This window comes from Micropterus salmoides, unplaced genomic scaffold (assembly GCF_014851395.1).
Source record: "Micropterus salmoides isolate LMB-PRFRI ecotype aquatic unplaced genomic scaffold, ASM1485139v1 Ms_hic_scaffold_3, whole genome shotgun sequence".
In the NCBI taxonomy this organism is placed as follows: domain Eukaryota; kingdom Metazoa; phylum Chordata; class Actinopteri; order Centrarchiformes; family Centrarchidae; genus Micropterus; species Micropterus salmoides.
The window spans coordinates 18,662,555-18,806,733 of NW_024042261.1; the positions used below are offsets into that span (position 1 = coordinate 18,662,555).

Genomic DNA, 144,179 nt, shown 5'->3' on the forward strand with positions numbered 1-144,179 from the left:
GCAACTAGTTAATGTTCTATCAATATCCATTAAGATTTTGTTTCCATTTGACATCCCCAGTCTCTGCCAAATTATGACAGATTCATTAGCCTGAAACTGCAATTCATCCTCTTGGTGTCAGATATACCATTCATTCATTTCCATTAACTTTTGTGTGTGTGTGTGTGTGTGTGTGTGTGTGTGTGTGTGTGTGTATATGTGTATATGTATGTATGTATATGTGTGTGTATATATATATCTCTTCAATAAATATTGTGGCTGTTTTCAGTGTTCTACATCATAAAGTGGACATTAACGTATCACTATGTCACAGCTAAATTGATTAACAGTAGGCTACTACAAACATTTTTCATCTAAAACAACGGCTTTGATTCACTGATGATGAAGATGTTTGATGTTGATGAAGCTGCACAGCAGCGCTGAAGCCCCTATGCTGCTACTTTTACAACCACACCTGCAACACATTTACTTCTTGACTTCCTGATATCGGTTCCAACTGAAATGAAAGTCTGTTGTAACAATAAACTTTAATGGTGTAGTAGGTTGAATTAATTTAATATTTGCAGGACACTGTTGGCAGATACTGTACTGCACATTGCCGAAATGCTGGCAAGCAATTACTGCATTACTGTGTACTGAAACAGGGAGGCAGTGATGTGTTTATTAGAGGTAATTTTATTGGTTACATCCATTCTCCTGACACTGTATGATGATGGTGATGTTGGCAAGTGTACATGTGTGCATAAATATCTGGATATATCCTGTGTGTTTCTTAGTGTTCGGGGCTGAGTGGTGGACGGATGTCCAGCATTCTCGATGAGCTGTCCTCTCCCACCACCTCAAGGCGCAGACTGGGCGTGCTCCGATCCTCCTGGTCCTCTGATTGGACAGACAGACGTAGGGTGCAGCCTTTGGGCAGCAGTTCCTGCTCGTATGCTGCAGCTAACTGGTTAACAACCCGCCGCTCAACCTGAGAGATCGGTGAGGCAGAGTTTAGGAAACTATCCGTTAACCAGAATATATTGTTTTGCCTTCTGTGATGTCTAAAGTTGTTGGACACTGTCGTAAATTGTCTATCATTGCCTTCTACATCTGCTGCTGCATCTATAGTAAGCTTTGCTGCCGAGTCCCTGAAACAACAAACAGGCCGATATTGGACATTTTTTAAACTACTGAAAACCAGTCATTGTTCTCTGTTGAGAGGACGCTCTTCTCTGATCAAATATGTACAACAGATTAAGTATCTACACACTGAAAGCAAAATTTACAACTCAATGCATGCAGGCATGTGATTGGCAAAGGACAAAAAAAGCATGAAAATATACAGAGCACATAGCAAAAAGAGAGGAATAATGAAAGGAGATGTTTATGGTGAAATTCCCAAGCTGTGTTTATACTGACCTATTTTTTTTTACAGATCTGCATGATTCACATGGGGTCAGATTTTCAGGTGGGAAAAATCTAGAATAATTCCATGGCGATGTCTTAAATTTTGGTCAACACTCAAGATTCAGTTGTTTGACATTTTAATCAATAACCATTGCCACTGACATCTAGGGATGTGGTGCAAAGGCAGTCATACACGCAGTCAGTCAGGTTTTACACCAAACCACAGTTTAAGAATATTTTCTTAACCACTTATTTGGGAGTGAACACAAACATTAAATTAATACTATGCATTTAAAAATGTTAATGACAATTAAGTGTTCCAAATCCAAATGTAAGAAAACATGTTTTGTACAGAACCCAACAAAGTCACATGATGATTCCAATATTTTTTTTTTAGTAAAAATGAAAATTATGATGCAAAAATCGGTCAAAATAATCGAAAAGAGACAGTTAAAAAAAAACCAATGCATTCAATACCATTTAAAGCCTTGAGAATAGATAATAATATTTTTTAGACAACCTGTCTGTGTGTTATAGTAACGGCATACCTCATGTTTGATGGAGCGTGCTCCGTAATGCATGTTATACCCGCCTGCCAACAGGTCCAGAACTGGGCGATCCCACTGAAGAGTGATGTCGTGGCGCTGTTTAGCCTAATGACAGGGAACGGGGGGAAATAGAGAGAAAGAAGAGAAGAGGTTAATTGGGTGTGTCGATGTTAAAAAGGGAGAATGGGGGCGGTACCTTCAGAATATCACCAACAGTAAAATCAGAAAGAGGCGATGGTGGCAGATAGACAGGAGTAATGAGTAACGATATTGTGAGAAAGAGACAAATGCAGAGGCAGGGAGGAGATACTGTCACACAGCATGTCTGCCAGTGCTAATCAACAGGCCCTTAATGCGTTTTAATCAAACACCAGTCAATAGCAGCGATCAGACCTGCTCATTTAGCTACTGATGTTAACACTCCATTCAATAAATACAATGCCAGGTTTTACTCAAGAGATATAAACACTAATATTACAACATTACAAATACCATATTAAGGAAATAATGATAGCACTGAACATTTAACTTATTTAATATAAATGAGTGACAAAGTAATGGCTCGTGAGGATTCTGTAATAATGAGATTTCATGCTGTAAGCACGGCTGCCAAATACAGACAGAGACAAGTTATCAGCAGACATGAACACACTTATAAAATTAAAGACAACGGGAACACTAACAAACATAACACACAGCAACATTCAAAAGACAAAAGCACACAGTGAGAGTCATGAGTCAGGTCCCTATCAGTTGCCTGCAGGGCCCATGTTGGCTGTCAGGACACCAGCCGTAATATTAATAATTAAATATTGATGAAGGCTCCACATGTTAAACACTGTAATCACATTATAGTGAGTAGTAGTGGCACATAATATTGATCTGCGTGTGTTTCTGCACAGCTCAGCGGCTGCGGGATGAGGTGGGTAGGGCCTTCCAGTCCTCCTGGAGGACACCCATATTATAAATGTAGGGTGATGTGAAGATGGGCCTCAGATACACACAGACAGCCTTCGTTGAGCCTGCTGTTGTGATGATCTCTTCTCTCAAACAGTAAAGTATAAAACAATAATGTGAACTCTCAAATAATACATACTATAAAGCAGGGTCAGGGGATTGTTTCATTGATAAAATAGTTCACAGGCTGGTGGTGTGAACAGTCCCACGATACTTTTCTACTACAGTTATCAGAAACTATTTGTTAATATCAGCAATAATAGTTAACATTTTTGATAACAATTTTAAAAAATATATAACATGTACATTGTGATGTGATTTGCCCGTGCACGTAGTGTTATGTACCTTCTTGGCCCAGAAGCTGAGCTCTTTGCTGACCAGCTGTAGCAGCTCTGAGTGACAGAATGGCAGGAAGTATACAATTTCATTGATCCGACCGAGAAACTCGTCCCTCCGGAAATGAGCCTGAAGTGGAACCAAAGAATTAGCAATGATAACTGTCTCAGGCAAATTACAGTAAACTGCTGCATTGTCGGTAATTACACCAAAACAGGGTGGGGCTTACCTGTGTGTGTGTGTGTGTGTGTGTGTGTGTGTGTGTGTCTTTGTGTGCGTTACCTTCAGGATTGGTCGAATCACAGATTCTTTAAACTGTCGGGAGATTTTGATGTCATCACTTTTCTGTACATCCGCTGGGGAAAAGCACAACATCAGCATTAATTTCACATTTTATTCGCCCGTCCTTTGGTTACCCGATGGCTCCGTAAGTCTTTTACAGAGTCAAATTACTAGAGTATGTGTTTGCCAAGATACTGTATGAAATACTGTGACAAGTCGTGACTGTAATTTTAATAAATAACACCACTGGACAAACAAAATGATTTGACCATCCCTCACGTCTTATCATCAACATTTTAATCTACATCAACTGATGAAAGTGGAAAGTAATGTGTCAGATTGGGTTTTAATGGGTTCAATGTGCAAATTCATGCATTATCGTCTTCGCATTTTTAAGTACGTGTGTGTTTCTCTCACCAAGGTTGTCGGCCAGCTTCCTGCGGCTGACCTCCTCAGCTTCCTGGCGAAGCTGCAGTGCATGCTGGGCGATGTCATCGCTTGCGACGTTAGATGTCATGATGAAGATAGCGTCTTTACATTCGATGGTCTTCCCCTTACCGTCTGTGAGGCGACCCTGAGAGCAACAGCGGGAAGGACAGAGGGATCAATTCCTGCAAATGTTTTATCAAACAGAAACTTCATAAAGGTATAATAATGTACGCATGTGTCTGTGTGTTTGTATACACACCTCATCAAAGAGCTGCAGCATGATAGTAAGAACGTCAGGGTGGGCCTTGTCTACTTCATCAAACAGGACAACGGCATTGGGACACGCCTTCAGCAGCTTGGTCAGCTGACCCCCTTCCTCATGTCCCACGTATCCCGGTGGGGAGCCAATGAACTTTGCCACCTGAGAGAAGAGGAAGAGAGGGTGCAAAATAAACAACGTAGCACAAAAAGTATTTTACCAAGATCACACATAACCTTTAATGTTTTCTATGCAGAAATCCACAAAAGTTAACACTGAATAAAAATGCCGAGTTGAAATGACTAGTTCGTGAACGTCATACGTAACATAACGCAACTCTGATTCACTGATTAAATATATTCATCACCAAAGCTTCACCAAGAAAAAGCAAAATAGGGCAAAAACAACATTAATTTTATTTTGGTTCATTCCTCCATTATGAGCATGGATAAACAGAATGAATCTAATGCGTCATTGCCAGCAGATTGATGACGCTGCAAGCAGATACTCTGAAATTAATGAACTTCTGTTACAGCAACATATTCAACACAGTATGTGTGATTCAGGCGGTCCAACATCCTGATTTCACACTGATGTATTTGGGTGACAGGTGAACAGCAGCTTACCTCGTGTTTTTCCTGGAACTCGGACATGTCCATACGGATGAAACCCTGCAATCACACGATGGATTAACCTCCCCAAGAGACACAACATGCCGCTGACTCAGTGTGTATTTTCGTGTTGGACATGTGCTGCGTATCACCATGGAAACAAACACAAATTGAATTCTCTGTAATTAATTTCTTCACTAAATTAAATGCCTGTGTTTTATATCTATGAGAGGAACTTTTTTCACCAATTTACTGAATGTTAAAACACCCGTGTGTGTGTGTGTCGCTACCTTTTTGATGTCCTTGTGCATGTAGCGAGCCACCTGTTTGGCCAGCTCTGTCTTCCCTGCGACATCCGGTCAGACAAAACAGAGACATCATTTGATTATTCAGTTTCAAACAGGAACTGCCTCCATTCAATTATTTCTTTATATATATATATATATATATAAGCAACCAAACAATCCCTGCTTTATTGGAATACATCAGTATGCAGAGATTTCAGGAACTCGGGAAAAACAAACACACTCATTTCAGACAGAAAGACTATCTTGCTCCTTCTCTAAGTGCCGGTCTAAATCCCACTGCCTCCCTCTACAAAGCTTTCAATCATCTCCTGCTCTCCAGAAGCACACATTATGTTTGTCGCTAAAATATTCTGCATATAAATGCTCATATATGATATTGATGTCTTGTGTTTGGTATGCATATGATGTGTGTGTGTGTGTGTGTGTGTATGCGCCCGTGTCTTGTTGCTGTGTTTAATATTGATGTCTCATGGCCACTGCTTGTCGCTGAAGGCAACAGAGAATATGAACACCGTCTCTCCTTCATCTATCTCTCCGGCCTGTCATTTCACAATCTCCCTCTTTTTTAGCCATCTATCTGGCCCTTAATATCTCTCCTGTCTCCCTCCTTGCTTCACTAACATGCGACACACACACACACACACACACACACACACACACACACACACCTTCATCTTGCTACTGCTAAAACTAATTCACTTTTGATATTTGAATCCTTTTTTAGATAATGCTCGGCATTTGTGCCTTTATTCTGACAGTTAGTGTGAGAGACAGGAAATGTGGAGAGAGAGAGAGGGGTATGGCTTGCAACAATGGTCCCTCCACTCGAACAGTTATGTGGTACAGTAGACATTTTGTAGGGTGTACCTAAAGTGTATGATATGTACACATAGAGGGGAATGTCAGTGTGATCCAGACAGAATCTCGACAGTCTCAAATCATCCCCACCATCCCCAGTCGATATAATTTATTGAAACCGATGGCTGCTGTTGTTTTGTTAGTGCTGCTTGGCGTTTCATTCACTGTCATTGCCGTGCGTCAGAAAGAGTTTCCACTGTTTTAAAGTGCAACCAGCTGTTTGTCTTAACCTAGAGCTCAGTGGGCTGCAATATTATCAAAGATTAAAAATGGAATGCAACAATTAAAACCTTGATCAGTCTTGCAGATGCTGCAAACCCACTGTATGAGCATCCTGATCATGTACGTAGATTTTGTGTGTTGTGTATTACTGTGTAGCAGTATCATGTCTGTAGTTTCCCTGGTTGGAAATTGATTCATTATATTTATTATGCCCTGAGGAAAGCTGACTGACAAGCGAGCCAATCGGAGCCATTGTGGGTGGGACTACATTGGGTGACACTGCCAAGCTGTTCCTGGCTCAGACAGGTTGTAGCGTCTTAAATGTTTGCAGTCACGGTTGTTAATAACTGCTCGTGATATGAAAGACTGCATGTAAACATAGAATACATAAATCACATTAATGACCTTTCCCTATTCCAACTATCTACTCACATAATATGCCTGTTCATTTTAATAACACTAGAAACTTAAGAAAAACAGCTGACTCGGGGTGGGAACAGGGCTAACATTAGCTAATAGGTTAGCTTACTGTTGCAAACATTAACACTGGCCTGCCAACCTGTTACTGTGCCGGCTGTAGGAATCAAATGTACACTAGCTTTGTCAAGGAGGCACTGTCTCTGAAAAACGTCTCGTCTCAGTTTGCATGTTTTTAAATCTTTGAATTAAAATAAAAGATTCTTTGTCTTGCAATTAATCAATTCAATAAGCAGATGTGAGAAACACTCAAAAATGCTGGTTTAAATGACTCTGCTTTTTCATTCACTGAAGACGCTGTGGAGTTACTACAGTTGGTGGAGTTCCTTGTGTATTTTGTTTCTTTTGAAGTCAGATGCATTCAACAAGCTTCAGAAACTGAACTTACTCAACTGTTGTGTTTATTTTGGCAGCTACTTCTAGGAAACTGAAGAGGGTTTTTTTGCCATCACTTCAAACTACAGAGGAAGTGTTGGGTGTGAAATATGATGATTTACCAATTCCTGACGAGCCGAGGAATAGGAATACGAGAGGATGCTCTTCATCGTACCAACCATTCTCCTTCCTCCTGATGGCTACAGCGTGCAGAGAGAGAGAGAGAGGGAGAAAGAAAAGGATACTATTATTTCACTCATTTGCATTAGTTGACTTTCCTTTTGCAAGTTTCACCCAACTGAACGAAGTTGACATGAGGGCGGCGGGTATGCCAGAAACTATGATAAAAGAGTGAGAGAGCAGGGATGAGAAAAGGGTCAGAAACATTTGGTGGAGAGAAAAAACAAGAGGAAGGAAGAGAGAAAACAGAGCAAGAGAGAAAGATGAGAGACCTCCAGAAAGCTACACACGATGCCTCTCTTCCCCCCCCTCAGTCGGTGGGGCCATTAGCCAGCAGTAATTGTGTTAGCCTCCCTGGCGCGGCCATGGCGAAATCAGTTTAGCATGGATTGTAGCCTCACACACACACACACGCATGCTTAAAGAGGAGTGCCTACCCAACCCTGCCATCACCCCAGCAACCACACTCACACACATACAAAAAGACAAGATGATGAGGTGGGTCGGAGGGGAGTAAAGAGTGTATTTTGGCCGTGGTTTCAACCACTCGACGAAGAAGCAGACGCTAGCACAAACTCATCCAAATCTGAAGCTGTTGAGAGGCCGGGGGCCAAAACCAGGGCCACAGATGAGCAGGATCAAAGCAAGTCGGTGGCGCAGTGGCTTATTGGTTAGCACCGTTGCCTTGAGCAAAAACACGTCCTGGGTTTGAATCCTCTAGCAGAGTGGCGTTGTCAAGTTTCCTCCCAGAGTCCAGTGACATTTATTTTAGATTAAATGGAAATTGCTCACAGGTATTGTGGGAGAAGAAGGTGTGAAGAAGAACTATTTGTAAGTGGTTTGATATATGGGTTTTACAAGAGGTGCCGCAGAGCCCTCTGGATTAGGTTGTTTCGGGTTAGGACATAGCCGGAGCTACAGATAAGATAACCTTGAGAGTGTCCACCTTTGAGAAACGCTTGATGCACCTACTTGTCTAAACCTCTTTGTTTTAACAACTAGGTGCTTTGTCCTGTATCTTTAAGTTTTGGTATGGCTGCCTACATGCTGTGCCTTCTCTGTTAACAGACCTGTGTTGTATTAAACTCATATACTGTAAAACTTAAATTAATAGCCTTGGGGGTTTTTTCGCTTTTATCACTGAACTTGCCCTATATTTAGGACAGGCGTTTTTAAATTGTCCATTTTAAACCAGTATGAATATTACTTACTTAATAAAAATTAGGCTATCAAACAATGTATCAATTACAAATCATTTATTTCATCTAGCTCAGAGAGACAGCACATTTAGGCCAACCTCAGGTAGAGAGAGAGGTAGAGAGGTAGAGAGAGAGAGAGGTAGAGAGAGAGAGAGGTAGAGAGGTAGAGAGAGAGAGAGAGAGAGAGAGAGAGCGCGCCCTGTATCAAAATACCTTAAAAAAGGATGATGGACTGGTCTAGTGATGTGAAATGATTAAACATTTATCATCCAAAAAACTATAAAGACCAGAACCGGCATTTATTTGTCAAAACATGTAGCCACACCAGTTAAGTAAAAGGGACCGGTGTCTAATTGGGACTTTTAACTGAAGTTTTATGGTACTCAAATGAGGCTCTTTGGGTTATTCTTTTATTCATCAAGGTCATAATCGACATCAGGTAAGAATGTGACCGTCTCAGGTAGCCTGGCAACCTGTTCACAGTGTCCCCCACCTTTAGGAGCTAGCAGTCTCCAGCCCCTAAATCAGTGAGCAGGTATCAAAATGGATGGATGTATCCTAATTGGGTCATTCAGGTATGTTAGCGTTTCAGTCCTGATGAAGCCAAAATGACCACAGTTCCCTTTATGAGCTATGCACCTGCTGATGCAGGCAGACATGCTGCAGAGCTGGTATACCAGTAATCACGACCATTTTTTTACTTCTTTTACACGTTATCATTAGGAGCGAGGAGGGAAGTTTACAGGATCCTGTATATCCAATAAATGTAGCTTTTCTTGGGGGTAATTTTTAGGTAATAAAGTTTCTTAACGTCTTTACACAGAAACACATATCAGCTCCACTGAACATAAATGCTGTTTATTTTTGCTTTAGAGATTTGAAATATTTTAAACACAAAATATTCAACACATGATGCTGTTTCGACATCAACCATCAGCCCCAACCATAAAACCAATGTTCATTATCCAGAAAACACCATATTAGGGGCAATTAGTAAAATTATTAATACGGTATGGTTATTTTAATTGATATAAGCCATTTTAAATAACAATTTTCAGTGTTATCCATGTTAATACTGCCACCTCAGGCCAACTTTGGAGCCACAAAACATGCAACCATATGACGTGAACCCGGCCCTCCTCTCTCCCACACTAGGTCTGTCACCTCTAGATTGTAAATGTAAGCAGTTCAACCACACAGTCCATCCTGCACCTCTTTCACATCTGAAAACCCAGTCCGTTTGAATCTGACAGGCGCGAACACAACTTTGTAAAAGCCTTGACCAAATAATGCTGGTGAAGGTTTAGCAGGCTGGTAAATGTTATGTTATGCCACATTTGTCTTTTGCTTTCAGGCCAATTTTCACACACCTGCCTTGTATTTTTTCCACTGCCTTTACAATTTCTCGCCAATTGCCCCCTAAAGACAGCATAATCCCCGGCATAAATGTTTTATAGTTAGCGACACAGTTTGAGATAATGAGTAAGAGGTGTCAGTTTCTTGGCAAGTTGTTGTGTGCAGCCAGGACAGGATAAGTGGCAGGAGAAACGGTGTGGCCAAGTTGCTAAAGAGAACCCAGAGTGTCGAACAACAGCCACAGTGTGTGACCTGTCAAAGCACCTTTTACACACATTCATTGTGATCTGCTGCAGTAAGAGGCCAGTGGCTCTGTGTGCGATTCAGCGAAGCTAAAATACTTTACAACACACAGGAGTGTTAAACTAGTTACTAATAGCTGATAATCGTAAAGAGGAGGTGCTCGGCAGGAGAGGAGTAGGACAGGCAGAATGAGGGAGGGAGAGAGATGGCGAGGCGACATGGTAGAGAGGTAAGCAGCAGCAGCAGGAGGAGTGCAGATGAGGAGGTACGGATGTGGAAGGAGATAAAGAGGGGAATGAGAGAGGAGTGATGGAGATAAGGAGACAGAGAACGAGGTAGAGAAACAATCGAGTGTGTCAGAGATGGACACAGAGATGAAAAGTGACAAGAGGGGCTCCAAAGCTCCGTCTGCTTTCTCAACGGCCGTGTGGATGACCTTCTCTGTGTTTTTAGCTGATTGAGACTGACTTTGACAGAAGGGCACATTGACATTTCTCAACAAGGAAAGGAAGGAGAGACAAAACAAATGAAAGCGCTCGCTCTCCCTCTCTCACATGCGCACACACACACACACACACACACACACACACACACACACACACTCTCTCGGAGCAGTGTGTATTGGGCAGGTCTGGTTGGCTCTAACATGATTATAGAGGGATGATTCTCTTCAATAACTCTTAGCCCTGAGAGCTAAACCTGGATCAATCTAACCTCCTTCCTGTGTGTGTGTGTGTGTGTGTGTGTGTGTGTGTGTGTGTGTGTGTGTATCTTGCTACAGGCCAGCTGTTCGTCATGAGTAGTTCCGGTGGAAACAGCCATTTTGGAGACATGACACACCAAATGCAAAATAAATAAACTTTTTCTAATTGCTTCATCTATCCTTTCTGCAGTACATCTAGATCACTAATTTTTAAAACGTTTAATTGATTAGTAAAAGGCAGATATAAAATTGACTGTCAACAACTTGGATAAACGATTAATCGTTTAAGTAATTTATCAAGAAAAGAAATGCCATTTTCTGCTTCTCAAATGTGATGATCTGCCCTTTTCTCCAATTTATGTCTCTGTAAAGTAACTTTCTTTGGGTTTTAGGACAGTCGGTCACACAAAACTAGCAATGTCAAGGGATAACCTTGGGCTCTGGGAAATTTTGGTGAAGTGATGATAGAATTTCCTGTCTAGAATCGAACCAGGAACGTCGAAGTTTTAACCACTCAACCACCAGGATGCCCCTGTCATGAACATTTTTCACTATATGACATTTTACTGACTAAATGATCAATAAAAAATATAAACAAATGAATGGATAATGACAACAATCAGGAGCTGCAGTCACATAGATTGTATTGTACTCATGATACTCTACTGTAGTAGTAAAACATGTTGTTGTATGTGTTGCTTCTGTGATTACATCATCTGGTCATGTGCAGCTCCCTCTTCTCTCTTTATCTCGTTCACATCCCGTTCTCATTTGTTGTCTCCTTATCTAGAGTATATCCCTTCCTCTCTTTCCTGCTCCATCTCCTCATCTCTAAACCTCTACGTCCGCCACTCGCCGACTCTTTGGCTGCTTCCTGCTCAACTCACCTTTGATAAAGGTAAAGTATAAATGTACAGTAGGTGACATGTTTTTGAAAATATTTATATAGATGGATCCTGTCTGCCACTCTGCCTCTTTTAGGCATCCCACATGTCCTCTTGCTGGCTTTCAGTGTGTGTGTGTGTCTGATATATTCACTTTAATACTTCTCACAGATCAATAAGCTGTTCCTTTATCACTGTGGCGATGTCTTCTATGGCTTTCAGGACAATTTGCCATGATAACAACAATCATTCATCACCTTGCCAAAGACTACAAGCCCCACAATTCTCTGTTCCTTCACTGATTCCCAGCAGAACCTCCATACTTGACACTTATGACTACTGCTACAATCAAACAGCATCACTGTTTGTTTTTTTTATCTATAGTTTGTATTTACAGAAGTGTAGTTATGTATTAGTTTTATTTTTTAAATTTTTTTATGAAGCCTCAAGGCAAAAATCCAAGTTGTTCTCCTGTTGGTTATAAACTCTGCAGTATTTGCTCTCACAAGAACATTACAGATTATAATATCTGCTTCTAGCTTTAGAAGAGAGTTGATTATTTTCACAAATCTGTCCAAGATCATAAAAAACAACAACAAAAAAAAAAAATCACACACACATACACACGCACTCTCTTGCCCATCTACGGATCAATACATGGCCTCCGTGGATGCCTGGTGTAATATCAGCCTCTTTACTGTCTGCTGTGTTATTGTGCTCTAACTCATCCTCCCTCCTCTCCTCCATGCATTACACTCGCTCTCTTTGTCTTTCTGTCAATGCTCAGAGCTTTCTGGTTCTCAGCTACTTCTCTGCTATCTTCCCCCATCAGCGCTCCTGCCTCTCTTTTTTTGTGTTTCCCATAGCCTCCATTTGTTTTAGCCCCATCTCATCTGTTTTTCCCTTCCTGTCTCCATCACTTAGCCTTTTGCCGGTCCGTCCCTACCTCCGTGTGTTTCAAGGAGGGGGAGATGGACGGCATATAGCGGAGGAACGATGATGGAAAGACGCAGAAGGTGGAGGGCACAGAGTGAAAGCAGGGTCGGACAGAAGGGCGAAGGAGAAGGAGTGGGTGTGATGAAGATCGAGGGGGTAAAAGGGGGAGGGATGGAGGGAGAAACTGAGGAGAGAAAAGCAGAAAGAGGTAGAGAAAGGAGGAGGAGAGGGTGAGTCTGTAGTATGTCTCTCTCTGTAATCACGTTAACTGGCGGCTCCAAGCCTGGCCTCATCAGCTGTCACACACAAACACACATGTACACAGCACCTGTGTATGCCTGACAGACAGCTCATTCATCACAATTAACCAATTACAGCCTCCGCCAGTCTGTCTGAACCCGCCTACTGCGGGAGGGAAGGGAGGAAAGCAGGAGAGAGGAAATGGAAGGGGAACAGAAAACAGAAAAAGAAAAGCAGCGTGGAAACAAAGTGGAGGAGGAGAGCAAGTGGTTCATGTGCACTTGATATTTTTGTGGCGTTTGGTCATTGTGTACGCATCCGTTTAGCTGCATGTATAATATTCATGTGTGTGTGTTTACCTGAGGCCACAGTATTGATGGCCCCCTCCTGTCCGATAATGTGCTCCTTCAGCCTCCTCTCCAGGGGGAACCTCCTCCTCTCCTCCGCCTCCCGCCTAGCCTGCGCCTCCTGGAACTAGACAGAGGTAAAAAAAAAATAAAAAAAGACGCACATGCAGAAAACAGATGAGACAGTCAATGAATCAGAAAGAGACATCTGAGGGAGTTCACAGAGGTAAGAAATAGACTCTCAAGGGAAAAACACGTCGAAGAGTTTGCAGGTCTGCCCCTCTTTACTCCTCCATCTCTAAATCATCCCTTTTTCTTTTGACCACCCTTGGCAACTTTACATTGCTGCTGCAATGACACTGAAACAAGAAATGAGTGAGCGGCCAAACACCGATGCAACAATAAAGCTGTTCCTCCCCTTTACTCCTATTGTGTTTTTTTGTGGACTTGTTCCTTATCTATGGAAGCTCTAAGCGGCCATCGATTCATATCTTTATTTTACTCCGTTTTCCCGTGATAACGAGATCATTGTCTCGTGATCTCGAGATAACAAAACAGTAGTTTAACACAGGGGTAAAGGTCAAGGTGGTTTTAGAGTCACTGCTTAACTCAGTGGGTAAGGTATAGTCTTAAGATTATGAGTTTGATCCTCATGGAAGACCAACTTTAAAAAAAAAAAAAAATCTTCATATTCCTTTTCAGCAAAGTTGTTATGAAGATGAAGATTCACCCTCAACCCTTTGACTGATCTTTGTGATCTGTAGCTATATAAATAAAACTGACCTGACTGGACTCTTAAACTCAAGGAAATGATTTTGTTGATAAAAGATATTAAACAAGAAATGTGATCTTGGCACAGAAGATGCCTAGCAGAATAAGTTACACACACTCTCAAAACGTAGGATAAAGTAACTGAATAACCACATTTCAGTTAAGCAAACTTTGGGTTTCACAGGGTTGAAGTTGTGTGTTTACACCTGACTTTTGTTACTTGGCTTGGCTGCTAAATAATGGTTATAAAAAAATAAATTTATATATGTATTGTTTTATTGTAACTTAGGTGTGTAATCTTTTAAAACTGTAGTGAAACTTTTAAAATGCATAAATATTAACCACTCCATACCTCCAACTTCATCTGCCACTTAAAATAATTTCCAGGAGCTAGATGCTCTCCATCTTCCTCCTCTTTAAGACACACTACCTCCCCATTTGCTTTTTCCTCCATCTACAACACACACTTCTTCTTTTCTGCTGATTTGATCTCCCTTTCCACGTCTCTACTCCCCTCTCTCTCTCTCTCTCTGCTCAAATCATTTCTTCCCTCTTATTTTCATGTCTTACTTTCACACTTCCGCATCAGTTTCTCTACCTCGTACTTTTCTCGCATCAGCCCCATGACTCACTCATCCTCTCCCCTTTGTCTCCTCAGACTCCAGGTTTTCACCCTGCAGTGGAGGCAAGCTGTTAATTCTCTCTCTCCATCTTGCTTAGCTCTGGCCTGCTGTCAAGCTGCTAGATAACGATGGATAACTCGAGTTTTATTTAAGAAAAGAACAGACCCCACTTCTACTACTATACATCTGTGAAATCCCAAGAACCGGGAAGGGAGGAGTCCCTTCAGTCAGCTGATTCTGTAGCATTGTGCAGTTAAAACCTCAACCTTAAATCACAGTTTAACGATAGGAAAAAGCACAGAGTTCGAATTCTCTTACAGTTTGCTGAAAGCATTATAAATAATAAATAATTCAACTTGAGTGCTGTCTTTTTGAGATTTTTGGGGTGTCAGATTCATCACCAGGCTATGCATAATGGAGCTATGTGCACTTATTTACTTTCAATTTAACGTAAAAGGCATTAAAGGATAATTTTGGTATTTTTAAACCTGGGCCCTATTTTCAAATATTTTGGTGTTGAAATGACCAGAAAGTTTTGAAAGTTTTGGAATCCATGCAGTAAATGGCTTCAGCTAGCAGCTGCAAACCGCATGCAGTGGCTGCAACGTATTCCAATTCCAAAATTACATCCACAAAAAGTGCTTCCTTTTGTCACTGATAGGCTCAGACTGTGGAGGTGACTGACAACATGGAAAAGATCCCTACAAGAAACAGAAGTCTCGCTCAAAGACAATTCTCACTCTGAAATCTTGTGAGGGGAGAATTGTTGCAGGAAAATGACGGTAGAAACGCGAGTCAGTGTGGAATAACAAAGTCTTGCTAGCAGTTCCTCTACTTACACAACTGACTCCTGTCCCTCATTTCCATCTGCGTTTCCTGCAACAGCTCGCCTCCCACGAGATTTCAGAGCGGCAAAATTGCCCCGTAGGAATATGTTGCAGCCACTGCAACCAGTTTTCAGCTGCCTGCTGTATTCAACATAGTCACGAACAATGCTCTGTAGAGCAGTTTGTCGATTTGGGCTACTGTAGAAACATGGTGTCGCAACATGGTGACTTCCGTGTAAGGGGACCCGTGGTATGTGTAGACAGAAATGGCTCATTCTAAGGTAATAAAAACATAACAGTTCATTATGTAGGGTCTTTATACACCACCAAAAACATAGTTATGTATATTATATTGCATTTCTGTCAGTATATCCTCCTAAATATTCAACACTGAACCTTTAAGACCTTGTATAAGCTAATTCAATACAATTCCAGGTTATTTCCCATATTACAAAATCTTTATAAAGTTGATATATAATCCAATTTTACTCATCAGCACATTTTCACCCCAGTTAACCTCCACCAGCTTTCACAATTCTAACACTCAATAGCACCTGTCACTCAGTCACTAGACTGACACAGACCTCCTGAGGAGTGTGTGTCTGTGTGCAAGTAAATGACACAGATGTCTGCTGGATGATTAGTGCTGAGTTATTCAGACCAGGCCACAGGAAACAACTACAGTATCAAAACATTAGTGTGTGTGGAAACTGATGTTTTAATTGCTTGCTCATTCTGAACAGCTTGTATGGAAGCACAACAAAATTAGCGTAGGCGTCTGTATGAGTGTGATGAGTGTGTCAGACCTTGCCCTCCCACTCCTGCAGTGCTGTGCTGACTTCTCCCTCCTTAGCATAGGCCCGTGCTGTGTGTCCCAAACCATTGGTCTGCAGGGGGTTGGCACCTGTATGCAAGCATGCAACACACACACACACACACACACACACACACACACACGTACAGTTCATAATTAGGAATTAGGAAAATGATCTAATAATTTGTAGCCACTCACAAAATGGTCAAAACTAACTGGAATTTTTTTTGTTTGAAAAATGTCTTCATCTTGTTTTGTTGAATATGCACACACCACGTCAGCAGGAGGGTCCAAACGTCGATCGAGAGTGAGGTTAGTGGTGAGAGGTCACATGGGTTCAGGGGTCACTGAGACTAACTGCAGTGAAGCAGGAGGACCGTGCAATGACATGGTAGGGGGTTTCATATCTGCAGCACGTGCCGATAACACACGCTTTGACCCCTACACCCACACACCAACTTCCTGGATTATAATGCAATCTATACACACTGCAGGTTGCTGCAGGTTGGGGGCCCACAGGCAAACACACTTTCACACAGCAGGAGGAAACATTTTGTTAAACAGACGATATTTAAAAAGGGGTCAGAGTATAAATGAGGGGACATAATGGTGTAGTAACTGTGAAGTGTGCCAGGACTGGACAGTTGTTGGCTTGTCAGTGAAGGTGGTTAGCAGTGCCTTCTTGGTCAAAAAAAAAAGAAAGAGGAACAACTGGTTTTGTCTTTGTTTAATGAACAAAAGGGTTATTAAAAAAAGTTACATTCAATGAACAAAAGTGCTCTTGGGAGTCTAGCACTATAAATGTAACAAGAAAGGAAAAACCCAAAGTGTGTGTGTGTGTATAAATAAATAAAAGCCTTTAATGTTTCATTTCTGACACCAATGCATTTCTGCTTAAAGCCTTTGTCAGGGTGAAAGTTGGTTCTGAATGAGTAATCAGATTTGTACTCTTTATTACTAATTTTTTTATCTCACAGGTCTCTGATTTCTGAACATTTTGATTTAATTTTGGACAGTAATTTATTTAGGCAACATTTAACATTGGAGACGTTTGAGCACCGCTCAGGTATTGTGTCAGCGTAAGTATAGAAAATTTCAAACCACACCCTGTAACAGCCGAAATTGTTAAATGTGCCTTTAAGATACTGTGTTGCCGATACGAGAGAAACGTCATCACACAGCGTGTTTCATCCCACTGATGAACACAATGCAACACTCCAATTATACACGCATTTCTCTGACTTACTCAGACCTTACTGGCACCACTGGATACTGAAACAAGTTTTTGTACAGTCTGAGGTCTTAATGCAATGTAAGACACTACTGACACTCATGAGAGGAAGCACAGGGGGAAAAAAAACTGTGCGAACTCATTGGAGTGACATGAAATGTGTCACTTTAATGATCAGGGAATACATTGAATACTCTCTGTTACAATATATAAAGTGATTAAAATAAATCACTGACAAATTGTAAGGGGAAATACTACACATTGGGTGTGTTAAGGGATATATTAAGGTCTCAACGGCACCCTTTCAGTCAATTGATGAGGGCAGACATTTGTACCAAATCTGAAAATGATGCACACAACTACATTAGTGACCGCTGCACTGTGTGTACAGGATACTGAATGGTCCATTAAGAACCAGATGACCCATCTGAAGTTTTTCTGAGTAAGCTACACTCTGTAACAGTGTATGTAATCAATGCAGGTGCTGCCTGTTCCTATTGCTCTGAACAACATTATCGATAAACCCCTAAAATTTTGTGACCTATCGATCCCGACAACAATACACCTACTAACCCCCCCACCAGCCTAAAAACATGAGGGAGAAAAGCAATAAAGTACCCACACACTCACACAGAGACACTGGACATAATAAATAGCATCATTTAGGGCTTTAATATCAGGCCAGCCCTCTGGGCCATAGCACTTTATAACAGGATCAACACTAACGACACAAACAGACACACACCCCAGCTGAACATTCACACACACACACACACACACACACACACAGGATCCCTTCATTAGGAGTGCTTTAGTTATGCCTATTAGGAGTCCCCTCCTCTTTCCTATTTCCTCCTCCCTCTCTTTCACTGCAGCTGGTGGGAGAGAGCCCCTGCTGGTCTTGTGTGTGTGTGTGTGTGTGTGTGTGTGTGTGTGTGTGTGTGTGTGTGTGTGTGTTGTATTGTGTGCATCTGTGAGCATGTGTGTCTCTTCTGGCCTCCCACCACCTACGGAGCCGTCCATTACGGAGTGCCCCTGGCCACGGGCCTGATGTGGAGCCTGGGGAGGAGATAGAGAGCCTCCGCAGGTAGTGCGAGGGACCGTGGGTCGAGGAGAGGCCCGAGGGTGGGCCCGGAGACTGTGATGGATGGAGATGTGAGTCTAGGGCTGGCTAAGGCCAAAAGAGCAAACTCATCGCTAGTAGAGTAACATGGACGCACACAAACACAGGGGAAATAAGTACAGGAAAACACACGCAATGTGCACATACATGAAGGGAAGATGACACACAGTCAGAGGACACACACGCACACAAATCCACATAGATGTCCTGAAGCTGTGTCAGTTTATGGGATTTTTTTGGGATGCAACAAAAAAAATAGATGGATAGGAGGCTACAAAGAGCAAATGGATTAAAGAAAAACACACAAGCTTTGTCAAGAGTAATAAAGTATGCATTAAAACTTGTATGAAAGTCTTTAATTACACACATGCACAAGGACACTAACGTGTTTGTGATTGAAAGTCTGTGATGTCATGATTGTTATTGGCCGTGATGGTGGCGCCAACCCGGCAACGGCCCAGTCAGGCGAGCCAACAACCCGCCCCGTCTTTAATCTGATTGTCTTAAAACAAATGTCTCTGCTTTGTGAAATTTCTTACCTTTTTAATTCAAAAATGCGTCTGCAGAACATTTGATCGAGTTAGACGAGGTGATTTGTTTAAGCGTTCAGAGCGCTTACAGACGCAGGGGTGAGACGGGCAGACGGGAGCTTTGAATGCACCATCCATCATAAACATAAACAAGACATTAATACTAGCTTGTGTATGAGTGTGTGTGTGTAGTGATGGTAGTGGCAGAGGTTGGGGGTGTTTGATCCCCCCAAAATTTGAGTGTTTTTAGATTAAAAAGCAACAACTACAAATGTTCCCCGAGTTAAGATTCAAAAAGGCGTGCCCAAACTCAATCAAAAGGATAAAAGCATACATGAATATTTTAATTTATGAAATGGAGGCTCGAGTGCACAAACACACAGGTGCTCTCACACACATACACACTCACAAAAGAGACACACATCCTGTGATTGTGGAGTTACCCCAAGGGCATGTTCTGAGTGGAGGTCACAGTTCAACTAGGCCTAGCTTGTTTAAGAGCTGCTCGCATGGAAACGGAGGGGGATATACTGCCCCGAGGGTCTGTGAGTGAGTGAATGTGTGTGTGTGTCGGTGGAGCTGAGTCAATGACAGGTGCGAGTGTAATGGGGGTGAATAGAGAGGGGGCATGAACAAGTGATCAATTTCAAATGAGCTTTGTAATACTGTTTATATTACTCGGGGGTGGAAGCGTTAAGATGATGATACACGGAAAGCTTTTTAAAGCTGATGGAGACGATACTGCCTCCAGCTCTGAGGGCAGACGGAGAACCATTTAGTTTGGATAACAAAGATTGAGGTAAGGAGCCTGGCATGGGTCTGGATAAAACTGGTACACCTGAATTAGTCCTTTGTTTCCTCAAATTAATAAATTGTACAATAGAAATCATAATTCTCTCGAAACAATCTATTACCGGTAAAAGACGAGTATGAAAGAAAATGCAAGTTGCATATGTTCATTAGCATGGGCGGCATAATGGTTTCGTCACCAGTGTTACGTTCTGTCATGACATGAATTGAGCAATACCATCATGACTTTGCTGAATATTTTAGCATCTAAAAATGAACCTGCTTCACTGTGGCTGTGATAACATGCATGTAGAGGGCTACATACATACATACAAACTCATAGAGTAGACTAGAGTTGCATCCAGTAATTACTATTAGTAACTCCTCGCTAACGCAGACTCTGGTAACACAAAAATGTGGAAGGTTAATGTTATGACGTCTATTCCCACCATCCGTGGAAGTTAATACCCAGTGGATAACTTTATGTTTGATGGAAATGTCCCCACAATAACTGAAAAAAATGTGTGCGCCACTTCACTTCAGACTGCTTTTTCAACAATGGCCAGTACAAAATCAGATTTGCTTCAAAACTGTAGCTCAAGGATCGTCCGATAATGAATTGAAACCCGGAAGCTGTACATTTCGCCATTTTAAGTTGCCTTACTGTTCAGTTAGTATGTGGCATGGCTAATGTGGCTAGTGCACGTGTATGCCCCCTCACGTCAGAAACAACAACTTGGAAATGTATCTCTGAGTGCAAAATCATATTATTGTCATAATTGTAGCGGTATTAACAAGGAATATAACTTTCAATAAACTTTGATTGAGCATTACCAACACTTTCCTCTCCTAGTTGACAATATGATCAAGTTCTGTCAGATTGTTTTAGTTGAGACTGACAGGGTTCAGGGGACGGCTGCATTTTCCTCTTCCAGAGGGACGGACTTCATCTAAGCAAGAGGGTGAAAAAAATCCTCTTTCTCTAGATTATAGGTGGTCAGGATGGAGGCCCTCAATAGAACATAATAAAATGACACTTACTGTTTAAGAAACTTTCAAACCTCAGCTAAAGATTTTCACTATTTAGGTGTGTGTTACAGAATCAACTCCGTGATGTAAAACTGTGGAGTTGTGTTGCAAAATATCCATAGGAATTAATGTCCCCAGGCTGTGAGACTCAAATTCATCTTCAGCACTGCTCCATGCAATATAGTTTATTTCGGTTTACCATTTTATAATTTTTGTATATATTGTCTGCTTTTTAGTAGAAGAGAACTACAAACTGCATTTCAATTTACAACCCTGTTGTAATATGACGATTAAATTTACCTTGTACATTTAAACGAAAATCCTTTAATTGCCTATATGTAGATGCTCTAAAATGGGTATGGGGTCGGTTGGCGTGTGACGTACCAGCCTCCAGCAGTGTGCGGACAGTGCTCGGGTCATCAGCAAGTGTGGCGTAGTGAAGCGCTGTGCAACCACGGAAGCCAGCCCTGCTGCTGAGCCTGCTGCTGAATTCATCCTCTCTGGACACGAGGACTGTAGGGAGGGACAGTCAGCAATACAGAGAGAGACAAGAAAGTTAGAACAAAAGATGGCTTTTATTTTGGAGAACATGCATTGGTTGGCAGAAAGAAAAAAACGTCACATAATAAGCCTGGTGGGAACATCGTCCATTTGTTCGATTTGTACTACAATTGTTCTGAAGTGGGACACAAATAAATAACAAAAAAGCGGGGGGGGGGCATTTCTTTTTAATACGGTTAGACTCACAAGTGACTGCAGAATACGCTACTACACAACACAAAACACAGTAATTCCTCAAAGATGGAGAGGCACGAGTTCAATCTGAAATGTAAACATTATACTTTGTGGAGCTGAACAGATGTGTATGATGAATTAACAAACAACTTTAACTGGAAATGTTAGAGCCTTTAAATCTGTAAGAACTTTCTTTAATCAATCTATTCAGAAAGTGTAACAATGATAACGCTGCGGACTGCAAAATTGTTTTTCCCGTTTCCAGGTTTAGAAGAGTTGTTCATTTTCACAGATTTAAGTTCAACTGTCCAACGTGATAGGAATAATGCGAGTTGTGTTTTATGGTCTCCTTTGCTGCGCTCCTAACTAATAATAAAGATAGTCTATCATTCTCTCCTTACTTCTCTTTTTCATAAGAGCACTCATCTACTGCCACTCCTCCATCATCCATTTTTATTTTTTTCCTCCTTCCTCTCCTCCTCAGTATCTATCAATTCCTTTCATCACTTGCGCCCTCTTCCTCCCTCCCCCCCTCTATCCCAATAACTTTGTCTCATCCATTTCCTGACTTCCTCTCCCTCCCTCATCATCCCACCCATTTCCTTCAATCCCTCCTTCCCTCTATCACCCCTCCAAACATCCACATCTTCTTCCTTCTCCTCCATCTTTTAACGCCTCCTTCGCTCCATCTCTCGCTGCTCCCCACCATCTTCCCTTCCCTTTCTTCCACTGCCTTCCTCCTTTCATTTTTCCTTCCTTCATCTGTCTTTCCCTTCCTCCATCCATCCCACTCTCTCTCTCTCTCTCTGGCAGTCTCTCTATGCTGTGTCTGTGTGTGTGTGTGGGTGAGAGAGAGAGAGACACAGGGCGGGATAATCATAGCTAACCCAATAAAGCGTCGCACAGGCCCCCCTAGCCCATCCATCAGCATGCGTCTGGGAAACACTTCCCCACGCTACGCAGGCCCCACGTGGACCCAAACCTGACAGCCATATAAATGTCTGCAATATACATATCCCATATAAATATGTCTGCAGAAACCCAACACAGACTGGGGGGGGGGGGGGGGGGGGGGGGGTTAAAGTGTGTGTGTGTGTGTGTGTGCCATCTTGTCTGTGTGTTTGTGCGCCGCTCAGAAACAAGTAAAACACACACTACTTGTCACAGAACATACAAAATAAATAACACGGAAGAAATGAAACATGTACATATATGCAAATCATTATGCAAATTATAATAATATCTGGTTCAACACTTTGGATTCATGTGTGTAATAATGCAACCGCACACACAAACGCGCGTGTCACAATGCAAACTCAGTCGCAAAGTGTTATTTTCTTTTTCACCTTCCAGCGAGTGGATGCCTTTCTCCCGCGAGGTGTCGTAAACGTTGTTGAAGTGATCTCCGGCGTTTGGGTCGGCACCGGCGTCGAGCAGGACCTTCACCACACTGAAAGACAGCAAAAGACACAAGACACGCATGTAAAGATGTTTAATAGTTCTGCCTTGAACTTGTATTACATCAAGCAGCCACCACTGCCTAAACACATAAGGAATACTATGTGTCGGCATTATGTGTACATTTACATTGTTATGTCAACGTATGTATATCAAGATATAGCAATTATTCGGGAATTCGATTAAGACACTGTTTCTCTACCCAAGACGAGATCTTGCGCCACACGATATTTCGAGATTATGTGACGACAATTCTCGTCAGGTAAAAAGCTGTCTTGCGAGACTCACACAAATTACATTTTCCACACGCTCGTCAAGCCACACAATTTTCTCATGCAGTGAGATACAAATGTATAACTGATAAGCCTCACAGAGCGAATCAACTCCGCCCAGTTGATGCCACACCAGCATACGCTGTGATGGTAATCAGCTGAACCCGCTCGCGCTGTGAGTCCAGACCTTTTTATATACGGTCACTGGTCTAGACAGCTGTGAGAAGTGGTAGCTGGAAGGGTCTTGCAACATAAACATGTAAAAACTGAAGCGCAGCCTGCTCTGTTTGGAACTGTGAGCTGCACAGGAAGATAACGTGTGAATTTGTGGTGAGATTTCTGCCTGATCAAAAGGGTTTCATTTACTTTCGGTTTCACATACAACATGCAGTCACAAACAGCGTCGGTCAAACGGTCTGAAGGGGGTAACGTTACTCCACAGTTGGAACAAAGACGTAATTCACAGCAGAGTAAAGGGCAGGTAGACTTCTCATTAAATGATGAAGTTAGTCTGGTAATATTATGACTTTTCTCTGCACATGTCAGAGAACACCGATAGGATATGTGGGAGAGATTCTGAATGAGCAGAAATCTTTGACCACGAGCAGAAAACCTGCTGAAACATAGGAGCTATTAAAGTCCAGGAGTTTATAACTAAATTAAAATGTAATACTTTATCATTGAGGTGAAAAGGTGCCACAATCACATTTAAAGAGGTTACTTCCCCAAACAGAGACACAAAGAGGAGGGAAGACTAAATCATGACTCAGCAGGGATGATATTAAATAAGTTGATATACAGGAGGAACAGATCTGATAGCAGCACAGAATGACTGAGAGCTGCACTGCATTATATTCTGTTATAGATTTTGAATCATCACCTGCCACCTGAATTTTGTGTTTCTTTTTATTTAAATAAATGCAAAAAATTCATCAGAATGCAGGAAACAAAGTGTATAATGCTCAAAATGTTCATATAATTCAGCATTAAAGATTTCTTAAAAATAGTGTTAAAATCTCGTCTCGTCTCAATCTTGTGAACCCAATCTCGAATCTTGTCTCATCTCGTGTTTCGTCACAACCCTACTGTTTATACATTAAGTATCCGAGAGTTTCCCGTTTTGGGGGAATCCAGTGAATTAAAAACAAAAGGTTCTTCATATTTATGCCAAACATATTATAAATCCAATATTGTCCTAAAGCTGCCTTCTCATTTTCAACAGTGCTCAAAATGGCTTAATACAACCTGGGACAAGTAAGGGATAGCTTCCTCAGTATATTGTAAGAATTTGATTTGTGGGCACAGGGTGGGAGTAAATACGTTTTTTTTCCCCTCTTCCCACTCCTTTTTGAATAGGTTTCAAAAAAATATTTTCCTTTGGCTGTAACTATTATTCTGTTATTTAATCATTTTGATTTGTTTATTTGATTGCATTTTCCTGTTGGATGTTTCTTTTTACATATATTCGAAATAAACAAATCTTTATCATCTTACAGAGAAGATTTACATCTTTCTTAAGAGCACATGCCACAGCACCTAAATATGCAGTCAGGTTACAGGAAGTAGGATGCAGATTAGATTTGGGACTGGGAGAAGACCTGCTTCCTTCACGTCACCAAACATAACCATGACCTTGTAACACAGTTTCTCCCATCCTCATGGCTTGAAAACAAATATGCTGTACACAGATGCAAATATCTAACTTAATTGACAATGACTCCTTCACCTGACTTCCAACGTTTCTAGTCTCTCCCTTGTGGTGGATTTTCACTACACACTTGTCTGCTTCGTAGCATGTACATATGCGCACATGGAAAGGGGGCAAGGGTCGGGCCTGTTTCCGGCGCTGTTGGGGGTGAGGGTAGGGGTGGGGTGTCTGTGTGTAGCACTTCATTGGAGCGTACCGCTTTATAGAACAAACACGAGTACCTCGGCAACACCACTCACTGTGACCCAACGGACATTCCAGGTACCGTCTCTCCGTCTACAGAACACACACTTTACATTTACCACCATGAACGTGAGCAGTGGCTTTGACATTGAGACAGACATGCACATGAATACACCCAAAAACTAGTCAGCTAGTCTGTGCCCACCATCAGCGAGAACTGGGGCGATGGCCGAAACATGAACCCTGCCAGTACGCTGCCGGCTGCCATTAGAACTGTGACTACGTAATGCAGCCTGGGAGGGAGTGATGGATGGTTCTCAGCTAAATGGTTATGGCAGGGGCCTGAAAGGGCTTAAATTGAGCAAAATGATTATTTAAAGGAGGATGAAGTGGACTCCTTTTTTAGAGCAACTACATCTGACCACGTAACAGGCCTCGGCTTCCCTTGGGGAGAACATGTGCCCTTAAAAATGAGCAGTGACAGGAGATACGACGTCATAAATGATGAAGCGACTGTGCAGATCAACTGATATTACACCACAGAGTCAACCTAAAGGTGAGGTGTGAAATTAAACAACCTGTTCACCTGTTACAACAACAGAAGAAGTGCAGGTTTTAAGAAAAAAACAACTCAAAAGATATTCTAACAGGACAAAACATTTATAAATATATAAAACAATGTGACAACAGACTGAAGCAGTAAAATATTTGAAGCATGTATCAATACTTGCAATGCAGTTTTTATAGTTATTAATTTCCCCATGAAACGTTTAGCATTAAATAGTGAACAATGTCCAAGGTGACGTATTCAAATTAATTGTTTTATCCGCTCAACAGTCTAAACCCAAAGATACTTATTATTAGATATGATTAAGAAAAGCATAAACTCTTTGCATTTGAGAAGCTGCAACTAACAAATTTTTGGCATTTTTGCTTTGTTTATCAAAGAATCATTAATGCACATATCAGTAAAACTAAAGAAAAAAACTGATCCCTCATTCCCATTAATATCATTAAAATCTGACTTTGGTAGTTTATGTCGTCACTACAGAACATGTGTGTTCCTGTGGGAGAGCGAGGCTGAGAACAGCCTGGCCAGGTCTTTGTGGCTGACCTTGCTGAGGGGGTATAAAGGACTATCGGGGGGTCCCCTTTTGTTACTGTATCACTGTGGCTGGGGGCGGCAGGGGGGCCGTGACCCACGGAGGGCTCTCCTCTCACCCTTGCAAGCACTTCTACAAACACATAGATGCATCCTCTGAGACACATACAGACACACACACAAACTCAAACTATGGTTGGTCACAGGAGGCTGGGCAGGACTGTGTGAAGAAATGAGATGGTCTGAAAAGGGTTAATGGCATCAGAAAGGTAAACACGGCGGGATAAAGAGAGGAAAACTGCAGAGGAGGAGGAGAAGGAGGAGGAGGAGTGGATGAAAGGAGGGAAGTGCAGCTAAAAAGATAAAAAAAAGAGGTAGATTTAATTATACAGGATAGCGCTAAAACTAATGAGCTTTTGAAAACAGTTTATAGTTTTACTAATCAACTGATGATCAAGTGGCTAACTTTATTTGGGACATTTAGGAGGAGAGCTGCAGCACTAATTTGAGGCCAAACTGAAGGCATGCAGAGGTTAATTAGGTTAAACTCCCATTTTAAAGGACTGCGTCAAAAGTTAAAATTACAGACTTCCTAATATGAGCTTATAAGAACTGAAACAATGTTATCTGTAAATTACCAGATACGAATTTTATTTTACTTTCATAGCTAAACCAAGACAAAGTGCACGTTAGCTAAATAAGGAGGGGGTTATCTAGCTGCTACTGACTTAACAGCCCCGCCAGTCTTATGTCCATTGTCTTGACCCTCTGTTGCTGTCTGAGCGGCACAAGACATAACATGAAATATGGTCAGCATTTTGTTGAACTGAATTCCCCAATTAATCCTCCTTCCCCCATTCTTTCTCATCCTTAAGTATATATATTTTTGCAATTTTCTTCCTCTGATCGAACAATTCACTACAGTTGGTATTAAAATGACCTCAATGTAATTTTAAAATGACATCAGCGTAATTGGGAGTCTGCGTCTTGCTCGAGAACACTTTGACAGAACAGATGCTTGAAATTTGGACCAGTTACAGGACGCTCTCCGTGCTATAACACCATCCAGCTGGTGAATCAAAAGCTCGACACAATGAGCACAGTTTGCTTAACAAGGCGGTGCAGAGGCTGGTAGATTTAACCTCCCAGGTTTGCCAGCAGGCGACTGGTGTTAGTTTCCCATCCTTGCCCTGGAGGGAAGACAGGAAAAGACACTTCCGTCTCTCCTGCGCTATAATAGACACCTGAGCCGAACTGACCATCCATGTCTCTGACCACCTGGCCCAGACGCTGGACCTCACTTGACCTCATCTCACCTGGTGCACACCTGGGGTCAGATAGATGCCAGGAACAGAGGTTCAATGCATTTAAGTTTTTTTTTTCCAGCCAAATAACCGGATTGGTCAAAATGTACATTTTATTTAGCTGAATTTTCTTCCAAGTATTTTGCGTGCAAATTATGACGTACATTTTAATCTTCAGCCTGTACACAAAACTTACTTTTTAAACACAGAACTTGTAAGTAACTTCTAAGACAGTAACCATGTTTAAAAGAAGACACTTTCATCAAATACTGTAATGAGGCAGCCTTGGAATAAAAAAAGAAATGGCTCAGGTTTTAAATATTACAGAGAGGAATGTTACAATGATCCTGTGGAAAACCATTCACACTATTATGACTTCAATGGTTGCTTCTAAGCACAACTTAGCTCAGTGTGTTTTTGCTTAATCCCATCAAAGAAAGTCAGAATATATAAAAGTTCCTCATGGGTGTATGGTCATCAGGTAGCCCATTTAACATTATTAAGTGCATTTCTTTGTCTACGGCAAAGTAGAAAATGTAGCCACAAGAACAATAACAGCATGTACAATATAATAGACGTTTTCCTTTAAAGCATTTAAGAAGCCTAAATATTCAATTCAACCCACTTAAACTCTTTTTTTCTCTCTTTTAAATTAACTGTGCAAAGTGGTGAAGTTCATGTCCAACTTCCAATGGCTACTGCTCTCTTAATCATTGCATGGCTGCTGTGCATCTGTGAAATCAAAAAAGGAGATGGTAATCTCTCATTTCCAGCACTTCTTAGACTTTAGCAATGCACACAATTAAATAATTATACAAAAACCCATTAATGTGGCTTTAATGTGGCACAGGGTGGAATATCTTTGAAGTTGTTGTTTATTATATTATCAGGGAAGGAACATTGTTTTAGTGTTCATGTAAGAAACAATGAAATACATGTTAACTGACTATGTCATTAACCAGACCGCTTACCATCACAATTGTGTTGTACCGTGACCAAGTGATGATAATATTTCACTGGGAGACCTGTGGTAATTTTCACCTCTATTCAATCCAGCTAATCCCGGCCGCAAACCCATAATCCCACTCCACATCACTCTCTCTCTCCACAGCTAAACTATTCTCTCCTCGCTTTCCCAACGAGACACTCATCCTCTCGTCCCATCATCCCACCGCTTCCCCTCGTCGCATTCCCTCTCCCTCCCGTCGAGTCACTTGGTCCGACAGGTCGGAACGGTCAACAGGCGTTACACTCGGCCGAGCGCTCATTGTGCACGTGAATGCAGCGAGGGAGGGATGGAGGGAGAGAAAGAGAGATGGAGATGGGTATTGTGTGTTAAAGAGTGCAAACAGTGACCAGGCCCTGCGCCTCCCTGATTTAGCCCCACATCAAAGCTAAGCACACACACGCCCCCCTGAAGTCTCACCCTTAATTCTTACACACCCCTCTACTTCACCCACTGATTCCCTCACACAGCCGCACCTCGACCCCTGAACACTAGAGAGGCTGCCTGGTGGACGCTACACCCACAAACAGTTTCCTCTGAAATGGCACTGTGGTGAAATCTTCTGTCTCTTAAAACACGGTTATCACTTCTGGTCCAGGTAAATACAAATACAGCGTGGGGGGGTGGGTGAAGTAATTCAACAGTAAGATCCATGCTGACATTCTAGCTACAGGCGAAACCTTGTCCATGAGTTATGCTCCCTTTGTTTTCACTTAACGGCTGCAAATAAAGTTGTGTGTGACTGAGTAATAGGCAGTTGGCCTGTAAGATATTTTGTATAAACTCCTCTTGTCTGTCTGTGTGTGTGTATCCTTACTTGTGTGTGTGGATATTTTGTGACTGGATTTGTGTGTGTGTGTGTGTGTGTGTGTGTGTGTGTGTGTGTGTGTGTGTGTGTGTGAGATAGAGAGACATGTGTGACTGATGTGTGTGAACTGATGTTCTGTCTTCCCTGCAGCAGTGACGGCTCACTGGGGGGTTGGAAGACGGGATTAAACACAGAGGAGTGTCACTGCCTCGCTGAGTTATAGCACTCATAACACACACACACACACACACACACACAGACACACAAGACAAACTTCCAACTCAAATTTGTATCCAATAAAACACATTACATACATCAATATGTTCCACGCCAACAATCACTCAGCGCACGTCATTAAATATAAAGACATGCTGGAGCTCAAACATCAGCACAAAGTGAAATAATCAAAGTATATGATCGTATTTGTCTCTGAGGATGAGTTACAGACCATACAGTGTGCTGAAGAAAGTGCAACTAACAAATATTTTTTTTAGTAACGATTAATCCATTTTTTTTTTACACGACTGTCTATAAAAATGGCAGAACATTGGGAACAGTGCTCATCAAAATGTTCAGGAACCCAAGGGTACGTCGCCAAATCACTGGTTTTGTCCAAATTCCAAAGACATCCAATCTAATAATTACTTAAAAGCAGCAAATTGTCACATTTGAGGAGCTTGAACCAGCAAACATTTGGCAATTTTTCTTGGAAAAAAAAAAAAAAAATCTAATTATTAACCGATTATCCGAACCAACACAACCAATTTATATAAATATTTCAGTATCAGAACACATTGGCATAAAATGCAAAAAATCTACAATCTAAAATTTGAAATAAACAATTTCTAAGCTCCAAAACCTGAAAACACAAAATGTCACAAGATGTTTCCATTTTAGTAGCTTTAATTCAAACTATCTTACAAACTGTGGGGAGCAACTGTAACTACAGATTTAAAGTAAGCTCATTTTAAGCTTTTATAAAATTAAAATTTCTCACCGACACATGAGGCCCTTAATTAAACAAAAGAGTGACCACACAGTCCTGATGGAGGAAGAAAAAAAAAAAAAGCACCCTTGTAAATTGGATTTGGCCTGGCCTTAACCTCAGCCCCTCTCTGTGTTGTGTGTGTTCTGGGGGCCAGGAGGCTAATTTAATTTGTTGGACAGAGAGATGGGGGAACGGGTAAAGACCGTCTGTCAGTCTGAAAGTCGCACTTTGCACTTCTGAAGACCTACTGTAACAACGAGCGCAGGGACACGGAGGACATATGCTCACACGCTTGCTCATGCAGACAGCTGCGTGATACCGAGACACTACAAACACTGTTACATATGCTCACCGGGGAGCGTGTCTCAGAAACACGTGATTTGATCAGTAGGGTTTAGTTTGGATGAAACACACACACACACCTGTGCTGTCGGTTCATGGCAGCCACCATGAGAGCAGTCCAGCCTAGACGGTGGCGGTGATTCGGGTCGACCCCTTCTTTTAAAAGCCTGATGGGAAGAAGAAACAAAAAGTGGTTAACATATTGTGGAGGGCATCTGAATATGTCCATATAGCCAAAGTTTCAATGTTATTAGTTAAGGTGTTTTATCAGAGTCTTAACACATGTATAATGATGCGAGAATAATGACTGGTTCTTGTGTGAATGTATCAACGCCCTTCCTTGTTAGACACACCCATGATGTCTTTGTCTTTATCTGAAGCCACGCACTTGCTCCTTGGCCAGTTAATGTGTCCGTGTGCGTGTAAGCCAGGTGCGTGTTGACTTTTCTGCCCCAGGGTATGACATCAGGTACTGGAGTGGCACAGTCTTTATAAGTGTGTGTGTGTGGGTGGGTGTAAGTGATCCGTCTGTCGTCTCTAGTGCTGAGCACGCAGACAGTGTGTGTGTTTACAGTCAACACAGTGGCCTCTGTCTGGTCTGCACTCGTCTCTGAAGCTCCCTGGCTCTGTTTTCACTGCCTGGTCTGCATATAGGATGAGAGTTTTGGTAGGAGAGACGGCACATCACCACTTCCACTACATGCGAGCTCTTCAGTGTGCAGTACCCGTTACAGTTCAGTCAAACCGAGAAGCTCATACTACTTTAATTTTACCAGAAGTTAAAGAAGTGGCATAGTGGGAAGTCAGCGCTTTTGCATTTCACTAAACAACTACATGACATAGTTGGATGGAAAAGTGCTGTAGATGAACGGTGCTTGAGGACAGAAAGGGCTTAAGTCAAGTATGTCAAGAGACACTGAGCTGCGTCATCTCTACAAGCAGAGGTGACACTAAGCTCAGAATGACATTTCAGACATTGTTTTGTTACATTTTCTGCATATTTTAGGAGGTTGACCAATGTATCTGGACAACCTGCCCTTAAATGAAACTTGGATATTGTCTAAGGATGCACCGATCCGATACCGACTCAAATAGCTGGATCGAGTATTGGGGATACGGGGGCTGATCTAGTCTGTTCAATTATGCACGTACTATGCGATGCGTAGACCTGAACATTCTGCTAGGAGAGCTAACATAGCATGAGGGGAACAAAAAACAAGGGATCAGCAGTTTGGAGGTATTCCGTGCTTGCTAAGCCAACAAGATCCACAGCTATTCGCAAAATCTGCAAAGCCAATGTTTCGAGGGGTGGCAGCAGCACTGCAAAATATAACAACTTAATCAAGCACCCCCAGAAACATTGTGCCAAAGAACACGATTCCCAGCCTCTTCCTCATAGCGAGGAATGCAGCTTATTCATTTTACACTGGTGTCTGATCGATATTCAGCATTGGCTGATACCTACATTTACATTACCTAAAGCCCATGTCTTGTATCGGGACTGAAAAGGTCAGATCGGTACATCCCTAATTGTCCAGGAATTGATGCCTTCTAATGTGGCAGATAAAGAGAGCACCATATCTGGAAATCCTGCAATGAAAGCAACCTACAAAAAAATCTTTAATGTGGTTTTACAACATGTGGTTTCACAAGCAAGGCTGGAATAAGAAGGCTGGAAGAGAAATATTAACTACATAAACCAATAACATTTTAGTATCTAAACATATTGAATATAAACACCAAGTATGAACAGCTGCTAAAATGTCATCATCATTATCAGCCAACATGAACCATTAGCAATGTAACCTGCATCTTATGATAAAGCCTGGGTCTCCTGTCAGCGCATCAACTCCATGCACACCTTCCAGTGTTTAAATCTCTCAAGATTATAAAGTGCTTCACCACAGTTGTAGTACAACTGCTTTTTATAAAGCCTGTGTGAAAACGAGACATCCATCCTCTCCACTGCCTCTCAGCAGACACACCCTGACACTCTACCACTTCTAGAAAGTAAACCAAAAGCACTTAACACATCTGCTGACTGGCTGTCTGGCTGACCGTCTTCACTGCACTCTCACCTTCACCATCTGCCACATGGGCACAGGTAACCCAAGCCAGCAAACGGAGACACACATGGACAAGACACTGTACACATGCGAGCACAGATTTAACACACATGATTCTTGCCCAAAGGTGAGCAGCATGTCTGACAGGAAATCCATCCATCCATCATAATGAAGAGCAAAGTTAGTGACTTTCTGTAACCAAAGGTAGGTAATAATATATTACTCAGCACATTGCAGAATGTAGAATTTGACTACAGTGTGAACACTTTTAATTTTTACTCAAGTTTTGTAATGCATCAGCAGAACAGAAGAGACCAAGAAATAGTAAAAGCCCTGTAAAAACCACACATGCATTGAGAGCTGTGCGCACATGCACGCGCGCGCGCGCACACACACACACACACACACACACACACACACACACACACACACACACACACACACACACACAGGTGGCTGTGTCTCTGAGTTCCCAGAGGACTATGTTTAAGTTTATAGATTGGCCTCACAGCATGGGTGTATTTTCATTTATGAGTTAGAAAGATAAAAAGTTAATACAATGGGAGGGGGGAAACAACTTTAAAATGCTTAAAATCAGTATGATGGGAAGAAAAATCAAGACACACTGTTGAAATTGAGCCCTGAGTGGCCGAGAATGAGAATCCATCCTGCAAACACCTCCTCCTCAGACCATACAGTTTACAAGCACAGATGGGCCTCTTCTTCCACCTGGTGGTTACTGGTGAGATTACAGGTGACATGACTGCAGGTGAACCCAGCTGTTCTGGAAACTGACCTCAGCAGATGTGACTTTACACAAGGATCTGAGATCTGAACAGTACTAAAGAGCAGAAGATGCTGGGAAACAAAACACTCTCTACTAACCAAAGCCAGTGACATTATTATACTGCGAAGATCACTTTGGATGGATCCATTCATGGTTTCTTTAGCTGATTCCCAACTGATTTTAATGACAACAAAAAATGAGCTCAGAAAAAAACAGTAGCTTTATATATATTTAACCTGACTAGAACAAATCCACCAAGGCAGTCCTCCTTATGAATACTTTGGCTAAACCTCCACTCCAGCCATGAATTTCAGAAAATTTACATCAATCAATATTCATCATGCCTAACGGAAGTGTCCATTCATAACAAATTAAAGGTAGTATTTGCTGTTCTCTTGCATACTATAAATCTTTTAAAATGGCAAAAAACCCTGCCATGTCACATTTATTTACCCACTAGAGCACCCTTTCTACACTTCGTAGCCTCCATTGATCATGTGGTTCACACTGGAGACTACCAAGGATGCTTCTCCATGTTAATGTTGCTAGGGTGCTCCGCGTGTAAGGTGTTGTAGTGTACACAGGTCTGGGAAATATATACTTGAAGCATATGTACTTAGTGTAAACGTAGACAAATATCCCATACTGTAGGCACAAGAATGTTTATTTGTTTAGACTGTGTGTGTGTGGTACCTGGCCACATCTTGAGAGTTATTGGTCCTTGCTGCCTCCAGAAGAGCATCACCTTGTTATTGCAGAAACAGAGACATTAAACATTGCAGGAGGAGAATACGGAAAACTTCAGTACACATTGACAAATTATGGAAATACTGTTGTTTTCAGCCAAAAACAATTCCTCAACATTTCCCTAACTTAATTGATCAATATGATACTTGTATACATTTTGTGACAACGTACAAAAGTTTCTGGCCTTTACGATTGGTATCGATTGACAATATTTTCTGTACAAAACTAGTCAGTGACTTTTCACTAATTGTCGCTGCAATTATACCACGTGACACAATGCCAGCTGATACCTTTGTTATCAGAGTCCTTCTTCAGGCAGAAGGCCACGGCTGCAGCACACAGTACACCTGCAGAAGCCACTCCTCCCCGGCTGGCCCCTTCTGTACCCGGTCCTTCACCTCCACCACTCTGCCCGCTCTCCTCCCAGTACTGGTTATTGTTGCGCCCCCTGCTAGCCAAGGTCGCCCACGAGCTGCGACGGTTCTCCAGGTTGGACAGCCATCTAGGGGTGAGGTGGTGGTACTGCACCGACGGGTTCACACTGGTACCAGCTGTCTCCTCAGCAAAAAGTCCCCTTCTGGAGACACGGGAAGTGGACACGATGGGGTTGCGGTTGGTCTCCGCCGGTGTGTCGCGGATGCCCTGGCATGCGCCACCGCTTGCGCTGGTCTGCAGCACGCGGCTACACGGTGACAGGCTGCGCGACCTTCGCGCAATTAGCCTGGTGGGAACAGATGATAACATGGCGATAAACTCACCAGAAACCAAGCGGTGAACGATGAAACTTTCAGCCCGGCAGTAACTCAAGAGGGACACAGACACCCTACAGGCCGGGGACACTGCCTTAATGTCGCTGTAATGTACACCTCAATTTACAGGCAGATAATCACAACAACCGAGACGAAAACAACCGCCTCTCCTCATTGTAGCGTGGATGTCACTGGAACGCGCGGTGCATTCTGGAAAATGTTGTTTACCGGAACCTTCTGTGTTGTCAGCTGCCATGACGAGATGCGTATCTGTACACACTTCCGTGTTCGCTTAAAATCAAACTCAGTTACAGCTGGATACACAGGAGTCAGTGAATGCCTCATTTATGTTACTTTATTTACTGGTTAGCGGTCCTGTATTTGATTAATCAGTATAAAACTGTGCTCATCGTCAACAGTTTAGTTACTGTATCCGGACAGAACAGAGTTGGATTCTGGTCCTTTCGTTTGGGCTCCGCTTACATTTGATGACACAAGCAGTTGTTTTTTTAAATGTACTTGTCCTTTGATAGCCGCCAGATGGCATTAAAGCACAGTGTAATTAGATGTCTGTGGCTGCATAGTAGCTACACGTGCAGACCATTGGCACCACAGGCAAATGTCGGGGTACTCCCTGGACAGGTCGCCAGTCCATCGCAGCGTAGACATTACACAATTCTTTAATGCTATTGCAGAAAACTGTGTTAAGCTGCGCTACATTCCTAAAGGTTCACTTTCACAATGGGACACAGATTGGTGAAACCACATCAGAAATACTACACTTTCACTGCAATATTTAAACATATCTTCTTATCTAATTTAAATACTTCAAACAGGATATACTGCTCAATACCCCCCTCCTGTCTCATTTGTACATATTTAATGTTGAGAGAAAAGATGATGCAAACCGAAGTGTCACTTGTTGACAATATAGGATTTACTGTATGATATACTGTTGACGCCCCTCGCGCCTTTCTCCCCAGTGTGAACAAGATTTTGTGATGTGGATTTTGTTTGTACTTTATCTGCTTTATTGTGAATGCAAAATAGATATTGTGGAATTGTGGAAAACCTAATGGACTTAAAATGATTTAAATGGTTCTTGTTAACACACAGATGCCAACAAATGTAGGGCTGTAGCTCAAAGTTGAGAGGAAACGTTGCATAAATTCATTACTTCCTGCACAAGAAGCTTGATTTTCCAGATAATATATCAGCACGTCTTTAAAATTACAATGAAACTGCATTTTGAGAGAATCTTGCTTCCTTCGGTTTATTTAAATGCTTCCTGTTGAAATGTGACACTGCAGCAGAAAAATAATTCAGAAAGGTATCGTTCAAAATTTTAGCTCTTTTATCTACACCTAGCATATGCTCAGATTGCCACTAAAGATACAGTTTATTCCAGGAAAAACAGGTTTGTTGTAGAAAATGTTTTTGTTCCTGAAATACAATCTTAGCAGATCCATTCTGACAATTTGGGCCTCCCACAGTAGAGTAGAGCTTCACTGTGTTAGGTATGTTGTGTGCTGATACCAGACATGAGTCATAAGAGGACATCATGCTCTGCCATCTTAAGTGTACTGGCACCTTTACCTTTACCTCTGGTCTACAGTGGCGTCAGTGTGGGTGACACCTGACAATACATTTATTCTCACCAACAAATACAGATTAAGTTGCCCACAATAACCTGCTGTCGTTATGTTTAGGCCCATGTCTGTCTCTAAAGTATTTTTAAAAGTCACCATCGTTTCTAATCTGAACAACAATGAGACTATGTGATGGCTTATATTTGTGTGTCCTGTCTTTTTTTTTTTCGCTGTCACATGTCAATATGTCTGCAGTGGAAAAAAGTCTGTTGCAGAATTTTTGTTTTGTTGCATGGCAGCACAAGGGCTTGACTAGCATTTTTATCAACTTGTAACAAAAGCAGCCAAATTTAATTATTTAAAATAACATCACAAAACAACAACACAAGGCTCTCTTACTATATTGACAGCATACTTGAAAGTAAGTAAACGTTAATTATGGCTCTGTTCAAGCAATCGCTGAAATGAAATGCAGCGTTAAATTACGCGTTTGACAAGTCAAAATGTCTCTCCAACTTTAGTTTCACTCCACATTTTCTACCCTTGGTCATGTGTGACCTGCCTGCAATGGCCCATCCAGTTGGTGAACCACTGACATAATTAAAAGTTGTGAGTTGCGCTATTTTATTTTTTGATTCATGACATTGCTCTACTCCTCCTGGTGAGTAATGTCTTGTCTTACTCAGCTGTCCCAGGTGGTCAGAGATTAGGATCAGTGACACAAAACTTTGAGCTATTACAACCAGTAGTGGATGAAGTATTCAGATCATTTACTTAAGTCAAAGTACTAATACGTCACTGTAAAAATACTCTGTTACAAGTAAAATTACTGCATCGCAATTGTTACTTAAGTAAAAGCATGTAATTACAATCAGAAAAATGTACGTAAAGTATTAAAAGTAAAAGTACTCAATGCATAAAATGCATGAATGAAAAATGTCTCCTGTGACTGTAATGCTATAAATTATATCATTAGATTAATATTATAAAGCATGAACAACAACATTTTACTGTTGTAGTTGGCTGAGGTTGAATTATTTTGTATCACACTGCAATTAACGATGTTTTTCATTTTGGATTAATGTGCTAATAATTTTGATCAATTGAAAATAATGAGAAATGTTGTCACAATTGCACAGAGCCCAAAGTGACACCTTCATTGACACTAATGCTTGTTTTGTCAGACCAAACCTCAGAATGATTAAAATCGCATCAAAATAATCAAAAGGAAAAGCAGCAAATGTTCACATTTGTGAAGCTGAAACCATGAAATGTTTTTACATGAAAAATTACTTAAACAATCAAAGTAGTTGCCAAATAAATTTCTGCCAAACAACTAATGTACTAGCTGTACTTGTATAAACTGTTGAGTAGTTTAATTTATAACAAAATATATTTTATAAACTCTTCATATGTTTTGTGTGTAAAAATCTTAATATGTAAAGTAATTAGTAACTAAAGCTGTCAGATAAAAGTAGCATAGGAAAAAGTACAATATTTCCCTCTGAGATGTAGTGGAGTATAAGAGTCACATGAAAAGAAAATACTCAAGTAAAATACAAATTCCTTTTCACTTGTACTATTTGTACAGCACTTGAGTAAATATACTTAGTTACTCTCCGCAGGGTTTTATTCACAGTTGAGTAAGGTTGTTGCACGGCAGCAAAATGGCTTTGAGCATGTAGTTTGAACAGCTTCAACAACAAGAGAGCTGCACTGCTCCTTTGCAAAGCAAGTGAGTAAAGTCCATAATTGCAGAAAAGATAATACAATGGCAAAGTTGTGGTGAGGGGTGCACACGCAGTCTATATGCAGTAGTGACCACTGTATATTAGAATAGTAAATAGGAGTGCTGTGGATCAGGGTGGTAGGCCACAGCACTGGATACACTACTGTAGGCAATCTTAAGCACAGAAAATCTTCTTTAATGTATTTAAACACATATGTGATTCTAAGAGGAAAATGTGCATGTCAGATTATTTAGGCCTGAAGATGTTGTGAGAACACCCACAGATCAAATTAAGTGAAGGAGGCCGATAATGGGTTTACACACTCAAGATGAAAGGAGGGAGAGCAATGAAGCAGAAAATGGCTGGACAGACCCAGTGAAAAATAGATGGAGAAAGCCAAGCAGAGTGAGGGAGTAGTTTTTATAGATTCATAGTGGCACTTAATAAATTATTGCATTATAGGATTTTAGCAGGGCGTTCATTGCTCTCAGCTTTAGTGAGTTTAGCAATGAACAGTTCATAAGGAAGCCTAAGAGAAAGACAGGTGAAGACAAATATTTTACACGTCAGCCAAAGGGAGCAATGCGCGCCCCCGCTGCTTCCTAAACTAACTAGTTTACAACGGTGCGCGTGTATAGGGCGATAGCGCGGGTTGCGTTCAAATACTGTCGGGAATATGAATACGACAAACAAACAGCAACCATACAGGAGTTGCCTGCATGTTTAAGCTGCAGAAGAAAAAACACTTACAACCAGAGTTTAAAGTGGAGACTGCTGGTCTCACAGTCGTTGTGGTGTTCACATTACTTGGCAATGTGACACCACACAACTCTTGACTGACATGAAAGAAAGCGGAAGGCCTCTTCTCCCTTCACAGCTGACCTGGGTCAACAGGTCAAATGTAAGCTTGTTGCTGAACTTTATAAAACAGATCTTAAATGCTGCCAAAGTTTGTGCTAGGCTACACCTTCAGCTGTTGGCTGGTAAGATATAACATTAGCCATAACAGGTACAGGAAAAAATGTGTTTGAAAACTGTTCATATAATGTTAATTAGATGGATTTCATACACCACTGTTAAGTTAGGCCTAACATTACTGTTGGTGCAACCTAAATTATTTAGTTCCCACTGACAAAATAGGGTACTTAACGTAAACTATGCTCCCAAAATGTATTCAACAACAGTGCGGTAACGCTCTAAAGGGAACACATCATAGCTCATTCCCAGCTCCGACCTCCGACTTCCGAGGTAAATGGAACGCAGCATTAAAACCTCTTAATTTCCAACGGCCCACCCACGGGCCGTCAGGTCCTGGCGGCAGCTTTCGGTATGTGCACACAGCTGCTATGTTAACTTCATACTCATATGATACACCATTTGAAAGCTAAAATCCCCGTGATTCGACCAATGCGAACCATTTCAAGATAAAATCAACACAGCGGGTACAATCAGCGCTTCTGTCAGACCAACCAGTACAAGCAAAATTGACGCGACTCACCTATGAAGCCTCATAGTAATCCACAGATCGATTATATTCCAACAAAAATGGTCTTGTTACATGGTCTTGTAAAAACATTTAGTCCAAAACACATTATTCCATCAATAAATCCTCAAGGACTGCTGCCGCATCATTTCATATTTGCCGGCAGACGTGGCTCATATGTCATTATAACCGTAATAACGCCGATTTGAATGTAAACAACTACGATATCTTGTATTCAAATTAGCCGCTGAACTCTGACCTTTCGAGTGACACCAAATCCGACCCAATAGGAGCTCACATTTCCCTTTCACAGCCTTCAATAGCCCGCGCTGTAAGGAACACTCCAGAGTGTTATCTTTCAGAGAAGCCCAAAACCATGCATATACTCCAAAGCACATAGCATATTATTTACATTTGGCCTATTATGACATGACAATAAATAGCTGTAGCCTTCTTGGTTTGCCTACAATAGTATTATATTAAAGTCACCATCAGATTCTGATTAAGGTTAATTGGCTGAAGTGTTGTTTTTTTATGTTGTTGTTGTTGTCTTAGAAGTAGGGGAGACCGGGGCAATTATAACAGGGGGCAATTGTAACACACTCAATTTCTCCAATCAGAAACAAGCTAGAGTGATAAAACTTAATCTGCACATGCTTAATAGGATTCTCTCTCTGCCTGTGGAAAAGGAGCAGGATCATTTCACCTTAGCAGAAGTTTTAAACATATATATATATATATATATATATATATATATATATATATATATATATACTAATATATTTTGAGGTATGAAAGTAACTTTTTGGATGTGCAGTATTTCTTTCTTCTGGTGTCTAAAGTTTAGATGACTGCAAATCTAAACTTGCATACATTTTATCTCTAGGTTAGTGATTAACAATTAACACTAACAAACTATGCTTATATAGTTGTGGCTAGCAGGCATACAAGATTTTATCATGGCTGCAACTTCGGGGGTAATTGTAATACTGTGTTACAATTACCCCCAAGCCACATGGCCCAATGTAAGCAGCTTGTCTGTCTGTTTTGAAAATAAACATATTTCACTAAGTATAAATGTAAAACCATATTAAAAAAGGGTGTATTAAAAGAAATGGATTTGTTCTAGTATAAACAAATAACCAATTAACATAGGCCAACATTCTTTGTATAAAATAGTGTGTTTTACATGTGTTTAAAAGAAAGTGTGCATATTATATAGGCCTAAGTCTGCAAAAGTAAAGTTCCTTTCATTGTCAGTTTGTCTGTTTAGTGGACTTAAAGTAGTTGATGGTATAAGACCCAGCAAAACCAAAGAGAATGACTAGTTCACATGTAAAAAGAAATTTTATGAAGTTAGAACAGAGAGAGCAGAGGATGCCTGACATCTAAAATAATTTGAACCATTTAAAAACTCTTATGTAACATTATTAGCTGTAAAGTAATTACTTTGAGGTAGCCTAGGCTTTTACTTGAGATGCAGTGGGTTAATATGACTTATTTTTCAGTGTTACAATTGCCCCCACACACGTCTGACTTCTTGCATTTAATTAAATATTTTAGTATTGTTTTTATAAGTGAAAATATATCAATGGTATCATTAATTAGTGCACATATATATGTTTCTTGTATCAAAAAATGACTAGTGTATCTCAAGTAGTTTGTGAGTTATTCAGGAAAATGTAAAATATGTTACAATTGCCCCCGGTCTCGCCTACCTTGGGGATCTGCTTTTAAGACATTGCTCCATAGCACTACTAGTAGTTAAAAACGTAATTGAGTACCTTTAAGTGAAGTGAGCAAAATGCTTTACAAAAAACACTTTTGAACCAAGTTTAAGATGCAAGTTGCATATATTTGTGTTATTGTAATGGTTGTCAATATACTTCAGCTTTCAAGTCTTTTAATTAAATAGGCTCAAATCAATTAGGCCACTTCATTAAAAAGGCAGGCATTATAGTACAATTTGTTGTAAGTTTTTAATCAACTATAATGTTACTATGTCAGAAAGAAAGAGTTGTGAAATAAATTGGTAACCAGCAAAAAAAATGCATTATATAAAGGTTCAATTGCCTTACTTCCAAGCAAAAGAAGTTCAATGAACATGTAGAGTATGAGGCAGCGCTCACAGCTTTCCGAGGAGCACCTAAAGGCAGCACTGGGAGGCGTTTCCATTGTAGCCATCGCTGCGTCGCTTGCTACTCAGCCTGATTTCCTCTCCTCTCATTGCTCACCGCATCTCCTCTACAGCACCTGCCAAAGCAGCGACGCAGCGATGGAGAGCTGCTGCAAATTCTTATAAGCTCGAGGAAGACCACAATTGAGAGAGAGAGAAAGAGAAGGACACACTAAGGAAACTACGGATAAAGAGAGACACGAAGAAAGGGGGAAAACGGAGTGTGACAAGCGGAAACACAGAAACATATGGTTTGCCTGAAGAGCGGCTGTTTCTGAGGACTGCTGAACCGGGCTAAAACTTATACAGCCACCGTGATCAACTAAAAGTCATATTTGATTCGTCCATTTACATTGTTTAGACACTTCCTCTTTGCCTTATTTGTGCGTGCTCTCACCTGTGTGCGGCAGTGGCTTATAGGTACACCTCTGTTTGGTTAGTTTGTGCGGGGTGGATTGCGGCTGTTGCACCTCCCTGAATGCGCACACACACGCACTGATCATCACAAGACGCGGTGCAGCCTACAAAAGCTTCTTGCAAGGAGGAAATTGAATTAGACAAGTTATTCCTACAGAAGAGCAGGACAAGAGCGGCTAGCCTTCGGCTTCCCTACATTTATCCAGCTCACCGTGTCTCCGGGCCCACTAGGAGTCTCTTAGACAACCCCCTCTTCCCTTCTCTCACCTCCCATTTCCCTCCCGGCAACAAGCCATGTCTGCACAGACTGTGACCATCCCGGACGACCAGGCGTTCGCCAGCTTCAAGTCAGAGTGTCTGTGCGAGGAGGGCTGGAGTATGAGCTACAGCAAGGGGGGCATCACGGTGTGGACCCAGGCTCTGCAGGAGGGGAACTCTGTCCACAAAATTAAGGTGAGACTGTTTTACCTGTATGTATGAAACCGAGCATAGTGCAAGTAATATGTTAAAATACAACAAAGTATAGATTGGAGGACTAGAGACATAACAGACCTGCACAGGAATAATAGAAAGCAGTAGTCATTGTAACAATAAGGGAATGCGAGGAAAACACTGCTGTTTAATCCAGTTGGCAGGGGTCTCCCCCCCCCCCCCCCATATGGTTCAAACTGCTGACTTGCTTAACCCATTGATTTTTGCTGCATGCTAGTTGCAGAGGCTTCCCTAACCCACCAATAGCTTGTAGACACTGTATGTTGTCCCCTTTTGTAAGCACATAATCAAATGGGTTTTGAAAATAGTCCCAGTATGAGGGGATACAGTGCAAACGTAAAGCCTGCAGCTTTTTTACATCACTGTTTAATGAACACATCCTGTGTTAGATTCACTCTATTTATAAATGTGTATTGTGGTGGGGTTGTGAATTCATGCCTAATGCACACCATGAAAATTCCCCACCACATTAAAGAGAAGTGAGAGGAGGAGTCAGCCTTAGGAGTCTGGTTTAAATCTCAGGAGACATCCATTATCTTTTGCCAGAGAAACTATTTTCATGTCTCTGTCAAGAGCATATTAGGTATAGTGTTGAGTGTAACATGTCAGTTTCTTTTTGTTGAAGTTGTTTTTGTACACAGTTTGTCGTTCATTGAACACACAGGGAAGTGAACAAAAGCACGCACAGAAACAATAGACATTAAGACTGACAAGGGCTGGAAAGACAGAAAATCAATTGATGAGTTCAGTTTAATTTTCTCATTATGTGGTGACACTTTCTGAAATTTGGGGATGTGCTGCTTTTTCTCTGATTCATATTATTCTAAATTCATTATCTTTGAGTTAAATGACAAAATATGCATGTTAAAGACATCATTTTGGTCTCTGATAGGCCTAACTTGTGTTGGTCATTTGTCATATATTATATTTAATAATGATTACCCAGCCCTAGGTCACAGGGTGCAGTAGGTGGGGAAAACATTTAGAAGTTCCTCATCATTGTTTAGGTAAGGTAATAATGGGACCTGCACATGAAAGTACTTTTTGTGTAAACTTTGTTATCTAGTCAAATAGCAGTCGTGGCAGTTTGTCTCAACTGTGAATGTTTGTCTTGGGAGTCGGTGTGGAGGCGTCATCAGGACAGCATTGTCCCTTTAAGCCGTGGAAAAACTGCTGCGTACCAGCTAACACATTATATTTGACCTCAGTCATTAATAATGCTTTGTTAGTGTTCTGGGGACAGAGACCCAGAGGGGGGGGGGGGGACAAATTCAGGCTTTGCCTTAACAGCACGTTTGTGGCAAAAACATCTGTTATGTCTTGAATATGAATAGATGATTAGTAGTTTGGATTTAAATACATGTGAAGATACAAAGTCAAAGTTTCCTTTATAGTCAAGAACACCATTAGGATAGTCAGTTATTTGAAGAAAAGGAAATGCTGATGAAGTTGTCTGTTAAGATATAAAATGTATAAATACCTACTTTAAACTTAGATCATACATAATCACTTGAATAAATGGTGAAATGTTTTCATCCAAACAATGTGATTTGTTCTACATCTAACCACAGTTTGGACCAAACCTAGCAGCAATTTGGGTGACCCCTGAAAATGAATCAAGAAAGTGGAAATAATAAAACATGCCCAAAAGATATTATTATATCACAGTTAGATTTGCAGGTCACTTTGCCAGTACACACTACATTCTCCACTTAGCCTCAGGTGTTTGCTGGCAGCCTGACTGACGGGCTTAACTGGCTCAAAACCTCTTGCAGTGTTGTCACTTTAACTTTAAGACCGGTTTGGCTGACTCAGCTGACAGTTTTGGGAAGCTTGCGTCCACGTCTCCAACCTTTACAGTAGTAACCACTGTGACCCGCCATAAAAATCCGCTTACTCTCGCTTACTCTGGGATACGCTTTCCTCAGAGATAAAAAAAAATTACACACTTTCTCTTCTGCATAAATGTGTGTTCCTGCTCGTGTATCCGGGTTTGAGAAGCGTCAGTGAGCCACCAGGTGTTTACTTTGTTAAATAAAGTGGTGAGTGTGTGTGTGTGCATAGGTGTGTGTCTGTGTGCGTAGGGGTGGGCAGGGGGCCACAACAGCAGAGGGATTTTTCCCCTTTATCTGTCTTTGTACTTGTGAGGCAGGATTGTGTAAATCGGCCTCATTTGCTTATTTGATTTCTTCAGTTTATGTGCTGAAGGAGAGGTGTATCTTGTCATCAGCAGCCGTGTGTGTGTTTGTGTGTGTGTGTATGTGTGTGTGTGCGCACGTAGAGGATAAGGTTCTGCTTATTCATGCTTTTGCATACAGGACAGGTGTGTTTCCTCACAACAGCTCTGCAAACAGAGCAGAAAGTGCACATAGACACAGACACACACACATTTGGAGTTTGGGTGGGGTTTATATCTTTAACTGGCACTTTATCTTTATGTAAATATGACAGGAGCTTGATTTTGCATGGTTCATCATTCAGCGATGCCACCGATACAGCCCTTACATTTATAGACCAAATAAAAGCATGCATCTTTGCTGATGTATGTCGAGTGATTAATGCGAGCGTTGAGACTTAACGCTCTCTTCCTCTCTCCCTCTTTACTATGGCATCAGTGACATTAAAGAAAAAATGATGCATCTAAATCGGATGTGAGAGAGAACAGACTGGCAATCATCATTATCATTAGTAGTCTAATTATCAGCAGCCTTATCATTGTCGTAATCATTGCCACTGTTACATTCGTCAATAATGACTTTTGTATCATGGTGTAATCGTAGCTGTAATCACTCACATTGACCATCACCACAATCATCTTGATATCATTTGTCAGGACTCCACACACAATGCACAAAGTGTGTTAGTGTGTAGGTGGTTTTGTTTATTTTAATAGCTTGACAAACTGTCAGATGCCTGCTCGCGCGCACACACACACACACACACACACACACACACACACACACACACACACACACACACAAATATATATGTATACAAAGTGAAGACTCGTGGGTTTGTCTTCTCCCCTGCTGATAACCAGGCAGGGAAAGCCGTCTCTGAATCACACACGCACCCCTCTGTTTATCCCTCCCCGCCCCCAGATTGTCTTCTGCAGTCATGTATGAGCACCCAGAGTAGTAAATGATTGGAGTTGACAGGTTGGAGGGACAGAGGTTGGGAAGGAAGAGAGTGGCAGGGAGAGAACAGGAGTGGGTGAGACGGGGAATAAGGGAGAGAGAGAGAGAGAGAGAGAGAGAGAGAGAGAGAAGTGGGTGGAGTGGGTTGGATGTGCAGGGGTCAGAGGTCATTGGGCATTTTGAGTGGGCAGTGGGCACAGTGTGGACTCGGACCAGGCATAGAGAACAGACTCAACAAAGCCACACATGCCTACTGTTTGTGTACCTACTTGTCCGCCTTTTTGTCTCCTCCATCTCCGTTTTATCTTTCTGAACTCTCTTTCACCCGCCTCTCTCTATCTCAGTCTCATTGTTTCATCTGTTGACTTCACCCAATTAGAGTGTAATAGAATTACGCATACGTGAACGTAGCTTGCCGTACATCTTCATTCTGTACTGGATGTCTTTTGCTCCCTACAGTTCTTTTCTTTTGCCTTTCATTTGATTTCCTTCCTCCTCCTCCTCCTGTTTCAGTTTGCCTGTGAATACAAAACATCCATTATTCTCCCTGGTCTTGTCTGACCTACAAGTCCTCTACCAATGTATGCACGCACGCACGCACACGTACACACACACACACACACACACACACACACACACACACACACACACACACACACACAGATATCAAATACGGGACCTTACTGATACTGGTGTACTGTCATTATTTGCTTATGGTTGTCTTCTAGAAAGTGTCTTCGTCATTACTCCGTCAGCAGGAATCGTGTTCAGTTCTGAACCTCATAAATAATGTCTGCGTAATAACAGAATGTTTGTAAAGGCTTTAACTATAGTCTTTAATAGATTGGCATTGCATTAGTTTAGGCAGAGCAGTATCAGAAGACTCTACGATCACTAATCACATTTAAACATCCAATGAGACAGACTGATTTCTCTCCTGGCCTCCTCGTGTTCTGGTTTCTTACTCGCAGTGCTGGAAACTTGACTTCTTTAAATGGAGTTATTCAACAATGTAATGTAATCTGTACTGGACAATGTTGTATTGAGAGGTATGTTTTGTTGTTTGCATTTCAATACATGAGGGGGCAGAATTGGAAACACCTACTAGACCCCTAATTCAGATCACACCACCACTAACTATGACCTCATTGATAAAACATATCATTGAATTAACCCCTCTCTGACAGTGTCAACAGAAACCGAACATTATAGTCATCATAATATAAAAGTAGACTTAATGGCAGAAATAGTTGCATTAGATTGTACAAGTATACCTAATAAAATGGCCACTGAGTGTATACTGTTAGATAATTGAATATATATAAATGCATGTAAGTTGATCACATTTAGCTTCAGCTGTCAGATGTATAAAGATGCATAAAATGGACAGGACAGTAGAACATTTTCACATTTCTCAGTATCGTTATCCATTCTCAAAATCATGTGTCAGTCGACTCTAAAACATAAGCTTGAATGAGTTGTTATGACGTCCCTGATTAAGATAATGATAGACACTGATCTCCTGCGCCACATTCGGACATTCACGTGTTCTTATTCTGTTCTATATTATTTTGTTGTCAGGGTTCAGTGTGTATTTACCCACTCTCGGCACCCTTTCTACATTGCCTTGTTCTCAGTGAGGGTTCTGTGTTTGAGGGATGTCATTACAATTCCCTTTGTTTCACAGTGTGGTCGGTTGTGAAGCCCTTTGAGATTGAGGCTACGAGCTGTATACATAAAATTGATTTAAACAGCAGTGGCTCAGCAACAAGTTAGCAACAAAATTTTGTGAACAAGTGGTTTGGAAGCCAAAATGAGACATTGAAAGGTATAAAGATATTCCACTAAGGAGGAAATTACAGATGGGAAATAATGGCAGACAAAAGGGAAGATACGTGGGAATGTAAAAGTGAGGATGGAGATCTCACAAAAAGTCACCATTTTAGAAAACCTCTTTGAAGATTCTCAGTCATCCAGGTCATAGTTATCCAAAGAAGGTTAAAGTCAAGGGCAACTTCCCTTTTGTCTGCCATTATTTCACATCTGTAATTTCCTCTTTAGTGGAACCAGAGACGTTTACTTCCGACTCCAAAGAAATAAAGAAAATTATCTTCTTGATCCTATTGTACAACATGGGAATTTGATAGCGACATTCTTAAAATGTATGGTGAATCAGTGAAACTTGTGTGTGTGTGTGTTAATAGATATGTTCTATTGACTCTAAGGACGGCAATGTCAGTCTACCATTAATTAGTAAATGTTAGCATGCTGCCACGATAAACTAAGATGGTAAACATTATACCTGCTAAACCGCAGCATGTTAACATACTGATGTTAGCACTGCTCTACCTAAATACAGCCTCACAGAGCTGCCAGCTTGGCTGTAGGTCCTTAGTCATTTATTTTACTTAGACAGAATTATTAGTCATTATTAGTAAAATATATACATATCTAAAGGTAAATGCATATTTTGTGCTGTCACACCAAAGGTTGTGAGCGCATACCAGTCCTACTGTATATCACTAGCTACCTCCCATTTAAACAGCTGTACAGCCACATGTAAAGATGAGGGAAAGATGATTGCACAGACTGAGCTTTAAAACCCTCTGGACTGATTTGTAATGGGAGTTAAAATCATCTGGGACAGACGAAACACTCTCGGCCCATTTCTTTCTCATTTACTCTTCTTCTCTTGCTCTGTGTTCTCAGTCCCGCTTGGACTCTCACTTGTTTTTAGCGTTTCTTCGCGTCTTCATTGCTCTGTCCATATCTCTGTTTTTTGTCTTTACATGACCCTTCTCTTTCTCCTTGTTGTTGTTATTATTAAGACTAATTCCCACTGGCATTTGTAACTGTAGTAACAGCTTTACTCTAGGGCTTTAGACCTTTCTTTAACACAGGGTGTATGTACAGGGCCATATACTCCAAGCCTGACACAGGCAGGAATCCCCATGATTTCATGAAGAAGCTGTGACGCACCTGTACCGAACTGGTTCCAAATCGTACAGCTGTATAAACAATCACTATAATTTGGCATACATTACTTTTTCGGTAGTGTTTTATTAAATCTGGTTTGCAGCATGGAACGGATCTCTAGACTATACAAATATCTAGCAGCTACTGCTTCACTCTTACAGGCCATTTGACACACTGTGTATGGGCGTCTGTCCTGTACCGATTGTGTTTTTCCATTTGAGAGCTCAGGTCTAGTAATGACTCATCTGTGGTCAGTGGTCTGCGTCTTCTCTCCTAATTCCCTCTGTCTTTCGCACACTGTCTGTCTGTTTCTCTGCTCTCTGACACAACACTCTCTTTATCATCTGATGTCTAATCATATACACATCCGTTGGCACATCTGTCTGTGTGTGTTACCTTCAAAATGAGTTTATGCAGGATCCCTCAATACTTACATTTACACAGTCCTCTTAATTTACTTGTTCTGTTTGCATATCAGATTAAGTATAGATGTTGAGTTTTGTGCTCTTCTTTGATGTGTTCACCAGGGTTTGTTTTTCATTTCACACCCACCCTTTGTAGGCATGAACAGTGACAAACTCTGTGGCACTCCTTAACAATGGCACAATACTTTAGCTTCATTAAAACCTAATGCATTTTCCTCCTTCATAGCTTGTATTGGATAGAGCTCTGAAATGTTTTGCATGTTATAGGCAGTACCTATACATATGGGAAATATTAGCTCAGTAAATCTGGTTTAGTCTATGATTCATTGCCTAAATGTGAACGATCTTGTCCCTTCTTCTGTCTGTCTCTCTTTCTCAGTGCCGGATGCTGTGTAAGGACGTGTCAGCTGAGACCATGTACGACGTTCTCCATGACATTGAATACAGAAGGAAATGGGACACAAACGTCAGTGAGACCTTCGATATCGGGAAACTTACGGTCAATGCGGATGTTGGTTACTACTCATGTATGTCACACACTTCCATGTTAACATGTGCTGCTTTTCAAAAAGCGTTTGTTTGATTGATCTGCAATGTTTTGTTCTGATTTGTTTGTAACAGGGAAGTGTCCGAAACCTCTTCGGAACCGCGATGTCGTCACACTTCGCTCCTGGCTGCCCATAGGGAAAGATTACATCATCATGAACTACTCTGTCAAACATGCCGTGAGTACACACAACCCCACATGAGGCTTACACATGCACAGCTGGGGCCCTGCTCATTCACCCCTCTTATAACTTGGTGCGTATGTGTTCAAAGGTGCATTGTGAAACAAATGGCCTGTTTAGAAATGCACACTGGGTGAGCCGACATGAATGTGGATTTAGTTCAGCAAGCTTAAGAGCATTGTGCTGTATGAAAAGAAATCCTTAAATATTTGTAGAAATAAAAATGCTTGTGTGAGTCAGTCAGTCAGTCATGTCAAAGTCTGCTCATCTTATACTGTACCATTGCATCCATGAACAAAACTGTTTGGCACCTTTCCACAGACAGAGCACTCCTATACCTCCTCCCCTTGATGCTTTTACCTGGGAGAATAATTGACTGATTCAGTTCAAGTGTAGGATAGGTAATTTGAATCAGTTAAATACATTGCGTTTTCAGTTTGGCTTCTGGTTGTGCATTTTAAGAACCTGAGTCATCTGAATGCCCAAGGCCAGTAAAACAAACTTTGAGACCATGTGAGTGACTTTGGCTCTATTTCCTGTCCAACTAGAAGAAGAGGACACGAATCGCTATCACTATCACTATCACTTGTAAAAGCTTGTACTCATCACCTCTCTCTATTGCTTTAAACTATTCTCTGTATTAATGGATGGTCTGGTTTATAAAATATGAAAAAAATAGTGAAACACTGACTAACAGTCTAAAACCAAAGCATATTCACTTTACTATCACACAAAGACTCACGACTGAGAAGCTGGAACCAGACAATGTTTGGCATTTTTGCTAAAATTACTTCTCCTCTATATTTGTGTTTCTTCTCTGTCTTTCTTGCATTTGTCTGCCCTCCCCACTCTCTTTTTCTCCATGTCTTTTTCCCTCTCGGTTTCTAATTCTCAGTTTCACTCACTCATATAATGTTTACAAAAGGATAAGACCGCTCATGTGACTGTTATTAGCTGTTAACTTCCGCCTCCCCTTCCGCATTCCTGCATCAATAAGTGATTACGAACATAATAGACTGTGTGTATGTGTGTGTGTGAGACTCAGACTGTGTTAGCCAAGGTCGCTCTTAATAATCAGTAGAATTTGAGAGCTTTTCTTGTGGAGTACAGCTTAGGAAGATCCTTAGTAGAGTGCTGAGTTCAAGCGTCCACCACCAGGAGTCAGTCCACTTATACTGTGTTCAACACTACATTTCATCTGCATCCTTTAACATGATTAAGAACAACTTCTTTCATACATTTGGAATGTTTTTAGCCAGTAGTCTTTGAGATCCAGCTGACACCGCCCTTCAGTAACTGTGGTTTGCTCTACTGCAAAACTTGGCGTTGGTTAATTTGTACTTGCAAGAAAGATGTATATATTTATACTCTAATTACTATGTTATTTGATCTATGGAGTACTTTTATAGCCACAATGGCAGCATGGTAGCAGTGTCGGCCTGTCAGTTGGTCCACAACTTTGGTGGATTGGATGAATGAAATTTTGTACAGACATCCATGATCCCCAGAGGATGAAAATTCCTGACTTTGATGATACCTTGACTTTTCCTCTAGCTCCACCATGAGGCTGACATTTTTTGTGTTTTAGTGAAACATCTCAACAACCACAGGATGCAATGCCATGAAATTTGGTTCAGATATCCAGGGCGCCCAGAGGATGAATCCTAATTACTTTGGTGATCCACAGATTTTTTTTATTTAGCGTCAACATCGGGTCAAAATTTTTATGTATCCAGTACTTTGGTTCATGACTATGAACCATGACTAATACCTGCAAAACGAATGACATTCCCGTCAGCCCCCGCTGTACTTTGTGTTTAGTGCTTACTTGCTAATGTTAGCATGTTGACATGCTAAATTAAAATGGTGAACGTAAAATAGCTCGTTTGGTCTGACCAATGGCCAAAAAACACAAAGTTAAGAAAATGCGCCTGCCCATACGCTGCCCAAAGTACTTGTGGGAGCCTTACTCCTTAGTAACCCTAAAGGAATTTTATTAAAATATAGTTGTTTTTGTACAAGAACATATCAGATTACGACTCAGCAAAATCAAAACAATACAAATAACACACCAGAATGCCCACTGTCTAGTGTCCAATAATTTGCCTAACAGAGTCCATTAACATGGCCAACGTTGCTGTGGGTCCCACACATGTCATAAGATAAGGAGTTTCATGGTATGGTGGATGTGTCAGAACTGTAGAGACATACCTCATTGGTGACTAATGCTTAAGATTTCCTGTAGTCTCTTCTACAGTTGAGCCAAGAACATTATAATGTTGTCCCTAATGTCCCAGAAACCTGCGCATGAAAGCTTTTATTGTACTGCAAAAAAAATGTAACTTGTTAGTAAAATATGAGACACACAATAAAGCACTTATCTGAAGTTCTCCTTTGATAAAAGGTTCTTTAGCTGACTACTGCTCCGTGTGCTTCTTAAGTTCTCTGCAGTGTGTCTGTCCCAGTTAGCGCAGGCTAACCAGCGCTGTACTTTATCATCATGAATAATAATCCTTAGATATATAGTCAAAGGAGCTAGCAGTGGAATAGTGAGCTTGAGCTGGCCTTTACTGCTGCGTTATTCACAGGGTAGTGTGTGGACTGAATTTGCATCAGAAAGATGACTGTGGAGCAGAAAATGAGATTGGCTGGCTGCAGACAGATACAACACAGAAAAACACTCCGGTGCTTATACTGCACAACTTATGTCGACCATTTGATGGGTGGTCACAAGGAGCTCAAGACCCAGTGTTTTTAGCGTTTATTTCTGAGTGGGTGCATGTGTGTATTTGTAGCAATCACTGGTGGGTAATTACTTTGGTTAAAGTGTATACAATGTATTTTATATTAATTAAAACTGGAGCAACCAAAAATAGATTTTGGTTGAAGGCTGGTGGCACATGCACTGAATAATAATGATGATGTTAGTTCTAATAAGAATCTGTGTGTGTGTGTGTGCGCGTGCATGCGTGCGTGTGTGTTGTCTCTACAGAAATACCCTCCTAAAAAGGACATTGTGCGAGCTGTGTCCATTCAGACTGGCTACATGGTCCAGTGCCAGGGACCCAACCAATGTATCCTCACTTACATGGCCCAGGTAGATCCACGAGGTAACTACTAGACGCATGCACACACACACACACACACACACACACACATACACACACACAGGTGCACAACGCATGCTCAAAGTTGTAATGAATGATTCATTGCCCTGCCTTTATGTCAAAATGAGTCGCCATAGTAACCATATGAAGGACAGAGCCTATTTCCCTCTGCCACCTCTCTCTTGCGCCATCCCTCTTCCCTTCTCTTTTTTTCTGTTCATTAATCTTTCCCTCATGTTCTCCCTCTAATTCTCTCCTTTACTGTCAGTCTTTGCATGCAAGTGCTCAATGTGTAAATCCCTTTTAATCACTGATTTGGTGTGTGTGTGTGTGTGTGTGTGTGTGTGTCATCTGCTTGTAGTGAGTTACAAAGCTTAACTTTGATCATAACATGTGCTAAAGCAAACTTGAAATACCTTTTTTATATATATATATATATATATATCTTCCTCATCCTCCTCTTCTACACACATTCTCTCTCACTTTCATTCTCTGTCATCCTCTCACATTTCTCCATTTTCTTCTGTGCTCACTCTTGTCTCTCTCTTTGCAGGTTCATTACCAAAGTGGGTTGTCAACAGGTCTTCCCAATTCCTTGCACCTCGCGTAAGTCATTTGCAGATTAACTCTGATTCTGTGAGTGTGTAGTGTGTATATTGACGTGTTAATCCACAGGCGCTGTGCACTGAGGTTAAGCACATCAAAGTGCATGTTGAATTGAGGAAAATGTAGACCGTATATGTGTATATAACGTATAATCTCTCCTACACATTCCATAAACACACTGTTTACTTTTTGTCTGAGGGTGTGTGCATATTGGTTGAAATAGGGCAAAGATTCTCTAGAGATCATCCCGGGATGGAGGAATCCCTTGATGATGGTCAGAAAATAGCAGCTCAGTGAGCAGCTCAGTGAGACGCACCAATCCCCCTGAACATAATTGTGCCGATGACTTCAACACATTAAATACAAGAATACATTTCTGTCTGGGTTTTATAATTTAAAAAAAAAATTCAGTCTGCCTTATCTGAGCATTAGACAAGTGAATTTTATTGGCAATGCATTCAAGTACATCTTTTCCTTTCTGTTTGCTGAAGTTTTTGATGATCAATACATCTATAAAAAATAAACAAGTATGTTCTCTTTCTTGCATTTCTGTTTTGTTCTTTTTAGGCAATGAAGAAGATCAACAAAGCCTGTTTGAAGTATCCGGACTGGAAGCAGAGACACAATCCCGGCTTCAAGCCCTGGCTCTACCCCGAACAGACTACGTTACCCAGCATCCCACTCTCTGAGCTCAGCATCCAGCATGCTGAGAGCCTAGAGAATATTGATGAGAGCTCCGTGGCTGAGACCCAGGAGAGAGAAGACAGCGACTAACACACACATGCACATGCACATGCACATACACATGCACACAAACAGTAATGCAGGGTTAAATGCATCCCTGATACACATCCATAATTATACGTATGTATATGTGATTCTCTATGTAAATATGTGTGTGTGTGTGTGTGTGTGTGTGTGTGCACACATACTTGCATTACATACTATACATGTATGTAAGCACTCATGCATCCAGACAAACTCATACTTGACCAACTTGATGTCATATTTTCATACATAATGTATGAACACATGCATATACAGACATGCAACATAGATGCACTCACAGATACACACCCACCCACTTACAAGGAGCACGAAATGACTTATTTTAATACGTCTGTAAACGAATATTAATTGTAATCAGAAAAGCTCCTGTAAGTGTGATTTTTCATGCTTGTTAAAGAGATTCTAATTGGGACCTATGCAGATTTTTACAGCAAAACAAACCTTCAGTAAGATTTACTGACTAAATGTTCACAAACAAACCTGCACATCCTGCTGTCATTCAAAATTTGAGCAGTAGATTTCAGAATGATGCTATCCTCCTTTATCTGCGGGTTATGTCTACAGCCCAGCTAGTGCAGCCCCAAATGCTCATGTATACAGCAAAGGACATACCTGTGTACACATGTGGACACATGCCATTCATTTATGACATTTATGCACTCATACATGTATACACACTCAGTTTGTGTCTTTCTGCCCATGTTGTGTCTCTGTCACTCATTATGTGCCTCTATCACATTTTGTAAGCACATGATAAAAATATGCAGGTGTACAGAAGGCAGCTGGAACCTCCAACCCAACCTGCGACCCTCTCATTCACCCACCCACACACACACACACATACACACACATACACACACAGACACACATACAGATTTTACACTGACATGTACTGTCTGCTTCTCTATTTGAGAGCTGTGTGAATGTATGTAGAGTTTAAAAAATTAAATACAGATTCCTACAAAGGTTTTCAAATTTCACCCGTGAGCTGAGTCCTTTTTTCTCCTGTGCATGCTTGTGCTGATGTTAAAATGAGTATTAAAAAAATCATTGACCTGATTAGGTAGTTGATCTGCTCTCTTTCACACATTGTTTCAGTCTCTCTCACTCACTCACTCACTCACTCACTCACACACACACACACACACACACACACACACACACACACACACACGCGCACAAAAAAACATTGATTTTAAAACTGCACTGCTCTGATCAGAACAGCGAAACACCATGACATGCAACCTATTGATAAAGACTTTATCACTCACTGGAAAGGGTGCATGTGTGTGTGTTTCATTGATTGCATGCACCCCATGTAGCATATGTGCGATGGCCTAGATCGGAATTAGGAATCCCCCAATCTGTTGGCATGGCAACTCTGAGATCGACTCAGCACCAAAGGGAAACGCAGGGAGAGCTTGCATGTGACAGAGGAAGTGACTTATTGTAGGGTGTAGACTATATATACTGTAAATGCACCACGTGTTCAACGGCTACAATTTCTGTCCCTGTCGTGGGTTAATTGGTTGACCTGACATTTGTCTTGCCTAACACCCTCACACACCGTAACATAGCTTAAGTGTGGCAAAAGACTGCATTAAATCTATTGGATATACATAAGGTGAACTTAATTTAAGCTCCGTGAAGCTATCTCTGTGTGAGTGTAAGAGGCGCATCATGGCATGGCATTGTACATTTATTTTTTTTCATTTTTTTTTGCATGTCATCCTCTCTGACTGTTCCCTTTTTTACAACATCTGCCTCTGCATATGATGCACCACCTAATGAAATATGAATGATGAAGGAAAGAGTATGCGAGAGATGCAATAATGCATGAGGTGTATGCAGCTCTGGTGTTCTGTCCTTTATTTATTTTTATTTCTCTCCTACAGCTGCAGTGACGTGTTTATCCCTCTACCCTTGTGTATGACCATCCATCCATCCTCAGTGTCTTAATGAGGCCTCTCGCTCAGCCTTCATCATTATGTGTGTGTGCGCGTGCATGACTGAGGGAACTGCGTGTTCCAGTGGCATCCCTGTATTGTCTTCCACCCGCCTCCACAACAGCAGGAGGACACATATAAGCAGCATGACGGCCGGCATCCCCCCGTGTGTGTGCTCCTGCATATGTGTCACCCTGCCACCCACACAGCAACCCAGCCCGCCGGTGCTGATAGCCTGGTGATGACTCATCACCACCTCCTCCTCTCGCTCACCCCTTCTTGTATTCTACCCCTACTCTTTTTCTGCCCCTTTATCGTCTGCTGCTCATCCTTTTCTCAGTTTCTCCTCTTCTCTGACCTGTTTCTTTTCATCTTCCTCGTCCCATCCTGTCATCCTCTCATCCATCCTTTCATCCACTTCTCATCCAGACCTCTTCTCCTTCGTCCTCCTCTCTTCTTCAGTTCTTTCCTCTCCTCCCATTCCCCTCTTCTCCATCTCTTCCTCTACCTCTCTTTTCTTAACCCAAACCATTTGTTCTCCTCCATTTATTCCCAAGTTGTCTCCTCTCCAGGCTTGTTCATTTATTGCTCCTTTTGCTTTCTTTTTTCTGCTCTTTTCTCTTCCTTCGTCTTCAACTTTTACTCTCGGTCTGTCCCTGCAACGCCTCACCTTTTACCACCCGTTTCCTCCATCTGTCACCTTTCATCTCCTATCCTTCTTCCATCTCCTTTCACCAAGCTTATCTTTCCGGCACAGTCCACTGATCTTTCCCCAGGGTCAGAAATAAAATGAGTAACACACTGCCAAGTCACTGACATGTTACAGACTCAGTATATTGTTCATCCAGGCTCCTCAAGGCTAAAATATTACCCTTTTACTCATTAAGTCTTTGGGGCAACAGGGCCCCTGACTGTGAGATGAGGGAACACAACACATTTAATCACGTGTGACACACAAAGGCCAAAATAATATGCATATTCCCCTTCAGCTCTCTAAAAAACACGATAAACAGTTGAGGTTTAACAGAGCGTAGTGACAAATGTAGCCTTTTTTAATTCATGTAAAATCGCAAGTGGGTTCATGAATGCTTTATGTTTCCTGGTACATCATGATGTCCGGTGTGACTGTGAAGTTATCGGTTCCAATTTGGTCTAGCTCATGATTTTTATTGCATGCCATCCCTCCCTCTCTGTCAGTTGCTTTCATCCTGCTGACTCTCTTAAGTGTAGCTGAAATTCAATCAAAAGAAATCCTCTTTAATAATTTAAGTTCTGTTTAGATGCAACATCCTCTTTCTACTGCAAATGCTGTTTTCCCTTTAGTACTTTGTGCATTTGGAAATTCTCTCTGAGGCTCGATAGCTTGATGGTGGTTGCCCTCTTCTGGTTCCTATGGGAGCATACAACTAACAAATCAGCAGCCTGTCTGATTCAGTACCGATCTGAATGCCACATCACTGCCACTTTCATAAAAATAAGGGTTACTAAAATATTTCTATTCATGGTCACAGACTGTATGACTGTTTCCAAGATTATAACTGTTTGTACTGTAAGTAATTAAATAACTGCTCCTCATTTGACTTTTATACTACAGTAACTGTTTTGTTTGTTTCTTTTGATTTTGTGATTAAAAGTATGTAAATCAGTGACTGGCGAAAAACAAAAAACCCTTCACCCTGCAATTTACTTAATTTTGTATTTTTATATTAATACTTTTGCTCCCCAGATGAAATTATGTGTAAATAGTGGATGTTTTGTCATGTAGTTTGTGTCTCAGTGAGTTAATGATGCAATTTTCAATTTCTGTGTCATTATCTTCTATCATAGTGTTTAAATATTTTGTAATCTATGGATTTATAATCAGAATCAGAATCTGCTTTATTGCCAGGTATGTGTACACTTACAAGGAATTCGACTCAGGATTGTACATTGCTCACGATGTGCTTACTCGTACAAAAATACCATAATATAATAATAAAATAAAATCAGACACAGTATAGACAACACTAACATACACACTATGAACAAAACCATATAGACATATTGACAAATAGTGCCGTCAATCTGCAATAGGTATATATTCTTTACAAATAACAGCCTTGTGTGAGGTGAACTTGTTAGTGAGAAATAGTGGGATAATACCCAGTTAAAGGGCATTTGCATGAGAACAGACAGGGCTGTCCAGTGTTTTCCAGTGGTCACATGAGAGCCGTGCGGAAGTTTGAGCAATTTTGCTGCGTCAAGCTAATGTCAACTAGCCAGCGAAGCACCGGAAATACGGGTACTACCCTTAAAATTAAAACGCTACATAATTGAATGTCAGTGAATGTATTTATTTAGAAATGGATATCCGGAAATAGTATTCTTATACTTACTCTATCTTTACACTGCCTGCCTGTCTGAACTGTTGCTGCTACTGCTTTTTATCCGTGTGAAAAATGTTATCCGCTATTTGGCGTCGCAGTTGTGGCCACTAATCTCACCTCAGAAACAAAAAGTCCGCATCTTTTAGTGAGTTGGCACACTTAAAAGATTTGAAAAGGTAAGTGATTTAAAACTTTTCATTCTCCCAAGAGAAACTTTAACGTTACCAGAGCAGCTGATAAAAAAGAGACTAACTTAACCTCACAAAACCCCGCAAACACTGGAGTGGTTCAAACTGAAAATTGTGCTGTCTAGTGTACATTCACGCGCTGACAGACAGCTTGACCTGCCGCGGTGAAGACAACATTGGCGAAGCTGGAGAAAATCACCAGTGAAACGTTTCAAAACAGAAACAGGTTTGTGAATAGACCGCTAGTCGAGTCCAGCTCTGTTTTTAGCAGCTTAGGCTACTAATTAATAAAAAAGAGGAAATAATTCTGGAGATTCAATTGGTCAATGTGAACTTTGGGTTTGGTTGTTCTTCCCAGCTGCCACAGGCTGCTTTGTTATTTTTCTGGTGAAAGCGGGGGGGAAGATGGACTTCCAACGAACCTGTTTATCAATTGAATTAACGAATTCAGTATTTTTAACATAGGTGCATGGATGAATTGACTATGAAACCGTTCAACTAAACTTACAGATGGATAGATAGAGTAATTGGTCAGGAGAGCCTATCGTATGCATATTTTTAGAGATAGACTTGTGACAGGTGGATCAGCATTTTTAGACCTAATGCACGGGTTTTTACACTTTCTATGGTTCTATGCAATACCACTACAGCTACAGTAGATTACACAAACCCACTTAGTTGCTGAAGGTTGTTTTCTTCTGCTTTTTAAAAAAATACATATGTTATGCACTCTGGAGCAGGACTCCTGCTTGGGGGATTTCTTAGTTTATACATAGAGCTGATAAGGTGGGTGTGTTAATAGTGAAACCTATGCTATCAGATAAGTTAAGTGGAAAGTGATCTTTCTTTTCAGTGCTAATGCTTACTCTGTGCAAGCTAAAGTCATGGACGCAGACGTTTTGCATGTGGTTGAAAACCCTTAAAATAGAGTATAGTTTGCACGACTGATGTGCCCAGTAGACCCTTGAAATCAAACAATACATGAATTTGCGGATAGTTCTCTCAGAAGCAGAGCTCTTGAACCATGAAAATGACGTCTGTTGTGGTTAAACAGATGTCTGCTGCACAAGTCCAACAGTTACAAAAAAAATCTGAAAATCAGTGGTTTGTTCACTACTCTATTACAGGATTTAAGCAGGTCATATGACTTGCCAGGACCATATAAATGCATTTAAAGCAAGGATCAAGCAACTTGTGTGCCTAAAAAATGACCCACATAATGTTATTTTTGGGGGTCTGGCAGACGTCAAACAGAATCATGGCCCTCCTGACGTTCTTTTGTCTAGTAGTGGAAACTGGTACTGAGTACGCCTGTGACTGCCTGTTTTTGGCTTTCAAGTGTGTACTGTACCACATAATGTAGTGTCACAGGATGTTGTTTGTCAATCCACAGAGATAAGTGTCTCTCTACCCCTTAACCTGTGATTTTAGTGTCTACTAGTACAAGAGGTGCGCAATGCTAAATTGAGCCAAATCATAGTTGTTATTGATGGATTGTACTTCTACCAAAGATTTAAGCTCATGTAAGCTTCATTGACATGAAGTAGCAGCTGAACACTTAGTCAGTCTGTCCTTGTCTCTGTCTCTCTTTAATCCCTCCTGTGTCTACCAGTTTTCTGTCTGTTTTTCTCTCCGTTTCCCTCTCAGCATGCCTTATGCTTACCTGCTCTTGAGTCACTTCATAATGAGGTGAGAGGAGGAATATTTCCCTGCTTCAGAGCAGTCTGACTGTTAAATTACACAGGCAAAATGAAGAGCCCTGTTGTGTTAGAGGCTGTGACTAAAATGAGGTTAAGCTGAGGTTAAAAAGTCAGCTTCAAGACTGCAATAAATCCTATCCTTGTCAAGGATGTAATTTCCAGTTTTTGCTTAAACTGTGTCATTGAACTTTATGGCCATTTTGGAGGATGTAGTTTGTGGTGCTGTAAATTCTTATCGCGGGCAATTTATATCATTGAATATTCGAAGCACCTCTCAGTTTATCAGGAATTTGTGGTACAATGTGGTGTTATTATGAGAGCAGTTAGGCACTGTTTTCAAAACTTAATGATATGTAATAAGTAATTTACATTAACATCAAATCTAGGCTGCTATACTGTCAGAATGTCAAAGATTTAGATCAAGCCATAAGCAAGAATGGACTTCATGAAAAGTCTAAAATGCGAGCAATGAGCTGGGGAACTGAAGAGAGAGGAAAGATCACATGGATAGTCCAAACCTATTCTGTTGTAATTTTGTAAGCACAGTTTGTTTTTGCAGTAATATCAGCTGATGTTCACACAAGGAGGAAAACATTGTGAACCTCAGAACTTCATACCCACTAAAGTCAAAACGTCTGTTTTATTTTTTTGTCACACGCTGCGACTTTTGTCCAATTAATGAACTTGTAGGTTAAATGTTGTCAGTAGTTTGGTGAGTCGCCATGGGAAACGTCTTCCTGTGAAATGTTGTACCCTGAAGAGTTAGAGGCAAGCGTGGGTACGCACACACACATACACAGGCTTATTCACTAGAGGACATTGTTCAGATGCATTTCTTTACTGGCAGCACTGAGTCACTATTCAGTTCTAATTGAAAGTGTGCTGAAAGCAGCAGTGTCTTTGGTGGTGGGTATATGAGTCATGTCCCATTTGTGTGTTTTTCAGTAATCCTTATAAGGACAACACCTTGATAGAAGTCTGAGGGTCTGAGGAAATTTCCCTATAGTGGCTACCCAACTACGTGTCCCACGGAAAAATATAGCGAAAAGTTCTTGTGATGCCAGTTTCCGAAATGTGGCATACTCTCATCAGGTGGCCTGAAACTCCAAATTAATGCAACTTTTATTTTATTTTTTTGCTTTTTAACTTTTATTGAGACTTCACGCAGCCAATCCCAGCTGACATTGGAAGGAAGGCGGGGTACACCCTGGACAGATCGCCAGTCCACCACAGGGCCACCACTCACACAGACAAAGGGAGAACATGCAAGCATTCTTGCTGCGCCACTGTGCCGCCCTAGTTTAGCTCTAGTAAATAAGTAATTGTTTGCAAATAGAGTAACTACAACAACTTAGGACAAATGACCCAAACATTTAGCTCACTCTATATTTTGAAAATTTAATTGTAATGATAATCTGCTGGCCAACATAGTCTCAGTAGAATGTGAATTAAATGCAATTTAAGGCTCTGAAGTAGTATTGCCTGCACTGCCTTAATGCTTTTATCAGTTAGCCTACGTATCAATAGACAGATGTCACTGCAGCAGGGTTGAACCATTGTTAGAGTTTTATACATGGTGAAAGTTAAAAGCATATCACACTGCAGAGCTGACATTGTGTTTTTGTGTATCTGTCAAAGCAGCTGTGGCACAACTTTAGAAGTGTTGCTTGAGAAGTTTTCAAATTTGTGCTGATGTTTGCATTGCACAATGCATTCTGATAATTGAAAGGTGCGATGCATAAGCTATGGCCAGAATTATTTGCTTAAAATAATTGTAAGAGAGTGTCGAGTGCTTATTTAGAAAACAGGTTTTGGACCCAAGCGCAGACACTTCAAAAGGCAGGATGAATTTTACCAATTTATTAAAGTTAAAAAAAACATAAAGGGTACAAACTTAAGAATAGTGCAAAGTCCAAGAAAATCCAAACAAAAGTAATTATTCCAAAAAGGTAAGGGCAAAGTCCACAGACAAAAGATAAGCAATAATCCAAATTGAAAGGCAGAGAACAAACATACAGCCAAGGGTTGCAGGTAGATAGACCGACACAGACCGATACTAACGCATACATATGCACACACTCACACACAAGCAGGCAGGGTCGTTAATTAATCTGTACTGGATTCCCTGTTGTCTAACTGGCCTCCGTTGGTCTCGGAGGCTGTGTTCGGACCCGGCTCACTGGGAGGCTGCTGAGCCCTGTTCTGTTGCCCATCTCCAGTTGTGGTGCTCATTTCGGACTCAGTCAGCTGATAGGACTACTCAGTTAGCCTTGCAGCTAACTGAGCTAACCAGCTGACAACATTTAGCAGCAGTATAACCTGATATGTGATATGCGGCCCCCTATTTCTTTGGAGGATGAATTCGACTGCTGGAGAGTAGTTTAAAATTAACCTCTGTTCTATACCTGTAGTATTGTAATAATGGTACAGACAACTGAGTGGAAGCTGTGTGTAACAAAGTGCAGAGAGTGAGCCGTTTTTTCCAGCACACACAGCAACATACAGGTACGCCACCATTGGCAAAATGAACTAGTTCCTTAATTTAAATGTCTATACTCTTGCTCCATTGATAGTTCTACCTGTGGTTTTGACAAGGGAAAAGATGTATTGGGCTCTAGCTTTAAATATCTTATTTCTCCTGTATACGTTTTTCTAGTGAAACTGATATTTTGTAATGAATCAATTTAATATGCATTCTCTGTAAGACCGTCACAGAACAAGGAGGACTTTCTCTGTCCTTGTTCTACAATGGTGTTTTTGTCCCTGAGACTGGAAGTTTTGAATTCTCCACATTCCTAATCTGTTGGAATTTGTTCTACATCATGATGTCAGACAATAAAAAAAGCCTCGTGAGAAATGGGTTAAAGGAAATTGGAACTTGCTTTTGGAGTACTTCCAGAGACTACAGAGTAGAGGGATGGGAGAGAAGAGTGATGTTTAAGACAGCTGAACAGTTTGTCATGTAGACAAACTAAGGATATATTACACATCAGTGGGGACAAAATATAGTATGGATGCTAAGGCATCCGCAGAAAAGCTTGTAATGTAGACAAGCAACTTAGGTTACATATCATCTCATCATCATTCAGCACCCTTTGAAAATTAAAACAGCGTTTAGCATTAATTAGACTAAATTATCCAGAATATCAGCATCAAGTACTAGACTGAATTCCATGTAATGAAGAGCCAGATGGGAAGAGTACATTTGATTATATGTCTCAGTACACATGGTCAGTGTATTCTGTAATACACTTGGTGGGTATGACTTAAGGAAGTATTGCAAGTATTATTGCATCTCACTGTTGTCTGTCCAATTCACCTAAAGTCCAGTTTTCTTCAATGTAAATGCAGGCGCACTGCTGTCACTGTTATTTCCTTTTCAAAAATTCAGATGAGCTTTATTGGCATGAATGTATAGCAACAATATTGCCAAAGCTACATATAAAGTACATCTCAAGGACAATTCATCTCATACATTTCAGTAGATAAGGAAATAAAACAGCAAAAGTTGTGTTTGTGTGTGTTAATACAAAATAACATAATTACTATATGATATATTCCACAGTGTATTAAAAATAAATATTATAAAGGTGAACTGTTCTGTTTTTAGTGCATTAGTGCCACATGCAGGTTACTTCTGTGCATCAATAAATGGTAAATGTGCAGATGATTACAGACATGTCAACCTTGGTTTGGAATGAATGGAGTTGACCTTTGATGGTTCTGCTGAGTTTGTAATTCAATCAGATTAAGTGGTGCTAATTAGCAGAGTTTCAGGAGCGGGACCACACATTAAGCAAGTCATCGCCAGCATTTCCATAAATACCCACACATCCTAAGTCCTCCCCTTCGCCCTTGTATCCTGCATCCCTCCCTCCCACCCCTTTGCTCGTTGAACATGGTTGTGTTATGGTAAGCAGTGCAAAGACACATTTTGTTCTTTTTCTTCATCCAGCGCGGGAGCTGCAAGCTGCAGCTGACATCTTATTTGTCTGCTGTTTTTAAAGTTAGGAAATTATAATTGATCTACTAAATTTTTGAGTTTGATTGAATAATAATCAAAAAAATGTATTCTCAAAATTTAAGCTTTTCATTACCAACTTAAGAATCAGACACATTTAAGATCACCATCTACCGACAAAGTGCATTCAGGCTAATATTGCACACACCATACGCAGGCTGTTGTTATTGAACAGCGGCTGCTGACCTTAACATTCAAAGACTGCTGTCCATACTGTAATGCTTACAGCCTGCCACTATAGCTTTGTCATACCTTTTTAGTCTTGTGACCTGCTGTACGCTGTTAGTTGCAACCATGTCACTATAGATGTGTTATGTGTGCAAAGAGAGCAGGAGTTGAGGGCTGTCAAATGTTTTTGGTGTGAAATGTGATAAGTTGTTGCTGATTTGTAATGCATTAATGGGACAATGTGTGGGTGATGAAGTTTATTAGGCATGTCCTTACATGTCTTGTTGTGATGTCTTAGAAATCACTTTAGGTAAACTCAGTTCAAGAAGTAGATCATGTGCATTAACAGTAAGCAGAGTTGATCCTGACGTCAGCCTGCACATCCTGTGTGTGTGTGTGTGTGTGTTAAATTGAAAGGGAGTTTCAGACCTCATATCCCCTATCAACTTTACCCACATTTATTATTATTAGGTGTGCACTTGTTTTAGAGAGTGTGACCAGACTCAAACAGTGGGCCCCCACCATGCGTTTCCCTCCTTCTTGTCAGTGTGTGTGTACTTGCCTAGGCAACAGAATGCCCCATTGTGAAGGCAGCACAGAGACCCTGTTATTGGCAGCTCTCTGAGTGGGAGGTAGGGAGCGCAGAGAAGGATAGAGGGAGGGAGAGATTAATGAATTGAAATGTCCAGAGGGCAAAATGCTGGTAGGAAACTGCTGAAAATGAAATGAAAGCAGTGGATAAAGGAAGTCAGCAGTTGATGAACAGTTACGGGGACTACAGAGTTTACAAACACCTACACATTTCTGTAATATGTGAGTTCTGGTGATTTCAGCAGTTTGAGGAACATTTGACATTTTTTGAAAATATGCTTGCTTGCTGTTTAGATATGGGCAAGTCAGATGGAAAGATCAATATTTTTAATCTCTTTAACCTTTTTTCAATTTATGCTTTTAGTTACAGAGTTGGGTCCAGGTTGTGTTTACCCTAGTGAAGCACAAATACAGGAAGCAGGTAGCCTCTATCAGAAGTGAAAAAAGTTGTCCTGGCAAAAACCTCAAAAACAGCTACATGATACATGTTAGGTAGCAAACTATCATGGTGAGTTGGGAGATGCAGAATTCCTAATTCAGCTGCTGGATCAACATAAGGGGGTGTGCCATGAAAATGTCTGTAATGTGGATTCATTGCAGGGCGACTTATAGCAACATCATGGAAGATTTGTTTTTTTTTTGGCACAAACAAATTACACTCTGAAACTTCAGTTTTTCAAAACTACCGTTTAAGAAACTATTGTTTGTTGAGTGTAATTCACAGCTGTTTTAAATAAAGACAGCTGTACACATGCATTTTTTTTTATGAATACATTATTTATGATTTATGTATGTGTGATAACACATGCCATAGAAATATTACTTACTAGTCCAATAGAAAGAATGTCAGCTCTACATCTGTCCTGCAGCCTTTCATTTCCAAAAAAGTTCTCGCCAATTTCTGGCAGCCTCTTGCTTGGTCTCTTTCTCTCTTCTTAGCTTAGCGTATTTACCTCTGACATTAGCTAACTGTAGAGAGGCTGCTGCGCCTGGTTATATTGCCCGCTTGCCTTGCCGCTCTCCACCAGCAGCAGCATGATCTTGGGTGGCAAGCTAGACAGCAACTGATGCTAATGCACTTACAGTAACGTTTAACACTGTATTGCTAAACGTTTTAGGACACCCCTTCAAATCATTGAATTCAGGTGTTCCAATCATTTCCATGGGCACAGGTGTATAAAATCAAGCACATAGGCATGTAGACTGCTTCTACAAACATTTGTGAAAGAATGGCTCGCCCTCAGGAGCTCAGTGAATTCAAGCGTGGCACCTGATGTGCAGTAAGTACATTTGTGAAATTTCCTCATTACTAAATATTCCGTGGTTAACTGTTAGAGGTATTATAACAAAGTGGAAGCGATTGGGAACCACAGAAACTCAGCCACAGTAGTGGGCCACATAAAATCACAGAGCGGGTTCAGCGCATGCTGAGGAGCACACGTTGTGTGGCCTTCGGAATAGCTCAAGAACAGTGCGTAGAGAGCTTCATGGAATGGGTTTCCGTGGCCAAGTAGCTGCATCCAAGACATACATCGCCAAGTGCAATACAAAGCATTGGATGCAGTGGTGTAAAGCACGCCGCCACTGGACACTAGAGCAGTGGAGACGAGTGACGAATCACGCTTCTCTGTCTGGCAATCTGATGGACGAGTCTGGGTTTGGCGGTTGCCAGGAGAACGGTACTTGCCTAACTGCACTGTACCAAGTGTAAAGTTTGATGGAGGGGGGATTATGGTGTGGAGTTGTTTTTCAGGGATTGGACGTGGACCCTTAGTTCCAGTGAAAGGAACTGTTAATGCTTCATATACCAAGACATTTTGAACAATTTCATGCTTCCAACTTTGTGGAAACAGTTTGCGGATGGCCCCTTCCTGTTCCAACATGACTGCGCACCAGTGCACAAAGCAAGGTCCATAAAGACATGGATGAGCGAGTTTGGTGTGGAGAACTTGACTGGTCTGCACAGAGTCCTGACCCCAACCTAACTGAACACCTTTGGGATGAATTAGAGCGGAGATTGAGAGCCAGGCCTTGTTGTCCCACATCTGTGCCTGACTTCACAAATGTACTTCTAGAAGTAGGGTCAAAAATTCCAAATGAACACACTAAACCTAAACCTTGTGGACAGCCTTCCCAGAAGAGTTGAAGCTGTTATAGCTGCAAAGGGTGGGTCAACTCAAGTGTGTTATCTAGTAAGTTTGCCAACAGCAACTCGAGATTTATAGCTTGTGGCTAAGCCCCTGTCTGTGAAAACTCTTTGCTAACACAGGCAAACATCAAGCAAGCAGAACAACACAAGACACAGCAAGCCAGCTAATGTGTTATTACTGACTAGTCCAACAGCAAGAAGGCCAGCTCGGCATCTTTCCTGCATCCTGTCAGCTTTTTTAGCTCTCTCGCTTGGCCACTCTTATCTTTTTTTCTTCCTCGCTTCCTCTGAGAACTTCTTTTGTCTCTTTGCAGCCACTGCCACAATATCAATACTGAGAATACTGAGCTTCTTCCAAAGAACTAACACTGTACATTGTACTTTTTGCTTCTTCTTTTAGCTTGCTTGCTGAAGGGTTGTGTTGGTGCTGTAAAGCATTACACCATTGTCATGATAACTGTCCTGCCTGGGATTCATTGTAACACAGCGCAGTAGCTGGCGCAGGGAGCCCGGAGTGGTAATGACAAGTCAGTGTACAATCAAAATGATTTTGAAGCTGTCATTTTAAGATAAAATTACTACAGAATGTTGCTAAGAATAGGTCACATTTGTGCTAACCTTCCACCAACAAAGTGCATTCAGACTAATAATCCACTCACCATACCTAGGATATTGTTTAAGTGGGTGCTAACATTAACATTCAAAGTCCATACTATGATATTTACAGCCTGCCACTATAGCTTTGTCATACCTTTTTAAGTTTTGTGACATACTGTGTGCTGTTAGTTGTAACCTTTTCACTATGGATATGTTATGTGTGCAAATAGAGCAGGAGGGAAGGGCCGTCATGTGCTTTTGGTGTCAAATTTGTCTAAAGTGAAAATGGGACATCCTGGCTGTCTGTGTGTGTATGTGTATTAATTTCTGTAGGGAAGCCCCTGGATGTCAAATTAAGCCTGTTGCAACAAAATCTCAACATTCTCAATGTTTTTATCGCATTAGAAATATTGCATAAGTAAGATTGTAGATATAAAGAGATTCTCTGACATACTTTTATGTTTAACTATTGCGACAGCCTCTTGTTACTAATCAAAACAACAATTTAGTGACTACAGACTATGCTACCAGGCATGAACAACCTGCCATTCAAATTGATCGGTTTTCCTGTGTCTTTCTCACCATCTATATTTGTCTAATTTATTGCTGAAGTAAAAAATTGTGTCTGGTCAATGCTGAGACATAAATATGTGTGTGTGTTGGTTTATGAGTAATCCCCTAATGACGGCTGATGACCGACGACCAAACAGATTGTAATTCAGAGTGGGTGAAGTGTTTCTGAGTTCCTCAATTCAAAAATAGGAACTGCGTTTGATCAGTGAGAAAAATTGACACTGTTCTGGTGCCCTGTGGTCTCTTGAAACATTTGGCAGGAAATGAAATGTGCTCATTTCAACTTGCTCACACACTGGTGAGTGGCACTTCTCGGACTGGATAGTGTGGGTTACTGTGTGCTCACTCAGCCTCCTCAGCCTCCACTTCCAGTCACCGAATGAAATCAGGTCCATTTCATGTTTTTAATATTTACTGTTTTGCGTAATCTATCACTAGTCAGGCAATTAATTTGTCTTTGTACCACAGTAAATTCACAGAATATGCATGTGAAGTGAAACAATATAGTCAGCTTCTGTTTTTTCATTAAATGTAATCCTTTTTACATGAAATTTAAAGTTTAACAATAAAGTTAATTTAGTAACATTTAAATTATCTCATTTTCTGACACATATGGGGTTGCTCACATCAAAACAGTAACAAAAGAGGTAGTGTCATGTGTAGAATCCCAGAGTGACTGCAAGCTGAGCTTGTTGCCAACTTTTGCTCAGATTGTTACCCAGACGTTCAGGCGATTGTTACTGGGTGCTGAATTATCTCCTCCTCTCCAAATAGATCTGCTGATTAAAACCCTAAATAAAGCAGTTTCACTTTCTTAAAACTTAAAACTGTATTTCTTAGGATCCAGACGTCCTAAGACTAAAAATGATTCTTCCGGTTAAAAACCAGCCAAGATATAAAAAGCATATCGTAAAAAAGTGGCCTAACACTGTATAAAGAGTCCATTTATGGCAGCTTCTGGCAGACTACCACAACATTGATGCACACGCAAAGGGGATATGACCCCATTCACTATTACCTTAAATTACGGATTTCTCTGGGTTTGAAAAAAGTTGGAAACGTGAGATAATGTAAGTACGCAACTCAAGAATACATTTAACGTAGGTTGAAATTTTTAATGCAGAAAAGTTGCATATTATACCATTTAACATCGATTGTTTTATATGAGATCATACATAAAGATTTATGAGCATATTTCCTGTCTAGTTTAGACAGCATAGGTTTTTATAACAAGATGCTAAAGTAGATATTAAGTGCAAAATAACAGCTCAGTAAATTTTGCTAGGGCACCTACTTTCCTTGAATACTTTAATGTAATTTTATCCGACATTATGTCTTTATGCAGAATATTTGTTACAGAAATATTGCATTATTCAAGCAAATCCTCCTATGTTTTTTTTGTGTGTAAATTAAATTATACTATTCCTAATTTGGTGAAATGTTGAGTATAGTTCTCAGTAGCTCAAAAATTAAGTTAATAAACAGTTCTCCAGCAGGGAGATTAGGCATGTTAATGGACCTTGCATTGAGCTGAACTGAAAACTAATTGCAATCAAATGTACTTGTGCTTACAGTAGTTCAAAAGCACAAGTGATAATCAGTATGGAGGGTTCCATATTGAGCTGTGTGTGTTTGTGTTGAAAGAAGACTGTTTGTGGTTCTGCCTGGGAAACAGCAGCTTTCCTTGTGGTCCAAAGTGCTAGACAGGTAGGTCAGGGATGTGATTAATCCGGAACTCCGTATTTTCCGACCTGAAAATTTGATCCACGTGAATCATGCAGATCTTTAATAATAAAAAAAGAAAGGGGGGGTTACAGGAGCTGGCCGCGTAACATGTTGGCCAGTAATACTGCAATATTACTTTTCCCAGCAAAGAGTAATGTAACGGATTACTATTTCCAAAACAGTTATATTATCACAGTTGCTAATCCAAGTAACGCTGCGCTGCTGAACGCACCATCCCTGACGTGAATGCGCGACCGCGCTGCAGGTCAGCGGCACCAGTCAGCTGTCAGACAAAAAGCTAATGGAAGACTGGAGAACAGGGAGAGAGAGGGATTTTCGACAGCTGTAAGAAACATTATTGCCATTATTGTGTCACAGTCTAAGATGCAAAGAACGTTGTCGTCCGTTGTAAACTTTGTGCGAGCAGCAAAACGTTTTTGACCGCGAACCATTCTACATTTATACTTAGGCTAATTGAGGCATCAGCTAAAGCAACACAGCAACGTGAAACTCCGAAAGAAACTCCGGGAGAGAGTGGCGTTATATCACCCAGTAAGTAGAGTAGCAAATATTACTTTTTTAAGGAGTAGGCTAGGCTATATGCTAAGTAACTAGTAGGTAGCCTAATAACTACATTATTTCTGGGTAACTTGCCCACCACTGAGTTGACAATAAGGATCGGATAAAGTGGGTATATTTTGATTATTGCTTGCTATAACGTTAGACTATGTCTAATGTTTAGCCTACTTTGACTTCGTTGTCGATTGATCAATCATATAGGCTAAATAGGCTACACTTTGCTGTATGAATGGTTGCTTTTTAAGTCGTCCTTATGTTAAAGGTTTTAGCAAGTTTAGGACAAAATTTTCTTGTGAATGGTTGTAACAGGGTTTATATAAGGCCTTTTCATACGCTGTGATCCGCGGGGTCGCTCTGCGCTTATCTACAGACAGGCAAACAAGCGCTCCCCGACGTAACCATGGCAACGGCTTCTGTGTAACTGTCGCGAGTTTCCTGAATAAGCTTAGTTAGGCCACCAGGTCTTAAACAGGTACAACCTTTGCTGCTGTCTCCTATTCATTAAAAATAACCTATTAACTTCTACTGAACTAATTTGAAAGTTAGTAATTATATTATTTAGCTATGGACTATTTCATGTTGCGCATTTAGCTGTTGAATTTTGGTAAAAAAATGAATACAAAATAATAATTATTATAGAGAGGTTGCGATGGAGCAGTGGATTAGACACTTGTCTTTGATTTCCACTGCAACACATCCACCAAATAATTTATTTTCATGGGTCCTGCTTTACCATCCGTGTTTAATAGAGCCGCTGCCAGTTTGATCGGGGTGTCAGGAGGTAGTCTATATTTTCCTGCTGTTTTGCACTTTGCCAAATCACATGCCTGGGAGATAAAACACCAACTGCGTTTTATGTCTCTTCCTAGCACTTTGGACTTGGATTAAGTATTTTGATAGCAACAAATATAACTTTGGGGGTATGTGTGGGGGATGTGTTTTTGATAGATCCGGTTTATACATCAGAACAGCCCTTACTGAGCTATTGCTTACAATTAGGTAGGTTTGCATCATGTGAATGAAGGGAGCTGGTGCTGCCTGCTGTTTGCTAATCGAGGCCTGACATTGTGACTGATCTGCATGTGAAAAAAAAATCCTCATACTTGGACAATTTGAGCGCTGCCACTGTCATGATGTACATTATTCAAATCCTAAGACCTACTGCAGTAGAAAACCATTTGGTGCGTTAAGAGAGAATGAAAATGGATGGATTCTTGGGAAGGTGATCTTGAATCCACTTATGCAGCATTCAAGTGTGTGTGTTGAGGGATGTTGAGAATTGAGCGAGTTCCTTCGAACGTGCTGTGTGTGTCAATATGTGTTGGGTCAATTGCACTTCCTTTCATAGTGGTTTGTTGTGTGGTGTTGCTACAGTACTGACTCTGTGTTGGCTGCTCAAAAGGAATTCTAAAGATTTGTGTTTTTAAGTTTATACAGCACTGAGATAGTGGTCAGGTATGTTTGCCTCGTCTGTGGTAACACATTAGGAATGGAATACAGATGCAACAGATGTTCATACTAAAATCAAATATGATCATCTGACCTGAGCAGTGACCCTGAGCAGTTTGTGAATGCACAATCCAGAGTTTGCTCAAGCTGTGTATAGACCAAGTGAGCAGAGGCGCTGTTGAAAATGACAGTGCTTATCAAAATGACTAAACAGCTAGAGGATCTTGCTGTATTAACACAACTTCCTCTTTTACCAAGGCGGTAACCACCCTGACAACAGTTAACTTTGATACTGCTGTTTACAGTATATAAAAATGGCTGGCTCTACATAAATGCAATTGTTCTCTTGATGATTAATCATAATTATTTCTGTCTTTCAGGAAGCAAATTTGTTGTAGCTCTTCTGCACTACAACAAATTTCCCAATGCAGGATTTCTCAAAATAGTGTATTATGTAGGAAGTGGTTTTCATCATCTTGTCTATAATCAATGACTAATGAGACGCACAATTATCCAATTTTAGGAAGTAAAACAAAGTTTTCAGTTTAAATCTGGGTAAAAAATTTTTATTGAGATGATGCATCCTTAAAAAGTTCCCTTTGAAAAGCCATTATAACATTTATTTTCATGAATGGACACAATGCATATTGCTATGCTGTATTATATGTTCCTGTTTTTCTCTTTCACAGGTTGTGTAAGCCATGATCTGAGGTGGACATAGACTCACACACATCAATCATGTCTCAGTCTGAATCCTGTGCAACTGTGTGGGACTGGTTATGTGTGCTTCGTCTGGAGCAGTATTATGATGCATTTCAGAGTGCCGGGCTGGCAACCTCACGACAGTGTCGTAGCCTCACACCAGATCAGCTGGAGCAGATGGGCATCACCCTGCCAGGTCACCGGAGGCGCATCCTGGCTAGCCTGAACAAAACACACGGTAACAGTGATACACAATGTGACACACAATGTGACGCATACTCTCGCCTTGTACAGTCTGAGAGAGATCAGAGATTGGAGGAAACGCGACATGCCAAAGTGTTGCAGAGAGAGAGACCTATGCCTACCCCAGGGGAAGGAAAACTTGTCCTGGAGGAAAGGGAGAAAAGAGCTGGAGAGACGTTGAGACCTATACCCAGGGAGAGAGAGAAACCAGTCCCCAGGGTGAGACAGGTGTCCAGGATGAAAGAAAAAAGTGAAGAAGAAAGACAGACGAAGCCAGTTCCTGGACAAAGACAAACAGCACCTAGAGGAGGAAAAGGGGAGCAGAGGGATGGAGGAATAGATGGACAGATGGAGAGGCCTGTGCCTAAAGAGAGGACTAAATTTCGCTCTAGTGCTCAAGCGGACTGTAATCCCAGCCCCTTTGTCGCTCCAGCTTCTGACACCTCTTTACCCCCTGTTCCTCCACGAAGCACCCCTAACTGCCCTCCACAGTGCTTCACCTCATCCTTGAGCATCTCACCTCCTGCTCAAACCCCTTCCTCCCCTCAACTGGACACACATACGGTTAAAGCCCCAGCTGTACAGAGCAGATCTGTTTCCCAGAGTTGCACCCCCACCAGCGCCCCCACACACACACCTCTCCACCTTCCCAACTTCCCAACTCGGCCTCAGACATTAGCCATCCAGCCACGTGCCCAACATTTGGGTAGTGATGGAGGAAGAAAAACTTCACCCGTCTCCCCCATTGCTTCACCCAGCGACGGCAGAAATGCACCCCCTCTCCCTCCAAAAGTAGGGACAGGATGTAAAGGCCCTCCACCAATCCCACAGCGGATTCTTGCACAGTCTCCCAGAACTCACAGGTAACCCTATTTTTTTTAATGGCTTGTGACCTCCCCTGTCCTTTTTTTTGGTCAAGTTATAACTACTCTTTTTTTTGCCCCTCTCAGATTGCCTGTATTCATCATTTGTCAAATTATAGCCTTTTAGAGAAAAATACACATCAGAATAACTTCTGGTAGTTTTATTCTTGTTAGTTACCTGTTTTAAATAAGCCCGTCCCTGGGCCGCTTCTACTGGATAAGGGTTAGGAATTTTGTTTTTAACACCCCTAGCAGTACCTGTAGTTTCCACTGTGTACTGAATGCTATTTAACTTTGAGCTGAAGGAGTGAGTGTGTGTGAGGGTGCTACACAGGGTATGCGTTGATGTAATTTCTCCTTCCGGAACATGCTGGACTGAGTGGCAAAACATAGTTTAGCAAACCGGGAGTAAAACAAGTGATTATTTGCTCAAATTAAAGGCAGTCAGACTCGACAGTGATCTTTACTTCTTACCAAAGAACCGGTGGTCCAGCTCTTTCCCATTTGAGATGTGTTGTCTGTGTTTCAGCTGATTCAACCTAATACTGCTGCTCATCTTTCTGCCACTCAGTGAGCGTAACTGCGTTCTGTGACATCATGCGTATACCCTCTATATTGAAGGCAAAATAACAAATAATAATAAGTAATGATTCTCAGTGGTGTGTGTTGACGGATACATTTAATAGAGAAATGGTCAAGAATCTCGCTCTGTACAACAGTATTGATTTTTGGAGGATTGTGCTGCCATCTACTGGACAAGATGGAAAAATGCATCTCATGTTAATTTTAGTAGCAGTTTAGACACAACAAATGTTGTTGGTGAATTTTAAACACTTCCTGAAATTAAAATTAGACACTTCCTGAAACTGAAAGGCCAAAGCACACTGACTGACTGAGTGGACCTAAGCCCCAGTTGCCCAGTTGAATACGGAAATATAAGTTGAGAGAACAACAATGAGCGAATTCAGCCTGTTTGTGTGGTTGCTCATATCCAACCACTGTAGTGTGTGTGTGTGTGTGTGTGTGTGTGTGTGTGTGTGTGTGTGTGTGTGTGTGTGTGTGTGTGTGTGTGTTATTTTTCAATAGCTCTGTGGAGACCTTTTCTTAACTATTTAAAAAGCAGTCCATTTTCCATTAACAGCAGAATATTAATCCTTCAGCTAGTTTCACTGCTGGTACTGTAACAGTCCTTTATCATAATGTGTGTTTGTGTAGTTCCTGGTGATAGCAGAAAAGATTAAGAGCTTGTTCTTTTTTTGTGTGTCTTTCATCACCAGTAAGGGAAAAGAAACGTAAGCATTGCCTCAGGCTTTTGGGTAGTTCTGTTACGAGTAACGTGTTCTCTGTATTTTGAAGGGAAAGTGGCTGTAGAGAGAGGGAGGAAGTGACAATAGAGAACAACATAGAGCTGTTAAAAAATTTGCCTCTGTAAGTAACAAGGACAGAGAGAAAACCAAAAGTGATTTGTTACCAGGAACTACCTTCACACTTTTTCTTGCCTCTTCTCGTGCAAATTCACACGCTCTCTTGTTTCCTTGTCAGGGTGCCTCCTCCCAGCTTCTGGTTACTGGCCATTTCCTCCTCCTCTTTTTTTTTTTCCTCTCCTCCGTGGATATGTTAGTGTGTCTTTTAAGATTGTTGTATCACCAAGGAAGAGGGCTCCTTTTGAACATGTCAGGACAGGTAAAGTTGATACTAACCATATCTCTACATGTCTTTACTCAGTCTGTACTCGTCTTCAGCATGCGCTCTCTCCTTCTAATCCCCCACGTCACTCTGTTCTGTTAGTGTTTCAAATAAGGAAGCCTTTATTTCTTGCTGTTCTGCCATGTTCTAGCTGTGTAACACCGATGGTCAGTCAATAGAAAACAAGTTTGTGCATATTCTACTGAGTTTAAAAAAGTTTTTTTTTACCTTGTCCAGAGTAAGGTAGTTTGCTGTTTTAATGATGCCGGCTAAGACCAGATATCGTACCATGTCCTGGGGCTGAACAAGTACAGGGAACTGACATTGATATTGGTTAAATACCTGCATGTCTGTGACAAAACTAGTAAGATGTGATTTTGCAAAGGCATCCCTGCGATGTTTAGCTGCCATGACCAAATCAGGTGTTTTCTAAGAGAAACACTGTGCTCTTAGCTTTACTCTCAATGACATACAGGCTGTTTTTCAAACAGACATTATAAATAATGTACATTGTACATTTGTGTGCCACAGCATAGACGAGCTTGCTGCTGGTCTTGTATGCCAAACTGCCACCTTTTGCTTGTATTTGAGACCAGAAAAGACAGGGAAGCTGTGAAATGAAAACATATGCTATCTTTAATTGTCCCTCATCTGTCAACACCATAACTTAAGGGTCCATTAGTTGTTGTGTGACATTGCATCATCCAGAACAGAAAAGTCCAGTGACATGGCTAGTGACAGCTACGCAGTAGGCATCAAAACACACAATATATATACACATAGCATTTAAGTAACAGTAAAGAGAGCAGCAATCCTACATAATGTACAGATGTGGAGTATTGTCAGTGCAGAAAAATGCAATATTATAAATATAAGTGCGATAGTGCCAATGGAAGGGTACTCTAAATGTGTAATTATATGTACATTGAAGTGACCGGAGCAGAACTAGGGATAAAGTGTAGAAATTTGCAATAAATATCACATTTACACACAGTGCGGGGGGACAAAGGAGCGGTCATTGAGCAGGTTAAATATAGCTAACGGCCTCCCGTCTCAGCACTCTTCCTCTGAGAAAAAGGAGGAACTGTGTCAACAGGTCAGTTTCCCGTCATTGTGGGTCTTGCGTATCATTTTCTGGTTTATAATTAAACAGAGCTAATGAATAGAAAATTTGACTGTTGTTTTTGAATTTTGGACTTGTAACCTACAGTTAGTCCAAGAGCCCACAGAGCTTACTGTTAACAACTTCAAATTGAGTAGGTTGTCTCCAAAGCTGACGGTGACTGAGCTTTTCAGACATGTCCTCTTGGGCAAACCATTACTATTTAGCCTAAAAGAAACCAAATAATTGTTTTCTACTAGTATTTGATTCAGGCCTGGTGCCGATGAGTATTTGTGAAGCTAAACAAAAGATTTTTTTGTAAACAAAGTGACATTTTCTTTGCTGTTATGTGTGTAAAAGCAGATCGTTGTGATTGTAATGAAAAGGAAATTCACTAAGGACGGAGGAATAAAGAGGAACTTTCACAATACTGGATGGATGGAAACCAAGCCTATGTGCTCACTCTTGACTTTCAAGTCAGCATGGAAATGGTGTATAGTGGGTGAATGAATTCTTGTCACAGATTGTGGGATTGTGTGTCTTTATGACTAACCATAAGGCTAGTAACAGAATGCAGTATGCTATGTATTTGTAAACATAATCGTAAAACATCAAAGTGTGACTTTGTATGAGGGATGAAATTGTGGAGCCAAACACAACAATCTGATATATTTTAATATATATATAATAATTTTTTTTTTTTTTTTTTTTAAGGCACTGTGCTTATGGACATTGTCTTCACATTCACAACCACATTAATATGGGTGCTGCTTTTTGGTTTGGCATGGGCAGACTAGTACATGCACTCAAATGCATGTAGTGTCTGTTGAATTTCAATTTACTTGAAATGTCCTGCCTACTCAACCTGTGTGTATGTGTTGCATTGAGAAACACTATCATATTGTTATTATTTAGCTAATATATATATATATATATATATATATATATATATAGTATAAGTACAGTACAGAGTATATGTTTGGGCTTGGGAACACTTTTGGATCCCCCAGGAAGGGGAAGCAGTTTTTTTTGGTTTATTTTTTATCTGAACCACCTGTTTTATAAGACCCGTCTGGAGTACAAGGACTTTGTACCAAGTATGTCCTGCTGGGTTTTGATAGTTAAAAGGCAGATCCTCAGAACTTGCATAACAAATTCCACAGCCAGAGTTCAAACTGACCCGTGAGGAAGAATGTAATGTGTGCGTTGCTTGAACCAAGGAGTTTCCTCTTTATAAGCCACACAAAAAATTCATAGTCTCTCTCACTGAACATAACAACTCCGCACCCCGCTCGCTCCAATAAGTCTACTAGCAAGTGTAGCCAGCCAAAGTAGCTAGAGTAGCATGCGGATAAAGGAGCCTGGTTTTCTGGTTCTGCTAGTGTTCATTGTGCCCTTTGAAAATGGCAATAATTATGGTGAATTGTTTGTGGTATTGTTATCAGAATGTTTCACCACGGTCTATTGCGGTATACCAGCACATCTCTAGTGCACACATACTGTGTTTTTGTTTGTTTGTGTGTTTACAGGGGATCCCAAGGTATGCTGTGTTTACATAGAGATCTTGCAAAGTGAGGCAGGTTCAGACTTGTTGCCTAACTCAGAAGTAGAGAGGGAAAACTAGACAGTCAGAAGGAGAAAAGAGGGGCGCCAGACTGCCACAGCTTTGGGATCAATGCTCGTATCACCTGAAGAAGACTCAAGCTCCATATCAGCAGTCAATAACTGTTACCAGAGTTGTTCCCCGAGTGATTCTTTTTCCTTTTTTTTTCACGCAATTCTTAGAGAATTATAACTTTTTTGCCTGCAACCAGACCTTTCTTTTATATTTGGTGGATGCAATGAGAAAAGACAGCAGAGGAAAAAGGGAGAAGGGCTTTCTTTCCAACTGTGGGTGTATAGAATCAGCCGTCTGTGTGGGATTTTCACTCGACCTCGGATTACCATGGTGTCCGAGGACTCATCTCCTGCTCTCCAAACCTCTGCTGACCTGTCCTATACCCCTTTATCCCCCAGCCCCTCTCCCACCTTGATGGTCGCTGATGAGATGCAGGAAAACCAAACTCCACAGGTCCTACCTCGCATCAGGACACCCTCTCAGACTTTCGATAACACACAACAGTCAGCTCAACCGGACACTCAGCCAGTTCTGCCTGCTAAAAGTGTCTCCCAACCTACCCATGAGTCCAGTAAGTATTCAAATCAACATATGGTACTTTTTAAAAAAATATGTAATTCGTTAATTAGTTAGAGATGATATAAAATGAGGGAGTGAGATGAGGACTGCGGGTTGAATTATGTTAAACCTAAACTTCTGTATACACAGAGAGAGGGAATACCATACAACTATGAATTGTACAAAAAAAGGATCTTCACTTCCTGTCGGTGTCTTAAGTGATGAAGAAATATCAAAAAAAAAAAAAACTTACTGAATGTGACAGCTCAGCACAAGATGAAAACTAACAGGACTTGCTGCACTTTTGCTCCATTTCGGTAGGAAAAGGATTGCCGTTGAATGCATCTCATATTACATGACTACGTGACTAACGTTGCACAATTGAAAGAGGAGCTAGATAACTTTGTTTGACAGCAAGCCGTGTTAAATAATTGTTCAGCTCATATTAATTTAGATTTATTTCTGACAGGCCGACTTTATCTACTGACAAGAGGCTCACAGATATGCATAGAATATGTTAACCATTATTGTGTAATAACGTTACACTATTCCACTGATTAACACAGCATTACCTAGCTTTGGGGCTAATTTAATTTGGCAATGTGCAGCGTTAGCTGCTGTAAGTGATGTTCGAGAATAATTTAAAGTGACGAACTAGGGGCAAATGAGATGACCGCTCACTAGAACTGCCTCGCTGTTTCAGATACAAATCCACAATCAAGTCTGTCAGCAGCTGAGCCTCCAAAACTCAACTACTGTAACATTAAACATACTGCTTGTGAGAGGGCAATGAAAAACAGGAAAGTTAGCAAGTATGGTCATGAATGTTTTCAGGAGAAGAGAAGTGATTAGGGTTTTTTTTATTATTATTATGTAAGTCATGTATTTAACATGACAAAGGACCAACTCTCCGTTCCTGTTTCTGCCAAGGGGGTAAGCGAGAGTTGGAACAGTGAAGCTGACCAAAGCCTGCATGGAAGTTTCCAAAAATGATGTCAAAACCCAGTGACATCCCGTTGCACATGAGAGATGTAACCTTATTGCTTAGATTACAAGCTCTCTGTGAATCTAAAAAAAATATTCGGCCATCAGTGACGCTGTGTTGGTGTTTGGCAGATGAGCCTAGTACGTGGGCTGATTAAACAGTCATGATCTGAGTCAGACAAACACACTGAGCCAGGAGACTTTTTGTTTGTGCAGCATAGTGCAGCTATGCAGCTGTCAGAATTACGGGATTTCTGCCATTGCTCTAAGTCATTAAACCACGCTTAAGCTGCGCGATCATGCGCAGTAGAGACTGGTCCCAACATGAAGTAGCCCTGTAGTAGTATTTCATAGGACCAAAACTGGCTCCAGCGATGAAAGGCCTTCGCCCTTGCCTGATCATATTCTCTTCAGACCTTTTCCTCTTTGGCTGTTTCTTGGCTATCTCTTCTTCTTCACAGTGCCTGGAGTCCAACACGTTCGAATGTGCCGGTGTATAGAACTCTCTCTTTCACTGTCCCCATCACTCCTGTGCATGTGCACTAACTGTTGCTGATTGGCCGGAAAACAGTGTTGTGTGCAAATGTCCAGACCAGTTTCTTTGTTTTCCATTAACAGAGCCACGGCACACACAAAATGGAGAGCTAGCGAACTGTGAGGAAATATTTGCTGAATTACAGAAAAAGTGTAATGTATTACAGTCACTTACTATCCCTTTAAATCTTAACCAGTGATACAGTCTGCCAAGTAGATCGAAACTCAGTGTTCTTGCCAAAGTTCCTCCTCAGCAGTCCTTCTTTACCTCTCTGAACAAGTTACATGCAAACTGCTGCAAGTGTCAGATTTATCACCATTTTACATATTGCCTTTAGTTACTGTTTAATTAAAATATAGAACTCAGACCTTAAATAATCTAAAGTATCTACAGTGTATTTCACTCAACATATTTGCTTATTATATATCTTCTCACTTAAGGCTACTTTTACTTGAGTGCCGATATTTGTAATTAAAAGGGAGAACAATTTTGACGCATGGCTGTAGCCTCATAGTGAAAGTAGCATTTTCGGTCTCATTGTAAATGTCATGTAAATAAAATGGAAAAATTCAAATAGAGTGTGCCTGTAAAGAGTTACAACAAAAAGAGAACCACTGCATCTTCTTCATTATGAGTTGTCTCAGATCTCTGTTTTAAGTCATGAGTTTATTAAATCTGGTTTAAATTAATCTGTTACAGGTGGTACAGTTTTTAGGCTTACTTGAGCCTGGCGTTTTAAGAAAAGTCTCAGTATAGTTGAACCCACTGTAGAAATACCAGGACAGGTAAGTTATTTTTTCACCTGGAAGACAGAAGTGTTTGCAAAGACTCTGGGCTCCTGTGCTAAATAGAAACCTCTGTGCACAACATGTTTGTTCACATCAAATTTTTCTCCTAAGAATGGCTGCTTCTAGGTGATATTGTTGATATTGTTTACTGAGTGCCGTAAAGAATTGTGACTCAATATTTGTTATATAGACGCTCAACCTGAAAAACTAGTTCTTAAGAGAAACACTGATAAACTGGTACTGCTACAGTATATGCCCAGTAATGCTCTCAGCAGTCCCTCCCAGACCATTTAGTTTCTGTGTTCACAAACATAGATTAACACAGCTAACACTCCAGCGTCGCATAACTTCAGTAACTGTTAAGATCAGTGCTGTTATTTACTTTTAGTTATATTGAGTTTCCTTATTATTGCTCTTGACCAGCAAGTGATTTACTGAATAACCCAGAATGGCTTCTAGTAACCTTCGTGTTGAGTTTGTGGGTTGCATGGGACTTAAGTAAAGTTAGTTTCTAAATGGATGTCCACCATTCATTCATTGGATTTATGAACTCCTGTGTTACATTATGGTTAATTGAGGTTTGTCCAAATCAGATTGGGCGTCAGTACAGATCAGATTGTGATAAATACATAGAAGAATATCTTGATAGGACATCATACTGTGTATGTCCATGTTTTCCTTGCAAACTAGACTTACAGCTAACTAAAGCTGTACAACTGCATTTGTTCTCATCTTCTGCTCCCTCCTTCAGGGTTGGGTTTGCTTGATGATAATATTAATGACTACGAGGATCCAGACTTGTTTCACCCCAGTCTTCATAGAATGAACACACCAGACATGGTAAGTGAGAATGTTTCTTTTTTTTTTTTTTTTTACAGTCTTCTTCCTCTTGTCCTACTGCACGTGAGTGATGGCTGTCTTGTCCAATAGGATGTGTCCCTGCACGTTCCTTGTCAGACTAAAGGACGGTACAATTCCTTATGCAGTGATGACGGACTATTGGAGGAGGATGAGTGAGTCATGCATCAACACACAAACAAACAAACAAACACAGCCGGAAATGCACACTTAGGTGGTACAATAGAAAGAAGCCAAAGAGCAACCACAGAGAATAGACTACTTATGCTTGAGTTGTCTGTGCCATAAAGCTATCTGTAAATGTAATTATCCATCTGGCACACTCATAGACTGAGCTGTATCAGACCCTTCAGGAGTGGTGTGTTCAGTGTAGATTGTGATGATGGAAGTGCTGGAGAGCTTAAATTCTTGGCAGAAGGGGAAGCAAAACAGGCTTGATCACTTTACACACAGTAAAACAGTAAGTATGGAATGCCCTCTTTCTTGACAGTCATCCAGAAATGATTAAATCTCTATGCACAAGAGCATGATTGTACTTTTTGCATGTATGTAAATTACTAAGGTGTAGAAAGTGCAGAGCCTTAAAATACTAACAGATTTTGTAGCAAGGCAGCTCTAATCCTGGCTCATCCAGTAGAAGTGGCACAGACCTCAGTAAAAAGGTTTTCTGTTTCTTTATAAATGTGGATTATCAAAATGAATGTGATTTTTGATCAATAATTAGGTTGCTTGATTAAAACCAGTGGCTGTGAAACTATAAATATTGTGAATATGCAGCGCACAGGCGAGTATACCTGTATTTTGACTTTTTTATTTATTACAGTGACTGATAGGTTTACTCAGCCCTCTAATCTTTTTAGTAGTTGTAAGCACACAAAGCAAAAAAAATTGACCTCTGAAGAACCTCAGCATGAACAGGAATGCCTCTTCATTTATTACATCTTTATCAGTTCTACGCGTCGGCGGAGTTGAAAAGGAATGCCTTTGATTATAAAACTGTTTATACATTGTTTTTACCTTTTGTAGACTGTGAATAATGTGTAAACGTTCAGTTGTTGCCACAAAAATTATCTATTTACTTTAGCTTAATTGTAAATCTAGTCAGCAACCGCCCTCTTCTTTCATATAGCTGTCAACACAGTAGCCTGTTAGACGGAAACTGTCAAACTTATTCATGGTGTCCTGCAGAAACCTTTAGGGACGTGGTGACATAAAATGTATGGTTGTTGATTTCCTGGCTGATAAAGTTCAGTTAAAGGGTAATTAAACTTTGAAATGTGTCCCAAATTACAAAAACTGGTAGATTTATTTCTTGAAAAAAATTATACAAGATTATTATACATTAATTTCTGGTTTCTTTCTGTTAATATTGTTTACGAAGTGTGTGTTTGTGCACTTGTTTCTGTGCATCCAAAGTACCTTGTGGCAGGATGGGGGCCTTAGCAACCTGCAAGGCAGTGTGTACCTGCCAAACACTGGCAGACTGGCTGCAGCCACTAAAGAAGACAGCTCTCAGCTCGCTGCTGTCATCAAGATGGGCTGGCTGGACAAGAATCCACCTCAGGGGTATAAATGACAACACATACACACACAAGCTGAGTTTCTGCTAAATAAAGGGCATCAACTAATACAGATGTCTGTTGAGTACATGGCATTAGCACTGGTTTTATCATTCCTCACACCTAACATGACAGTGATACAAAAGATCATGGTATGGTGTCATTGTGGACTTCTTTGAGATTCTGTTTTTATACCTAACCTAATCAATACAACTGCTTTTTCATGCCCTTTATACTATTAAATAATTGGTTAATAATTACAATGAAATGGTAATAAAGAAATGTTGAAACATATCCAAATATTACCCAGTTTAACAATGCCAATCTGCTATTCTAGTTTCTCCTGCATTACCGTAAAAGGATTATTGCTCTGTACTTTTGAAGATATGTTTGTGTGTCTGTCCTTGTACACAGGGCCCTTTATTATCAGAGACGATGGGTAAAGCTGGATGTTGACTACCTGAGATATTTTGACAATGACAAGGTAACAGCAGAGATATGCAGTAACTCATCACATTAGTTCCTCTTACTGGGAATCTACATCAAATACAAGACATGAGCAGCATGCAAGCGCTACTCCAAAGTCCATATCAACTCCCACATATGTTAGGTCATCGGCTGTCAGGACCAGCTGTTAGCACCACAACAGCCTGCCAAACTGTCAACACGCTTACTGACATCATGAATCTCAGGACAAAAAAGTTTTCAGGTTTTTCTTTTAACTTATTGCCTTCTGTAATGAGCAGGGGAAGTATGCCTGTGGTGGAACTGGAAAGCTCATAGCAAAACTGGGGTCATGATCAATCATTACAGATACTGAATTGTTTAAACAGCAGTCTATGCATATGAGGCTTTTTAAAGCACACCAATTTAAGCTTAAAAAACCTGGGGGGTCCTGTGGTGACGTGCTTCACACATGGATTTATCAGTATCGGTGTGGATTGTTGTATTTGATAAAATGGAGTCAGTTCTGTGAGACAGGCAAGTGACTGGACAAAAAATAATGCTTTAAAAAAACTATTTCTGCGTGGGCTGCACATCAGATACACACATGCATTAGGACAGACTTTCCCACCCACCCAAACATGAGCGCACATCTGAACACACACTCTCATACACACTTCCTGCATGTTGTATATACCATATAGATCTGTTTAACAGGGTAGTTTTTGTGTGTGTGTGTGTGTGTGTGTGTGTGTGTGTGTGTTGTAGGAGGTGTACTCTAAGGGGATCATCTCTACTGCCTTCATCACTAATGTGACCAGTGTGGGGGAGCTGAAGTTCGAGGTCGTCACAAATAACCGAACGTTTATTTTCAGGGCTGAAAGTGAAGGTTTGTCTGTGTGTGCGTACACACATAAAAAATCATTTTTAAAAATTGTAAATAAAGTTGTACCATGTCATGTCTTCTAGATGCACAAATATGCACATTTTTTATTGTTGCTTTTGTTATTATTGTTATTATTGTTATTATTTTTATCATTGTAAAGCACTTTGTGACTTGCTCTGTGAAAGGTGCTATATTAAATAAATTTTACCCACTTACTTACGTACATGCATATTTACTAAACATTTTTATTTATGCATGTGTTTGCTCATCCACTCAGTTGAGAGAAACGACTGGGTGACTGTACTGCTGGACTGCACCAGGGGGCGCTCTCATCCCAACGTCATGAGCCTCGGCTCACCTTTGACCCCAGACCATCAGGGCTATCTGGAGCTTAGAGGGTTACGCTCTAAACTTTATACTGTTGTTGCCTCAGATAAAGTCTTCCTCTACAAAAGCATTGAGGTAAGGACTCTCTGTGTGTGATTGCAGAGATGAGCGGTGTTTAGAAATCCCAGACTTCAAATAAGTAATTTTCAGTTGGTTGTGTATTTTTTGTATTCTACCATTTCTCTTTAGCTTTTCCTTTACTCAGAACATTTTTAATTCTACAGTGTTATGCAAGTTTAACATCAACACAAAAATTAAGTGAATTTAGTGATTACATTCGTAAACCAACTAGATTTATTTCCACCTACTCCACATTAAGAGAAACATAAAATTAAACTTAATATAGCAATTTCAAATGATATTTTAACTAACATTTTAAATTATTATTTTTTTCTTCTAGGACTACCGTATAGGTGTGGGTATCACATCTATTGAGATGAATGTGGGAAATGTTAAAGACACAGATCGTCGTAGCTTTGATCTCACCACACCTTACCGCATATTCAGGTACTGCACGTACAGAAAAATGCAGCACACACACTTACAGACTCTCTGCAATGTGTACACAGTAAACTTAAACTCTTGACCTGGATGTGAGATTTGTGTGTATTTCCTTTGCGGAGACATAATTATCCTTACTGTACATGGTCTGAATGATTACTACTTTTTTCATCTCAGCAATGCGTTTATGTTTTCCCATAAGGATTTAAGTGCGAATGTAATCATTATTCATTGTAAGTCAAGCTGAGTTGGACTTGGTGCTTGGATACTTACGGGAAATTAGATCATATTGTTTTACTGAGAACTCCCACCGTCCAACTACCCTCAGAGTCCTCAGCTGGATGTCTTTCGAGAATGTGAAAAGCCCTTTGTATGAGTAAGTGTGTGTGTGAAGAAGAGTGAGGAAGATGTGTGTGCGTAAGTGAATGTGTGATGTGGTGTGTGTGGTCTCTTGGCTGACAGCGCACAGCCTGCAGTGCAAGGGCGCAGCTTGACAGGATGGGGAAATCTGAAAGGCTTGTGTGTTTGTATAAGAGTTGGACTGTGTGTCTCGGTTTGCGACTCTGGTCGTTTGAGAAGTGTGTTAAAGTGTATTTTAAGGACAGAGAAACCAACAAGTTAGACTGATGAGAAGAGGAAGGACTCTGACATGTGGTTCTGCGTCAAAGCCTCAAATCTGTCTATGTGTGTATGTGTTTGTATAGTTTCCAGTCTTTGACTCAAGTAAATTTAGCAAAAGAAGAGCAGAGTGGAGTGAGTATTCAGTGGGCTCATGATCATAAGGATACACTAACACCCACACATAGGGCAAACACAGGCTTTCTTATTTCTGTCTCTTAGGTAGTTGTTATTGTCACCGTCATGTCGGCATTAACCCACGGCCGCGTGTTTGTCTCTCTTCGCAGTTTCATCGCAGAGTCAGAGCAGCTGCGAGAGCAGTGGGTGGACGCCATGCGGTTTGCCATAGGTGAGGCCTTGTCAAATAGCGAGGTGGCAGAGCGGATCTGGGCGGAGCCTAGCAACAGTCTCTGTGCTGACTGTGGGGCTCCCAAGCCGGAATGGGCCGCTATCAACTTGTGTGTGGTGGTCTGTAAACGATGCGCAGGTTTGTGTGTGTGTGTTTTTATTTGTATGTGTTTTCGCTGTCATGAGGTTTGTAAATTTGTCAATGTAGATATTTTCTTTTTAACAACGGTTTCGACATTGTTGTCAGCATGTCTACAGCTTAATCCATGTTTGGGATGTAATTTGTTTTCAAAGTGTGTGTGTGTGTGTGTGTGTGTTTCAGGAGAGCACAGAGGACTGGGTCCTAGTGTCTCAAAGGTTCGTAGTCTGAAAATGGACAAAAAAGTCTGGACAGAGGAGCTTGTACAGGTACACACACACGTATACACAATTAAAAGATCATACAGTCTTTAGCAAGTGGCATGAACGAGTTATTCATGGCCAAATAGTTTAGCTGCCTAAACCCAGATAGAGATGCAGATGCATTTATCCAGAGTTTATTAGATGCACTCATATAACATAACACAGTACAATACTATAGCTCTACAGTTAGTCTTTGTGAAGCTTCAAATAGTAAGTTTTTGTTGGCACTGCCATGGCTTTGGATTCAACTCTGTGGTAATTGCTGAGGCTGCAGTTAGTGGTGTTGTTGTAATAGACTGCATTGTAATGATTTACACATAGAGAATAATAATAATATATTAAACTGTACAGTGTACATTATGAGACAGCTCACATCTTTACCGTTGTAAGACCACTACACACATGCGTTCTACCCTTCTTAACGTGGAAATATTTCTCCTAAATCCAACCTGGGATACAGGTGTTTCTATTGCTAGGCAACGAGCGGGTAAACAGTTTCTGGGCAGCTAACATCCCGCCGAGTGAAGCCTTGACTCCCTCTAGTTGCAGCGAAGATAGACGGCGCTTCATCGCCAACAAATACCGCCAGGGAAAATACAGGAAGTACCACCCTCTGTACGGAAACCAGAAAGAGCTCAACAATGTAAGTTGAAATTTTGATTGTTTGCTTTAGTCTGTGTTAACCCTTGTGTTGATTTGAAATCCACACACTGTAGTGGTATCTATACCTTGGGAAAGAAATGCTCAGGAAACTGAGATTTTTGGTTGAGCGATCGACTTTTTAATTTATGATGGTGACTTTGTTCGTTTATTCACTTTGAGATACCCATTGCTGCTGAATGTAATATTGCCTGTTTCCTTATGCCTGAAATACAGTGCCTACATTAAGATTTTGCATGTACACGTTATACACTGTATATCTGCATGCTTACTACTCAGACCAAGACTCAAGAGTAAAGAAGTGACTATAGATTCTGTATGTTTTAGTCCTTTCACTGTTTGTTCTTGTACTGACCTGTTAGATAGAGAGACTGACAGACAACAGAACAGGCCTTTTGTATCATATCAGTTTAAAAGAACATAACAAAATAAGCGAGTCCCTTGATTTAACACTTTTGAAAGCCTTATGGTGCAATAAAGGAGTTTTATTTTTTTTTAGCAAGTGTAAAACCACTCCAGCAAGCTCATCTTACAAGTCTGAAATAACAGCTATGTTGTCTCATGTCTCTCCAGTCAGTGGCAATAAAGTAGCCAGTCTACAGTTAACTCGTTCAGTGGCTGATGTTTTCCCCCTCCAAGCTAGATGTGTCACTTTACCCCAAAGTGGGGCATTTGAGAGACTGATTTAAACTCACTGCAGTTGGAGCGAAACGCAGGTTCCTAGATTACAGAAGCTGGCAGAATCCCTGATTCCCAGGAGTCCAGCCGGCCAACTGCAATAATGACATTCAGAGTCAAACTAAATTAAACACAGCCAGAGTGATATTAACGAAAGGTTTCAAACTAACTCCTGTTAATTCCTGGCCTGCTTTTGACTCACCAGTGTTTGCAAAATATGTAAGCTCATACTTGTGGTGCAACAGCGGTGGCCTCTACGTAGGTTAGACATAACAATGAAATCCAGGGTTTACTGTACCTGTAGACAACAGCCCTGTCAGGATGACAACAACGCTATCTATCCTTGTCAATGGGAGCTCAGTAAGCACATACCTGTGCCGTCTTAATAAGATGAAGCTGGTCAGTGAAAGTTATAAGTAGGACATTTAGGAACATTTTGGGAATGGCTAGAGTCGGGGGTTTTATATTGAGCCCTTTCTGTGCTCCACTGTGTGCGGTAAATATCTTAGTGTGTCAGACTCAGCTTGGTCAGTCATTAGCTGCTGCTTAACCCACTTACCACAAACAATGTGAACTGCTCACACACACACTTAGTGTGTGAGTGAATCACATTTAGCACCTGACTGGGGTTCTATTTTTCCTCCCTCAAGCGTTCAAGCTTGTGTGTGTGAGTCACTGTGTTTGGGATGTGCAGAAGGAGATAAAGGAAGTTTTCTTATTGTCACACGCACGCACGTATCACTGCGTATTTGACTTAGCTGCTGGTTCTTCCCTCTTCATTCAGTTCTCCCCCTTTATGACTCTCTCTTTTCCTGTCACTGCATTTTCTCTCAAATGTTGAGAATATGACCACTCTGGATTTTCTATAGTTACCAGTCTTTTCAAACAGATGTTCAGTGATTGCTGATCTACCTGTTATTCTTTATCTCAGATCATATACTTGAAGTTCTTCTGCTACTCTTTCCACTTGGGTGTGTCTTTAGAAATAACAGACTTCTACAGTGTGTTTGTGTTAACCACACAGTTATGTGAAAAGGCAGTGACAGAAATGCATTGTGGGTGTGTAACAAGTTACTGATGTTGTGGGGACAAAAACCTGTTTGCACTGTTGCATTGTGGGTATTTGCCCCCCTATGAAGACAAAATACAAGTCCCCTTAACGTAAATCATTACATTTTAGGATGAAGACTTTGTTTAGGTTAGGGTTAGGTTTCAGCAAGTAGTGGTTAGGGGTAAGGTTAGTGAATGAATGTAAGTCAGTGTAATGTGTGTGTGTGTGATGGAAACACTGTGTGAGAGTGTGAAAGGGAGAGAGAAACCTAAGTTTGTGTACTGTGTGAGTACACAAGTGTCTTGGGCTACATTCAGCTTTGTTTATCTAGTCCTGGCTTTTTATCCCTACTTCAGTGTTTCCTTCTTTGTTTTTTCTATCTACCCCCTGTATGTGACGACATTACTCACTGCTTTAGCTGGAATGTGCTGTAACTCCGCCTCTCCATCTCTTCTCCCCCTCTCCCCCTCATTATTTGGCTGTGACTGCTGAAGAAAGTTGGTTTCTTCAATCCTGGCTCTTTTTCTGATCTGTAAGTGGCTAGTATTGCCTCAACTTTTCTGTCAGATTAAAGCGTCTCAAACTAGGCATTTTATTGCATTTGAAACTTTGTGTCTGTGTAGACTGACATTTCAGACAGAGGAGTGATTTGAAAGGAACTGAAAACTTACAGGTAAGGTTGTGTGTGTTGGTGAGCTGCAGGAGAGGGTAGTGAAAGTATGCTATGTGTCTGCTTCTGTGTGTTTTTGTAGAATCTCTCTGTAAAGATTGTGTGTTTTAATGTGGGTGACTCTCGGACTTTGGATGTCTGACAGTAGGTAATCTCAGCGTACAAACCCATATTTGAATGTGTTGGTGGGGCATAGTTTTGTCTTGAGACCATAAGGACTGCTGTACTGTAGCTCTATGTTAGTGAGCACATTAGAGTTATTGTGTGTCTGTGTGTATGTTTTTCACTGGGGGGTGGGCTGAGATATGTTAACATGCAAATTAATGTGTGTGTGTGTGTGTGTGTGTGTGTGTGTGTGTGTGTGTGTGTTCATGTGTACTCAGAGTAGATGATAGGCTCACCTCTGTCAATGGACATCATTGTGTCTCTCCTTCTCTCACTCTGCCCCCGTCCTGCTTTGTTTCCCCTCTATCTTTGGCTTTTGCTCTCATGTTCCCCACCGCTTTTGCACTAAACAGATTATAGATACTTACATGATACAGACTATAGATACTTCAGTCTTTCATCCATTAATTGGGTTTCAGATTCTTTTGCAAGAACATAGTGTTATTCTTTTTATTAAAAATGATTAAAAATGTGTTCGAGCATGCATGATAAAAAAAATCCCAAATGTCATAGGGAAACTTGGTTTTCTTTTTTTGGAGGTAGACTGTGCAGTCACCAGTGTGTTCACAATCAAAATGACAGCCAGCCATGAGCTTTCCTCTATTGTGTCTTATTATATTACACTGATTTTTTTATCAGAGTGTTTTCATCAGAAATTACCAGAAATGCTTGAAATGCTTTCTTGTTTGGTTTCCTTTATGTGTTTCTGAGAGAGCGAAGAAGCCAAAAGAGCACTGTGTGGAGCATAATAAGGCTGAGAAATGTACAGAATGGCTTTGGCTTTGAGTTATTTCACACAGAAGTACTGGCAGTCTGAGAGTACATGTGCAAAGTTTCAGTTAGGGACAGTAGTCATGAGTAAGACTCATCTTATCCTGCATCTTGTTGCACTTGTTCAAAGAAAGCTATCTGTCTCTAAAGTTTGTTAAACCTATTCACTGTTATGATACCATGTTAGATTATGCTTCCTATTTATGTTATTAGGGTAAAAGATTAGCTGCCAAGGACTGTTCCAAGTCTTTTTAAGCGTGTCTGTTGCGTCTTTGTTGACTGCATGCTGGTGACAATCAGCAAGTTATTGTTTCTTATTATAGCAAACAAACATAGCTGAGAGGGAGAAGTAAAACTCTTTATAGACTTGTTTTTGTGCTTTTATAGTTTTGGAAAGTGGCTTCCATGGAAGAAAAGCTCCATCTCTCTTACCCCTTTCCTTCTGTCCATTCCCTGCTGTTGCTCATTCTATTGTCATCATCTTTCTTCCCTTTTCCAACTGACTCTTCTCATCTCCTCATTCACACTGATGAGAACTGCTTGCTTGTTTATTTCCCAGTGCTTTTCTTTTCCTCCCTCTTTGTCTGTCGTTTTCTGTGTGCCTCTGTCTTTCTGTTTTTCCTCCTTGTCATGTTCCTTCTTCATCTGTCTGGATTTTCACCGTCACCTCCTTCTCTATCTCCCTCTCTCTCTGTAAACTGTCCCTGGTGAGGTAATGATGGAACATTTGTGGAAAACTACTCTTTCTCATCTGGATTTAATATATGGATGTGCATACACACACACACACACACACACACACACACATATACATAAATGTGGGTGTATCCTTTGCTTGGATGTTCAGTATATGCTAAAATGGACAAAGCAGGGTCGGCTGCGTGTGTGTCTGTATTTAGGGGGTCTGAGTGTATTATGTTGAAGTTTTTAGCCAAGTACAATCAGTCTCTGATTAATGTGCCTCCTTGAAATGCTTTAATCTTCCTTTCACAATATTTTTCTTTCTTCTGTGCCTCTCATCTCTTTCTTTTCCTCTAACTCTGTCCCATATAACTGCAGAGGCCAGATGGAGGCCTGTGATTTTAGACACACCCAGATAAAATCTCCCTCTGTCTCGCTCTCTCTCTGGGGGAAATTGGGAAAGATTCTTGAATTCCCTTCTCTTGTATGTATGTGTGTGTGTGTATGTGTGCGTATGTTATTACATTACTCCAGCAGATGTTGAAGGGTGTGAGGTTTTTAAACGCTCAAACCCATTTCCTCATTGTACTTTCTTCTGATTGGTTCACATCTCCTGGTCAGAAGGCACATGGTTGGCTATTGATACATTACAGGACACTGACCTACATACAGCCTAGTTATCACATGCACTGTGTATGTCCCCACATGAGACAGGGGGCTGGTTTTGTTCATTTTTACTGGAACACACAAAGTTATCAGGCTTAGGAATGTGTCATCGCAAACACCACGCCAAACTCTAAGTTACTGTTTCTGAAATGCAGTATGCCTGTGGTCAAATCATAGGCTGTAGTAAATTTTTCTAAGATGAATTCATTATGATGAGCCTATTAAATAACATTAGTTCAATTCATTCTCATGGGGGGAAATGAAATTGCAGGAAAGTGATTTCAAACAGAAGCACAAGCAGAGGCTGGAAGAATGCAGGAGACGTACAGTAAATTGTTTCCCAGGCAAAGATAAAAGATAAAAGGTGAAGATAAAGTGATCCAGTTTTCCATGAAGGTGTTGCAAACATACTAGCACTTGTGTACTTTTCCTACTGTTCTTTTATGCTGTAGGAGTTCAGGCTTTTAATTAAATCATTTCAACTCTCTCATCTTTGTCTTTTTGTCTCTAGTTGGACTTGTTTAAGAGTTCAGCCCTGATCACAGATGTCCCTTTATCTGTATCTCCTTATTCCAAAGTTTTAAAAGGGAAGACTGCATTTTATACCCATTTTCCATTCCTTTCTGCTACGGCATAATGTGATCAGCTGTATTGAAACCCAACACAAGCATTCACAAAGTCAGTCGAAGCAAACAGACAGCTGATGACACTATTGGAGTGTTTGCTATGTGCACAAGCTTTTTGGTCAGATGTCTCCAATAATGTGTGAGACAGAGAAATGCAGTTTGTGTGTGTGTGTGTGTGTGTGTGTGTGTAGGGGTCTCTTGTGTAATTTTAATCTTTGTTAATTAGTTTGTTTGTCTGTATGTTCGTGTAGAGGCTGAACAGTACTTAGAGGAGGAGAGTATGTGTGACAGAGTGCTGTGGAATTTCTCAATCAAATCCAAAGAGTGTATTGGTTTTAACAGAAGACAGACTGTTTGTGTGTGTGTGTGTGTGTGTGTGTGTGTGTGTGTCTGAGTTGAGTTCCTCAGCTGTAAAAACACTGCATCCTTGTTCTGTCAGTCATAACATCTTTCCTATTTCGCCTTTCTGTCCTTCCTCTTTCTTTACATTTAGTATTTTAAAGCTATAGTCTAAAGACAACACTGTTGTTTTATCCTTGGGTTATTGTTAGTACAGATATCTGGTTTAAAATCCACTTCTAGAGACTAAAACGGTGGTTTGAGTGTGGAAAGGTTTAGACGTTTGTATCTGTTTGTTTTGATATATGTAAGACTTCCCAACAAATGTGTGTGTGCATTTACATCTTAACTTTTGTTTTTGGTCACATGGCTTAATGTTGCAGATTCAAAGGTTGTAATTGGTACACTTGGATATAATGGAATTACTGGAATAACTGAATTGCTGTATAGCTCCTTCAGTGAAATAGAGAATCAAAACAATACATCTAATACTTCAATGCCACTGAATATGATGACAATTAATGCATTTAAATATATCTAAAATAAATGTGCAACCCTACACAGCGTCTCGTATCCAGGTTGTGCCTAAATAGGCAACTGAAGCAACCGAAACAAGTCTCTGTAACTGACTGTATAAGAACTTTAGTAACCATCTCTGAAAGTAAAACTAGCATCCTTGCGCTACCTTTCTTCATAATGTTTACTCCTTTCTGGTATTATAGTATGTCATATTGAGTTAAACAGCGTGAGTTCATGTTCACAAACACATACGTTCATTTCACTGTTCAACAAAAACACGAGTACATGGAATTGTGCTCTTTAAGTGTGTTCATGTACAACACGTTATGGACACACTGCCTGTCCTCACCGTCAAACTTTATGTGCTACATTTTTCCAGCCACGTATTTGTTGCATATTGATTGGCAATGCATTTGCATTTTCACTTGTGTTCAGTGTAGTCACAATGCCTCGCTGACCACTTCCGGAGGTGGTCTGGCCAATCGGATCAAAATCCGTCCTTAGTGCATGTTGGGTGCATTTACAGCTTTACCTTAGATCAGTGTTCATTTCACCAGTTTCACCAGCGCTCCTCTGAAATATAGAAAAAAGTACATCTGGACTTACGGGCTAATTGCTATAAAATCTCTCCAGGTTACTTTGTTATTAAATGTGCATACAGTGGATTTAGAGAGCGCTCACATTGATAGTTCTATCAAAATTAAAACCTCTGCAGGTTGATCCTAGTTGGTCCTAAAATAATTACTTGAGTTTTGTATTGACAGTGCAGTATATTTGCTTTTCAACAATAAATGGAATGACTCTGCATTCATTTCCACCTGGCATAGCAGTGTTGTTTTGTTGACCTGCTGCTGGTCTGAAAGCCTGCCTACACATAAGCACGCAGTTTGACCTCAACGGTTTCTGTTGAAACAAAGCTGACAAGGTATTACATCACATTATTAAAGCTAGGTCAGCAGCTGCAGGAGAATAGTACAAAAGTCATCACTTTATTATCAGTTTAGTAACACACATATTTTTACTTGCTCATTTTCTTATCGCTTTCTTTCTCTGTCTCACTGTCACTGCATTCCTCCCCTGGGCCCTTTCCCACCCCATTGATTTTTCACTAAAAAGTAAAGTACAAATGCTAAAAAAAAATAGTATTCATATCATGTGTGTCTTTATTTCACCCTGCTAGGTTGTAAAATGTTTTAGGCCAGTATAGATTTTCCTTATAGTCAATAACAAAACACGCTAATTTGACTTCCATGTGCTATGATCATTTGGTTTGATTGTCATCGCACTCAAATGGTATTATTCCACATAGTATTCGACTTAAGTCTGATAGCAACATTCTGTAGACTGAAAGGCTGGAGGCCACTGTTGCTTATGCCAAAAGCGGCACATAGTTTATTTTCATACCTGAGCATCTACTCATTTGTATCTTTTGTCTTTCTCTTAATCTCTTTCTCTTTTAATCTCTAGGCTCTATGTATAAATGTGCAATGCAGTGATGTGCTGGAGACGTTGAGCCTGATTTTCTGTGGCGCAGATGTGAATTGTTCAACTGGTATGGCAAGTTTTCCCACCCCTCTCTCCCTGGCCAACACACACTCACAACCCTTACAGGCTGAGCTACTAAGCCACAATCTCAACACAGGTACGGTATAACCATGCATGCAATGTAAACAATGTGTGACTTTCTGGCCTGTATCCATGTCCACATAAAGATATATAAAAAGAAGTTAGGGATTATAGTGTATATTGTGATTAATTTGTTTGAAGTGTACATTAAATAATAGCCTGATAGTGTCAAAATTATTGAGAATTGAATGCAAATTCCTTATACTTTCTTTGATGTGCCACACATTCCTGTCATACCCAAGAGTGTTTGGAGTTTTCCACTTAACTTTACCAGATGCCCTTCTCCTATTTCAGGTAGATGTAGACTCCCAGTAGATGACAGCCTGTATGGTATATTTTACACAATTTTTTATTTGTTTGTTCTTTCTCCTGCAGAGCTACCACGGTCAGAGGTGGGCGAGGCCATGGATGCAATACATTACTCAGCACCACCTTGTGTGTCTCACAATGGCTTCCTGTTCAAGACTGCATCCATGGCTCGGGCTATCACGGAGCGTAAAGGGAAAGAGGGTATACACAGACGCTTATATACACTCCATAACACAGAAATAACAAACTGTGTATTTGTAAAGCCATTTTCTAAACAAAGTCATGTAGTTCTTAAAATTGGCTTTACTATTAGCGACTAATAGGAGGCCATTTGTTTTATTATGCTTCTTAATATTATGCTTTGTAAACCTTTTTTGTCCCTCCATGTAGAGTTCAGTCGCCGCTGGTGCACGCTGAATGATGGCACCTTCAGCTACTATGAGAGTGACAAGAACTCGAACCCTAATGGATCTCTGAAGGCTTCGGAGATAGCCTGTTTGGCTGTCGACCCCACTGAGAAACACGGGTATCAACACACACAAGCTAATCCACGAACACAGCTTTTTGACACAAAATTACTTGTTTCTCTCTTTTTCTCTCCTGGTTTTTATACCACCCTCTGTCTCACTTATGCCTAACCTCCCTTTCTAACCCTCAGGTATGAACATTCCTTTGAACTGTACTCCGAGTCAGAGCGTCTCTATCTGTTTGGCACTGATCAACCAGACAGCCACAAGGAATGGGTCAAGTCTATCGCCAAGGTAATCACCAAATACACGTTGGGGTCAATAAACCCAAATTGTACTTTCTCGTCAGGTGGACCCTTTCTTGGGGAGGATTTGACATAGTAATTGTTCATTTAAAGTAGAGAAATTAAAAGCTCTGATCAGGGGAAGGTTTGCAGTTCCACCAATGCTAAATGCTGCCTAGTTTTCGGGACAGGACTGGGTAATGCTGACGTGTTTCCCCTGCCACTTATTTTCCTTCAGAGCAGCACTCCTTTTAGCTGACATAATTGTCAGCTACATAATAGTGTCACATGAAGCAACAGTTAGTTTCATCTTCTGTGCTCAGCTGTACATGCTTAATGCTGAAGTAGATACAGCAAAGTGTATGTATTTAATATTCTGTGATCTAACAGTTGGATGTGTCAGAGGACATTTAAAACAATAAGGACGATGCTGGATTGGCTGAATAAAGACACATTTACAGCTATAGGCCGTTTCTGTTTGACATGAATCCCCCTGCCACTGAAATATTTTACAGGAGCTTTAACCTTTCTTCTAACAATTGAATTATTATTGTTTTTCTTGGAAGGTTTCAGTAATGCACAGATGAAAGACAGTAAATCATCATGAAAAGAGAAGGAAATTATTAATGAGCAATGTATTACAAAGTCACACTGTCCTCCTTTATTTGTAGAGCTTTATCCCAGCTACTGCAGAGCCTTTACTGAGGTTGGGCTTTGAGCGGATTGGGCGACTGAAGTATAAAGATGGCTTGAACCTACAAACATCGAAGGTCGGTTGGTTTGCCCTGGTGGGGTCCAAACTTCATGCCTACCTGGCGGACAGCCAGGGAGAGGAGATCCACCTCCGCAAGCTGAATGAACTCTGTGAGTACATGCACACACGCACTTGATGGGGGAGCGGGGGAGTATTTCATTATGAAATACAGTAGTTTGAAGAACAGATACACTGTGATGTTTAAAATCACTGTATTTGTGTTTTACAGCAATTCAGCAAGACAACGAGGTGCTGGTTCTGGTGGAGAAAGGCAGGTGAGAGGGGACAGTTTACAGTCAGTAGTATAATGTGTATTTTTTTTGTAAATCAGTTTTGGTCTTTTCTACTTTTTTTTCCTCACTTCCATCTCTTCTTCACTTGTTGAATGTTTATCTCTTTATTTAGAACGCTGTACATAGAGGGAGAGAGGAAGTTGGATTTTGCCGGCTGGTGTGGGGCCATCCAGGCAGCAGCGGGGAGTGGAGGAGACACACTGAGCCAACAGCAGCTGACAGAGACAGACATCCCTGTCATAGTAGACAGCTGCATCGGCTACATCACACAGTGCGGTGAGAGACATGCAGAGATGTGCACAGACAGTGACAAGTCTGACAAATGGATTTAAAGGGGTGCCGTATTCCTCCTTCACACCCTGTCAACCTAAACAGGCACACACACACACAGAGGCATGAAGTCTCACTGCCATGTGCCTGTACAGTATTTCTTGCCATTGCTGTTTGATTACACTTTCTGTGTGTGTGTCCTTACGTGACTATGATAGCAGGATATCTGGCTCTGCAAGAGACCAACAGACCATAAGACAACAAAACAACTCTGTTCCAACTCAATTTATCCCCTTTCTCCCTCTTTGCTGCTTTACCCCCCTCTCTTTTTTATTTTCTTTCCCATCCCTCACCCCTTCTTTATTGTCCTACCACCTCCACCAACTGTCCTGTTTTTTTTCACTCTGACTAGTTTTCTTTTTCCTTTCTGTCAACCCATGATCGTCTTCTCCCTTTTCCTCCTCTCACGCCTGCATTTCCCTCCATTTACTGTACACACTTGTCGTGAATGTTAATCTCTTTGGTCAGCTTTCTGGGAAACCAGGTCAGAAATATCTTGTATCTCGCAGTCATGCACTGATGGTGATCATTTACCGTGACACTACATCTGATGTAATCATTCTTGATATTGTGATAAAGTGCAGGGTTTTACAAACCTTTGGCCCTCGACCTAGAATTTCTGGTCCCGAAAAGTGCGTAAAGTCCTTTACAAAGAAAGTATATTGTAATCGGATCTCACTTGAAATTTGACAGTGAGCCAGTGCAGCCAAGATCAACTAACAAGAACAGTACAATAGAAAGCAAGCGAGAGTTGAGTTTTTTTTAAATCACCAGAATCCCTCTAGTGGACATAACTTGAACTGAGTCATTTGAGTGGTGTTAAACACCCAGGACACTTTAATTTGTTCAGTTGTTGTTACATCAGTATCAGTTATTGATGCTCTCCAAACTTGTCCCTGTGTCCCAGGACTTCCTGTAGAAAATAAGTCCAGTTTTTAGCTGAAATACCTTGCATTTTACACTTCTTTAAGTCTTATGAGTTCAGTTAATTTTTGAATCCATACTGGACCACGTGATCCTCCTTCTTAAGTCAAAATATGAATATCAAGTTGGAGGAATAAGTTTTTACCCAACAGCGGTGTTACAGGATGTGTTTTCTAAGAGTGACAGTATGGACATTGCCTCTGTTTGTAACATTTTGTGGTCTTGTGTATGCATTTTTAATGTTTTTTTAGGAATGACATCTGAAGGGATCTATCGTAAGAGCGGCGTGAACTCCCGTGTGGCAGCGCTGTGCGAGAGATTCCGTCGCGATGCTCGCAGTCTTTGTCTGCGGGAAGGAGAGCACCAGGTGGACGACGTCTCCAACACGCTCAAACGCTTCTTCAGGGAGTTAGAAGAAGGACTGTTCACGTCAGAGGATGCCAGCACCTGGCTCAGTACTGCTGGTAAGTTTCACAAGACTGTTGTTGTGCCCTGCAAAATAGTCAAGCGGTGATCTGAGGTTGGGTCACTTCACCACCTATCACATTTTCCCAATTACACCTAGTGGTATCCAGCCATGCAAGTAGTTTATTTGTTCAATGAGGTTAGGAGATACTGTATTTGTTGCTGAGTTCTGCTGCCAAAATGGAGGGGAATAAAATGGCAGATGTACTGTTTTTTTTTAGGATAATCCACAGACCTCACTGTGGACAGTTTTAACAGTTTAAGTTTCTATTAAAGAAGTAGTCCCAGTAGACTTGGATTATTGTTGTAGGAAACGTTTTGGTGACTGATATCTCAAAACCTTTAACCTTCCTATCAATAAAGTTCAGTCAAACTCTGGAGTGGTTACTATTAAAGATGTGTGTGTGTATATATATATATAATCATCAGAAGCAGAATGATTTCAGTTGCCGCATCAGTTTGCCAGAGATGCTGCAGCAGTTTGTCAGCTGACAAGCAGATACGGCCTTTGTTATCAAGACAACCTTGGACGTCTTTAGGCCTATTTTAAGGGGGCTGAAGCTACCCCAACATGGTCCTAAGCCCCTCCCCCAAATAATAATAAGAAAAATATATATATAAATAATTATTTTTTTATTTTTTTACATTGCAGACATGTACTCAACAAAGAAAAAAAATTATAAATACTATAGAATAATACCAATATAATTTGTATTTATTGGCTTAAATTAATCATTCTGGTTGTTTCCTTTGCCTCACAATTTAAATCCCTACTGTGGTCAGGCACTAGGACCCTGAGGGACGTTTCGTTTCATCGCTGCTCTGCCTAGTTGCCGAACAATGTTACTACACACAGACACACACACACAGCGACACATAGACGTGGTGAAGGAAGATTGATTCATCATAGTGAGTGATAAAGAATGAAACTGTAAGTTGTTGTTAATGAAAGTTACTTGCTGAACTTAAGCTATTTACTTGAGGTAAAGGAGAGGGGATATATTTGTTGGCTATGGAAAACACTAGTAGTGTGAACACCATTAATATCACTATTATAGTATTTTAAAATAATATCAGGTCTGTAGGGGTCTACAGGTCTTTAGTGGTCTGCAGGGCTGTAGTGGTGTACAGGTCTAAGGAGGGCTGTTTTTGTTTTCATCTAACAATAGGCATTTGTTGGCAGGTCTAGGCACCAAGGCATAACTAAATTAAATAGTAAATTATTTCATTTACTACATTTGCTATTCTGACCCACTTAACTTTCTGCATTTATTGGCTGTAATAAATTAACTAAATATGTAGATGTTGCCTAAATGTTGGCTTGGCTATACATGAGCATATACCCACAGATATACACAGGAAAATATAATAAAATAAAAGCAATCATATAAATACATGCACCCATATATACAGTAACCATTACTCCAAATGTTTTATTCCTTCCACCATCATGTTAGTAAATTCAGAAAGTAGCCACTTTTAATATGATCCTTATCAGCAGCATACATTATAAAGAATGTATTGTATCCTTGTATGCAACCAAACTGCAGAGCAAAATCACACACTTATTCAACCAATCCACAGTGCAGAAACAGCAATAATGTAGTTAAATAGCCTTCTTTGGACTGCAACTTGACACTATGTTACTTTATAATTAGACATGGTATTACTTTATCACACATTTACATGAGCAGATGGAAAACATTTAAGTCACAGCCTACAGAAAGAAGTCAGCCTGGCCTAGGTGAATTCCCCCCATGCAGCTTTGATGTGTCTAAAAACTAACATTAAATTAACTTTTGTTCAACAGAGGAGAAATGGAAGAAGAGTCTGTCACTTTTTACCTGTTACCATCTTTGCTTCCTGACTGGCTGTTGACATAAGTGTAGTTCTAATACAGTAACAAAAGATGTGAGTGCAAAGATTTTGCAAGTGCAATTTATGCATACCCTGGAGGCTAAGCCCCCACTGTCTTTCAATCCTAGTGACGTCCGTGAAGACAACTGCAGTAATCAGGAGCTTGTCACTTTTAACTCCGCTTTGAATCTCACTTTATGTTGCTTTTTCTTCTTTCTCTCACTGTATTTGTCTACATTTCTACGTCTCTACCCATATCTCTCTCTTCTTTTATACCCTCATCCCCTCTTACACTTCCTGACACTCTCTTTGATCCTGATTCTCTTCCCCTTCTGTATTCATAATTTTCTCTTTCCCTTCCCTTCTCTCTGTCCCTTTCTCCAGCCATCCAGGATGAAAGTATGAAAATCTCCCAGTACCAGCTGCTGTTGAACAGACTCCCTCGTGTCAACAAGGCTACACTACAAGCCCTTATCAACCACCTCTACTTGTGAGAAACACAAATACATACACACATCCACGTCCTCTTGTACCTCTGTATGTCTCTTGATACCCATGTGTTGTTTCCCTGCATGTGTTTCAGGGTGCAACGTTTTTCTGAGCAGAACCAGATGAACCTCCATAACCTGGCCATAGTTTTCGGTCCCACGCTGTTCCAGACCGACGGGAAGGACTATACTGCTGGCCGCGCCATAGAGGACCTCATACAGCACTACACACTGATCTTTGAGGTCAGACTCACTGCTCACTGTTAGACAGGGGGGTGACAGGAGGGCAAAACATTTTGTTCTCTTAAGCCGAATAATTTTTCTTAAAGGATGACATCAGAAAATGGCAAACACAACGCAGAGGGCACAGCTGTAAAAGGTTGAGGTGTCAAAGAACATGGCATCTCATACTGGCAGCACGATCTGGCTCCAGAAATACAGAAAACTTTTAGGGACTTATTCCAGTTGGTGCAATTTTATTTCCCGTTGCATTTAAATGTATATTGTTATCATCTTATGAGTGTAGAGGGATTTTTTGAAAATTCATTCAGGAGATGGGAAACACAAGTTAAAGAGAGAGTGAGGAAATGCATTATGATAGGATTACCTCTCATGAGCTCTCTTGAAAGACAGCCACCCAATTATAGAAAGCTTTATCTCAGATACATTATTTTGTTTTGATGAGATTAAAATGCCGTTTCATGCTAGTGGCATTAGCTGGTTTGGTAGCAACAATGAGTAAATAAAGAGGTTTGGGGATTGCTGCTAGAGATCTAAAGCTTGGCATAATGCTTTAATTAAAGTAACATGTCAGTTGATGATTGATTCAGTGTTTGGATGTGAGTGAATGAAGGTGTGCATACTTGTTTGCAGGTGGATGAGCAGCAGCTAAAGAAGCAGCTAGACATGATCGAAGCTATCAACCAAATGCGAGATAAACTCAGCACAAAGTTTCCTGTGAGTCACACACACTGTAGATATCTTTATTTATTTTAAACAAAGAATGTTTTAACCTAACCTGCCCCTTTAAGCCTCACATGATCGGTTTCATTCAACACTTTGTCATTTTGGGGCTCATATGCGTGCATATGTATGCTGTGGTTTTCTCTCTGACCTTTTCTCTGTTTGTGTGTACTGCACACTTTAGAGTACTGAACCTGGAGGACACTTCATCTGTACCGTGTACCTGGAGGAAAAGAAGGACACAGCAGAGCAACATGTCAAGGTGATCTGGACCAAATAACACAATGTTCATCCACAGGGAAAACAAGCAGCTACATTAGTATGCAGCCACACTTTCACCCTTTTGCTGAAGAGAGAAATACTCAGGAGTAACTGTGTTGCTTCCTCCCTCAGATCCCTGGTGCTATGACAGCTGCAGAGCTGACCTGTGAGGTTCTGGACCTGCGTAACATATCGGTTAAACGCAAAGAATACTGGAGCTGTTGGGAGGTCAGCGACAAGGAGGAAATGGGTGAGACACAGATGGAGAAGAGACAATAGTTGATGGATAGATAGATACTTTATTTATCCCCAGGGAAATTCACTGATACACTTCTTGTTTTTTATTTTAATGCAGATTATTATTTTCTGCCCATAAGATGTGCTTCCACCATGCAAATCTTTCTTTTTTTTAAAAGAAAGTAGTTGAGTACAGCTCTATTTATAACTCTTTTGGTTTAGAAAACATCACGGGTTCACGTGTACAATTAACATGAAAGATGACAAGGCCCACAGCGGAACAAAAACAGTGACTCAAAGCTTGTGAATTGCTCTCCACTCAACCTGCAGCCTGACCTACCCAAAGTGACGCGTAAACTCCAGAGGCAAAAAGATCATTCTCAGCATTGCGACCGTGGTTTGTTTTGAGACTGGTATGTGGGCCATCTGGTTCCCCACCGGGAAGCCTGGAGGTGGCTTATCTAATGCCAGTAACACTCAAATGATTTGGCAGATTTCCCGTCACTGGCCAGAAAACCAGCCTGCTGATTATAGGAGAAGATAGAGTAATGATACTGAGTAAAAGGAAGGAAATTAGAATATTTAAGTGATGGGAAGAGTTGGAAGTCACATTGTTTTCTACAGTATCAAAAGCTATTTTTGAGTTTGGTAAGTAGAAGTAACGGCAAGCAAGAATGTAAAATGGCATAATTGTAAACCCAATCTGCATTCTGTTGTTTGCTAAAACACAAAACATTATCATAGCTAAATAAAATATAAAATATTCTGCCCTGTCAATCATGGCATCAAGAGCTCAGCCTGTTTGTCTGAGAATGACAATTATGTTTTCTCTTCCTTTAAAAAACAAATGCTTTGTTAATGATTAGTTCAGATTACTTTATGTGTTTCACTGTACTTCCCTCAGAACGTCCACTGCACTATCAGGAGCGAGTCCTACCCATCCTTCACTCCTTTGGCACAGACTCCCATCTGCTCATCAAGAAACACCTCGCTATGGACGCGATGATCATCTACCTGGGTACACACACAAACCACATGCCAACAAAATTGTCTAATTACCTAAATCCCTGCATTGTTAGTCCTCCACATCACTTCATTCTTAACAATCTTACCATTCTGCACCTTCCAGCCAATAAAGTGGATGCTTCCAAACAAGGGATGATGAAATTCAGAGAAGAGCGGAGCATCTTGGGGCTGTCCACTGGAAGTTTCCACGATCGATATTTTATCCTCAATTCCAACTCTCTCAGAATGTACAAGGAAGTCAGAGTAAGATTGGCAGATTTATTTTATACAAATTTTACTTACCGTGTTTTTATGGTCACATTCTTTCACAGGCTCATTCACTCTGTTTCTGTCTCTCTCTGTCTGTCAGAGTAACCGTCCAGAACGTGACTGGCCTGTGAAAAGCCTGACGGTCTACCTGGGTATTAAGAAGAAACTCCGTCCTCCCACATGGTGAGCGCATGCAGTGTAGCTCTGCTGTGGCTGCTCTGAATGTCGAGAGCTGTGAGGAAAAAGACCACTAAAATCACTCCCTGGGAACAAAGTGTACCGGTCTTTTCCCCTGGAGTGTATAAAATGTTCTCGCTTTTATGTCAGTGAATATTGGGAATATACACTTGCTGAAAGTTAAAGTCTGATTACCTTTTGATATATATTTCCAGAAAGGGAATGCTTTATGCAGCCCACTTCAATAGCTTTAGTATACAAGAGTACAACACCTCTGTACCACTATACCACTTGTAGGAGCTAGTGTTAATACACAAGTAAAATGCAACATTTTAAACTAAATTAAGACAAAAAATCGTGTGACTAGTTTAGTCACAGTATACGAGGTATACGAATGTACTGCAGGAGCAAGTACACATTAAATCAAGCAGGGGTTAAATAATGCAAATATATGCATATATAAGTTTTTAATGGGAGTTTTCATTCAACTGTCTTTTTTATTTTATTTGAACCAAATCTGTCAGTGCCCCTGAGCTTACTTCAGAATTAATCCATTTAAAATTGTACACAGGTTGAGAGCCAATTCTGTAACCCCACTTACCTTTCAGCATAATAACTTAAAGGAAATGAATGGCTAAACTGAAATAATTCATGTTCCAATTTTAGACATATTTAATTATTTGCCTTATCTAAAATGTTTCATGCATACTTTTAAACAGAGTGACCACTAGGGGGCAGACTGAGCCCAAGAATTGTCAGCTCTGTGCTGATGTTGAACCAATTCTCTCTCGCTCTCTCTCTCTCTGTTTCTAGTTGGGGACTGACAGTGGTGTATGTGAGTAAGAAACCGGAGAAGCCAGACAGACAGCAGTGGTGAGTAGCTGTCCAGTGCAGTATGTACAGCATGTAGACCTTTTATATACAATATGTAGCTGTCTGACCAGAGCACTCACAGCTCAGGCCAGTCCTGCTCATATTGTCTGCTTCAACAAGCAAACACAGTTTATTCCAAGATTTTTACTTTAATATGTATTACACCCCAACCCAAGAAAGATTTGGTGTTGTGCTCTGCTCTCTGAGCTTCATAGCTACATATAGATGAACATTGTTGAAATCATATGCAATTGCTTTATTAGTTTAGAACAGTTTGCGGCTCACAGCTTCAGGCATAATTTGTGTGTGTGTGTGTGTGTTTTATAAATTTGTGAGCGTCCATCCATAAATGGTTTTAACTGTAGCATGAGACAGATGCTAAAAGAAGTTATTACTTAAGATTAAGGTAAAAACTTGATTAATCTCTCTCATGGCTATGATTTGATACTTGGACAACTTCCCATAATGCACTTCAGTTGCCTGCTTGGTTCAGTATGTTGACTAGAACTGGAGAATATGATTTTTTTGTTCCTTTAAGTAATTAAAGCTTTTTATCTTTCTGCAGTAGTATGCAGCCTTCAGTGCAAACATATTCAGTCCATCGACACGTTGCCTGCTGTCGCAGTATGATCACATTTTTGACGTACATGTAAACATGACCAATGGTAGAAAAAGCTAGCGGTTTCTCTGCAGGCAGAGAAAACAGGTCAGATCCCTGCATGAGAGTTTGAAGGAGGCATATGAAAGGTCGGCTCGTCCCAGGTGGGAAACACACATGAGTACACCTGTAACCATGCCTCTGTTCTAACCCAGGTCTGTTTACATATACATCCTTATGTGTGTTTGTGTGTGCGCATCGGTTGAATATGTGCGTGCATCCATGTGCATGCTCTGTGTGTGTCTGTTTGTTTATGTTACAGTGGGCTCTGCACTGTCAACAGCAGTAGACATCTGCACTGTTGTAATGGGAGTGCTGTTCTCGTCACGCTGTAGGCCGTATCATCTCTCGGTTACGCTCCATCGCCATGTCGCTCACAGTGAAAAACACACCTGAGAGAACAAACAGAGAGGGAGGGAGGGAATGTGGAGGAAAGATAAAGAAGGCAGGGGGAGAAAGTGGAGAGTCATGCTGAAGGGTATACTGTATACTAAGTAAAAAATGTTGCATTTACTGCAAGTAAAACTCAGTGAGGAGAAGAATGGTTGGAGATAACAAGAAAGTGAAAATATGAAAAAATGAATGGATGGGAAAGTGCCCATGTGCCTGACTGAACCTCCCTCTCCTGTACACAGTTAATATCTTTTTTATCCCGTTATTGCCTCTATCAGCATATTCTTGCACTAACTGTACTTCAGCTCACCGGGAAATTGATACATTTTCACAATATTATGTAAATCTTATTCTGTGTCTTTACGGAAACCCACAATGATGTATGAGCAGCATTTATTCTTCTGCTGCCGATAAAGTTCTGCAGTTAATGGCCCAGTTAATTGCATAGAAAGTAAATGTATTGTAGTGCATTAGCGCATACTGTGCACTGTAGGTTTGCATGCAAGAATAGAGTGACTGTCCTCTTTCGAATCCAAACAAAAACTAATGAGCTCTTCTGGTCCTAATGATGCAAACTAGGGAAAGGGAGGAGCTGTGTGTGTGTGTGTGTGTGTGTGTGCCAAATCTCTTGACTGTAGCTAAATATGTCTGTGGTATAATCTATACCGTATACTGTTTCGTTCTCAAGTCTGTATCCGTGCCTTGCTGTGTCTTGTTGTGTCTCAGTGGAGAGCGCTTGAATAATTGCTGTAGTCTAAATCTGTGCTCATAACAATTATAATTGTGTAAATCAAGCCTGTTTATTCAGGACAGCATGGCTGCCGACTCACAGGGTTATGTTATGGCCACCTGAGTGGCATAAAATATGCACATACACACACAGAGACACTTTTCTCGGACACACAGTCAACACTGAAGGGCTTAATCAGTGTTTCTCTTTGTCAGGAGTTTAAATTAGGAATCACACTCGGTGTTTACGCTTGTGGCAGCGGCGCCGGGTGCCATAATAGAGGATATGTCGATTTATTTTAATATCTATCACTACCTCTCTCTTTTCTTCTGTTTTTTTCCCCCTCCAAATTCCCCTCAGTCTCCGAAATGCCTCTTTGCCTGTCTGGCTTCTTCTCTCCCAAGACCACACACACACACACACACACACGCGCGCCCACACATACCTCCTGATTTTTATCACACCATTTCCTTCACTTTATCACCCTCTATTTATTTGCAGGTATATCTGCTGTGACACCCAGTCAGAAATGAGGGAGTGGTATGCTACTTTTCTCACTATCCAGGTAAGATCTCACACACACACACACACACACACACACACACACACACACACAAAATATGTTGACGGGCTTATAGACGTATCATTTATGGTCATGCTATAAATCTTCTATTTGTAATAATTCAAAATTTATGAATCTTGACATTTTGCTTGTTTGTTTCCTCTGGCCAATAGTCTCTAAGGCTTGAACCAATAGTTTTGGAGGTGGTCCTTAGCATTAGTGATATAACAGCACTAATGGACGCAGTATACCTCAGGACAATTTAAATGGCATAGTACAGCTTTATAAATATTTTCCGACACCTGCTGGTAGTGTTGTAAAATCTCCCCTTGCTCCCCCTTTCCATCTCTCCCTCTGTCCGTGTCTACTCTTCGTTAAAGTCCGACGGCAACGTTTGGCCTCAGGACGGACTCCAGCAGACACGGGTGAGCCGCGTGATACCGGACACGCGTCATGGTAACGTGTCACTGATACCACTACGCGGCAGTGAGAATGAGATGCGGAACAGTGTAGCAGCTTTCAGCCAAGACCCGCTTGCCGTGAGTCAACCTACCAATCACTGGGACTAATCACTGACAAACCAGGAAGATCAATCTGAAGCTCCTGGCTAATCAGAGACATTCATGCTGTATAGGTGGTCCAGACCCTCAACCTTAATCCTCACAGATGAGGAGAACAAATTTGCACTTAAAGTGTGCTGGTTGTGTAACATGTACTCTATTTAGAATTCTACTTAGTCTAAATATTTGAGATATATCATTGTGCATGAAAAGGATTAGTCTTGTTGCACAGTGGTCCTTCAGTATATGTCTTGTTGGAGTTGGGGGTTACACCTGTGCAGGATCAATAATCTCTGCTCCATGATTCTTTTTTGATTTTACCATCATGACACGATCTGGGTTCTCAAACTGTTTGCTTTAACCAAAAATACACTACGGAGCTCTTCTTTGTGAAATTTTTTCATAAGCTTGGAAGCCAGGACAAGAAAATAAATTACTAATTTGTGTCTGAGTCTAAAAAAGTTTTAAGAATCCAGATGAGGTGAGGAGGAGTAGACAGCTGCATCTTCATATTGTTGGAGGTTTGGACTGAGAACCAACAAAACAGAAACACAACAAGTTATTCTGGCTAGGCTCTGCCAAAGCTCGCTTCAAAGCACCAAGGCAACAACCGAAACAAAGACTAACACATTTGAAGTGAACTCATGCCTGCAGGCGAACTATGGTTAACACTATGTTTCACAGCGCTGCTGCCCTATCAGCTCGCAGAGTTTGACAAACATCACGTTGGTTTGTTGGACTATATTTTGAGCTGCGGACTTTAAACCGGACCTGCTCAACAACATCCATATCACCTTCTTTTTCTGTTCTCTTATTTTTATAGAAAATTTGATCGCTGCCATCCAAAACAATTCACTCTTTTTGCACTCAGTTGGTGCTTTGGGATCGGATGTCCACAATCTGATGATGCAGTTGTCTCCTCCTGCTGTTTCTAGCCATCATATGATTCTAGCCATCACATGCCTCTCATTAGTTTGCCGCAGACTGCAAGCAGCACATAACAATTCAAGTCAGTCTTTGGCAATAACACGATTTCCAGGGTTGCTGTGTTGTTACCTTCCAGATATTTTCTATTGAACCTCGTCTTTTAAGTGTATTGACTGGATGCATTTTTTGTATCAGGAGTGTGAGAGGAGGTGTGATTGCTTTGGTGATGGGGCGGCAGCAGAAGCTGTGTTTTTGCAAGATGCTTGTGTATGCGAGGCTGATGGAGAGAGATTCACTGCATATTGATGTGATGATTGATCAGTTTTCAACGTGAAGTAAAAGCGTAAATATGGTTGTAAATATGAGATATCTATCTATCTATCTATCTATCTATCTATCTATCTATCTATCTAGAGAGAGATCTATATATATCTATATATAGAGAGAGAGAGATATCTATATAGATATATATATCTATATATATAGAGAGAGATATCTATATAGATATATATATCTATATATATATAGAGAGAGATATCTATATAGATATATATATCTATATATATATATAGATAGAGATATCTATATATATATATATATATATATATATATAGAGAGATATCTATATAGATATATATCTATATATATATATATATATATATATAGATATAGATATAGAGATATATATATATAGAGAGAGATATATATATATATATCTATATCTATCTATCTATATATATATATATAGATATAGATAGATAGATATAGAGATATATATATAGATAGATATAGATATATATATATATATATATATAATATAGATATATATATAGATATATATATATAGATATATATATATATATATATATATATATATATATATATATATATATATATAGATATATATATATATATATATAATTAAAATGACTTTTAAATGTTAATATCATAGATCATCTGTTTTCTTTTTCTTCTCACACATGAATCTTCACACTTCTCTTGTTGTTTAGATGCCTCTTAATATCTTTCACCCTACTTTCCCCCCTCAGTCCATCACCGTCTTCACCTCCATCTATTTCTACACCTCCCGGTTTCTCCATCTGTCCCTCTCTGTCATAACCCCTCTCTGTTGTTTATCTTTCAGCTTTTTAGAGATGTTCGATAATGGTCGCTGCAAGAAAGGTAAAACAATTTAACACTTATATTCTAGATGTAGCATTTTCAAATTAAAATAATTTTGATTCATATGTCGGCAGTGTATTCTGTAGTGTGTGTGAGCTGCATCAACAAGCGATTAGTAACTTAGTCGATCAACAGAAAATCAATCCTTTTTGATCATTTCATTAATTGTTTAAGATATTTATCAAGTACAAAGATTTTCTGAAGTGTGAGGGCATGCTCCTTGTCTCCGATTCAGATGTTTGTAAAATGAATATCTTGTGAATTTGCACATTTCACTAATTTCTGACATTTTGCAGATTAAATAATGAATGGATACATAGAACAAAATATTGGACTGATTGATTGATAATGAAAACAACAATTAGATGCAGCACCAATAGTATATAGGAGGATTCTATAATCCAAGGCTCCAATGAAATTGACACATCATAAAGTTTGAGTGAAAGATAAAGCAGTGTCTCTCAGTTTAAGCTGCTTTGTTGGTTTATCAGTCAGGCTGTGTATCTGCGTTTATCTTCTCTCTTGACCGCTGCTTATTAACTCCGTGTCTTGTCAGCAGCCTCATATCTGGTTGCCATGGCTCTGAGACATTCGTTGTCTGGATGAAAATTTGATGCTTGGCCTCTCAGGGGGAAAATGCTGTGAAACATGTTTTAGTTTTAGGAATAAAAGTTACACTTTAGTGGTTCCAGTCTGCTGTGATAGATTAAACCCCCCCCAGATATTTATGAATTGTAAGTTTAGAATGTGACAACACTGATTTGAATGCCGTCTTTTCTTTGAAAGGCGTACTGTCGGCCCCAGATGACCTCAGAACATCCCAGTGACATCACTCCACGCCTGTAAGGACCAGAAAGACAGACAATCTTTCTTTATGTGGATTATGGCTTTACACTGCCATCTGGTCCTTTTGAAAATGAAGTGGACCAAATAGTAAACAGACAACAGGATCACATGTGAAATATAACCTCCACTGGTTTCCCTGCACAAATGAATTTTACTTGACTTGATGTACGGTAGAAGCTACTGGGACAGTTTGATTGACTACAATCAACCTTAAGATTTTCTAACTCGCCAAACGTTCCACTTTTTCCATTGGTCAGTGTGACTCAATCACTGCATTGCATTATGGGACAGAGGCATGAAAGACGTGCTGAGAGAAGCCTTAATTTCTTTAATGTATTTGTTATTCTAGGCACTATCATTGAATGCTTAATTTTTTTAAATAGAAGATTGAAGTTATTTGACCTGCAGTTGTAGCTGAATCTGATTTATAATTTTGTGATGTTTATAGCACTTTCTGTTCTATTGCTTAAAGAATTGTCAAAATTGCTATTGTAAGCTTATGTCAGTGGACACTGTGACCTGATTTTGTCCAGTGTTTGTTTCACGGGGACCAAGACAACGACACAGAGAAAAGCTGAGATATGACGGGTGATGGAAAGGACATTTGCCAGTAGCTGTGTAAAACCACGCTCAGAGTTGCATATCTGCGATTGTGTCCATTTGTCTGCATATGTGCACCAATGTGCGTGCAGTATGTGTGAATATGTGTATGCGTGTTTGTGAGTTGACAAGTGTGTTTTTTTTATGGAGTGAAGGAAGGAGAGGCATGTGCTGAAAAAAAAAAACAACTTTTCTTCAGATTAAAAGAAGGAAGTCAAAGTTGAGGTCAATATGGCTTTTTTGAGAAACTGTTGAAATATGTGATAAAATACGTGAAGGACTTTACCATTATCCCCTATTCTGAATCAAATAGACTGAGTGACATTAAGGAGGTCACATTTCAAACCACGGTCACTTATTCAAAACAGTGTTTTTGCCCCGGCCTGATCAGTGGTTTTGTCTGTCCCCATGAGCTCTTCGTGTCCTCACATGGTCCCCAGCACTGCCTCCTCTCTATACGTCATTTTCTAAATCCTGTGATGCTTAGAGACAATATACAGCACATGAGCAGTTCTGTCATTACTAGCAATATATTTATGAAGTTTTAGATTATGAATTAGTCACATTGGAATATACATGTTTTTCTTTTGTACGTTATGCACAACATAGAACAGTCTATTGTTAAACTATTGTTAAACTATTGTTCATCGAAACCCCCGAAACAGGGCACAGAAGTTCCTGTCTGTAAGCACAGAAAACACATTAAAGGGCGTTATAATATTCTTTCCTTATACTTGGATCTAAACTTGTATATATTTTGTCAAAAGGACAGCCATTAAACAATCTGTATTAACCTGTCGACAGTTTCCTAAGCAGCTTCGTTGAACTGCCCGCCTTCACCACCTTGTAGTGTTGCCTCTGTCTGTCAGGCCTCTGTCTGCCTGTAGCTTTTCCCTATTGTAAAGATTTCTTATTTATTTGGAGAGCAGAGGACACTAGGTGCTCCACCTCTGCTGGTGATAGATCATGGAGTTAGTTTTGAGCACCTTTTAAGTGTGTGTGTGTGTGTGTGTGTGTGTGTGTGTGTGTGTGTGTTAGCGTTAGCTGCTCTCCAGCCCAGACCTCAACAGGACTCGAGAGAAGACTGTGTAGTAACCTAATTACACTCCATATGGAAAGTCTTTATTCCCTCCATGGGTTAGACTTCATTTGGATAGTCTGCCTACAGATAATTAATACAGTATTTGTAACATTTCAACAGCTTATTAGTTGAGACTCAACAGTTGAACTGTTCCATGTTTCATCTTGGTTAGGGTATGTTCATGAATTGTCACATCTACTCGAAACAGCTGAAATGTTTTAAAATATTCTGTAAATTATCTGCAGGCAGAATATCCAAATAATGTGTTACCCCTCCATGTACTTTGTTTCATGTTTTATTGTTTTTAATGTTGAATCACAGTGGATGTACCATAAGTACTTTTTTGACTCTCATCAGATAAAGTGAAAGCAGATATTTACAAATTGATCAAAATCAGGTACAAATATTAAACACAAAATAATTGTTAGTGTAAGTATTGCGCCCTGAAGTCAACAAGCTCTGTCAAGTTGCATGGGAGCTGCGAGCAAACTGTCAATTGTACATCATGTCACAAAGCTTGGATTGAATTAGTTTGGACCGTGGGACTTTTCTGTTCTGCATTTATTTATTTGACCCTCCACCTTCACAAGTCTGCACGGCGGCATCAGGTTTAGGAGATGCTTCTCTCCACAGCATGAAGCTTCTGTGACAGGCTTCATTCTGGGAATGGTGATGTGTGATATCTGGCTAATCAAACAATGCAATCTTACTCCACTTTGTTTCAAAGTCTGGATCCATAACAGCAGCTGGTGAAGCACCAGTGTAGCAGCAGTTGTGTTCACTGTTTCTCCCATCGTGCTGTCTCCACAGACTTCTTGGTGGCCTCCTTTTATGTTAGTGGCCCTTTTTACATGGTCAGTTGTTCTAGGCAGATTTCCAGTTGTGCCATTTTCTTCATTTTCTTCATATTTTTTTGTTTTGTTTATCTTAAGGGTAATTTAGTTCTCTGGAAGTTTTCTTGCATCTTTCCTCCGAATGGTACTTTTCTTTTCTTTTTTAACTCACAGATTTGTCCTCAGTTTTTATTTAAAAAAATGAATTTTCTTTGTTGTGACTTCTGAAGACATTTGACTGCAGCCATGATGGCTGAATACATTTGCAAACAATTATTTTATTCAAAACGTCCTTTAGTACATCAGTGATTCAGTGTTGTAAAACAATAAAAAGTCAAGCCGGGGGTGGAGAGTTATTTTTATAAACTGTCTATATTCTCACTCTCTTTCAGTCTCTTATCTTCTTCTGTTGCTTTGCATTTTACTTATTTTGCGTTTCTGAAACTCTAATAAACAATTTCAGCTACTTGTGTGTGCATTTGTGTCTATGTGAACACGCATAGAATTATTGTGCATCGTCACATCATTCCTTGCTATAAAAAAAATAGTGTTTCTCCAAAAGGTTGATGCCCTCCAGCTCTGCTTTGTCTTCATGGTAATCCAGTAGTTTTTCTTCATTGTTTTATGAAATTAAAGTACAAACATATTTTCAAACTGTAGCTGGGCTACAAACCCATACACAACATATTACACATGTACATTTTCAGCACAAATACATAAGAAACTTTTGCGATGCCTGCAGGTTTCATGACAATGTCATGCCACAGCCATAAAATGGAAGTCTATAGATGTGCTTCGAGGAAAAATGTCAGGAGTGTGTGTGGGTGGATGGGGTGCAGTGATCATAGGGAGAGCCCCGAGGTTGTTTCCTGGCTGTATATGTGTGTGTGTTTGTGTGTGTGTGAGTCATAGTAGTCCACCAGCTCTCCATTCATTCTTCTAAGCAGAGCTGACACATCAGGGTCACTCTGTACCTCAAGACACACACCGGAGGGCCCCGCAAGGGACTCGCACACAGGGGGCCTTCACTATGCAATTTTCACACGCACACGGGAGGCCCACCGCACAGAAGGATGCTTCAAAATACACACACACACACACACCAAAATGGCCTTTACTACATAGGTCAAAGCAGCAGTTGCATAAAGCAGTGGGATGGAGACAGATGAGTACGGGTAAGAGAAGGGGCACGAATGGAAGACGGAGATAAAGTCCAAGCTGAGGAAATGAGCTTCAGGGGCGGATCTGTGGGGTGGCAGGGTGTGCCAACTGCCAGGACCTACCAGCCCACCTGCCAGTTCCCAAAAATAAAATGCAAGTTTTCATTGAGCACAGTTTGCCACCTCTCCTGAAGCAGACAAACAATAGGAGGGACAATGGCAGCCATCAGCCTCCCACTGAAATCTGGACATCCACTTGTGTGAGCCAATTTCCTTCATTTCCACCCACAGCACACAGCAACAAGAACAGCGTGAGTGAGTGACACTTAAATTGGCTTTCGCTGCACGCTGAGGTGCTTTAGCAGATATGGAAGCTTCTTTAAGGTGAAGTTCAGCCTGAACCAAGTCAGCAATGAAAAGCATGCGTGGGTGTACGTGCATAGTGATCAAAAGCCAGTGGTGGAATGTAATTGAGTTCATTTATTCAGCACAAATTTGATGTATTTGTACTTTACTTAAATATTTCTATTTGAAATGTCCACTGAAAACCATGTGTCTCCAAATGTGTTGATTTGGAATTTGAATGTATGTGATAAATTGAAGGATGTAGGGTTTCTGTTATGGGATGAGAAAATTATCCTATAGCTAAATAAACTATTTAAAAAATCTTGGATCAAAGCATCTGCCAAATGAGTAAATGTAAAATGCATCGTCACAAAGCTGACAAGTTGACATTTTAGAGATACGTGGTTCTCACAGGACAGCAACACTACAAACTTATGGTGATCTTATATAGATCATGATCCAAATTAAACTACCCAACAGTATATAAAGTGGATAAAATCAGCGCAACCTTAAACATCTACTGCAGTAAAATGCTACATACACATGAATGCAGCAGTAGTTTTGACTTATTTTCTTACACAAAGTCAGATCAGATTTAATGGCTGAGTGTGTAATATTATGAGGTGGTAAAAATATCACATCTGATCAGAAATACAGTCCACTGCAGCACACCACATCAAAGTAGATTCTCAAAATATAACTGAGTTAACAACAAGTAATGCTTGCCTATTTGCATATTCCGCTCCCTCGCTACCAATCACAAGTTAGAATTCAAACTGGACAGCCCACCAGCAAATACAGCATATACAACATTTTTAATTTTAGCGGTTTTTCTTTCATTATTCCTTTATCCTCACTTTAAACTGTAATCCAGGGGGGCATTGAGAGGTTTTAGCGTTGCTGTTGGCCACTAATGTTACATTAATTAAGTACTGATTTGAATTGCAAATCTGTTCAATTTTACCACAAGCTGCTTTAAAAGGGAATGAGCTGGGAGAAATGGTTGCACTGATAAGTTTCTGTTTGTAACAGACTGATGCATGTACTGGCTCGACGCCAACAGCAGCCTAATTGATTTCAGCTTAGTATTCACATACACGGTCAAATGTTCGTCATTTACTCTGTAATTCTCTTTTAAGTGTTTGTCTTTGTTGGGATCTTTTCTTCTTCTCTGCTTAAGAGTAGTGTGAATCACTTTCTTCTCTAATTTGGAACAAAAGATGGCTGCCCAAATAAAGTTTGGTTTGATTTCCCTCTTGAAAGTACTGTCCTTTGCTCTTCTAAAGTAAGCAATACGCTGACCTGCTCTACAACAGCAACAGTTTGATTGTCTACAACCCTCATTAATCATGTGCTGTACTCCAGACATTGGTGGCACACTCTAGATTGTAAACTACAAATCATATTTATCCGCCATACCTTGTGTCCTTCATTGCACCTTTTATATTCACCTGCAGTGTTTAGCTGCATAAGGCATCAGTCCAGATCTGGATAATTACACTGCACCCCCTCGGCTTGCTCACTCTGCCAGAACCTGCTGCCACCCCCTGTAAAGCTTTCTAATCCACCGCTGATGAGCTTCAGAGGAAGTTTTGCAGATATAATTGATTGGATCTTTTTGCTCAGTTTATAGTCATACATTTTCTCCTTTTTGATCCCAGACAAAATCATTTCAAACTCAGAAACCCTGATCTTCTGCTTTGTTGTCAAGGAAACCAGCAAAGCAAGCACCGATTACATCAAAGGTGATGATCCTTGCAGCATTTTAGTAATAAAAAGCATAAATGTCAGAGGTCATAATGTATTTTATTTAATGTTATACTTCCGATCCATAGGCTGCAGCATGTGGCTTTTCTTTCTAGCTCAGTAGAACACGTTTTTTAAAACAGCTTGTCAGGGAGATTGAAGACGTACAGTGAGAGGAGAAGCACATCAACCTTCTGCCGAGCATTTTCGTCATTGTCATGCCAGTACATCCTCGAATAACTTACATTAAGATAACTAGACATGAGAGATTTAAAAGTCAGAGCCGGCTTGTCATCTTCTCAGAACTCATGCTGGTGGCTTATGCAGAGAAAAATGTTAACCTGTAATTCAATCACGGGTAAAATCTCCTATAAAGGCATTAATATAGCAAAATACGTTTTGTTAGAATGGTACAGAATGCTTGTTCTCTAATAATATGTACTGAGCACTGTATAAGACAAAACTCTTTCCTGTGATATTTTTCATTTGTCTGAATTGTGGCTAACATTGCCTTTCAATGGAATTAAGGTGAACATAATTTTTTAGATTTTAAACCCCACCATCACTGCTGCTGTCTTGACAAGACGGTGAAGAGAGAACAGCAGCTGGAGAGATGAGCAAGAAGGGAGTTCGTCCCAAGAGACCTTGTAGCTAGTGAGCCAAATATTGATGCAAAATTATGTTTACATAAGACCTTAATTAATGCACTGGATCATTCATCAGCTCCTTCAGGTTAACAACCAGATGCAAAATACTGATTTTAATTTAACATGTTTATCTATCAAACATACAGCACGCCTGCAGCCAATACTTGACTATACTGTTAAAGTATTTACCGCCATAAAAAAAGAATTTGAAAATGCAGATGATGTTGATGTAGCACTTAACAGGCAAGGCTACTCCCATTTGAATTAAATTGCAGCAAATTAAACTGTATTGACTTCTCAGAGCAGAGCATGTAGCCTACAGTAACAGACCATCTGAACATGAACATCTGAAGGTGTGCCACCAAACCTACACTACAACACTGATGGTGTTAAAAACCATTTTTGCTCCGAATAATGGCTGAAATAACAACAGATGACCTGTAGGAGCCCTGGAAACACTACCAGTAAATTAAAATGTTCAACACAAATATAGCAGAAATGTTGCAGACAGAGATTACTGTACAAAAAGCATGCTGCCTCACTAGACCCCCAGGGCCCCCAGCTTGACCTTACTTGAATAATAATTATAGCTAAAGTTTCCAATTTCACAACAATAACTTTTATTCTATTTTACAGTAAGATGACAGGAACAAGAAGCCCTTAAAGTGTAAATTTTCTACAGTTCCATGACAACTCCACCGGCTGAGGAAGCAGCTACCAGATGGACCTTGAGGTGATATTCTTTTGTCAACAACAGACATTTTCAACATGACCTGTCTCCTTAATTTAGATACAGTATAAGTGAGATGTAACTTAGGAAAGCACATACATAGAGACAAAAACACCAGAAAATTAAGAAAACATCTTCAGCAATTTGACAACACATACCCAGCATTTAAAAAACAAATGAAACAAATACAAAAACGCTGCAAGCAGAACATAAGTTTCCAGGGGACACTAAAAAGTGATGAACACGGTGACACTGCAGTGACACGCTTGTTGTCCTACCAAGAAAAAAAACATACAATTTAACTCATTTTCCGACACACCTTACACTATATCTTCACGAGCCACAAACCTTGGCAACAACAAGTGTGTCCCAGCTTTTAGTGTCCCCTGGAACCAGTTTCTGTTGTCGCCTGTGCTTTCAATGCCTCATTTGGTTGTGTTTTCTTATGTTGAGGTGCAATACGCTCTGTAAACAAGTATTTGTTTCAGTTGTCCATTTACATGCTGCATCTGATATGGATGTCTTGCAGGAGAACCTCAAAAAAGCAATACCTTTCGTCATTGTCTGTTGTTTTCAGCAGCAGCACTGAACCCCTGCATACAATACACACACTGCCTGGTTTATCCTGCTCTCTGACCTTCAATGTAAAATGCAGAGTACAAACAGCCTCTCTGAGGGCTACAAAATCTTAAAAGAAACGTGAAAAAGAGCACACAGCTATAATGCCTATAGTGATATATATTATTTAGCTGTGTTATTTCCTTGTTCTGACACCAAAATAAAGGAAATGTACGCTGTTCTTTTCATTCCACTCTATACCCTCAGCTGGTGTTGGTAGCTCCTAGGTGTGTGACACTGTGTGTGTATGTGGTCCTTGTTATCCCTGAAGCCTCTCCTGCAGGCTGCGGCTGCAAATGAAAATGGAGTTGGAGTCAACTTGTGTGATCCTAAGAGGGTTCGATGGTCTGCAGTGCCACGTGGAGCTTCTCTCAGCTGGATGCAGTTCATCTGAACAGTTTCCTTTTATACATTTCATTAACACCTTGTCTTCAGTCACCTCCAGCTGACTGGAAAACACACAGACTCTAAAACACACACAAACACACACACAATTCCTGAGTCTTGCAGCACTACTTCGGTTCTTCGAAAGCCGCCGTGCTTCGCTGCGTCTGATTACCGCCCTCCAGCCCCTCCCTTCAAGATCATCACCAATTACAGGTCCTCAAAAAAAAAAGACAAAAAAAAGGAAAAGGCCCCTCTCACTGTCCCCATGGCAACCGCTCTCCTCTTCTCCTTTTCTGCACAATCAATCAGACAATGACTGTCTGGCTGTCCTGCCCCAACCCGGCTATAGAGGAGAAGTGCAGGAGCCAAATATCACTTTCAGAGGTTTGGTGTGCGGGCTATTTCTGGTCACCACAGTGCCTCACCGTCTTTTCCTGTGCTTGCTTTCTTTCAGCGTATTCCTTGGTCGCCTCCTACCGACAAAACATATTTGGATATTTTTAGACAGCCAAAATCAAACACCTTCACCATATTTCAGACACAATGTAGATATTCTCGTCTTACTAATGACACCTGAATATTCAGCGACACTTATCCTAACGTGTAGTCATGTTTTGACTTTTGCATCTTGCAGTATTAAACATTGAAAGGTTCATTGTATAAGTTTTAGTGGCATCTAGTGGTGAGGGTTGTGAATTGCAACCAACAGCTCACGGTGCATTCACGTCCTCCTCTGGTCCCATTTCCTGAGTTGTGAAGTCATTCTTCAAAAAGGTTTATTATGTAAGGTCTTTATACAGCACTGAGAACGTACTTATGTACATTACATAGCATTTCTGTCACTATATCCTCCTAAATATTACACACTGAACCTTTAAAGAAATATTTCGACATTCTTGAAAAGTTAGATGGGGGATTAATTGCTCTCACGTCTGTACAGTCAATTTAAAGCTACAGCCAGCAGCCTGTTAGCTTAGTTTAGCAAAAATACTAGAAACAGGGGGAAACAGCTAGCCAGGCTCTGTCCAAAGTCAACAAACTCAGCACCTCTAAAGCTCACTGATTAACATGTTACATATCTTGTTTTTTTAATCTGTACAAAATCCCAAGTGTAAAAATGACAATTTGCCGTTTCACGAGGAGGTGTGTGTAACACTATTTCTTGGAAGATGCTAGGAGGCGGATTTTGTTAACTTTGAACAGAGCCAGGCTAGCTTGTTCCCTCTGTTCCCAGTATTTGTGCTAAGCTGAGCTAACCGACTGCTGGCTGCAGCTACATGTTTACCCTACAGACTTGAGAGTGGTATGAATCTTCTCATCTAACTCACTCCAAGAAATCAAATAAGTGTATTTCCCAAAGAAATCAAAGTATTCCTTCAGGCATATTTTAGTGTTGCATTCAATTACCAGCAGATCTGGGTGGATTATGGGGAATGATAACATAGAAATGCCTTTCTGTCTTTTTCTTCCATATACTCGTCATATCTGCCTGTCTTCCCCCTCTACCTGTTATTTTCACTCTTTTCCTACGTTCCTCTCACCCCCGTTGTCTTTCTCTGACTTTATCTTTCAGTCTGCCTATTTCTCACCAGCAGCAGACAGAGAAATTGGAGAACATTTCGTGTCTGACACCCAGCTTATCTCACAGATACAATCACTATGGAGGGACTCAGGAGAGGTGGAGTAGGTGGTGGTGGGTATGCAGGAGGAGTGGAGGGAGGAAAGGAAGAAAATACAGAAAGGGGAAAGAGAGAAAGGCAAAGTGTGAAGGTATAAAATTGATTAGACATGGTACAGGAGGGGGAAGCGAGGATGACTGAAAAGCTAGATAGATAAAAACCGGAATTATGAAAATAAAATGTTGTCATTTTATAATCACTATTGGGATTTTTTTTGTGTGTGTGTTTTTCAGAGATGCTAAACCCTAACAATCAGGAAACCCCTTGAGCTGAAATAGATGGAGGAAGCCAAGGAGCAGAGGAAGAGGAAGGGAGTGGTGAGAAGCATGGAGGGAGGAGGAGGAAGGGAGGGCCTGGGAGACAAGTGCTAATAGTAGATTAGTCACTCTAAAGATGCTATGGGCTAGTGCACCACTAGTCAGTGTGTGTGTGTCTGTGTGTGTCTGTGTGTGTCTGTGTGAATGTATGAGAGGGTGAAACAGGATGTGCACAAGCTGACAGACTGAGGAATTTGCCCCTTAATCACTGTACATTTTAATTAAACGTGATTGACTCATGAACACACACATACACAGTGCCGCAAGGCAGATGATGTCACTGTATTATGTTGCAAAGGCAGCTGTAGCAGTAGTGACGTCATCCCTTTGTTGGCAAACACATGTCCTGACACAGTGGCATCAATAAAACTTATCTCTTTAAACATTTTGACAGTGAGTGTATTTTTTTTTTATCATTTATGTTGTCTCCCTCTTATTTGTCCCTGCCCCATTGAACACACAGATGACACATTACAGTGTTGTGTTTGCGTATTTCCCTGACGTCTTAATCCCCTCTTTGGCCCTCCCACTCAAGGACAGAAATTGTCATTACAAACTCACGTTGTGCGCACAAACTGTGTTCAAACTCTCAAGTGTATTCTCTACTGTAAAAAATATGCAAGTGTGTCCAAAACAGCTTGGAGTTACACACAGGAATATTTCATCACCTGTAAGTCACAAATGTTGTGAAAACTGAATGCAACTAGATTCAGTGTTTACAAATCTGTGCACATTTCATCATTTTCTGGTTTAAAAAATGACTCTCAAAGAGTGAGAAGCAAGCCGTAGCCTTATCTGTATGCATATTTCATAATGTGTATGTTCATGCACACCTGTGTGGATTGTATTAGTATAACCAGTGATAAAAATGTAACAGTGGTTGAGCCACAGTGCTGAAAAATAACATAAATATGGACACTGCACAGACAAGGGAGGCCTTTGTGCATCATATGTCTGCAGTTAGGATCAGCCCTCTGAGCAGCATGGGTGCTGTTCAGGGAACGAGAGACTGTGCAGATGATGTAGCCACAGGGCCTTCTCCTGTGTGTGTGTAGTCCTGGGTTATGCACTCTAAGTTACATAAGCTGTTTGGGGAAAGGGCTAAACTCTGTACACAGTAAAAGGGGGGTTGGTCTCGAAAATACAGTTTACAGGGTCTGAAAATAACACAGATTGGATCCTATTACACAGTGCCACACTCACAGACAAGCTGCAGTAATCCCACAGTCTGTTCCCATTATGAGTCTCCAAACTTCTCTGCCAGTTTTCTTAATGTGCACAGAACTTTTGACATTGTAGCATAATCTTCTTTTCTCTCCTCATTTATCTCTCTTCTGCAAAATCACCACCCTCATCCCTCATCTTTTTCAACTTCATTTTTCATTTAACTGTGCGTGTCTCGGCTCTGTGCGTGCACATACGGTACTGTGCTGTACGTTGCAGATCACAAATGCCACCATCTGTATGAGAGTGTGATGCCTGAGTGTCTGTGTTGTATGCTTACACGTGTCACCTTGCATCTAAAGGACAACCCACATAGTTTATCATGCTGGAAAACCGAGATTGCTCTCATGCGTTCATTGTACCAGGACAGACTGAGCCAAAGCTCAATTAATGTCTTTGTTTCAGTCACACTTTCATTAACTGATAAAATAATACATGGGATTAGCCCAGATCTGCTGAACCACATCGGGGTGCAGTCTCCGCTGGATGGACTGCTGTCCTGAGGCCCAACAGCAGCATCACTGACAGCGCTGTCACAGCTGTCCCCTGCTGTCCCCTGCTGTAGCCTGTGGACCACCAGGAGAAGCGTCGCCTGTCCCAACAGATATGCTTTCAGGGTTGTGGCGTTGAGCACAATCCCCAGATACTATGCTCACTGCAGCAGCTGAGGGGAGCTCTCTTCCCAATTGATCGCAAACCCAGGTTGCTGAGGTACAAAATCAACTGGGCTCTGTGGAGATCACCCAAGTCTTCAATCTCTCCATGACCATGAGTCATCTAAGTGGAAAACAACCCTCATACCCTGCTCGCGCAACGATTGCAGTGTAGTGTCCATGCATCTGCTGAGCATGTGGGGGGCTAGCGAGTAGCTGATTGGCGAAGCACAGAAACTCCCTGTTACTGTGTCACCTCAACATGAAATAGACGTCCTTCATGTCGATGGCGATGAACCAGTTGTTGAACCATGCTGTTTCTTGATCATCAGCATGTGGAAACGCCTTTTGTCCATTATGCCGGTTCAGGTGGCGGCAAGCCTCTCGTCTTTTTGGGGTCCAAAAAGTATATGGAGTAAGCAAAGATACCATAAGACAGCCTGCTTCAGCAGAAGTTGCTGGATCTCGGTGTCCAGGAAGTCCACTGCCTGAGAGAACAGACTGGCTTCCATTATGTCTAGGAAAACTGGTGGTATGCAGCACTGCTGAAGAGAGTAGCCTCGTCTCAGAATGCTGTCCACTTAGCTTGTCAGCATGCGGCGGCGTCGCCTTTCTGCACGAAAATGTGTACAGGTAAACAAAACACCACAACACATCTTCGGCACTCTCCGCCGCCAAACTCTCCATAAATGAAACATTAGCCCAAACTGGGGCCGACAGTGAACGGACCGTGGTGTCCCTAAACGCACCACAGCTCGCTGCTCTGATGACGGCCCAACACGCAAAAGTGTCGCCGTGAGCACGTCGTTGGTGGTGCAGTCAATATCAACACAGCCACATGAAGCCGCATCATGATTGATCTGACAATGGCATCCTCCTCTCCACTGCAGTGAGCTGCTGCTGGGAGGATGAGCCACTGTTCGCTGTGACAAAAGGAGGCAGGCTGCACTGCTGGAAGACACGTGTTGTCTGGTTGTGTCTCTCCAGCTATAGCTAACCTAGATTGGCGTTAGCTCGGCTCGTGCCGTCGCAGCTAGTCTTCTGAGCGCTGCGCTGGTTGGTTGAGCATATGTTGACAATGTAGTTTGTGTGTTTTAGGAACACATACACACACACACTGTCATTGAGCTACCAGTGTGCCAGTGGACACTCACGTGATTGCATGGGGTATGAAGAGTTAGCTCACATCGCTGCATTGTGTCACTGTCATTGCAGAAGCCCTTCATTCGGCTGTCAGGCGCTGTAGGAGGAAGCCCAGGTCAGGTTACAGTAGACTGCTGCATTGTGCCGTTTCCACGGTAAGAGCAGCTCGTTTCTCGGCTGTCACGTCGTGGAAGCAGACCGTTAGGCAGCATGGACCAAGCAGTCAGTCTAGCGAGGTGGACGCCGGGCCTCACTCACCCTCTCATTCGGTTCTGGCTGGGAGAGTGTGTAAGTTAACATGTTTTACTCAAAAAACAGTTTCCACATTCTCAAAAGCCTTACCGTAGTGTACACAAGCAGCACATGTAAAACAATGGCTTCTTGAACACAAGACGGGGGAATCGGTGCTGAGGCAAAAGGGGCACTGCTATTTATACTTCACATGTGATTGCAGGATATAATACCCATGGAGTCCAATAGAGGGCGGAGCCTGTATGAGATAGAACAGTTTATTATGTAAGGTCTTTATAGACCACTGCAAACACAGTTATGGATATTATATTGCATTTCTTTCAATCCTCCTATAATTACACACTGACCCTTAAAGGGGGATTATGTACGTAGTGTAAATATTTCTTGAAAAACAACAGTATCCATCTGTTCAGCACTTCTGTGCAGTGTTTCACCTGCGTCTGTGACAAGTTAAAAGATAATACACTAATAAGCTGTGTCCTAAACCACTTCTATGTATTACACTATATTTACTGTCTGCAATTTTATTTATTTGAGTGTCCAAATTCTGAGTTTGTAAGGGCCCTTTCACACCTTAAAGTCCACACCAAGGTCCAAACCAAACTATATGTTTTGGTTTGGTTTCAAGTTGCAATTATGTGAGAGTACTAAAGAACTTTACATGAAATACTTGGGTCCTGTCGTCATAATCTATGTGGGCTGCATTGCCCTATAATTGACATTGATTGGTTTGTAAATAGACGTGTGTCTGATGTCAGCGTGTTGTCAATTTGGTGGGTAGCTTTGACAGTACTCTTTGGCCTAAGCAAGAAAGAATAAACAGAAGCATATCATTGCCACTATATTGTTACTATTATAGAATTACTACCTGCAGCACCAACTATACTTGAGGCTAGTTCAAATTTCCCAAATGAACGTCCTCATTGTGCAAACCTTATAACATCGTCGGCAGAATAGGAAGATAAGACTGCAAGCAAACCTAAGAAGCCCTGGCGCCTCCGTTTGGGGAGAGATGAAAGAGGTGATGGCAATTTGCTTCCATAGTGGCAGTCTGTTTCAAAAGATGAGCTGTCATGGGTGATTTATAATTGTGTCCTTATTTCAATGCATTTCTACGTGCTACCTCGTCATCTCTTGGTTGTTTCGAGTTTACACGGGAACCACCTGAACTCCACTCCTGTAATTTTGGTTCGGATCAAACTGAAAAGCCCTAAAGTCCGGACCAAATGAGGTAGGTATGAAAGAGCCTTAAATGTATCCACTGAATAGTGCCCGTAAACGGAACTCAATGGAAAATAAAAAGTAGTGAATACTTTTTTTAGTTCCATTGTGGTCACTATAGAGTTTTATTATAAAGCCAGTAGTGAATGAGTGAATGTATTTTTTTTTGACACCGTAGTCCATTACTATAAAATTTTAAATTCATCTATAATAATGTTAAAATCTATAACTAGGATTGACTGAAATCATAACCTTTAAAATGATTACGATGCTAGAAAGTCATTTATTTAGCTTTTTTTAAAAAAATTTTTTACTATATTTCTTTATTGTTTAACTTAAGATGTATTCGGGGGAAAAATTGGGTATGTAAAAAGTAAAATTCTCACAGAGGAAACCTCATCCTATCACTCTCTCCCCATTTTTCAGGGGCAATACATCTGGCTGCTCTTTGCCAAGAAATAGTTACTCTGATTCTCCCTGCTTTCAGTCTCGATGATAAGCTAAGCTAATTGCATCCAGGTTATAGCTTCATAATTTCTTAAACAATTCTAATCAAATATGCTGGAACATATGAAGCTGGTGTGCTAGCTCTGGGACCATCTCTATCTGCACGTTAGCTATGCAGTAGCAACTGTGGCGACAGTTTGCTAACACATTAGTTAACCTTAGCTAATTACTTGCTGTGTCGTTGTTCGCCCTATATCATAGTATTTGTCATGGAATAGAATTTCTCAGGAACTGCTTACCCCACCTTTAAGGTGCAGACACAAGAGTGGTGTTGATCTTCTGATGTAACTCTTAGAAAGATAGCTGATAAGTATATTTCTCAAAATGATGAATTAATCTTTGAACATTTCCCCATAGGGATAATAGATTTTCGTTAATGTTGGAAGTGTTGGATTTCTGTTTTAGCCATTGATTCATGTGTGTTCATTTTATCAGGGCAGACTGAGCCAAAGCTCAATAAATGTCTTTTTTTCATCAGAAAGAGTCACACTGGCAGTTCTGGACATGAATGTGAAACTTGCTGGGCTGTCAATAGATGAATTGGGTCAGGTTTTTGGGAACCTGCCTGACAGGCCCAGCAGGCCCAATCGTGTTGAGGGATGGCTGTAAACACCTAGAGGACTCTGTCCAGAATAATTTCGTCTTTCATCTCCCTGCAAACTTAATGACATGGACCCTGTATGGACCCTGTTCAAAACCTCTATCATGGGAGCAGCTGCTCCACTCTGTGGCCAGAGGGCGGTTGGTGCTTATAATGGTGGCAGCCAAAGAGCTAAAGGAGGTGCTGACTGAAGACAAAGACCTTCCAAGCTTGGTTGGCGTGGACTCAGCAGAGATGATCCAACAGGCCAGAAAAGCTGCAGCTGACGTAGCTGCAGAGCAGAAAACATAGATGCATGCAGCAGGCAATGACAGAGGCAATGGATGATGACTTCTGGACAATTACATACCAGTGAGTAAGCGAAAGGGTGGTAACTGTAGCACAGGGGTATTCAATTAGATTTCAAAGAGGTCCAGTTAGAGAAAATTTCCTGAAGCAAAGGTCCGGAACATCAAAACGACGAACTTGCGTTATCATTCAGTACTATAACCTATAGTTGTATCAACACATGTTTTTAGTCAACAACGGACTGTCAAATCAAATAATATTTCAGTCAGTTTTCACATCAAACTGGAAGGATAATAAATAATAACTATTCAAATAATAAATTCTAAATTTAAGTAAACTAAATTAAAGTGCCTAATTTTTAGAAAAAATGTAATAAAAAGTGTAGCTTGAAGTGATGAAGTGTAGTCTTAACCAATTTTATAATAAACACACAAATGAACAGCTGTAATGCCTCCTCTTCTCTTTCATTTCCTCTTACAGAGCTACCACTTTCCTACTTTCTGTTGTTCAGTGAGAAACGTGAGCTCCAGCTAGCATATTGGAGATCTATGAGATATTCTGGTTTTGAACTGCCCGTGGGAGGAATGTACATGTAAAAATCTGTACATTCTTGATTAAAAGTCATGTGAAATCTCTTTTATCTTTCGTCTCCTCAATTCGCGTGTGTTTCCAAAACGTCTCTGGTGAATCTCGCGGACTCGACTCGCAATTCTCGGTATGCACAGATTTGATTGGCTGAGCAGCGTCACATGAGACGATTGGAGCACATGCGATTGGTCTGTGAGTTTCCTGGTCCTCTAAACCAGTACAGTAAATGCTAGAAAAGCTGCGCGGGTTAAAATAGAAACGCTCCGTCACGAGGTAGTAAGTCTCAATAATAAATGGGCTGTAGGTCGGCGGTCCGGAGAGGACGGCGGCTGGGTCCGGATCCGGACCGCGGTCCGCCTATTAGTGACCTCTGCTGTAGCATGAATTAGTCGCTTTATTATTTTATAACATTTACCAAATTTTCACCAGGGCTATTTTTAAGTGAAACAACATTTAATGTGAACAATTGCAATCAAAATATATGATAGATTATATATACATGTAGAATCCAGGAGTGTGATGCACACATGTTCGATCATCGATCACCATAATAACACACAAGTAGGGGTTACAATCAAGCATGATTGCTATTTTTTCTTAGGAAGGAACATGATTGTTGACATGTCGATTGACACGGAGATACACCAGTCATTTACTGCTTATTAAGCCTAATTTAAACAGTGGATGGAATGCAGGTGTGTTGCTGATGACTGACAGGATTCAACTGGAATCACATTCAAAAGTGCCATCAATTTGGTGTATGTTATGGTGACAGGGGGAGAATATGATTAGTACTGTTAACTTGTTAACATGATTTTGGAAATCTAATCACATTCATTTGGCTTCATGACAGTCATCAGCATTAATATCAAATGAATGAATGAGCATAGAGACAAGGTTATCAAATACTCAATCAAAAACATTCAGTGAAAAGAGGATCAAACCCGCATGTGTGTGTGTGAATGGAGAGGAAGTGGGCGTCCGTATCAGGCACTCTTTTGAAGTACATTAATGGAAAGATAAGCACAACTGTCTCATATGATTTCCTTTAATTCATGCTGCTAAGTCAGCCCACAGCCATCTGTCTCCTTCTAAAATGCACACACAGATATGAACACACCCACACACGTGCGCACACACACACACGCACACACACACACACACACACACAAACAAACTCAGTGGGAATGACAATCCGAGGGCATGCATTCCGAGAGAGGATATTATGACAGGCCAGACTGGCCATAACTCCCAGCTGATAGAGCATTCAGACAGTTCATACTTTCTCTCTCTTACACACAAACACACACTTACACACCACTGACAAAGTGATGAGAAAAGCCTGGTCTCTTTTTTTGTAGGAGAACAAAGTCATTTCTCAAGTCCTATTTTTTTGTCTGTCTTTGAGGCGTCAGTAAAGCAATCCGAGGCTCTTGAATGACTCTCAGGGGCCGTCCATCCACTAAACCTGCTCAGTCCATTGAGATCAATGTAGAGGCACAATTAAAGCTTAAAGACTATGTGCTCCTTGTGATGGCTGCGCTGCTGTGTTCCCTCCTGCAGGGTTCAAAAGATTTCACTGGTAATATGTTAAGGCCCAGCACAATATGCAGTGCTGCGCCTCTGGCTGAGCACAGAAACTGGTGTTCAAGCTGTTCATGTGACACAAGCGAGGAGAATAATAGGAAGAATTCATGCGCTGTGAAAATTATGAGAAACTGTGGCAGCAACTGGCTCAGCACAAGACTTACCGTGGTCAGCTGGCTTTGTGCCGAAATAAAACTGAAAACACTGCAGGTTTTGTTGAATAATGTTGCTGATTTTTCCACAACATGGCCTCAGGAAACTTTCCATTTCAAATGAAGTGCTGTATGACATTGCATCATTTTATGTTGCCTAAGGTCTCCAGCTCCAACACAAACCAGTCAGTCAACAGTTTACATTTTAGGGACTTTTTAATCCAGAGTGACTAATGGTCCTGACCAGGTAGGAGCTTCAGCGTCTCACTATTTAATGAATCTGTGACCCTAATGCTGTGACTGTAATCCTCCCTGCCAAAGATATTATATGACAATGACTATAATCATATAGATGATACAAGCATACTAGCATAGAACGTGGGCTTTGCTTCGGAGTCACTTAGAGTTGTTTGAAATAACAATGTGAGACTGAGAACATGGAACTCAATTCTACAGAAAGCAACCATTCAGCAGTTACGCTCTGCAGTCCCAGTGACCTGTTTTGTGCTTAAATTTAGCTCAGTTTACTAATTTCTGAGGCTTGATTTGCAATTAAACTTTTTAAGTCCTTTCTGGTACCCTGATAAGTTATGCACCAAAAGTAGCCTGGCTGTGAAATTATTAAAATATGCACACAGAAAATAGTTCACAGAAAGGAGTTGTATAATGTCGCATCAAGTATCACTCCTCTCAGTGTATTTTTTTATAATAAAATATGTAATGTAATGTCAGCACCGTTATAGATCATAGTGCAGATGCAGAAGATGTAGGAATGCTGTATGCACATACAGAACATACAGTAAACATGTGCAGACCAGGGGCGCCCCTATAGCTCACCTGGTAGAGGGCGCACCACGTATCAAGGCTGAGTCCTTAGCTGCTGCATGTCATCCCCTCTCTCTCCGCTGCATTTCCTGTCTCTCTCTACCGTCACTGTCAAATTAAACAGAAACACCCTCCAAAAAATCATTGTAGACGTTAAAGTGACTGATTGCAAGCATAAACATGAATGTATTTCAAAAGACAACCCTTATTTTAAAACAGGAAGTGAATCTGATGAAATTAACTTTAACTATAATATAATGTAGAACCAGCGTGGCTCAGCCATCTGGACTGGCACGTTCAAGTGGACTAACTGTACTTTAAGCCCTGAGCTAGCTGGCCCTGAACTGGAGCAAGGTAATCCAAATGTGGAGGATGAATACTATGAGAAGGGATTTAATTAGTTTGGGAAAAATACACCCCGGGGCTGAGGATAACACTGGAATACAACTTGCTGCAATAAAACCGGCAAAGATCAAGTCAAGATGGCAGTTTCCAGTTAATGATGTGTATGGATGGCTGTGAGAAGAGGCTTATGTGTGTTGGGAATGGCAGGATGGAAGAACGGAGGAAGGAAGTAAAGCAGGAAGGAAAGGGAAAGAAGCAGCAGGGATTGTCGACTACAGGGAGGTATTAAAGCAAGCACAGCAGGGATGGATGGAGGAAGGACTGAGGGTAAGAGGCCCCCCTCCCTCTTACCCTCAGTCCTTCCTCCATCCATAGAGAGAGAAAGGAGGGGATTAAGATAAGGAGGGATAGATAGGAGGAGTGAGAAATGTCTGAAAAACATCTAAACTCAGCAAGAACTGATTTTATTTGGTAGTAGTCAATTTATTTCCAACAATTTCTCACACCTAAACGTTTCGTCAGGTGGTTTACCAGTTCCTTCAAAAACATCCCTTATGTCTGTTCCACAAAGGTCTCATATGAGAGGTTTCTGGTTTGTCATCTTTATGACATATTAAGATATGGTTAGGTTTAGGCAACTGAAACTACGTGGTTTAAGCAACTATAATAAATATTTTTAAATTAACATTGGATCACATGACTACTTGTATGTGAAAGGGGTTGCTCTTAGTGATGTACCTACAGAAAATGCCTTTTCAGAGAAAAGGTTATGATAAACCCATACAGACAGGAAGTCAGCGACTAGCTAGAGAATGTAGTGGAACATGTAGCGGCTAAAGAGACAGATGTTTTCGGTGCAGACCAAAACAGAGCTAAAAGGAGAGTGAATATTAGACCTAAAGTCATCAGGTGGCCAGACAGATGGTTTAAGCTTGGGATTGCCTTTGTGGCTAAAATACAAGAAAGTGAAGGACAAGGTGTCCAGTGTTAAATGCAAACACTTTGTATGCCTATCCATCCGCCCCAGCCTACTCCATAACATATACTCCCTGCACAAAATAGTAATGTCACACTATTTGTGGCTTTGCTGCTGAGAGAGGACAAGTATTATTTGCACAGCTGTAAGATATCACTTGTTTTTTATATTCCTCCTTACTTGACATGTCCTAACAATCTGTTTATTTTCCTGCTGCTGCCTCTTATTATTTGTTGCTTATTACCAACCTGACACCATGTGAGCAGAACAATTGAGCAGAAGAAGTAAAAGAGAGAAGGTGTGAGGTTGTGGTGTTTGGACAAGGTAGTGCAGCTTGCTCGGTAGCATTGTTTTCCCTGCCAAAGTCAAGCACTAACACTATCAAGGACATCGGGAGGGAGATGCCTGTGTGTGTTTGTTGAGAAAATGAAGTGGACAGAGTCGAGCAAGGCAAAGTGATACAAGCGATAAACACATACAGAAAAAAAACATCCACAGCTATGCCAGCCTTGCACAGGTTGAACCACAGTGTGTGATATGAACCTGCTCCAACCTAGAGCAGATATTTCCATGTAAGGCAGGTAAGGTGAGGGGACGGGACATTTACATATCTCTAACAGATCCTTTTTGTCCTTATACCCTGATACGTTATTTACAACCATATTGTCACTCCATATGTCTGCTGCAGGCATTGTAGCTCACGGCAATGTCTCAAAACACTGTCTTTGTATCACAGCTTGTTGGTACATAGCATAATGACAGAGATTATAGCTCAACCGTGTTGGTGGTTGGGGTTTTGTTAAGTTATTTCTTGTTTTATTTTGAAAAACTCACTTCTGCTCGTGTTTCTTGGTTAACTTCATTTCCTGCGTTTGTGTGTGTTCCTGCAGGTGTTATTATGCCCGACCTGACTGATTTCACCTGTGCCTCGTTATCTTCCTCTCATTTAGTCTGTGTGTTACCTTTTCTCAGTTGCAGCAGTTACACAGCAAATATTTCTTCAACCTGATCGAAATCATTCTGAGTAGAGATTCCAACTTAACTGTTTACATGGACGCTAAATAAAGTGATCTGATAAGACGTGCGTTTACATTCCCCAAAGCATTTAATCAGAATGTGACATGCATGAAGTAGTTCCGCCAAGTGTCGAATCAGCTTGAAATATAACAGAAGAAGTAGTGAGACTATTTGCATTGCTGCAGGCTGCATTCACGTGGATTCAGGCAGACGGCAAACCAGAGAGCAGGACGGTAAAATGATGTGAGGTCGCAGAGAATACCATTTACAATAGACAGTATTGCTGTCCAAAGTTATTAAATATTTAAACTTTATGCCTTCCTCTGCAAACGAATTTGCAACTGGATCTTACCTAGCTCCCTGACATAAAGAGAAAACATGTACTGGACAACAAGAAGCTAATTATTTTGGTGCAACAACACCCGAAATTATATGTTTAGAGCTTGAAATCCTAACGAGATATTATAAGACAAGCTGAGCTGGATGGAAACTCGGTAGTTAACACGAAAAGTGTGTTGTGCTATATTAGCTTAGCGAGCTATCTGGCTAGCTATTAACTTTGTGTAGCTGACATTACCATAGAAACACTACATTATGCATATTTCCTTTTGTAGTCCTGCCATTCTGTTGGACTGTTCGTTTTTCCTGTGCAGTCCCGAATTTGTTGTCCGTCTACTGCCTGAATCCATGTGAATGCAGCAGTGTCCAAAAAAAAATTTATATCAGCCCCGATGTTGGACAAGTTACTTCCAAAATGTATGTCCATTATAGATTACTAGTTACTGTTATTTGAGAGTAATTAGTAATGAGTTATATTACAATACTGTCTCTGAGTTGTAATGCTTTACACTACTTTTGTGTTACTTTTGAGTGACGTTCACTGCTATTTAATGGACGCATTATTTAGATAGATTAGTTCTGGTGATGTGCAGATCACAGTTATATCCGTGGATCGGGTGGATCTTTGTCATAAAAATTAACATTCTGATTAATAGCTGGTGGGTTGCGGATGGGTGAAATAGGATTAATCTCTCCCCATATAGAGAGACGCTGTGTGCATTTATGCACAGTGTAAGCAGCAGCATAACTTCATTGATTATTTAGATCTCCCAACACTTGGTCAGGGTGCACTGACAGCAGCCTCTTCTTCTTGTTACTGGTTACCCTGCTTGCACAAACATGACAAACAGAGCGCTATTTACCAATCAGGCCACGTGCACAGAAAGGATCATAAATAATTAAGCGTCCATTCTGTTGGCACTTCAAAATTCCAGGAAGCATTAACGATTGGTAGATCTGGCTGCCCATAAATGTCAGTAAACACTCCAGGTTGAGGACAGAAGGTCTAATCAGGTTCTGATGTAATCAACTCAAGGAGCTGATATGGGACCAACACTCTGGGGAACTCAACTCAAGTGTGACACAGTTTCATTTCGCTGCACAGCTTTGTTGAATCACAACAAGAGGATTTTAGCTTCACGGTCACTAAACTTTTATATTGATGTCAGGGGAGATGTCTTGTCTTGCTGTTATCTTATCTGATCCACAGACTTTGATTACACCTTGCCATGGGACACTCAAGACAAGCATTGAGTCCGGTAGTGATATTGATTCTGCAGAGCCGTAAACTGAAGCACATCTCACACTGTCCGGGTTTTTTTTATTGCCAGATTAAAACATAATAAATTTTTTTTTTACTGCTTAGCGCTTTCAACACAATTGATCTGAGCTTGAGTGGTGGGGTGGGGATGAAATGTATTTCATTTTAGTCTTATGTAACAAACAATCAGTTTTTAATGAGGGGAAGACTCTTCAGGGTCACATTAAAGGATCGCTTCAGTTTCAATCACATATTAAAAGAGTTTAAAATGAACAGAGCTGTGGCTGGCTGCTTCGCTCAACAGTCCCTCTTATTTACAGCAGCAGCACTGCTTGGTGTGTTTGAGTAACTACAGACAGGAATAACAGGACCCCCCCCCCCCCCTAAAAATAAGCTTCACTGCACTTTATTGCAGAGCACTGGTCAGACACTGCTGTCACATTACAGCTGCTTCCCTTTACTATCCCTCTCTGTACTGGGACTTCTTTAATATTGGTATTTTTTGTGTGTTAGTGTGTTAGTGTCTGAGTATGATATTCCTCTGTCCAAAGGGTGATGTGTGAAAGATCTAGCAAATTTTAATCCCACCTGCTTTAGGATTTTGAAGGTTTTTTTTTTAGATAATTGCAACCTTAAATGCTTGTTAGGCTTGTTAACTGAGTTTCTTACACTAATTACCATTGTTGGTGCAAAACAAAGGTAACATTTCTAGTTTGAGATACAGTTTAGATAGAGGTTTAATTGAAACAAATAAAATAATATTTTCTACCGTAAATTAAAAGTCCCTCTGAAGAAATTAAAACTACACTATTTTTAGCTAGACTTGTGTGGCTCCACAGATGGTAATGGTGGTCTGTCGGTTAGTCCAGACTGAAATATCTCAACAGCTATTGGATGAATTGCCACAAAATTTTCCACATACATTCATGGCCAGAGGATATATCCTAATTATCTTACGATCTGGAGCCATTATCCGGTCAAAATTTTGATTTGCCAAATACTTTATGACCAAATACCTACAAAACTTTCCCATTAGCCTTAGCTGTACCTGCATACTAATATAATACACTACACAAGATATTGAAAATAGTAAAAATTATACCTGCTAAACAGCAGCATGTTAACTTTGGCATTGTGAGCATGTTAGCATGTCTTCCTAATTCACCTGCAGGTCTTCTCTCCTGACCCTTTTCCTTCATTTTCACTTACACCTCTCGCGTCCTCTGTCACAATCTTGTTCTCAGTCTTCTCACCTTCCATGCTTCTTTGTCTGTCTTGCCCTACCTTATAATTGACAGCTCCTGCTGGGTGACCTAAGATGCCTCTATTAAAATTGCAGGGCTTCTCAGACACAAACATTAACACAACAAAATCAGGTGCTGCATGCCTCTGGCTGGCGGTTCCCTGCAACGTAAACAACAGATAAACATTATCTTGGGTCCTAAATTTCCTTTTTAAAGGCGTTGTATGTAATGTTTGAGCACTATCTAGCAACTATGCATCAAGATACATAAAGAACTCGGGGGCGTAATCACAATACACTTATACAAGTAACTCCCCTAATATTCAGGAAGTATCAATAGCTCTTATGTGCATCAAAACTGGCACTAATTAACATTAATTTCCAGGCAAACAGTGAACCTCGAATGCATTTTAATGAGAACGCACTGATGTTCCAAATCTGGGTTTAAAGGAGAATGAATCACAGCTTGTTGGGTACTGGCTAGAACTGAAACGAAGGTTACAATATGGTAACCCTAGTTCTATCTCACACAGGCTCCGCCCTCTACTGGACTCTATTGGTACTACCTCCTCCAATCACACGCACGTACTTGCCCACTGAAATTTATATTGTGCACATAGCAGACCAATAAGACGTTGCTACCGATACGTGCGTGACGTATAAATAGCAGTGTCCCTACTGCATCAGCATCCGACCGCCTGTGCTTATAGAACTAGATCTGTCGAGACTACAAAGTATAGTTATAGAGGAATAAAGTGTACATGGGACATAAAGAAGTATATAGAACAGGATACAAACTTTGCCAGGGGTAGTCTATATTATATAAAGATATTAAAAGAGGACAATATATTGACAGTTTTCACAACCTTTTTGTTGTTGGATTTAGAAATTAAATTGATATAATGTACAATCTCATGGAGAAAAAGTACAAAGTTATGTTTTTTACTGCTGAATTTACAATTGCATTTAGGATTAACACATTTATTTAAGTACTTATTTCGTCCAAGGAGCAAGTGAATGCACACTGAGCCATTTTTTGCAATTCACAACCTTCACCATTAGATGGCACTAAAACATACACACTGAAACTTTAAACTCTTGTGAGAAATAGGCAGTCTCGACAAAACTAGTATCTGGTCTAGCGAGACCCCCAAAATTTGCACTATGGCCACCACCTGTGTTTGATGTTAAACAAATTTTGACATTAGGCTTTTCTTTAGAAAACCACTAAAGACGGTGAGCTGAAAAAGTTTTAAAAAAAATAGTGGCTGGTTCCATTGGTGTATTTCAATGGAAGTTTCTTATATTAACCGAATGTTCACTTTGGTGTAGTCAGGCACAATAAAAAAGGAAAATGGAGAAGAGATAGATGGCAGCAGAGGAGGCATGGAGGTAAATAAGAAAGGATCAACTTAAAGCTTCAGCAGGAAACGGCTTACATTCACCTACAGCTATCCATCATGTAATCCTGTAGACCCATGCAGAGACAGAGAGGGAGACAGAAGCAGTGAAGGACTCTTCTTGGATTTTTGTTTAAAAAAGCTTTTAAAAGGTCAGATTAGCTGTTAAGTTTCTATAAAACTTCTCCACAGACCCCCCTGAGGGTTGGGTCACAGAAGGTATATTGAAAATGACAGACAGAGATACTGGGATATATTTACACAGGCACAACGGATCTGATTTTTGGACTCCTTCTGGTCTTCCTCCATTACAGTGAGATAGTCTGGCTTAAATCAGATTGTATCTGTTTAGACAGTGATATGGAGATCATCCACATGCCACAAATTATAAATACATGCACATTCTGGTATCTAAATACAGCCAAAGCAGGCCTGTACAAATCTGTCACACAAAAGACACAGTTCATCAAATGAAGTAACATAATCCCAGTGTACCTCCAAAAATGCATCCAGAATTTAAAGACTAAATTACAAGAAATAAAGCATATCGCAGCCTAAATACTGTACCAGTTGTTGTTGTTACAGGTAGGTTATAGGGAATATGAAGGTGACGTCACGCCGTGTTTCATTATGGGTCCGCCGCCATATTTACAGGATTGCGCCCTATCCCGCTGTACTTGAATTTGTGTGTTGGAGGCTGTGTTTGGATTTTCTGTTGAGATTTTATTAAACTTCGATATGGTTGGTCAGTGCTGCTCGATCAAGAACTGCCATAGCAACAGCCAGCAAAAAGGTAAACAGAGATTGTGCCTGTAAACATGGCTACCACATCCCATAATGCAACACTGTGTGACGTACCTTCACATTCCCTATACTACACTTTAAGTGCAACATTTGTTCAGTGTGTTGTAGCAAAAAAATAGCAGAAAAAGCTCAGCTGTAATTCATAACATTTATAAGGGCATTGTTTCATTTAGGTGTGCCAGTTCCATGGTCCTGCTGTTAGGGCTCACCAGTATGGCTTACTGAAACACAGTATGGAATGGGCACATTATTAATGTTAGTTACACCTAATGTTTGACTTCAAATGTGACTATTTTCTCTAATTGGGCCCAGGCCAATTAGGCTACAGTTTTACACTATTTTATTCAAGTAAAAGACTTTTGTTGTCCATTTGAAGCCAAATTTTGATCCTTGTAACAGAGAAGCTGTGTAGAGAACACAGTGTAGAGTCACTGAGATTTATTACGGTGTCAAAAGGTGAAATGAACATAAGATACAATCTATAACCCAAATCTCTCCTCTACTAAGGTACTACATGGTCCAAATGAGACAGAGGGTCTGCACATTCACACAGGTGTTTGCAGTTATGGCTGGAGTTGGGTGGAACTATGGTAGAAATTTCCTGCAGTCACCAAACTCATTAACTAATAATAATGATAGAGATGATGATGATGATGAACAGATGCAAAAAAAACGTGTTAGGAGAGTGAGGTAGATGTCAATCAATCACAGCATGCATGCTCACAATGCCTTGAGGTCTAATCAGGCAGAATAATTGGAAACACCTGTGTAGGTGGACCATGGCTGTAGGCTACATAAAGTTAAAGTCAGATGCTGATTAATATTTGTTTACATAAAATGCTGATTAGTCTTATGCAAATATATTCTCCAAAACTCCTCAGTGGGTCTTGAATGTACAACACCAGAAATCTGAAGCCTCCTTAAGTATATTTAAAGGCTTTGAATGTCAACAAACATTTCAAAGGCTCTTGTTTCACTATGTAGTGAGTCCCTGCTGCTTCCTTGTGCATACTGGAAAGCCCATATAAGGCAGAAGATCTGTGCTGGCCCTTGAGATCTGCATCCCGTGATAGACACACTGGAGTGGAGTGCAACATGTGGTTTATAATGAAACCTCTTGTCTGTTTGGGAAGAAGGGAGAGGAGCAAGTCCTATCCTGAAGCAGGATTCTGGGTGCAGGAAGAGGAGCTGTGTGTGGTGATAGTTGGGGCGAGGTGTGAAGAAACACTGTGAAAAAGTTGAATTTCCACAACACCACAACTCTCATTTCCACGGATGAATTCGCTCATGGAAGAGCAGGAATAACCTGAGGTATATTGTTTTTTCAGTGCACGCGGAGGAGTGACGTGCCTGCGCTCCGGTTTGACTGACGCGTGTTTGACTGTTGATGTGTCCAAATACCGACTGAGTTCTCTCTCTCTCTCTCTCCATCTCTCCCTCCCTTCCTCTCTTCGTTATATCCCCGCTCACCACAGCTCGAGTATCAGTTACCGGGTCCCGACCAATCCCCGCGCGCTGTCTGAGCTCGAGAGGAGACAGCAGCGGAGAGAGAGGGGAGAGAAAGAGAGAGAGCAGCACACACCCAACCATCTATATATCCAGCGTCTATCCTCCTTCGTCCCCTTTCCCAGCACACAGGCAGCTCCATCTCACCTCTTTTCCTCCCCTCACCCGCCAGGTCCTCCTGACTGCAGCTGTTTGGGTCAACCGGAGAGGCGCGAGGCAGGATGCGCGATGGGACAAGCGTGCGGACACGCGCTCCTCTGCCGTAGCCAACCGCCGTCCTCCGAGATGTAAGTGTGTGCCTTATAACTATGTATACTGGGTCTACTGTGTGTTTTTGTTTTTTTTTGTGTTTTTTTACCTTGACACTTCTTGGCACGTCTACGCACAAACTGAACGTAGCCAAGGCTATGTAGAGACACATGGCGCCCAGCATTGAGCCAAATACAGTGGTGGTGTAGTAGAGTGAGTCTGACCTGCTGGGTGTCATTAATCCCTCTGACAGTGGCAGTGAAGACCCTATGTGAGTCGCGCAGGTGACCGTCAGTAGCCTGTAAACCGGTGTGGGCAAAGCCCTGTAGCTCCTTTACGCTGCACTATCACTAAAATGTTCTCATAGTGTGTCTACGCTGCTCTACAGAGAGTTTAGTGACCTTATCGTGCCTTTGTATCTTCCTGGGTATAACACTACTATGATAGGCTACTCTTCCTGTAATATCCCTATTGGGACAGATACTGCATTTGATAGCCCTCCTAATTCAGTTCAATCCACCATAATCGTCATGTTAAAATGCTTTTTTAAAGGGCCGACTTTGAGCAAACCACCTCATCCTGATCTGGTGTAGCCTCACTGTCCAGCCAAAATCTTGTATGGTAGGCCCACCACTTTCTAACATGGCACCCTTTTATAAATTATTTATAAGCTATAACTAATAGCTTTATTAATGGTTGAAAAATAATTTAGGCTACGAATGCTTTGTAGAAAAGTTATAAACATCTTTTGGGTTGCCAGGTTGTGGAAAAACGTCTTTGATTTACTTTATGGTAGAGGTTTTCAAAGTGGGAGGCAGGCCTACTAAGGGGGACTAACAGTTTAATGGGAGGCTTAGTGAAAAAGTTTACATTAGTTATTACATTAATTATCCAAAAGAGATAGAATAGTCTAAATTTGTGTGATCTGGTTAAAGAGATAGTTCTGATAAACATTTCCACATTCCCAGATAAATGACAGACATTTATTACGTATTTGGTGTTGTCTGTGCTGTCAAACAGCCATATCTGTCTGTCTATGTGATCATATATAACATAATCATGATCCCACTATTTGAGCAAAACTAACCAAGTAGCCTAAACTAAGGGAGGGGTGCCTTCCAAGCTTTGTCTGAGGGGAGGCCCACAGTCTCAGATTTTGAAAACCCCTGCTCTTATAAAATGGGCTACACAGGAACTGGACCAAAATCAATTTATTATCAACATATTATGCATTTATTAAGTACCAACATTTTGGACTGCTTTTTTACGCATTAAAAAATAAATGGTTTTTACAGTAACTTTCTAGTAACTTACTGGCAACACTGTTGCCAGTAAGTTACTGTAATTCAGATTTACAGTACTATAACCGTTTTTCACTTTTACAGTAGCAAATATGTTACTGTAATTATGTAATTCAGAATACAGTACTGTTGCTGTAAAAAAAAACTACAGTTACACTACTGTAATCCCAGTATTTTTTTTTAGATTATATATTATTTATTCATTCATGCATGCATTATTTTGTAAACCTACACAAGTACTAATGATTTAACCCAGACAGACACAGTAATTATAAAATTTCAAATTCTTTATTTAAACATTTGTCATACTTAATGCACTTTACAAGAAATGTTATTTTCAGAAATTCATTTAAAATAACATAAAAGAAATTAAATTACATGTATAAACCTTACCTCAATTATAAGTGCATTCAATGTTACTGTCAAAACACAATGCAGAAAGTACTGTGCAGAACAAAGTATCTGGACGGCATACAGAACTGTATATTTACCAACAACAGAAGAACACAAAGAAAATACTCATCTGCTTTTTTACAAATAATCATTAACAAAATTAACATAGGAAATAACAGTAACAATAGATACTGCAATTTTTTGGTACAAAATACTAAACATTGTCTGAATATGAGTGAAATATCCATGTCAAATGACTAACTCTTTAAGTACATATAAAAAGAAATATTCTCTGGGCTGTACCAATCATGTAACTCAATATAAACGACACGCTTTCACCGCTTCACATTTGGTTATCGAAACCGACCTGCAATCCGCTCCTTTTCTGGCAGGAAGTCTGTTGTTCAAAGCTTGTTCAGGGATGGAAGGCTCCCCTGTAGGTAAAGAATTTTGGTCATAAATTAAGTTTTTACACTGATAGAGTTGATAAAATATATCAATATCACATCTTGCAAAATGATCATACAGTGGAATCAGCTTTCCTCTAAAACTCTAAAATCAATAAAAACAGAATATTGTAGCCTTTGTGAAAGTAGAATTAATTGCAAGGGCAGTTAAGTGTCCCTAATAAACTGGCAACTGTACTGTGTATAGTGTACATATCCTGTTGAAAAAAGTGTCTCACCTAATCCAAGTACTTCCACTCAAACTCTGTTAGCTGGTGGACAAAGGATGACACTCTGTTGTTGATGACTTCATCTTCCTCTTCACTATTTCTCCTGTCCTATGACTCACTCCAGTTTTTGCGGTGCATTTGGTTCCATCACCTGGGTTTATCCTCATGAAGAATCTTTAGGGAAGAGAAAATTTCTTTTACAACAACAAATATTTTCCATTATTCTTATGTAAAGTTAGTATTTCCTGCAAAAATTTGTAATATTTCTGTGGCTTTTGCCTAGAAACTGAGCCACTGCAACTAATGTAAGGAAAACTACTTACTACGTTAATTTTTACAACTTGAGGATAATGCGATATTTTAATTTGTTTTATATTCTATGGTGTCACACTACAATAAAACATGAACATGTAACATATCGACTTTTATGTTAGTTGTAAGATGAACTGCATATTTAGAATAGGCCTATGTTAGTTATAAACTAACATATGAAATGTACAACAAATGAATGCTAAAACTAGAAATGTGCCTAGCTATCACTCAGTTTACAATAATGCAATTAACCGAACTGACTTACAACTTACAGTTAGTCCTTACATTAGCTAGCTTATTATTGATGTGAGCTAAACATTGCTCTTGACATAATACGTTTGATTTTAAAACTCAAAGAGTCTTCTGTAAAATTAAACATCAAGTCTGTTCACTTTGAGTTTGAGTGCACAGACAATAACTATCTTATTTTCAAGTAACATACTTTTGAATAAATTTTTTTTGTTTTGTTTTTACCTTGGGGTTTTCGTCGGTAGCTCTCTTTCTTCACCACAGGTTAACTTCCACTGGTGTTGTCTTAGTTGTGTGTACCTGAGCTTCCACCCTGGCAGTGGTGAATGAAAGATAAAAATACTGATGCATCTGTGCCAAAACGGCAGTTAGGGAAAATACAGTAACATGTATGTTACTGTAACCATATACAGTAGTTTACTGTAATTTTAACATTTGATACATCAGATTTTTTAATTACAGTAAACCGCTGTATATGGTGTCTGATGACACCTAAAATTCCCATAATGCAATGGAAATTACAGTTATTTACTGGAAAGAGGATATACTGTATTATACTGGGTGTTATGTGGTTAATAACTGTAGAAATTACAGAAATGTCTAACAGTATATAAAGAGTGGCTTATTAGACAGTGATAATTCTTCTTTCAGCAGATTTGAGGATTTTTAACATTTTTTTTTTAGATCAACTATGCATTTTTCTCCTATGAAACCCCTACAAATGCATAATCACAGAG

At 40.6% G+C, this 144,179-nt stretch overlaps 4 protein-coding genes across 9 annotated transcripts in view; 3 read left to right on the forward strand and 1 right to left on the reverse strand.

Moving 5' to 3' along the window:
- Positions 1–655: 655 nt before the first annotated feature.
- On the reverse strand, positions 656–35,326 carry clpb (caseinolytic mitochondrial matrix peptidase chaperone subunit B). The gene is made up of 16 exons (XM_038693592.1): positions 34,673–35,326; positions 34,329–34,380; positions 30,863–30,949; positions 22,958–23,061; positions 21,261–21,389; positions 16,167–16,264; positions 13,152–13,266; positions 7,174–7,251; positions 5,102–5,157; positions 4,827–4,871; positions 4,201–4,362; positions 3,930–4,086; positions 3,513–3,586; positions 3,240–3,359; positions 1,938–2,042; positions 656–970 (listed from the first exon to the last, which is right to left on the reverse strand). Exons 1-16 carry the CDS (start codon positions 35,124–35,126, stop codon positions 773–775), a joined length of 2,034 nt encoding a protein of 677 aa, XP_038549520.1. The 5' UTR covers positions 35,127–35,326; the 3' UTR covers positions 656–772.
- Positions 35,327–42,137: 6,811 nt separating this feature from the next.
- stard10 (StAR-related lipid transfer (START) domain containing 10) lies at positions 42,138–55,766 on the forward strand. Its single transcript, XM_038693917.1, has 6 exons — positions 42,138–42,979; positions 49,936–50,083; positions 50,178–50,281; positions 53,277–53,394; positions 53,945–53,997; positions 54,565–55,766. Exons 1-6 carry the CDS (start codon positions 42,821–42,823, stop codon positions 54,769–54,771), a joined length of 789 nt encoding a protein of 262 aa, XP_038549845.1. The 5' UTR covers positions 42,138–42,820; the 3' UTR covers positions 54,772–55,766.
- A 3,352-nt stretch (positions 55,767–59,118) lies between these two features.
- On the forward strand, positions 59,119–115,167 carry LOC119882436 (arf-GAP with Rho-GAP domain, ANK repeat and PH domain-containing protein 1-like). 5 transcript variants are annotated; one of them, XM_038692476.1, is made up of 34 exons: positions 59,119–59,274; positions 73,528–74,646; positions 79,451–79,623; positions 82,669–82,757; positions 82,848–82,930; positions 84,192–84,341; positions 84,749–84,818; positions 85,547–85,667; positions 85,942–86,126; positions 86,452–86,558; positions 87,458–87,657; positions 87,841–87,926; positions 88,381–88,563; positions 96,214–96,388; positions 96,748–96,882; positions 97,072–97,207; positions 97,340–97,442; positions 98,104–98,296; positions 98,416–98,461; positions 98,592–98,755; positions 99,985–100,197; positions 102,440–102,545; positions 102,639–102,786; positions 103,417–103,500; positions 103,691–103,768; positions 103,900–104,017; positions 104,909–105,022; positions 105,134–105,273; positions 105,380–105,462; positions 106,270–106,329; positions 108,612–108,675; positions 109,053–109,211; positions 111,304–111,341; positions 112,128–115,167. In XM_038692476.1, exons 2-33 carry the CDS (start codon positions 73,577–73,579, stop codon positions 111,322–111,324), a joined length of 4,857 nt encoding a protein of 1,618 aa, XP_038548404.1. In that variant the 5' UTR covers positions 59,119–59,274; positions 73,528–73,576; the 3' UTR covers positions 111,325–111,341; positions 112,128–115,167. The 5 variants fall into 5 exon arrangements, with proteins under 5 accessions (XP_038548404.1, XP_038548405.1, XP_038548402.1 ...); XM_038692477.1 differs by having other exon boundaries at positions 109,053–109,128; XM_038692474.1 differs by lacking the exons at positions 111,304–111,341; positions 112,128–115,167 and having other exon boundaries at positions 109,053–110,623.
- Positions 115,168–140,144: 24,977 nt separating this feature from the next.
- The window catches only part of LOC119883312 (cGMP-dependent 3',5'-cyclic phosphodiesterase), a gene marked incomplete at its 3' end in the record, with an annotated part of 170,810 nt that continues 166,775 nt past the window's right edge, over positions 140,145–144,179 (forward strand). Inside the window, 1 exon segment of one of the 2 annotated variants that reach the window (XM_038693897.1) lies at positions 140,145–140,549. In XM_038693897.1, the coding sequence (XP_038549825.1) occupies positions 140,491–140,549 (59 nt within the window). In that variant the 5' untranslated portion in view covers positions 140,145–140,490. 2 annotated transcript variants of the gene reach the window in all.

Excerpts from the sequence above, each read along its gene's own strand:
- clpb (XM_038693592.1), bottom strand. The coding sequence starts at position 35,126 with ATGTTATCATCTGTTCCCACCAGGCTAATTGCGCGAAGGTCGCGCAGC. Across the intron at positions 34,381-34,672 it reads GAAGGACTCTGATAACAAAG|GTGATGCTCTTCTGGAGGCA; the intron begins GTATCAGCTGGC and ends TGCAATAACAAG. Across the intron at positions 4,872-5,101 it reads TGCACAAGGACATCAAAAAG|GGTTTCATCCGTATGGACAT; the intron begins GTAGCGACACAC and ends GTGTGATTGCAG.
- LOC119882436 (XM_038692474.1), top strand. The coding sequence starts at position 73,577 with ATGTCTCAGTCTGAATCCTGTGCAACTGTGTGGGACTGGTTATGTGTG. Across the intron at positions 104,018-104,908 it reads CAGCGACAAGGAGGAAATGG|AACGTCCACTGCACTATCAG; the intron begins GTGAGACACAGA and ends TACTTCCCTCAG. Across the intron at positions 105,463-106,269 it reads AAACTCCGTCCTCCCACATG|TTGGGGACTGACAGTGGTGT; the intron begins GTGAGCGCATGC and ends CTCTGTTTCTAG.
- stard10 (XM_038693917.1), top strand. The coding sequence starts at position 42,821 with ATGTCTGCACAGACTGTGACCATCCCGGACGACCAGGCGTTCGCCAGC. Across the intron at positions 50,084-50,177 it reads GGATGTTGGTTACTACTCAT|GGAAGTGTCCGAAACCTCTT; the intron begins GTATGTCACACA and ends TGTTTGTAACAG. Across the intron at positions 53,998-54,564 it reads CCCAATTCCTTGCACCTCGC|GCAATGAAGAAGATCAACAA; the intron begins GTAAGTCATTTG and ends TGTTCTTTTTAG.